Genomic DNA, 144,179 nt, shown 5'->3' with positions numbered 1-144,179 from the left:
TTATTTTGGGGCCAATTGTAGATGTGAGTGTTCTGAAGCCAGGTAGGCACATGCTCCTGTGGGGGAGGGAGGGTGGAAGGCAGCTATATTAAATTCCGTTCTGTATTTCAGCTTTGTATTTCAGCCGTTCTGTATTTCACCTGTGATGCCTGAAGGCACCACAGTCACAGGCATATACCTTCCCCTCCCTCCCTTTCTTAAGAGCCTTTGCCAAAACAAGCAATTAGTCATGCTTTGGGTCCCCTCTCAGCTTATGGTGCAATTTGAATAATTCATTGTAGAAATCACCTGTGTGAAACATTGCTGTCAGCACATTGTGGCATTAGCCATCACTTAGTTTTAATGCTCTTTAACTGACATAAAGTAGACATAGTCCCAGAATGCACTCTCCAGCCTTCAAACTGAGGGACAATGGAAATTATTTTACATCACCACATTCATTTATAGCAGAACCTCCCCTCCAAGTGTCCTCACCAAGGCACTCCAAGGAGGCAAGCAAAGTTCCATGGAGAAAGAGGATCTTGTAGTTAAGTGATATCTTCTCACGTAATCACACTTGAGGAGACTGCTGAAACCCCACCTCCCGGTAGTGGATCCCCACTAATCCAAATGGTTGGAGAAAACAGCATTCCTACAGCCTGATCATCTCAGTGGGATTTGGGAAGAGGAAATTGGGAAAGAGTTGATACGTGGTTGTGAGATTTCCCGGTATGGTACAAAGACGGGGACAAAGGTAGTTTGCTCTGTTCCTTTTCTAAAGGCTGCTGTGAGATTGCTACCTATCTTTGACAGGACCAGCAGGCTGCATGAACACAACTGCATGTAAGGTCTCCACAGCTGCTCATCAAACAGGTGTTTGGTACTATATTGAGCAAAGGGGTTCAAAGCTACCTCATATATAAGTTCAAAGAGGGGAAATAGAAACAATGGGTATATTCCATCAAAACAGGATAAATTGTGCCAGTCACACTGAATAAAAAGCATACTACTGAAATCAAACTAGACCTTTATCTAAAAATGTTATGAAGCATTTGTCTAAGGTGCCACTTGAAATACTAACATGATTTTGTTCAACATTCAAAAAAGGGTTTTGAAGGTTTTTGTCTCGGGTTGTAAAAAGAAATAAAAATAGCATGATTAATCAGTTTTCTTTACCTTTTTTGCATTTGGGAAAAGCACAGGAATGAATCTAAAGTTCATGCTTCCTTGCTGTATAAACTCAATTTGCATCTAAAATATGAAAAACAACATTAGCCCGAATATAATTGTAAGAATTATGCATTCTTATCCTCCAACCATTCTTTGTGCTGGAGCCCATTCCTACTCAACTTGTCTGCTGTATCACATTTCCTGAATCCAGTGGTTAGGCTTCACATGTGCAAGCCTGTTTGTGTAGGCCTCTCCTTCTGCACTGAATTTCAGAAGCATCAGGGTGGTGCCAGCTGTTTCTTACACCACATCAGAAACTACATGCCCTGCCCTGCTCAGCATTCTCAAATCTTGACAATGCCAGTCACATATTTGGAGGTGGCAGAACTGTGTCTCGTTCCCCTTTCCCCCTCACCTTCACATTGCAAGTACATGTGTCGCAGTGTGCAGGCAACCCATTGATGCATATTCTTGACTGAAGACCCCTAACACTAAAATTGTATTTTCTCATCTGCTGTTTAGGTATACTAGGAAGTGATATCTAAATCTCTGTGTGTGTGTTTTAAATAATATAAAAAAGAAAATCAGTTCCTTACTACAGAACCTGTGTTTTGTTGACAACAATACAGAATAGAATTGTATTTGATTTCTGAAATAACCTGGACTTTTGACCAGCTTAGGGGTTTACCGGTAATTTCCCCCTGTCCTAATTCAATTCAGCTTGATTTCCGAGCCCCCTACAGTCCATCTCTGGTCTGAAATGAGCCTGGATTAGTAACAACTGATGCTCAGGACCTGCTGTGCACACACAGGTGTTTCCTAAGCTGTGGTGAAACCTGTGACACTAGGCTTGTAAGTTGGTTCTCCAAGCTACTTCCCATGTTTCAAATGAGTATCATGAAGAAAAGAAAGGGGTGCTTGACTTATAGCTCAGAAATTGTATCAGGATCTGAGCTCCCCGCTGTCCCTTGTGTGCTGCCAAGACATAGATACCACAAATTTTAGATATCGCAAATACCAGTTGGGTATCTGGGTGAAGAGTCTGGTTAATCTTAAATCACCAGCCATAACTAATCACAACTACGGTAAGTCCTACTGAAAGCAGTGGAATATGACTTAGGCTTACATAGCTTTTGCTGAACTGTGCCTTTTGGTTGGTTGGTTGGTTGGTTGATTGATTGATTTATATACAGCCCATCAAAAATGATCCTATGTTGATGCAAAGCAATGTTGGAAGAAAGAAACTCACTAGGTTCTATCCAGCTCCATTATACAGTAGACTGAAATTAATGGACGTGAGTTAGTAATGCCCATTAATTACATTGGTTCTAATCAAAGTGGACTCATGTTGGATAAAGTCCACAGACACTATTGAAACTTCTGCCCAGCTCAGTTGGTTACAGCATGGTGCTGATAATGCCAAGGTTGCGGGTTCAATACATATACAGGCCACATACATATTGTGGCACATACAGGCCACATACATATTCCTGCACTGCAGGGAGTTGGACTAGATGATCCGTGGGGTCCCTTCCAACTCTACAATTCTATGATTCTAAATCAGGAAGCTTTTTCTCCTGTTAGGAGTGTTCATTGTAACAATGTTTGAAGAAATTATGCCTTTCCCTAACAAGACTTGTGCTTCTTTTTCACAGTCTGGCTCTATGTTTTTGTGTCACGTGAAGAAGTCTGATTCACTGGTGGATGTTCTTTTACTTAATACTGTACTTATCTCCCAGCTGAAAGAGGAACCAACTTTGTTGGCAGCTTATTTGATCCAATCAGAAGAAACTCTAGAGAGATTTTGTGAGGGTGTGAGCAAGCTGAGTTTCTGTGGCAATGGGAGGGCCATAAGGGAGAGCAGATCAAATGCACGGAGACAAAGAATACACTAGCTCAGATGGGAATTTCCTTCCCCGCCTGCCCCATGCTTATTTTCATAGGTCAGGCAGTCAGATTTACTGTTGTTTGTGGATTCCCATCTCTTTCTGGACTGAATCTGTATGAGGAAGTGCAGGCATGAGATAAGCTCATATTAAGGGACTTGGGGAAAGGGTATAAAGGGATTTAAACAGGCTGCAAAAGCCATAAAGAAACTCAAGCAGCCAGTCATATACATTTATCTCAAACAGAACTTCTGAGCAGTTGCAAGTAGCACTGCTTCTAAAAAACATTCAGTACTAACAGGGAACACCAACAAAGCGGCACTTAACTGCAGGACTGATGAAGGACAAGACACAAAGGGCAGTTATTTGGGCGAAAGGAAGCTGCAGAACTCTTTTGAAACGGCAAGCACATGTCCTCACTTACCATCCTGTGGATATACTTAGTATGTAAGCCATGCTCATCCTTGTCCAGCTGGGATTCAGCCCCTTCAACATCCTGTTTGTATTTTGGACTGATTGCTATGATTATCATCACTGTCTTCTGTCAGGGAGAAAGACGCTTTTATGAAATTGTAAAATGCAGTGTGGTTGGGCAGAGCAGCTTGGAAACCTGCCAGTTTGTATTATACGTGATCTGATGTTCTCTGGAAGCATAAGACAATCCAGTGCATTTTGGCAATGAAGCAAAACTAATCTCTGCACACTGTATTTCCTCATACCGGATTTCCAGGCGCTCTCTCTCCACTAGTAAATTTTAACATACTTTAAAATGGAGAGGGGAAAAAATACATTTTAGCATTGACCAGGTTATCTTCCAGAAACATAAATCTAAAAATAATGTATGCATAAACAATGCACCATTACTGTTTATTAATTGAAACTCTATCACTCTTTCTAGTAGAATATGTTCCCTATTTCAGGAGAATCTGAATTCTATGCTCAAATAGACCATGATTTGTGACCTCTATAAAATTGTGACCATTAATAAATATCCTTACTTTTGTTTCTGTTTTGTACCTATTCTCTTCTGGTTATGCTGCCTGCCTGTTTGTTTCCAGACCAAATATAAAGTGCTGGTTTCGTCTTTTAAAGTTCTAAACCATTTAGGATGACCTAAAGGCAAGGGAACCCCCAGTAAGAAGAGGGCTCAGAGCAGGGGATTGGTGGTGGGACAACAATATGTGGTCAGAGGAAAAAGAGGAAGCACACGGGGAGGAGGAGGTGTCGGAAGCTGAAGAGGCAACAGGGTTTAGTGAACAGGAAGAGGCTGTGGCAGCAGGCAGTCCAGACTCAGGTGGAAGCTTCCCACCTCCTGCTCTCTCAGAACACACAGAGGAATGAAGACGGTAGAGCAATGAGAGACAAGATGAAGGAGCCTTAGGCTGCTGGGGAAGGAACCAGGGGAGGAGCCTTAGAGAGCAGAGGGGAGGCAGGGACCTTCAGTCCTCACAAATGCCCCGTTGAGGCAAGTCCTACTCGGAAGAGTTGCCTGGATCACTAGGACTGAGCTATTTTTTTTTTTTTAATAAATAGTTAACTTCACTGACATCAGGTGCTTTATTGTTTTATTGCTGACCTGCCCCAGACTGCAGCTCCTGACAACGAGCCTGCCTGAGCATGAAGATCAGCCCCATAGGCCCTACTGCCTGGTCCACTAAGAAGATGAACAGCAACTAAGGACATGGCCTTTTCAGTGAGGTTCCCATATTTACAGAATGCCCTTCTACAGGAAGTTAATATGCACACCCTCATCACTGGTGATTTTTAAAAAGAACCCGTAAGAGCTTTTTCAGTCTCTGCTTTAATTGCTGTGTCCAGAAGCAGTTTGCCAGGTGGGACAGAGACACAACACCAGCTTCTTGGCAGGTGAGTCACCATGCTGTCATTTCTGCCACCTCCCCGTCCAGGTAAGCAGTAGTGGCCCACTGCTGGGAAGCTAGCGTAGCAGCTGTGCCCCACCAGCTTCAGATTGTGTCTTGATTAAGTTTTACTTTTCATTTGAAGAGGTATAATGAGGATTTTAACTGAATTTTGTTCATACACACCCACACACCCATGAGCCTGTTTTCACGATTTGGGGCCCCTGGAAAGAACTTGTTTATTTTTAAACAATTAAAGCGAAGGCACAATTCTGCCTTCAGCTGTACACTTAGCACTAACACAATGTCATTGTGGAATGCACACAGCTTGTCAACAGTTCTTTTAATCTTATGTAGGTCCTCCTTCCCCAAGTGCTTTAGACTGCAAGCCTAAACCCCATTTTGCCAGGAGTAAGCCTCCCTAAATTCAGTAGAACTTAACCTCTGAGCAGATATGCTTAGGATTGTGCTCTTTCGTTTGTGATCCTAAAATACTTAGCAGTATCTTCTATGCAAAGCCTCTATGTCAAACAGGGTTCCAAAATGCATGGGCTCCCTATCATGAGGAAATCTGGAAATAGAAAGTGTTTGCAAACTTTTTTCATATTTCCTGAGAAGATTGGGGTGGGGTGTGCAATGGACATAGAAAGTGCACCCACAAGGATGTTGGGGCATGGCTGGCATAAGCCCCCCTCCTTCCCCACGCATTTGTTTGGAATGCTTGAAAAGGCCTGATGTGTTTATTTTATTTTGTTATGCATTTATAAGCTAAAAACACAAATGTTTTTGCTTCTGCATGCAACATTTAAAAACCTAAACAAATAAATATGTGGCTAACACAGGCATTTTACAGATCTATGAAAGCCAAGTTCTCCTATCTTAGAAGGCTCACATTTTAAATTAGACAGAATGGGTGGGGAGGCAAGGGTAGGAACAACATGAATAATTAAGTCACAAGGGGGACAGGAGATGCTTCTGTTTCAGTCCGTGGGTTCTTACCAGTATTGTCTTAAGGACTGATTCCTTAAGGATTGCCGTTGAGCTTCCTATGCCGAAAACTGTCTTTGAGCTGCCTGTGGAAAATGCTTGCACAAGAACCACCTCCCCCCCCCCTTTACTTACATCACTCAGGTAGCGTTCCATCCACTTGATAATGTCAATACCTCGAACTGTGTCCTCAAATATATCAATCTATAAGAACGAGAAAATAACATTTCTTAAGCTTTGTGCGCAGAGGCAAATATTTCCATCAATACAAAGAAGATTCACAAAGTATCTCCAATGCATATTGAAGGCATATGACTTCCCTCAAAGAATCCTGGGAAGTTTAGTTTATTCTTCACAAAGCTACGATTCCCTGCAACCTTAAACTACAGTTCCCAGGATGCTTTGGGGGAAGCCATGCTCTTTAAATGTTTATTGGATGTGTTTTGAAGGCATAATATGGTCCTACCCTCAATGTGTAGTTTCCCAGTTCAAAAGCTGAGGTGCAAGTGTATATAGTCTAACAAGGCTCTCTATTCACAAAGAGCCAGGGCATTTCTGCAGCTTGGTAAGTTTCTGCTAGCTATATCACAGCTGACAAGGAATCTCCAGGGACCTCAGCTAATTATTTTCCCCTTCTGTCACCTGAGGCCGACTCCAGATGGGTCTTTGACAGCAGGTGTATTCTGCAAAAACCGTATACACTTTCAGTGTATTTTAATGGTTTTGTTCTGGACCTCCTGCTCCTCCTCCTGCTTCAAAAATGTTATTCTGTACTAATGCATTATTGACTCTGTACTGTCCTCCTCTGATTCCATCCAATCCTTTGTTTCAATTTCCACCATCTGCCTTCCCCTCCATGGTCTTTAGCAACACTGAGCCATGGCTCCATATCACCTTGCCTAGTATTCTGCAAGATTGAACCCCAGTTTGTCAAAAGTGGCAAAGAATCACACCTTTCCCCCTCTAGAAAAAAGAAGCATTATTCAGAGTTTGTGAGGTCATTCCATCTTGTCCCCTGTGCTGTTGTGTAGGATTCTTGTATTCCAAGACAGTTCACTGCCTGGGGTTTCGGCTGTGATGCAAAGTTTAGACCCCTGTTTAAACCTGAACTCCTTCAGTGACCTTGAGGGAAAATACAACCCTATCCACACTTGCCCTGAAGCCCTATTGAACACAGTGTGACTTGCTTCCAAGCAAAACTGCATAAGCTTGTGTTGTACAGGTGATGTGGAAACAGTTTCAATGTTCCAAAGGATTGTCAGTACGTTACTCCACTTAGTGTATTACATAAACTTTGTGTTGGAATTTCAAATACACCACTTAAGCCTCTTCCCCCCTTATTCATATATTTAGGGTTTGAGTACATGCCCCTGCATACAAGATTCATCAGTGCAGGCAGGAACATTAAAAAGGAAGACAAAGCTTTAAAGATATAGACAACCGATTTCATACATTCTTGATTGAATTCCAGCAAAGGGAAACACCCTTCCAGAATAGAGTACTTACAGCTGTCTGAAATCCATTTACAAACAAAAAGTTCACAAATTTCATGACCTCCTCAGCTGTGTCCACAGAGTAGGTTATGAAGACTTTACCTAAGAGAGATGATCAAAGTATTGTTCAAAGTACTAGAAAAAAGCGCTTGTCTTTTCTTTGTTATACTAGCACAGAGCAGACAATAAGCTCTATCTTGTTTGGTTTAGATAATAGTCATAATAATTTATTACTTATACTCCACCCATCTGACTGGGTTGATTATTATTTGTACAATGGAGCTGAACTGGCTCAGTGTCTTGTGATCATGCTAGGCATCTCCATTAGAGACCTCTAGAATAGCTTTAATTTGTCCCATGTCCCTGCTCTGAAAAGCAGAAACCCTCAGAGTATATGACACTTTCAATTGAAAATGCTCCTTCTCCAACCACCTAATGATTCCTGGACCCTAACGTTAAAAAATTGAAAGTTCATAAATACGACTGTTATAAGCCATGAAAATGTCACTTCCTCCTCCAGGCACTTCCTCCTAATCCTTCTAGCTGTCTGTTCTCCAGATTAATTGCATGGTGCCTGCTTAACACTTTGAACTGCATGCTACTTTGAACCCCAAAATGTGGATGTGGTTAAATCAAGGACATGGGGAGCAGCAAGAACCTCAGGCCTAGCAGAGTTGTATCCTGGCAGTCTCCACCTGGAATAGTTTCAGGCCCTTTAAGGTTATAGCTGGGCTTCTGGTGAAAAGGATCCACTTCCGGGACAACTAGAAGATACCAGTTTTAAAAGGCCATGCCCTGGTGTTATCTGCTGTTAGGCTGAGGCAGCACTAGAAGTTGCTGTGATCAGCAGGAGAGTGTGGTTCTATGTATGCATGATTCTGCTAGGACTGGACCATCCACTTTCTTCACTAACTAATGCTATGGCTTTATATACACAATTTTCCAAACATGGCGGGGGGGGGGGAGACTTACGCAGCTCTTCTGGCAAATTACTTGTCCTCAGTGTTCCCCTTACTGCAAAATTACTTGGAGGCCTTGGGATGGCAGCTGGGCATGGTGGGCCATTAGGCTGAGCCATGGAATCAGAAGGGCACCTATAGATGTCCTCATGAGCGCCATAAGCCTTGGATGATGCTCCACCATGCAGTAGTTGGTTCTGAAACTGGCCACTAGGAAAAACATGAAGAATCATTATAAAATGTTAAAAGCTGCTGATTCTAACAGCACATGCATGAGGCCTGTTTTTAATGAGAAAATTTTTCTTTTATGAAAAAGTCACTTTAGCAATAAAAAGGTGGCTCAATGCATGACTGATCTCATGCTGTCAGCTCCTGAAGAGGAAGCCTAAGAGAGTCTCTCTAGGAGGCCCTCCAGCATCTTTCCAGAGGCTGCTTAAAGATCCACGAGCCCCACAATAAGCCCAGGGCAGGGAGCATGTGCCACTAGCCCCTGAAGAGACCACCAGAGGTCTAAAAGAATTCATTATTTTAGCTTTTAATTTTGCTTGTTCTAATATCTTAAATTGCAAAGTTCCTGCTGTGCATTGGCCAAAAACTGGGTTATAAATGTAGCAAAAAAAAGAGATAAACGTACTCGGCATTCTGAAAAACTCTCTCTAGTGTGATATAAAAGCAGTCTGGTACTGTGAATCACCCAGGCCTTTATACCAGGTCCAGCACAGTCAGTGATCAGGGATTATGGGAGCTGTAGTCCAAAATGTTGGAAAGGCACCTGATTGGGGAAGGCTGTTTAGACCTACTTCAGCTGCCACAGTTAAAACAACACCTTATGCATACCAATAGCACCACTGCCACAGTCAAGACAGCCTCTGTCTTGCTTCCGCCAGCTTCTTGCTGCTGCAATTTCCCAGTGAATCTCAGGACAAACTTACTACAATCTTTTAAATTCTCCAGAAGAGCTCTCTCTCTCAGGAAGCCTTTCTTCATTACATTTAGGAGAAGGAGGACTGGAATAATTTGGGATTATTTGCCGGCCAGGATGGATGGCTCTTACACAAGGGCCAGGAACAGGAAGCCGTGGTTGAGGTGGATGTGCGAAGTGTTGGTAGCGTGTTTGCCCATCTAAGAGTAGAAAAGGAAAATTTGAGCCACTGCATAGTTAAGTCACCTTTGAACAACAGAATTTAACAAAACAGCTAATGAATATGATCAAACTACAAGTTTAGCACATTGCACCAACTAGAATCGATAGGCTTAAGCATGAAATTGTGTACTAGAAAATGGTCTCTGTCACTTTAAGCAGAACTTCCAATTTGCTGAAGGTGATGCCCGCGATGTAGTGGCAGGCCGTAAAGTTCGCTTCACTAGTTGAGTGATGGGAATAGGTTCATAGTATACCTAATGGGAATGATCCACTTTTTTACTTCCAGAAAAGGTTAGCAGTATGTTGCCTCACTCTGGAAGATATGGCAGATTTGGAATTGAGAATCTTGACAATTAAGAAAATTGTCAGTGTTGTGAACAGACTAAAATGGTGTGAAATAAAATTATGAGCATCAGTACTGGAGGGTTGTTTTTGTTTAAGTTCACAGTGCAATCAGGTTTCTCTCCTTGAAAACCTTGGGCACAATTCAGCCAAAGTCAAGCATTTCTACTAGGGATTTAAGTATGTGCTTCACTGTCCCACTGAAATCAATAGTCTTAAAATTGGTTAGTTGTAGATAGATTGTGTTTTGTATTTTTCATGGTTTTCTTACGGTTTTAGATTTTAAGAAAACACCTGGCCAAATTAAGCACTCTTTCAGCAAACTAATGAATAGGATAGAGGAACAGGGCAACCCTTTGCATATTGACAGCAAAGGAAGCACTTGATTTTTTGATTGATTACTATAATCCAGTCTGATTATGAGTTATAGAAAAGTGGGAAACAAATGTTGGAAATAAACAAATAAATAAATGAGGCTTACTTGTAGATCAGTGTGGGGAGGATTATGGCCTTAGACGCCATGTTAACTCATTGAAATGAACAAAGTCTCAAAGTGCTTCACTTTGGTGTGATCATAAACTCAAAAAGCTACAAGACTCGTGACGGAAATGCAAGAACTAGGAATGCTCCAGCTCCAGCAATTTATCTTGCCCTTCCTTCCATGGGAATATGAGCTGGTTTCACCTCCAGCAATCACATACCTGTGATTTGAATACTAGGAACTCCCTTGCAAAAGTAACATTCATTTCAGAAGGCATTATCATTGAGAGAATGCAGCTGAAATGCAGTGCTGAGTCTATTATGAATATGAGAGAGCAGATGCCCTGGCTAGATGGCTGCCTGGGAGCACAGCACACTAGATTGTTTCTGTCTAGAAGGTGCACATTAGAACACATTAAGTACAAAACCCTATTGTGAGCGATGATTGCCCAGTAATCATTGGAAATGTGAAAAGCTGTCAGGAAGCCATTTTATGCCTCGTAGAAGATAGGAAGTTAGTAAGCAAAATACTGCCTCCAGCTCTGAACAAGTATGTTGGTTTGGGGTTTTTGTGGGGTGGGGGGAGGCTCTTGCAATATGGCTCAAATTACATAATGGCTCATGTTTTAAAGAAAGTGTTGTTCAAGTAGCACTGTTAAACTAGTATATATTTAACAGGGTGAGAAATGAGGGGGCGGTGTAGTCTGGGTCCATTTAGCAAGTAATTTTTGTCTTTATGTTCTAGGTTTCCCTTCTTAGCATGGAAAGTGGGGTGATCAAATCTGATGTGATAGTGGCTCAAACTTTGAACACTTCCATGGAAAGGCATGATGAATCAGACTGTCCCAGGCCTGGGGATTCCTGTGCATTTTCAGCTATCCTCCTAATTATCACTTATATCTTTTCGAATACAGTGGTACCTCGGGTTAAGAAATTAATTCGTTCCAGAGGTCCATTCTTAACCTGAAACTGTTCTTAACCTGAAGTACCACTTTAGCTAATGGGGCCTCCCACTGCTCCTGCGCCACCGCACAATTTCTGTTCTCATCCTGAAGTAAAGTTCTTAACCCGAGGTACTATTTCAGGGTTAGCGGAGCCTGTAACCTGAAGCGTCTGTAACCTAGTGCAGCTTTGCGCAAGAACATGGCACAGTATGGGCACGTGGTGGGATTGCTTCTAGTTGGAAGCATCAGGGTGCCAGAATGCAGGGATGACACGAAAGAGGACTTGGCATCCAAATATCTGTCAGGTGACAACACTGGCAGATGGCTATAAAAGCCATAAGACCCCCAGGGAATATGAGGAACAGTGAGGTGGGTAAATTCACAATAATGGGGAATCTAAAAACCGCTGTAACTTTTCACAGAAGTGAATGAAACTTGCAGCCCCTCCAGAGTGTGGAGCCTGATAAACTGTAGGCAGATACCCATAGGGGTTTTAATGCAGGAGCAGGGCACCTTTCACGTTTCCTCCCCTAAACACAGACATTACAATTTCTGCAGTACAGCATGAACCTGGGAACTGAGGAAAGGCAGGGGTGTTGAGGGAAAGAAATGTCTATACAGTGGTGCCTCGCAAGACGAAATTAATTCGTTCCGCAAGTCTCTTCGTCTTGCGATGCACGGTTTTCCATAGGAATGCATTGAAAATCAATTAATGCGTTCCTATGGAAACCGCCTTCCCCCGACCTCTTCTGGCGGGCGGCATTTTAAAATCGCCCGGGACAGCGGAGGACTTCTCCGCTGTCCGGGGCGATTTAAAAGCCCCTGGGAAGGCAGGCAGGGGGGACAAAGGCTTTCTCGCCCGGCCGCCCGGCTTCGGGACATCGTTCCGATGCCGGGCGGCTGGGGGAGGCGTTCCTGCCCCGCCGCCCGGCATCGGGACAATGCCCCGAAGCCAGGCGGCTGGGGGAGGCGTTCCTGCCCCACCGCCCAGCTTCGGGACATCGTTCCGATGCCGGGCGGCGGGGGGAGGCTTTCCCGCCCCGCCGCCGGGCTTCGGGACATTGTTCCGATGCCGGGCGGCGGGGGGAGGCTTTCCCGCCCCGCCGCCGGGCTTCGGGACATCGTTCCGATGCCGGGCGGCGGGGGGAGGCGTTCCTGCCCCACCGCCCGGCATCGGAACGATGCCCCGAAGCTGGGCGGCTGGGAGAGGCGTTCCTGCCCCGCCTCCCGGCATCGGGACGATGCCCCGAAGCCGGGCGGCGGGGGGAGGCTTCAAAAGCCGTCCGGGGGCTTTTAAATCGCCCCGGACAGTCCCGGGGCGATTTAAAAGCCCCCGGTTAGGCAGGCAGGGGGGGGCAAAGACTTTTGCCCCCCGCCCGCCTTGGGAAGAGGTCCAGGACCTCTTCCCAAGGCGGGCGGGGGGCAAAAGTCTTTGCCCCCCCCGCCTGCCTTCAAAAGCCGTCCGGGATAGCGGGAAGCGCTTCCCTGCTATCCCGGACCGCTTTTAAAATGCTGGCGGTGGGGAGCAAAGCCTTTCGCCCCCGCCGGCCTTCCTGGACCTCTTCTGAAGTCCGGAGGGGGGGAAAAGGCTTTGCTCCCCACCGCCAGCATTTAAAAAAAGGTCCCCGAGATTTCCCTATGGGCTTTCGTCTTGCGATGCAAGCCCATAGGGAAAATCGTCTAGCGAAGCGTCGCAAAAACCGAAAAACCCTTTCGTCTTGCGGGTTTTTCGTCTTGCGAGGCATTCGTCTTGCGGGGCACCACTGTATTGATTTGCTCAGGGGAAGGAGGGGTGGAAAGTTAGCATTAATTGCCAGGAAGGACTGGGTTGGTGGAGGAAATGTCACCCCGAGTAAGGCCCTTGTTACTCCAAGGGTCAGTGGTGGTGGGTAGACACTTCCCACCACAGATTTTTGGGGATATGTTAGAGATCTCTCCATAGGAGAAGGCATTTAATGGTGCAATCAGAAATCACCCTGATTTGCCTTGTAATTTTGGGTACATACAGAGTTGATGCATACTTTTAGTCTAGTTTTAGCAAGTTGATAATAGGAGAGAAAACTATTGAATCTTCAAATTCTGGCAGAAAGGAAGGAGAAAAATGATGGAAGTGATTAAAGAATGAAAAAGGGAAATATAATATTATCAGGACAGGAAGTTATAGTAGAGAAAAGCAAGTGCCAGATCACAAAATGTGAGGATTAGATTAGCAAAGATTTCTCGTTCAGAAGTGTAAACATCCTAACTGTGCAGCTGATTTGTTGAATGGAATCCCCAGCCTTTATGAGGCCACTGGTGTAGCTAAGAACTGCAAACATAAAAGTGGATGGCAAGAAATGCTAGAAGCCAGAAGCACACGTTTCTTATGATTAAATATAGTTGGAAAAACTGTGCAAAATTCTCTAAGCTACTTAGGAAAAAAAGTATTCTGAATACCTGACCAGTTAACTTACATGGATTCTGGCAATGTAAATCCCCAGGAATGTAGTATCTAGGATGCCACTGAGATTGTGGGGAAGGATGGGCCAGTTGCGGGAACACAGGATATGGCTGAGGGTCCATCTGTGGTAACTCTCTGGACATCAGAGGCCTTGGAAGGTCTTGGAGGTTAAACACGGAAGTAAGTGGCAATGGAGGTTCTAGCTGCCTGATGCCCATAAGATCCAGAGGCTGAGAATCATATCCTGCATCTTCTGTTCGTAGGTCTATTGGTGGTCTATTACATTGAGTTTGGTTTAGATTTGCATTCTCCTGACTTTCACCAGATGAATTTTGGTAAATGTCAGATGAGCTTTGTTGCAGACCACTAGAATTGTGTCCAGTGTCAGGAGAATCAGCTGAAGGCCTAGACCTCAGCAGCTGGTTCCTTTTGTCTATAGATAAAATATGAAGTTCTGATGAAGCTGTTGATTCAGTGACTAGACCAGGAGGTATCTCCCTTCTAGAATCCTGGCATCGTTGCAGGTGATTGTGGTTAGACGCTTCCAGATCACCATTATTATAATCCACACGATTAAGGTGCTTGCAGAAACATGATTGCCTAGTCAATGAATGAGAAGCCATTTGAGATGGATAAGATCCTATGGGCACCAAGTTCTCTATATTTTCACCAGAAGGGTCCAAAGCCTCTTCCAGTGAATGCTCTGGAAATGGAGACCAATCTCCAGTTTCATCATGTTCAACTGGTATACTTCGACCCATCGTATCACCTAAAAATAGAAAATAAATACAGTATAAGGTGTCTATTGATTTGTTATGCATAAAATACAAGCAAAGATGTTTGATCTTTTGAACAACTTGGATAGCTCAGTTGGTTAGAACATGGTGCTGATAATGTCAAGGTTGCAGGTTCAATCCCCATACTACTACTACTAGTAGTAATAGTACTACTAAATTTATTTATACCCTGCCCTCCCCGGCCAAAACCAGGCTCAGAGCGGCTAACATCAAATATATAACATATTACTATAAAAACAAACAATTAAAATACATCCTAAAATCAAATCAGAATCAAATTGAAATCCAATACGATGGCAACCTGCAAATTAGGGATGTGGACCTTAAATGCTCACCAGGCCTAACTGTTTATACTGATCTTGTATGAGCCTGTGAGAAAAGTTGGGGGGGCACTTTCATGCAAGTTCTTATAAGGAGAAGGGGGAGTCAGACTGGACCCTGGCCAAAGGCCTGGCAGAACAGCTCCGTCTTGCAGGCCCTGCGGAAAGATGTCAGATCTCGTAGGGCCCTGGTCTCTTGTCATAGAGCATTCCACCAGGCCGGGGCCACAGCTGAAAAGGCCTTTGCCCTGGTTGAGGCCAGTCTAATCTCCTTGAAGCCCAGGACCTCCAATATGCTATTATTTGCGGACCGTAAGGTCTTCCGTGGGGCATACCAGGAGACCATATGGGACAGCTGGATATTCCTGCATTGCAGGGAGTTGAATTAGATCAGGGGTTGGCAAACTAAGGCCTGGTGGCCGGGTGTGGTCCACCAGGCCCATTAATCTGGCCTGCGAACCTTGCCACCCGCTTGGTCAGTCCTTGTGCTAAACCGGCCTGGCACGGAAGCCTCGCCGCACGGGGACCAACTTCTGTGACGCTGGCGCGGCTTCTGCAGCCAATCTGAAGCTGCAGGTGCCTCTGGGTGATGCCCCTTCCTTCCCACTGAGGTGGCCACATATGGCCAAGAGCCAAGTGGGAGGAAGCAGTGGTGGCGGGGAGGCTGCCTCCACCGCCCAGGCCAGCGGCTTGGGCTCTGCGTCCTGCGGACCCCAGGCCGAGGCAGAGGACGACGACGCTGCCAAATATTAAGTGGCAGCCGCGGCGTCCTTTCCGGAGAGGGGGGTCCTTCTGGGGGGGTGCTTTTGGGAGAGGGTGGGTCTGGCCCCCCCACAAGGTCTGAGGGACAGTGGACCAGCCCTCTCCTGAAAAGGTTTACTAACCCCTGGACTAGATGATCCCTTCCAGCTACAATTCTATGATTCTATGCTCAGATACCTACAAGCAGAATTAAGTTGGGCACAAGCCACATTGAGTGGCCCCTCACCCCCAATCTTTTTGTTTCATACCCAACCCATTGCTCCTGTCTCCAGGTGAGATGTGTGTTTTTATGCCAGTGTTGGAAGGCATTTGGCATTCTTTCAAGGTAAATTTTTCACAGCAAGCAGCACACTGTTTACCCATCTCTGATGTGATTCGTGATTAGACAGCCAAGAGATTACGATGCATTTTATCATCACTAGTTGAATGGCTTTTGAAGAATTAAATTAACTCTGCATAGTTGTGGAGCAAAAATACTAACCTGTTAGGGACGCCATTTCAATATTTTTTAAGAAATCCGTCGATAGATGTACCAACTGCAGATGCAACTGCGCAGGGGAAGACAAAAATATCATAGCTGAGGATCAGAGCTAAACTTTTGATCACATTGATCTCTCAATATGGATTCTTAGTCTCGTGGCAGCATTCCTATCTAGTCTTCTGTACCATAGATGCTGTGTTGGTTTGGATCCTTAGAACCTGGTGTTCTGGTCTATTTTTTTCTAAAAAGTGGGCTCTGGTAATAATAGGTTAATAAAAGGTTCATTTATGCAATATATTGTTTGTGACTGTCTCCAACACATCCCACGTCTTTTTTCACTATGATTTTATTTATAAAATAGCAACTCTTCCCTGTTCCATTCTAGCTATTACACCTTCCCAAAAGACCTTTCATGCTTTTTAGGGTCTCTGATACACAAATATTAATAAATCCCCCTGCTAATCAAAATGTTTTTAGTTTGACACTGTCCTCCATGGTACAACACTTCAGAACCAAGAGTTAATACTTGTTAAGGACATCCTACTTTAGCTCTCCTGAGTTTTCATTTTACAGCATCCATTTGGGCTCTGGGTGTATGGGTAAAATACCCTGAATTTCATAGCTTGTGACTTATCCAAATTAGCAATTTCCAATTCCATATTGCATCTCTTTTATGGAGGCAATAAACACATAAAACTAGGTAGAGGTGAGAATATTCTTTGTTAAACCTCTTACAAGTTTTAGTTACAGTTAAGAGATATGCATTTTGTTACATAAATTTGCCACAGAATGTCCAAGTATGGAGTTGGTGACAGATTTGGATTGGAAGGTGATGCAGGAGAGGGAGGGTGCAAGCCTTTGCCTTTGCACTTTAGCCCCAAATCAAGCCAGTGCCCTCCGAAAGCTGCTATTACCCACAGATGGAAAACCTAAAGGACTTAGGATCCTAACAAGTGAGTGTTTGTTTCTCCATTCTGACCTGTGCAGCTCTCTGGTCCAAAAATTCGTGCGTTTAATTTGAGGAAGCACATGTTATTCATGGTTAATTTTTCTTGCCAAGTTTGGAAGAATAATAATGTGTTCCAGTAGAGCTGATTTGATGTGTTCCTTCAAGCCTCACTCATTTTGCAGTTGCATAAAGGGAAAAGTTCAATATTAAAACTGAAACAAATCCAATTTAACTTCTTCAGTTTCTGCTGAGGAGAAACCACTGAAAACTGCCTGCACATACCTAGAGTCCTGTGGACTTTAAACTGTAGTAACCTCCACATCATCAGAATTAATCACTTAAAAATGTATTTCACTCTGGAGGAACATAAACAGGCATGATGAAAATCTACTCCTAAATGAAATACAATAGGAAATCTGCTGACTAGGTCAGAGAACAATCCTGTCCCCCCTCTTCCTTCTTTAACCTCTAAAATATCAGGCTGAATCTCATCCTTTCCCAAAGGACTGCAAAACCAAAAAATACATGGAAAGAAAAAAGCACCCATTAGTAGCAGAAAGTGAGATCAAATGGACATTGCAACTAGACAATCACTCTGCAATTTATTTTTAAAATGAATGTTTTTTGTTTCCTTTTTTGCTTCATGGTCACGATGATATTTTATTGTAACTGCCGAGATGTTGGAAGAGAATAAAAAAGACCCAGGAGAACATTTTCATACTGTATCCTCAGCTTGAGGAAAGTTCATTCTGACTTTTGTTTCCAAAGGATTGGGGCAAAAGTAATTAAATCCTGGTTTGAACAGCTCTCATCTCTGTCTATAATACGGTCTTCAACCCTCCACTTCCCAAGTCATCTGAATATACAATGAATATATCAGCGTGGCAGGGAAGTAAAAATAGTGCTGCAGTGCCAATGTTTTTAAAAAATAGACTCTTAACCTCAGGGTCGTGGGTTTGAGGCCACTTTAGGCAAAGGTATCCTGCACTGCAAGGGGTTGGGCTAGATGACCCTTGTGGTCCCTTCTAACTCTGCAATTCTATGGTTCTATGGTTTATTTAATTTATTATGACATTTCTACCTCACCTTTCCTTCAAGGAGCTCAAGGTGGCATACACAGTCCTTTCCCTTCCCTGTTTTATCCTCACAACAACCCTATGAGGTAGACTAAGTTGAGAGAGCATGACTGGCCCAAAGTTCTCCAGTGAGCTTTCCATGGCTAAGTGGGGATTTGACCCAAGGTCTCCCCGGTCTTAGTTACACACTGCACACTGCTATGAAAACTTATAGTGCTGATCATCTGTTCAAGGCGTGCATATGCACAGATACTTGAAAGCATGGGAACATAGGTTTTTGCATTATACTGACTTACACTCTTGAACAGTCTAGCTCAAAATTGCCTGCATTAACAAAATTTAGGATCTATTAACTCTTATGTTTTCTCTCCCTTCCTTGTCAAAACTACATTATGCAACCAAATTCCTTCTGCAAATTGCTCTGGAGGTCTTCAGTGAGAGATTTGGCAGAAAACTCAAGCTCTTGTGAGTAGGCTGTTCCAAATCTGAGTTGCAAAAGGCCCAGACAGAGAGGCGGTCTTACATTTGGCCTGTCAGCATGGTTGAAGGACTAGGAAACACTAGAAGCACAGAAGCAGTTTCCCCTTAGCTAAAAGAAAGAGGCACAGAAATGTTGATAACTAAATGACTGTGCCAATGGATAACAGTCATTCAGGCTTCCAAGATGTGGTAGATGAGTAGTAAGAGAAGCAGATGCTAATAACTAGCTAATAATTTATCATGGATGAGTTCATATTGATGGCTGAAATGCACAACATAATAAGATTCAGCATTTAAGAAATATCACATCTTACTCTCATGCTCAGTTCCAAATTCACACTGCTTAGTACAATTCTTCACATAGATTTTTTGAAATCTGTGTAGTTTCCTGCTTAAAGGCTTGTGTCGGCCTACAAGATTTCCAAAGAACAGGCCTCGCTAAACCAGACTGCTTTTGATTAAACCTTTTCTGACAGGAAGAGAAAGAATGCACAGTGAAGAATGGCGTACTAGGTAAATTCCTCCCACTTCAAAGGCCTTCAGTTTCATGCTGTTTAAGACAGGCCCATAGCTAGGATTCAGGCATGTGAAGAAAAGAGAGGAAGCAGACTATTGAGTATATATATATGTGTGTGTGTGAGAGAGAGAGAGGGGGGGGGGCAGAGGGAATAAGAGAATTACACTTGCCTTCATATGCTTTTGTCACAGCATTTTTCTTAAATTAAAAAGGGTACAGGACAAAAGACGCATGTCCAAAAGAACTATTCATCAATCTCACTATTCTGCTTTCAACAGCACTCAGGTCTGCATATTTCATAGAAACATTTAGCAATCTAAGGCATGGAACCCTAGCGACCTTCTTCAGCTATAGGTCTGTGACAATGTCTCTCTCCCATAAAAAGTGTGTGTTGTTTATTAATGTATTTCTATTTGTTATCTTGTATTATTTATTAATCTCTGACAACTAAATCCACTAACATTACTAATTTGCTTAACCATTTAATTAGTAGCATAATCACTTGTGAGCCCCATAAAAACACACAGAGGTCGACACTTCTCACACCCATATGTTTAAGTAAGCTCATTTTGCATTGCATATACGGAGGAGCAGAAGAATCGCAGCCATGGTCTCTCAACCTGTGAGGATCTGCTGTAGCAAGGCCTGACATTTCCCCACGACAGTACTGCAGATGTACAGGACAACAGAAGCAAACTTTCTGTGTTTTCAAAATATTTGTCTTCCCCACTGATAATCGGCTATAACTACCTGCAAAGTGGTCACCAAAGCTCTTAAGCACAGCCCTTTTGCTACTGGAGAGAATTGGCAACCAAGAAGAGCACACCCAGACAGAGAAGAACAAACCACATGAGAGAAAGTGGGTCAGCAGCTAGTGAGAAATATATAAGGAAGTGGGGTGGAAGGACCTTTGAGAACTTACCTTAGACCCCAGAAGATGACTAGGGAGGCAGAGAGGACCACCCTAGCCTTGCTAGGGTCCTTCTTCTCTTAGGACTTCTTCTCTTCCCCTCCCTTTTCTCTCTCTCTCTGTTTTCCTCTGCCTTCCTCTGCCAGGTAAGTTGCTGAACAGGCTTCGTCAGTACCAGGAAGTAAAACAGTCTATGCAAATCACACAGAAACAGAGTGGGACGCCTCTTTCTGAAAAGCCCAGAGGGCAGACAAGGGGGGAAATGCAATCGATAAGAGAGCAGAACGACGTTAAAAATTGACTAGAGATTGTCTAAGGAGGCGAAGCTCTTTTTCTTTCAGCTGTTCGGGGAAGTGGGAGAAGAGGGGATTCTACTTTAATTTCTGACAGAGAAGAAGAATGAAGATCTTCACTTTGTGTTACAGAGTGGGAGAAGGTAGAACAGCTGGATCAAATATTAGCACATTAGCTACAAATACGCCACTACATTGTACAATTCTAAATGCTAATATGAGAGTTTTCACGTTAGGATATGATGGGTGTTAATTTTATTGTTGAAAAGTGAGGTGTACATCAGTGGGCTTGGTTTTAGGTGCCGTTTGTAAAAATGTGTGATTAGAAAAACAACAACCCCAAGCAACAAGACTTAAACATCTTTCAATATAAAGTATATAATTTAAAGTGGAACATAGCACAAGAGCCTGGTTTTAATGTGGCCAATCCTGGGAAACCTAGAAAAGCTGTGTGCTGGCAGAAGCTTGTGGGGTGTTTTCCCCCAGCCCCATCTCTGCAGCAGAATTACAGAAGAAGCTGCACCTATTCCATCAGGTCAGATGCAGTCAACGTGGTGCCTCTCAGACACTGATGGACTCAGCCCAGGTGAACAAGTGAATGGCCAAGAATGATGGGAGTTGCAGTCCAACCACATCTGAAGGACACCACTTTGGCTTCTCCCACATCGGATAGTATCCACGTCTTCCTGAAGGTGGACAGTGATGGCAGGAGTGTGCACTGTTGAGTGTTGCTGCACAAAGATGCATAGAGAGCCTTGAGACAGCCATGTCAACTCTTCCCCTCTTGCTTTTTTCTGTTTGGAAGCTAGACAGGTGGGTGAGGGTTGTATGGAACTGCTGATTTGGCCCCGTGTGGCTGAGGCATTTCAGAACCCTTCGCCACCCAGATGCCAAGCATTCCTCTCCTTCCTAGCAACTTCTTGGATGATCCCACCCACCTCTACTGCTTCAGTGTTGGGAGGAAGACTGGCTGTTTGTCATGCTTGTCAGACAACAGGGTCTGCTCTTGTCAACTTTGGCCCTGAGACGGAAGAGCATTTTTGTTTTATTATTTGAAGCATTTTGAACATCTCTTTAAATGTACTTACTCTTTGATTAAATCAGTTAAAAGGAATATGATTAACGAACTAAACATCTTTAATCAGTGGAAGGGCCTCAGCAAAGAGCAATGGTGATTAGAAATGTGAGGAGAGTCTTCATTCTCCATTTTGAAGAGTACTTACCGTGTTCCTGTTTGCTGGTGAAGTGGGGAAGCTAAAATGAAAAGCATCACAATTTTCAGCCTAATTTTTGCTAGTAAGAATATTTTGCTATGTATTATTTAAATAAAAAGAAAATGGTTATAGTTGTGCGTGCAGGACTGGCCCAAGATGTTTTACTGCCTGAGGCAAAAAACAAGCCTCACACCTCAATTTCATATACAGAAGCTGACCGGCCTGGCAACTTTATTATTACTTGACATCTTTCCGCAGGGCCTGCAATACGGAGTTGTTCCTCCTGGCCTTCGGTCCGGGGCCAGTTTGACCCCCCTCTATGGGACCCTGTAAGTTACCTCTTTGGCCCTTTTATCGGCTCATGTGGGACCAACATGGATAGCTGGCCCTGATGAATACTTGAGGTTCCTGACCCCTATGGTTGTAATTCGTGGGCAATCATTTAATTTTATCCTGATTCTAATTTTTAAGCTGTATTTTAATCAATTGTTCAATTGTGTTTTAATGTATTTTATATTTGATGTTAGCTGCCCTGAGCCCATCTTGGCTGGAGAAGGTGGGGTATAAATAAAAATTTACTTACTTACTTACTTACTTACTTACTTACTTACTAGAGGCCAGTGTCCTCCCTTGTGTTGGTGAGCAGCAGGCAAGCTTTGGGCAAGGCAAACCACCCCTGAGGCAGCCATAACAAATGGTAGGGATGGTCCTCTGTGTATGTATTACCTCACAGTATATTTTTAAAACACATTTCATTTTGATAAGCCCAGTGCAGGCATTCTTCTTGAAATTAAATTTCTTGTTCTCAGGAGCTGTATCTTTTAATACTGTACCACCATTGTTGGAAATGTTGGATATCTAGCAGTGAGTCATTTAGAGATTATTGGACAGGTAAGATACATGCACAGGTGGAAGGCTGAAAATTAAAGGTGCTTTGCAAATAATAAATAATTCAGTGACCCTCTTCCATGAAGCATGAGATCAGGAGGAAGCCCTTCAGAGCTAACTTTGTGGCTTGTTTCCTGGCTTCTCCTATAATTATATTGCCACAGGCAATAAAACAAAGGCATTGAGGGAAGGTTGAGGGAAGAACTTAGCTTTGGCCTTTGGATTAAAATCAACCTTTGTGTAGCTCATTATGTGGCTATTGACATTACTGCATATCAATCTCAGTCCTCAGAATTATACAACACAATCCTATACATGTCTGTTCAACAGTAAATCCCATTATTATTATTATTATTATTATTATTATTATTATTATTATTATTATTATTAATTAAATTTGTATACTGCTCTTCATCTGAAGATCACAGGGTAGTTCACAACATAAAAACACAAAATGATAACATAAAATACATTTAGATCAATGGGGTGCATTCCCAGAAAAATATGTACAGGGATTGCTGCTGCTGCTGCTGCTGCTGCTTCTTCTTCTTCTTCTTCTTCTTCTTCTTCTTCTTCTTCTTCTTCTTCTTCTTCTTCTTCTATCGCTCGTAGCCGAGTAAGATTGTCTTCCATAAACATGGTTTTAACAGTGAGTCCATAAGTGACTGTGGAGGCTGTGGATTCACATGTCCTTCCACAGTGGGGACATTGGTTTCCGGGCAGGAGTTGATCACGGTGTGGATTTGACAAGCTTGCCTTCTTCTTAGCACGTTTCTCCCTTGTGTCCTGAGTTTGAGAGAGCCAGTGTGGTGTAGTGGTTAAGAGCGGTAGTCTCGTAATCTGGGGAACCAGGTTCGTGTCTCCGCTCCTCCACATGCAGCTGCTGGGTGACCTTGGGCCAGTCACACTTCTCTGAAGTCTCTCAGCCCCACTCACCTCACAGAGTGTTTGTTGTGGGGGAGGAAGGGAAAGGAGAATGTTAGCCGCTTTGAGACTCCTTCGGGTAGTGATAAAGCGGGATATCAAATCCAAACTCTTCTTCTTCTTCTTTGAGTGTCTTCAAAGCCCATGACACCTTTGGTAAAGGCTGTTCTTCAACTGGAGAGCTCACAGGCCTGTGTTTCCCAGTTGTCAGTGTTTATACTACTTTTTTATGTTGTGAGGGCAAACCCAAGCTTATACAGCATTCTGCAAAAAGGGCTTCAATCCTAAACAAGCTTACCAGGGAGAAAGCCCCATTTGAACTTGGTAGGGTTTATTTCTGAGTAAACAAGGTGAGGATCATACTGCAGAATGCTAAGCAGATTATTATTATCACCATGCAATGCACTTTTGTAGCACCACTGATTTCAGTATGAGAGAGAGAAGCTTATCTCTTCTACTGAAAAAGTGATCCATTTTCAGTTTCATATCAGACCTAAACTTACTTTCTAATTTTTGCAAACCTGGCATGTTTATTTCTCAGGCAATTTCTCCAACAATAAAAAATGATATTATGCAAGGCAGACTTCTCACTGTGAGCTGACAGCTGTCTTCTGGTTCCCTGATTGCTCCCAAAAGTTTTCCAGACGGTGTTTGCAAGAATATGGCAGCCAAGTGAGGAAAACTATTCCCAGTTGTTGGCCTTGTTACTATTCCATGGTTCCATTGCCTTTAGAAATGAAGAAGATCATAGACTGGCAAAACATAAGGCACACAGTCTGTGTTTCTTTTCAGGATAGAGCTCAAGTTTGAGAATGTGTTCATCCTAAATATTTTGCAAAGGTTTTGATAGTTAAAAAAAACCTACTGGAATCAATGCAGCGAAAGGATATATAACTGTTAGTTCATTTTGTTCAACTTGTGGTAGATGATATAACCGATTTGGCTTAGCCTTTTCTTTCTGTGGGAAAAGGGTATCATATGTTAATGCTGTGTAAGCAGCTGAGTGAGCGTTGTACATGTGTGAAACAGCTGGGCATGGAAGCAGTACGTGTGCTGCGGAGTGCCCTGGAGTTAAGAAAGAACAAACTCGCACACACATTTTGGATTTAGAGGAAACTTTATTGCACAAAGGATTCACACTCTAATGAATTGTGCCACATACTTGTGTGATCACATGAGGAAAGACTGGTGAGAATTGAGCAGTAAAAATGGTGTAGTGGCAGCAATCTCCTTGTTTTTGTGGCTTGTGCCAGGGAAGACGGCTGGCTCATACATGTTGCGCAGGGCATGCTAACTATTTTCCATGCTGTTGCTAACCCCTGCCTATTGTGTGGAGAAATTCATTGATATGTCCCAGTCGCATTACACACATCAGTTGCAGATGCGAATGTTAAGTTGTGGACACTTAAGCACAGAGAGCAGAAAGCACAACACTTGTGCATCCTGCTATATCTGAAGCCACTCAAAGTGGTAAGAGGAAAACACTTTGCACATGCGTACTCAAATGAATGCAGGCTGTGTGGTTGAGCCTTGCCGTCAGTCCTTCTCACAGAACACCTGGCTTTATAGCAGTAAATTTTAGAAGGGAAGATGCAGAGGGTTTAATAGACCACAAGTTATTTGTCAGCAGAACAATACAGCAGCTAAAAAGGCTTAATGCATCAGCAGTGTTGCAACAACAGACATATCATGTCCAGGTCATGAAAACAAACAGTACTATTCTATTCTTCTTTGGGTCAGACTTCAGTGGAAGTATGGTGTTCTGGTCACCACAGTTTAAGAAGTGTGTCAGCAAACTACTGGAACACAAGAAGGTGATGACGACAGTGAAAGGCCTGGGGACAAGGTGCTGTGAGAAGAGGATGAACGAACTGGGTGTATTTCACCTGGGGAAGACACAATGTGATAGCCATCTTCACATAGATGATGGAGCACCTTAAACCGAAGGGTTCACGTTACAAGGAAAGCGATAAGTTAAATTAAGTTTTAATACGTTTTTTAAAAATACTGTCAGCTAAACATTAAGAAGAACTTCCTGATGGCATTAGCTGTTCAACCTGGATGGCAGTGGACTCTTCTTAAAAGTTTTTAAAGCAGAGAATGGATGTCCACCTATTAGGGAGGCTATAGATGCAGATTTCTGGCATCAGCAGTCGACTGGACTGGACGACCTTTGAGGCTGTATGTGTGCCTCAAAACAACAACATCAGGATGCTGGGAAGATTGCTGAGGGAAAGCCTGAGCCCTCTTCTGGCCCCGTAATTGAATTTCTTGTAGAAATCATGAACTATTAACCAGGTCTCTAGGCAGCTTCACTTCAGTGGTTTCTTTACTGTATGACCTGCCTGAACACATCCTCGTTCATAAGACCCTGACGGTGATGAATGAAGCAGAAAATGTGCTCCAGTGTGGCAAGGGCTGACGGCATGAGTTATGATTTGTAATACTGCTGGCAGGAGGAACAGGCTGAATTCATACACACGCCAGGCAGTAGAACAGGGAAAAAAGGCTGCTTGAATATTTCTCTGGTGTGCCAATTTCAAAATAGTGTCAAAAATGCATCTTTGCGCAAATAAAAATGAAAATAAAGTGTGGGGCTAAGGTTTGAAGCATGAGGAAGAAGGCAGTGAGGAAATATATGGTAATATAAGGGTGTCCACCTTGTGCAGTTTCAAAATGGAGGAAGTTCAGAGGCTGCAAATTGCATACAAATCGTTAATATGTGGGTCTGGCCTGCTAAAAAAATTGGCAACCTAATTTCTGCTTATATTGAACAAGTTCCTTTCCTCCATTTTAATTGGGATGGTGTTATCTCCTTTATAATTTTCCCCACATGTCTTCCTTCAAGGAGGTATGCTATGTATGTTCTAAAAAGAGGTACTTTCCTTAGAGATGCACCCTACCTCTAAAATGCCCTCCCAGCAAGGTAAGCCTGGCACCAACATGGCAGTATTTTCCGTACCAGGTTAAAACTTCTTTATTTGCTCAGGCATTTTAAAGGGTTATGTTGCATCAGTCCGCTGTAATTTTTATACTTTCCTATTACTACAATTTATTGTAAATTATTTGAGGGATGTTGTTTTATTGTATTTTTCTAAATTACAGTAATTCATACATTTATTTTCTCATTAATTGGTGAATAAAATTGCAGGATACATTTTTTTAGCACACAACTATTTAATATTCAGATTTTGATCAGTATGTCAAGCTTACAATTGTCACCAGAGGCTCTTCTGCTCCTAGTAGAGGGCAAAACTATAGATTCTAGGTAATGCTGGATGTATAGGCCCAGACAAAACACAAATCATGGCTTTAGCATTATGTACATGAGCCACAGTGCCTGTCTGCTTTCAGGAGGCTATAAAACATCTGATTGTAATTTTGAAGAGTTTCCTGTTTTGTCCAAATATGTGAAACTGCAACATCCAAACGACAATTAGTTAATGAACCAAGATGTCAAACCATGGTTTCTTTCATTTGGATAAAACGTGACACTGTTATTTGTTAGAAGCCTTGAGGGAAATATTTACATTTTCTTTCCTTGTGTGAAGGAGTACAGAAGGGGAGGGGAGCACGAAATCCAAAAGTTTACAGCTGCTCAAAAATGCAATCTGTGGTGCACTATCATATCTGAAGGGGCTCAGAGACACTAACCTGTAGCAGCTGGAGTGGGAATAGCCTCTAAAATCAAATAACTTATTTTTGAGGATCAGTATGAGCAGAGTAAGAATGAGGGCTGCTCTCTAGGTAAGCAGCCTTTACCCAGCTATAATGTTCTGTCACCTACTTACAGCTTCGTGGCTGATGAAGAAATTATAAATTATTTCCATTTAGGGCTGTATGAATTTTGTAGCTGGCTGAATCTTCATCTTATTAGGATTTAAGGCTACAAGATTTGTTACACCCTGCTGAGATGCAAACAAAAGAATGATCACAATGCCTCTATGTTAATTTATAAGCAACTTCCAATTAACTCCCTCTTAATGATAAAAACCTCTCTCGCTATTTATTACAGTTTTCCCCACAGCAATACATATCTTCTTAATTAAGATCAGCAACAAACTAATGCTTTCCTTATTCCCTTTTGCTTTCAATTAACTGTTCATTGATCATTACCTAGCAGACACTTGATGATTAATAGAACAAGAATAAACAATAGGAGAGAGAGAGACAGAGAGAGGAATTTACTTGGAAATTATGCTTCAGGAGTAAAGGAAGATTCAGTCACTATGATGAGAAAGGCGTCAAGAGGCAACAGGGGAATGTATTGGCTAGGAAAAGACAAAACCACACATATACTTGGAAGTGCATGTAGCATTAAGAAAAGCTAAAGGAGTGTTTAATTCAAGATTGAGCATTACACATAATGAGGTGCCAGGGATTTATAGGAGAAGCAAGCTTCTCTGAGTGGATCATTTTTCTGAATTGGGATCCACATGCACACAAGGCTGCTAGTAAAAGATCACAGCCAGTACCTGGGAAAATTGGCTGTACCTGAAATTATCTTCACTCACTAGAACACTCCAGGTACCTGCTGCAGCCTGCAAGAATCTCCCACCTTTTTCCACCAAATATTTGCCTGCTGTTATCGTTTCTGACAGTTCCAATCAACTTTTTGTAGGTGACTGGCTTTCAATTGAATAAATGTTTGTCTGCAGAAATCCTCGTATGCAAGACTATGTGTATGAGGCTTGAAGAATTAGATTTCTGGAATGTTGATGTTAACTGACCTAACTCAGAGCTCCCAGACTGATATGTGGATTAGATCAGAATTACCATATGGATTTTGCACTTCTCTGAATGTTGTGTTACACTTCTCACCTTAAGAAGCACATCAACAAGGGTTTAAAATGTGTGTTTCAGGATAAATGCATAGATTGAGATAGTATATGAATGTATGTGTGGAACTGCTGGAAGAATTGGAAGGGACCACAAGGGTGATCTGGTCCAACACGCTGCAATGCAGGAATCTTTTGCCCAATGTGGGTTTCGAACCCACAACCCTGAGGTTTCCCACAGCTGTCTTAGAGTCATTCTTTTGTATCAGCAAAGTGTTGGGAACTCAAAAGCAGTAGGTAGCACTGAAATGCTATTTGGGATAGTGGCTGTTTTGGTGTTTGTAAAAATTTGATCAAGATTGTCATCCATGCCCAGAGAATGTTATCAGGAAGCCTTACCTTCAGATTTAATCTTAGTTGTTACCAAGTAACCGTGTTTGACGCAGTTACATTTTAAGAGAGGTACACCAGATGCTCTCTCTAGTGGACAAGTCCAAGTCCAAGAAAGCTCAGTCAATGCAATCTTTTTCCCAAAGAGCTCCTGGCTCTCCTGTTTTATTCTCTTGCCCTGTTTAGTACCTGTTCTCTGCAATGTAGTCATCCAGGAGGGGTATGTGAGAGGAATGCAGTAGCTCTGTAGCAAAGAAAACATCTAAGCAGCTCTCCACCAGGAAATTTGATTGCCATGTTTTTTTGTTTGTTTTTTAAAGGAAGGCATTACTACAATGGCAAAAGCAAATAATGAAGTGCAACATCTAGAGGACTACTGGTTTCTCACTCCTGGTTCCACAGGGAAACTGGCATCCACGTTAATGGTCCATATATGCGCAAGACTTTAATGGTTTTGAATAGCATCTTATTTTATAAGATTATAAAGTAGTTTGCTTGCTGGCCAATATCTATATTACTATATTGTTTATAAGCTAACATATGTTAAGCACGGTTAGGAGGTTAAAATTTTTGTATTGTGATTTTATGTTGTAACTGCTCTGAGACCTAAAGGCAAATTTAATAGTTAATAAAATAATAAGTGACACAAAAAGAAAAAGGAATGGGGATAGAAGAGAAAAGCAAGCAGATTCATATATCAAATTTTCAAGTTAAATAACCTTAGCAGAATCATCTGAGCATGTGGGCCTCCCCGCCTTTAAGTGCACATATTCATACAACCTAGCCGCCCTTAATCTTCTGGGGGATGGAGGGTGCCAGACCATAATGCCCCCTCATTTCTGCAGTCCCCATGCAAATGGAGCCAGGTCTTCCTTCTGGCAGGGAAGGAAGAAACTGAGCTTTCTGTAGCTGATTTTTCTCTGGCTGTGGGATAGGACCATTTAACTGTGCTGATCTTCCCGGGAGACAGGGGATATGCAGGCTCCCAGTGGCCCTTGGCCACCTGGTCAGAGGCAGACGTTAGAGCGTGTTTTCCGCTCAGTTATGCAGTCTCAGGGCAACAGGGATGAGAACCAAGCATGTCACACACACACACACATATTTTCGGCTGGGGGAGCCGAGTACAGAAATGTTGCTGAAAGCTCATCCCTGCGCTCACCGACTTGCTCTCATTGCATAGTATAAATAGATTACGCTTGCTGCCCTACTAAGGAGGCTTGCAAATTCTGGCAGGGAGATCTGGAGCTCAGATCCCTCTGCGCTGTAGTAAATCTGATTACTTGAATCCCTGGCAGGCTCTCAGACACAGATGTTCTGAGCACAACTGGTCCGGTAACCTTTAAACCACTTGCATGGCCTGATCAGATTTCAAGGCTGCCTTTTAGACAGTCACCTACTTTTCCTTGGAGAAGGTCCTCAGAGCACACAACATTACAGGAGTCTTGAGGTAATCACAGGAATCATCTTGCGGCTGCTAGATGGTTTCAGAAGATTGCACCCAAACCTGTCATCAGATTGGGCACTTCATAAAATTCTACACAGGACATTTTTTAACATATAAAATAGTGGGGAAATTCCACACCAGCCCTCATGAATTCCCCACCAGTGAAGTAAAACTTTCTCCCCAGTAAAGTTCACTCAGCTTCATTCTTCTACATGATATGGATTCCTTTGCTCCTCTCCCCATGTGCCCCATCCTAGGTTCTTTCTCAGTAAACATAAATCACATCCCACTTTTCACCCTGCTTGCTTTGTGACAGGAGACAGACTAAAATGAATGACACAAATCTTATCTGAAGGCTCATTGGGAATAATAGGAGCCGTGAAGGTCAGGTTTAATGATAGGGCTCCGCTGAAAGAAGTGCAAGCATTGGTGTTAACAGCGATGAAATATTAACTGCTTGCTTAAGTAATTTTCTATCTTAGAATAGGAAGGGGATAGAAAATTTCATTGTACCCAGACTTTTGGATTGCTCCTGTTGTTATAATGGGAGGAGGGTGAAAATTTAAGCCTGTGTTGCTAAATACATAATCATTTAGAGGGTATTCTGCATGTGTGCTTTCATCTAACTTGGGGATCCTTACACAGTGTATACATGCCTTGAATCCTTTGCCAAGCTCCCTTTCCCCTTTGACTACAGATTACTGATTTATTTGATTCTGCTCATTCATTTGCCACCTTTTCCAGAGTTGGGTGTGCCCGAAGCAGCTTACAACAAAAGTTGATTTATTTTCAAAATACAAAACGGGTGTGGTGGGGGGAGAAACCTGTTTACAAAGCATATCAATAAATTCAGATAGGACAAACACCTACTGGTCTTGCCTAATATTAATAAAGAGGCAGCCTTAAGTCTAACAGGGAGATTTTGCTGTAATATGTAAGCCAATTGGAGTATAAGCAAGCACCATTATGTACTCTTCCTTTCTGCGAGAGACAGAGAGGCCTGGGTTTGAGTCTCAAGTTGTGAGATTTGAGTCTGTAGACCAGAGGTAGGCAACCTAAGGCCCTGGGGGCCGGATGTGGCCCAATCACCTTCTGAATCCAGCCCACGGACGGTCTGGGAATCAGCATGTTTTTACATGAGTAGAATGTGTGCTTTTATTTAAAATGCAACTCTGGGTTATTTGTGGGGCATAGGAATTTGTTCATTATTTTTCAAAATATAGTCCGGCCCACCACATGGTCTGAGGGACAATGGACTGGTCCATGGCTGGAAAAGGTTGCTGACCCCTGCTGTAGACAGATATCTCAAGAGACCCGGGGAAAGGGTGTGCATGGTGCCAAATGCTAAAATAAATGCGAAAAGAGAGAAGCTATAGGCACTCTTCAGCCACTGCTATTGCTACCACCATTGTTAAAAAGAGATGTTTTGGAGTTAAGAAAGAGGCTGATGCTCCTCAGTTGGATAAAAGAATGAGGACAAACCACACACACCCAACATGAATTAGAATCTGCAGATGATATACCAAAAAGTGACCAGCTGTGCTGGACAAAAGAAAACTAATGAAAAGGGAGATAGTTATTATCAAGGCAAAGGCTTGATGTGATTTTTAAATAAATAAATGAATGAATAAATAAATGAATGAATGAATGAATAAATAAATAAATGAATTGAAAATATTTGAAGCTGTTAGGATTTGAGTGTGTGTGTGTGTTACCTTGCCCACAAACTGTGGCTAGAATATTGAGGAAGGGGGAAAGTACTCAAATAAGTGATCTAAGAGCTGAATAGAGAAGATGTGATTTCAACGCTGAAATATATTTATCACAGTACTGCTTTACTATGGAATTTTTAGCTTTATGAAATGTTAGTACCTTTGTGCATGTTTAAATGAGTCCTTTTGAGTTCATTCCCCAACAGTTAAAATTCATAAAAACACTGTTCTGCAGGCTTTTTACTAGCAGACCATTTTAAGGCTTGGTTGCCCACAACCGATTCAGTTAGATACTTCAGGGATTACAGTCTTTCTGTGTTTTCTTTCACAGACTATTTTCTCCAACCCCCAAATCTAAAGGATTACTCATACAAAATACCAACCTCTGGGAATTTCCTCTTCTGTTCCTGGAATAATTCATTCGTACTCACATGAATACTCAGAGATGAAGGGCTTTGCCAGAAGTAATTATTTCCGAAACCACTTGGGTGTCTTTTGCCCCTAGAGACAGCATTGTTCAAGGGTAATGTTAGAAACGAAGACTCCTGGAGATATGAAGATCCTTTCTGTATCATGCCACCAAGTCATACTATAATCAGACAATAATTTATTGGCAAAAGCCGGCTGTACTAGAAGCACAAGAAATGATACTTGCCAAGGATTTAAATAACGGCAGGTAAGGAAATCCTCTCAGCAGCATTCTGAACAGATACATTTGATACCACGCTTCAATAAAAAATACATGCATTCTTTTTGTCTATTACACACTCTGAATAACAATTGCTTTCTGGTGTGGCAATGCTGTAAGATTTTAGCATTATGGATGAATCTGTAATTTTTGTTGGCTATGAATTGAAACAGGCAAACCGTTTTCTGAGCCAAACATTGTGTCCTCCACACATTTTTCTACACCATCCTTGCGGAGCAGCTGCTTAAGGTGTTTTCCACATAATTATATGAGCAATTATATGTCACAGCAACCTCCAACGTATTTTCACATATCTCTTCTAAGTGTTATAAATACTGTGTTTTTCACTGTAGAATATCAGACAATGTGCAGATTTGTCTACCTGCTACTTACCCTGAAAACATCTGGAGAACAAATAGCATTGTTACTCATTTTTGCTTAGGTTATCACAGGTCTGCTATACATTGGCCCACCAAACTGAATACAACACACAAGCCTTAGTTTGTGGCCTGTTAGACCCTTATAGATCTCCTTTTTTGCTGCCTGTTGGCAACAATCTCTACTCAGCCATGAAGCTCACTGGGTGGCCTTGGATCAGTCACTGCCTTTCAGCCGAACCTACTGTCACAGGGTTGTTGTGAGGATAAAATGGGGAAGGGGAGAAGAACTATGAGCTCCAGGGGGGGAAAAGGTGGGACATAAATGCAATAAAAATAAAATTAACAGGGGTGGGGGAAGCCGGCAGGTCAGGCATTCAGAAGGCCAAATGTGGTGGACTCTATTCAACATGATGGTTCACAAACAATATAGGCATCAGGTAACCTATTAATGAAGATAAATGGACCTGCCTTTCATGGAGTCAGAGCAGTGGCCCATTGTACAGAGAAGTCTTCTGTGACTAGGAGCAACTTTCCAGGGTCTCGTGAAGAGCTATTTCTTGGCTCCAAGATCCTTTAACTTGTAAATGTCAGCAGTGACACCTGGGACTTGGTTCATTTAAAGTATTTGATCCACCATGAAACTGTGGCTTCATACCTGACAATGTAGGCCTGTTTGTGATCAACTGAGATGGTGCAAAAATCATTTTCAAGAAACGAGATCCTAGCTGCTAGCCCGTGTCAAAAGAAACCAGTTACTCTTTGGGGACACACCATGTTTGCCATGCTGTTACAGAGGACTGATTCACATAATGCATTTGTAGCTGTTTTAATCTCAGTCTGACTCTATACATGGTAATAAAACTTTTGGGCATTTGGACCATAAAAACAGATTAGTGATCTGTACAATGTTTGGAGAGTTGTGTAATTCACACACACTAAGTATACAGGTGATATCGCGTGCTTGAAATGAGATTAGAGCTAGCTTTTGAATTGAGCTAATCTTTGTCCCTTCAGATGTTGCTGGACTACAACTCCCATCATCCCTGACCACTTGCCTGCAGCTGGTAGGTGCAATTGTTAAAAAATCTGAAAAGGCTTTGTAAAGATTGACACAGAGCATTTTTATTGAATGGAAAAATGTCTTGTACTTTTGTAGTTCTAGTGAGCCTTCCTGATGGTGGGGGTGGGGTGGCTGTGCTGCGGGATTTGACATCTGTCCGCAGGGCCTGCAAGACAGAGCTGTTCCGCCTGGCCTTCAGCTTAGACTCACTCTGACCCCTTATATGGGATTTGGTATATAAATTTTCCCTTGGCTTTTTTGCTGGCCCGTGTAGGACCAGCATGGACAGCTGGCAGGGTGAATATCTGATGTTTCCTCCCTTTATGGTCTTGATTTATGGGCTACTACTAAAACAAGGCTGTATTTTAAGCCGTATTTTAATTAACTGTTTGTTTGTTGTTGTTTTCTATTACGTTTTATTGTAATTTATATTTGGTGTTAGCCGTCCTGAGCCTGGCCCTGGCTTGGGAGGGCGGGGTATAATTAAAATATAATAATAATAATAATAATAATAATAATAATAATAATAATAATAATAATATCATCTGCCTGCCTGAGTTGCTGCAGCACACGAGGAGGTGAGGTCATTGCAAATGTGCTGGTAGAGCCAATCCAGCACTCCTGCCAGCACATTTGCACTGCACTGCCCTTGCCACCGATGCATCGCCTCCTTTCTGGGATGCTGCAGTGACTCAGCAAGTTGGGAGGTCAGGTAAACAGGGCAGCCCCACCACATTATCAGCTGCTGGTGGTAGTCTAGCAAACAAACACCCTCTAAGGTTTCTTGTAACATTTTTAAAGGTCTATTAGCATAAATGACCCTTTGGATTCTTCCAGATATGGATAGGCTTTGTTTTGCCTTTGTTTTGCTTCAACTCATTTGCGATAAGAGTTCCAAGTGCGAACGTTGGGAAAAATATATTTATTTCTACATATAAAATAGTCTTCCTTCCTTCTGACAACAGTGCACAAAGACTCACGCTAAAGAAAGTAATTCTTGAATAATTATAAGAGTACAAAACCCTTTCACTTCCAGCCACCCTCTTAGGCTGAATCCCAGCTGTTTCACATCAGCTTCATAATGCAAGGCTGCGGCAAGAGCCAAGAGGCCAAGGACACTTCTCCTCTGCTACGAACCTCCATCTGGCTATGATTTAAATGAAAGAACAAAAATCCAAATGTAAAATACTCTTTTAATTACTAAATTAAGACGGTTAAACATTTTTAAAAATGTAAACTTGCAAATAAAAACAACAACAAAATGTAATTAAGACTAAAATTATTTAAAAAAAAAAACTTAAAAGAGACATAGGAAGGATGTGGCTTTTTTGTTTCTTTTTGGTTAAAGGTAAGAAAAGAAGGTATCCAAGGCTGATACAGACAACTGAAAAAGTAATACTTGCGTGTATCCCTCCATTCCCTCCCCGTTTCCCCATAAAAGAAGTGCATAGTAATTCCACTGAAACACTTGCAGACATATTGAAAGTAATTTCATCAGCAGTACAGGACATTTAAAACACCTACTTTACGATGGGTTATGGTATGTGAAAAAGGTACTCTAGCGGATGCCTGATGAATGGTTAAGCATGGGGACATGATTAAAATGCTATGAGGTTGAGACTATTTGCATGTGGTTGCCATGTTTATTAATTTTTTTAAAAAATCAGAAAATGTTCAGTATACATATTTTGATACAGGAAAGTACTTGCAGTTTCAGTCTTCCAGTCTGAACAGGTAATGGCGCATTTTCTTGCTTTAATAAGTTTGTTATTAAATTTTGATCACAAATTCAAACCACGCAGTTGGCAAAAGTTGCTGGAAATGCTGCACATGATTTCTGAAAGATCAAAAGTTACAACGACCTACAGGTACATAGTCAAACCCAAAAGTGCAATCCAATTTAAAAAGTCATGCTTGGCAAAAGCCAAAAATTCAGTCACTGGCTTTCAGAATCTTCACCAGTGTTTCATGTCTACAAGGAAATTAGTCTTTTTCTGGGTGCTTCAGCATTATGGCTAATCCGTTTCTGAAATGAGTTTCCTCTGCAGTAGCACCCACAACTATATATACAAGTATGTATATATTTTACATATATCTTATATATAAAAGCAAAAAAGGAAAGGAAAAAACCCAACCAACCAAACGAAACCAAAATCCCCAAACACTGGTCCTGATTTTATTTTGTTAGAACGTGAAAAAATGTAGACAAAAAGAGGCCACTTTTGGAAAATAATACTTTAGTTGAATCAGGAGAAGACTAGTTAAAATCGCATAACTTTGCATTATTATTATTTTTTAAAAAAGGAAAGCACTAGGATGTTATTGGCACTGAATTACTATTTACACTGAACAAAGATTTTGCAGTTTACATAACATCAAAACAATGCAGTTTCTGAGTCTCTGATGAAGAACAAAATCAAGTGTTCACTTTTCTGTTCATAGAGGACATTCAGATCTTTACGGCAGGTTAGGTCTGGGAATTCTCAGCTTCTGGCTCCAGTGCTTTTTGGTGCTCTAAGATGCAGCCTTTGGAAGTAGCTAGTCAGCCTTTGTCAGCTGCAGTCGGAACACCTGATAACTGTAGTCTGCACAGACCAGAAAAATTACAGGTTGTCACCTGGCTGGTACTGGGGTTCAGTTGCAGTAAAGTAGTCTTCAAGGAAACCCTGCAAGTACTCAAATGTTGGGCGCTCTTCTGGGTCTTTCTTCCAGCAGTGGATCATGAGCTCATGTAGGGAGATGGGGCAATCCTGAGGGCATGGCATCCTATAGCCCCGTTCTACCTGCTCCAGGACTTCACGGTTATTCATACCTGCAAAAACAACAACAGAGAGATGTACTAAAAATGAATTTTGTTTGGAAAAAAGCAATAGGGTTGGGCATATTTCCCTTAACAACCATCATCTTGTCAAGACTCCATCCAAAGACTGATTAATTTTAAATGAATTCACACCCTCTTTTAGTATACTTCCAGAGGGCAATTAATGTGGTATTGGTGTTCATCATGTTGGCATCAATATGCCAGTCTGTATCCCCCACCACTCATTTAATCTGGATTTGCCATTTCCAGGAAAATTTGTGATAAGCTTTTTTTTTTTTTTAAAGTTGCCAATGACCCTTTTTCTGTGAATATTATGTTGTGGAATAGATTGATGAAGGAAGTTGAAGAAGGCTATGTATGTAAGTATGCATGCATTTCATAAAATGTATATACTGCTTGATTGCAGAAAAACTTTAATGTGGTTTACAAAAAAGCTAAAACAATAAAATTGCCACTTAAAATTTTACAATCATACTCCAAAACATATAGAAGGTTAAAACTGCAGTAAAAATAGACTAAAACAATTTAAAACTTCTATGAATTTTCTAAACAACTGGGTAGCCTTGTCTAAATAAGTATGTCTTCAGCAGGTGCCGAAAAGAATACAATGAAGGTGCCTGCCTGATATTATCAATAGGCAGGGAGTTCCAAAGCATCAGTGCTGCCATACTAAGTCAAGTTCTTATGAATGCCATGAGGGTATTATGTGGCACTCGTCTTATGTGCCCACTCGATTGCTTCAGCTGATCAAAGCAGTTGAGTGGGCACATATGGGGTAAGGTCATCTTGTAGGTAGACTGGTCCAAGTCGTTAAAAGCTTTATATACTAACAGTAACACTTAGCCCAGTAGCAGATACCAAGATGAAGTATTTATCACACATTATCATTATGGTCAGTGGCTTCAACGTGCCAGAACTATCAAACAGAATAGCAAATTCAGTACTTGGAGTGCCTAGAAGTAGTTTGTGGATGAACAATACTTAAATTTGCATTTGATGGCACCTAAATTATAGGTGCATCAAAATTGTGATTCAGAAAAGGTGTTGTCAGGTGTCTGCTGCAAACACATGAAGAGCACAGCGGGGCCATGCACCCAAACCCTTCTCTCATCTCTTTGAGTGTCCCCATCTCTTTGGGGAGTACAAAGTTCTAGAGGGGATTTCCTGTGGGTCTGCAGAACACATGCAGAAGTGCCCCCCCCATGGTTGGGAACACTGACTGAACACGGTTCTTGATTGTGGGAAGCCTTCTACGTGTGCTTAGCCGGACACACTTAGAAATCCCCCTTCAGATCTTCCTACTCGATGTGAGAAGTTCAGGGGTGGAGATGATAAGGGATGGAGCCAGCCCACGTACCCACATGTCCCCTGCGTGATCTGAGCAGAGTTCAGACAATGCCCAAACAGGGCTACTGACACCATACAATTGAGAGAAATTGCCTCTTTGACTATGGCAAGGATTTGAAGTGCAATGCATATGTGGAGGAGATCTCTGTGTGCAGATAAAATTTCATACAGTGGTACCCCAGGTTACATACGCTTCAGGTTACATACGCTTCAGGTTACAGACTCCGCTAACCCAGAAATAGTGCTTCAGGTTAAGAACTTTGCTTCAGGATGAGAACAGAAATCGGGCTCCAGCGGCGCGGCAGCAGCAGGAGGCCCCAGTAGCTAAAGTGGTGCTTCAGGTTAAGAACAGTTTTAGGTTAAGTATGGACCTCGAGAACGAATTAAGTACTTAACCTGAGGTACCACTGTATTGTTTTTGCTGCCTGAAATGAGGTGGGGGTTTTTTGTTGGTGCTCTGCCATGCACATGTATAATTTGTTGGGATCCAAGCATTAAAGCCACAGGTTTCACCCAACTCACATAATTGTCTGAAATCATTTTTAGCATGGTTTCTTATTTCCTTACCTGGATATGGCACTCTCCCTTTTGTTACTAGCTCTGTCAGCAATATTCCAAAGGACCAGACGTCTGATTTTATTGTAAACCTTCCATACAATGCAGCTTCAGGGGCAGTCCATTTTATTGGAAACTTTGCACCTAGGAGAGAACAAAGCAGCTACCATTGAGGTATCAGTGGCTGGCAGGAGGTCACTTCATTTCTTTGGGGAAATAATTCAAAGCTTCTTTCCACTTAATATCGACTTCAGGCCACAACATTCTTTTTTTCTTTTCTTTCTCATATTTACAACATGATGCTTCTGAGTATATTTGCATATAAATGACAGTGATTTGTGTGTGTGTGTGTGTGTGTGTGTGTGTGATCATCAGAAATTAGGGTGCATTTGGCACCATCTCAATCTACGAACATGATGCACCTAAGTATTGTGAAAGGTTTCTACAGCAGTAGTTAGGAACCTTCCATCACTCTCAAACACATGCCTGTAACACCCATCTAAACACCCATCTTCTCTCTTCCCTTTTCCTGCCTTTTCCCCAGCTATTAGCACGTCAGATTCAATCCTTGTGTATTAAACCCTATGTGGTTCCTGACCAGGGTATCTGAGAAGTCACCTCTCCCTCTAATTTCACCCTGGTCTCTTGAGAACAGTGGATGAAGATTTGCTGATAGTGCAGCATGCCATGGTGGTGAAGCATGCTGTCACTTGAGCACATGATTTTATCACTGTTTGCACCAGTTCTCTGGAATTCTTATCCTCTGCAAGTGAAGCAAGCCCCAATATTTTGTAGGGGGCGGGATTCTTTTCTCCCAAAGCTTCATGAATTAGCCCATTTTATTTCTGTAGTTTTTAATTTTTATTGGCTTAATGTTTTCAATATTGTTTTATGGTTTGTATTATATTTTCTGTTTTTCTACCATAGTAGCATGCTGCAATGAAAGGGTTAAGCATTTCCTCCCCAAGTGTCAACCCCTCTGAAAATCCTGCTCCTCCCCTCCAGCATGACAGTTAGACCCTAGTGGGGGGAGTGGAGTCTCATTTATGTAAAACAAGTTAGCTTATTTTTCCCTAAAATAAAATCAACATTTTTTAAAAATACATAATTACATATGAAAACACAGGCATTTTGTGTGGGTGTGTCATGAACAGGGAGAGATGGATCAGTCTATTAATTATTAATTAAATCTGTATACCAACCTTCCAGTCTATGTCAATTTCAAGTGCATTCATTCCACTATAATATGTTAGGGTTGCCATATTTCAAACAGTGAGAATCCGGACAGAAAAGTTGAGCTTTTTTTGGGTTGGGTTGCCATATGTCCACCGCCATGAAAGCTGCTTCCAACAGTCTTCCAAATATGTCCAAGAAATTCTGGACGTATGGCAACCCTATGATATTTTTAAAAAACATTATCTGCATGGAAATTGGTTTTGAAGTTGTATTTTATCATGCATTCTACGATGCTATGTTTCTAAATGAATGTTGCCCTTAAATATGCATTTCAAAGATGTTTTGGTGAAGGGCAAAATCCAAAGGATAGTTACATTCCAATCCACACGTAAGTCTGGGAGGACTAGATCCAGTCAGTTCACAAAGGAATTCACAGAAATTTAATTTGTTAAGCGCCTGTAGATCATGACCTGGCCACTCATTCATAGTGATCAACACTTGCAGCCAGACTTGCAACACTATGCAGGGCAGAGTGAGAAGGCAGGGACAGCTTTTGCTGCATGCCAGGGAAACCACATGTCAGTGCATGCCCACCCGTTGCTTCCACATGATTGATAGGAAATAAATAAAGTTTGCAGGCCTATTTTGCTCTTATAAATAGTCAGCGTAAATGTTAGAAAAACACTGAAAAATCAGACTCAACGAATAGTACCACATCTTATAAGACCACTGGAGATGGGTATCAACACCATCTGCTTCCTTTAGCAATTTATTCAGGGACTCATAGGAGCACTTTTTAGAGAGTGGAAGAGGAGGAAGTCAGTTCTATTAATGTCAAGTACACAAACTATCAGGTGGCAAGGGGGAAAAAATGAAAGCCAAGTGTATTTGACATGCAACCTTCAACTCTTAACAGAAACAAGCGCTTCCTGTCTCCAAAAGCAATTGCCAGCCTGTATCATACTTTCCCAGCCAGTCTTCTGTTCCTGTGTGCCAGAGACACCATAGGAACAGTAGCTGGCTAGATAAACACGACAATCCCCCAGCTGCATCCCTCTGGAAAATCTATGTGAGAGGGTCGTGGGGGAAAACATACAAAAACAGCTATTGCTTCAAAGTGTTACTATGCCATCAACAGCCCCTCTGGAATTAAGCAATGTTGAGCAAGAGGAAATCTGTACAATAAAAGCTTGCTTCAAAAATTATTTTAAATATAAGGGAGAAATTCCAGATAGTGATCTGAATTACAGGCTCTGGAATGCATATAGAGAAGTCATTGCCAAAAGGTCTGAATTAATTCATGTAACTAAGGCTGATTATAGAATTTCCTCTTGCAGACTGCATATGCAGAAGAATCTACAGAAGAATCTGCAAGTGTATTACAATCAACATTCATTTAATTCTGCATTTTTATATAGAGCATACATTTTTGGGGGAACTATTAGCAAAGCAGTTTGGTTACTGTGGGCCCCGGACAATGATATTAAGTTTGCCCTTTAAGAGAAGATCCTAATGCTTTTCACAAAAGCAAGGTCACTAGTGGAGGCTCTCCTCCACAGAGAGGGCCTTTTAAGAACATATGATAATCCCTGCTGTCAAAGGCCTATCCAGTCTAGCATTCTGTTCTCAATGGTATTTCCACCGGTGAAGCCCTGTTGATGGAAATTTCTCGCTAGGGAAATTTGCTTTGCTTACATGTTTTTGGTGCCCAGTAAGACCTGTGTTCTCTTGGGCTTTTCTTTTTTTCATTTTTAGACTGTTTTATTTACTACTTTTAATCCGCTAAGGGTTTTTAACTGTGAATTTGTTTTATTTTAGTTTTTGCTCTACTGTATTGATTTTACTGTGGCTTGTATGTCCTTATGTACTGCACTGGCAATTATACTGGACAGTATTCAAATAGATATGATAAAGTCAAAGTAGCATAGTTTAAGTATGCTATGAATTAAAGCATGGTACAGGCTGTGAAGTAAATTCACTTCAACCAATAAAATATTTAGATACTAACAAGAAAATAATTGGTTTGCATGATACATTTTTACATGATCATGCTACAACCAGAATGTTTGACTGTTACGTTTAGTTTTCCTTGGGATGATAAATTTCAAGATATGCTGGCTGTACGAATCCATAAGAGAAAAAATACTATATGGACTGATCCATATATGGACTGATCCATATATATGGAGTGAAGAATTTACAGAACAGTTTCTTCTAAAATGTTCTTAACAGTACACTAAGGAAATAATATTCCACTTTAGTTATAGCTGTTGTTCCCTTTGACAGGGTTTTATCCATTGGTTGCTTAAGCTCACACAGCTGATCTTTCTCTCCGTAGGGTCAAAAGCATCCTGAACAATAGGAGCTATTCTGTATGGGCCTATATGGGTCTGCAGTGCAGGGGATGAAATGCCTAAATTTGGGATATTCCCCTTTGCACTGCAGCCCCATATTAGACAGCCCTCATGATTTAGGCACCCAACTAATGTGAGATGGTTTTGGGGGTGCAGAGAGCTGTGGTGGGGAGGCGCCAGAAAATAAAGATCATGTGCACAAGTTGCTGCCTGCTTGAGCAGCCATCCAACACAAGCCATAGTTTATGCTGTTGTATGGTACTGCGTTTAGGGCAGGCATAGACAACCTCGACCATCCAGATGTTTTGGGACTACAACTCCCATGAGCCCTAGCTAACAGGACCAGTGGTCAGGGATGATGGGAACTGTAGTCCCAAACATCTGGAGGGCTGAGGTTGCCTATGCCTGGTTTAGGGTCTTTTTCCTTTTCCCTTACACTCAGCAACAGAATCCCATTCCTCTTTATCTTTCAGAAATTCTTATTGAAAACTGCTGGTCAAATTGGCCAAAGAGGTCATATATTATACAATTACACTTACATTTCCCATGCATTGGAACTGATAAACAGTTTCATAATTCTCTATCTGTACTTGTGAATTGAACATTGATTCACATTTCCTTTACACTAGATGAGTAGGAAGAAGACCCATCAAGATTTTGGCATGTTTTTCTATCACCTTTGAAAGCTACAGTAAAAGTTATAGTGACTACTTATCCTACCTTGTCTGGCTGTGTATTCATTGTCTTCAATTAATCTTGCTAGTCCAAAATCAGCAATCTTGCATATTAGACCATTTCCCACCAGGATGTTTGCAGAACGCAGGTCTCTGTGTATGTAATTCATTCGCTCAATGTAAGCCATTCCTGCAGCAACCTGTTGGATTTACAATACACTCTACTTAATAAAGAACACAGAACCTTGACATGAGTACATTGTACTAAGCACATAGTTAAAATTTACCTGTGCTGCCATATCCACTAGGTTTGGCAATTTCAGAGCTCTTCCTTCTCCATCTTTTAAGAAATCTAGCAAACTTCCTGCAATACAAAAAAGGGGGGTTTAAAGAGGTTTAGGTACTCAGTGCTGGACAATACACAGACACCAATGTTTTTGTTTGAATATAATGTTACATTTTTTTTTAAAAAAAAGTGTAGGTCATACAATTTATGGAAGATTTCAGGTAAGATAACCAGATGGAGTTTACAGAGTTACAGAATCTGAAATGCTAGATTAATTCAAGTGAACTACAATCCTACTTTCATACTTCAAACCTATTATAGTGGTACCTCGGGTTAAGTACTTAATTTGTTCCGGAGGTCCGTTCTTAACCTGAAGCACCACTTTAGCTAATGGGGCCTCCTGCTGCCACTGCGCCGCCGGAGCACGAGAGCCAGTGTGGTGGTAACCTGAAGTGTATGTAACCTGAGGTACCACTGTACCAGATTTTCTAACACCTAACTATCCCAACCTAAAAATCTCCTGATGTATATTATTATTATGACACCAGCATAAGATTATTGTGCTGTCATAGTTGCCTGTACACTCCATCTTAAACATTTATGGGCATATATTCATGAAAAGGATTCATGAGAATCCTTCCAAAAATATTACTGTAGAAGCTACTATATGCCTTGTTTAGACTGGCCATTATGCCTTGCTCACACCTTTTCTCACTTAATACCATTCATTAATTTACATTTTAATATACAGTGAAAGATACATAGTTGCATATAGAGATAGGTGGGCAAACAAATGTTGAAAGTGTATGTCTTGCTGTTTTGACACTTGGCTGAGATAGGGCTTTCTTTGCTTGGGGTGCCTGGGTTCTGGTGAGTGAAATTCATTTTGAGCAACGCAGAAATGTGCATCTTGAGAAACTGTTATAATTTTCATTCACCTGGCTTGTGTGCCACACCAAACCAAACTATGTCTTCGCATGGACATGCAAGTGTGTGAACTCTGGGAAAGGCGACTGCAGCTCCTTTGCACCTTTCCAGTTGTTCTGCTTCTGTGCTGCACTCTGCTAAGCCATGGCTTGACTTTGTGTGCAGTAAGAACCCGGGGTTCTGATTTAGATCTCTCTAGATTAACCATGAGCTGTAACCAAAATTTAGCCTATGGTTTACTGTTTGTGGTTTGTCTGGGAGAGCTAAATCCCATCCTGGGTCTGAACAACATGTTAAACCAGATCATGGCTTAGCACAGCACAGAAGCAAACTTTTTGGGAAGGGGAAAAGTGGCCATGGCCTTCTCTCTTGGAAACTACATACTTAGTTTGTGCTAAGCCGTGGTGCAAAGCGGTCCAATAGATCACATCACTAGGATGTATGTGCTTTTCATTAACTATCACCAAAGCTACCTCTCAGAAGCAAATGGAATATCTAGCAAGTGTATTCAGTAAACTATGTTTCTGGATATAGAATACAAGACATTAATATATAATAAACTTAACAAGATATAGTTCTTTTATCCCTAAATGTAAATGCAGCGGGAAGTGTAAAACAGCTTAATAAAGCTCCCTTTGCCAAAACAAAATAGGGGAAAACAAAGAAGGGAAAACAGTGTTTTACTCTGAATTTACAACTTTTAGTATCAGTTTGCATGAAATCAGAGCAAACCCAACAGAGAGCGAGTCTTTAACAAGATCAACCATTTACTTTCTATGAATATTTTTTAAAAGGTAAAAGATGCCAGTGCCCATGCATGGCTAACTCATCATTAATATGAGTTCTCACCGCCCTAACAATACCTTGCAGAGGCCTTCTATGCAGGTAATGTATTTAGAAGGTCAGTTCAGAATGCTTCGTTAAGCATTCCCTGATGGAGAAAGTGGCTAGATCGCACGGCAATGCCTGAGCTCAGCAAATCCATGGAGCCACAATTGCCTTAGGAAGTGGAAATCAATAACCCTTTCCATTTAAGAGAGTAAGATGGAGTAATATATAAAAATTTAAAGATACAGTGTTAAGGGGAAATAGCCTGGTATGGATTGCAGAGCAGCTAGGAACAGCAAGATGGGAAAGAAAGAAATGGACCATTTTTCAACACTGAAATGACAAAAAGGGTTAGGTGGTTGTGATAATAATATCACCAGTCTTAAAAAGGAATTTCTTTTCTTTGTTATTCTGTAAGAAGAATGTAGCACAGAAGCAAGGGTTAATCTTTTGTGCCCTGAACCATAACTTACAGAATCATCCATGTCTCCAAAAACAAAAGTAATATCTAAAGTGATAGATTTCGCAAAATTCTTTTAAAAAATGGTTTCTGTCCTAAACAAACAAACAAAAGCAGATGTTCATCTCTATGAAAACATGGTTGCTAGGAAATGCTCAGAGCAATCTGAGAAGGGATGCGGAAAACAATCTGACAACAAAGTGAAAACACAATTAAAAATACATAAAAGTATGTTTCCTTTCTAGCACTTAAAAATAGTAACTTAAAACTCTTTGCTAGATTGTCACCCACAACGAAGTGGGCATAGAAAAATATGCATGCAAATAATTATATAGAGAGATATGGAGGGGTTTTGACAGTGATATGCAAGGAGATTTAGTGCAGTCCTAACTGTACAGCAGAAGCAACAGGGGCAGGAAGACAGAGGCAGTTTTAATGCTCTGGGACCAGAAAGGTTTTAGTGAAGAAACACATTCTGTCCAAGAAAACATTGCCATTTGTGAAACAAATGCCCTTTCATGTGAATTTATATTGTGTGTACCTACATAATTTATTTTATGCTGCCTTGTGGGGAATAGTACTATTTTAGTCTTTGGGGTAAATACATGATTTAATTAAAGTTGATTAAATTAATTTCAATATGTTGTTCAATAGGGCTTCATGTGTATATGATGAGGGATTCAAGATTGTTAAAATGAATCAACAACCCTCATTCACTCACGCAGGTAACCCTGGTGTGTTCTGGTGAAGACTATCAGGCTGAATTCTAATCCCCACTTAACTTGGCACCCACAAAATATCTAATTCTGACATGGAGTAAATGGCAACTTTTATACCCTCCAATTAATCAAAGGCTGTTTTCTTTACTCATTAAGAGTTTAATTAATGAGTAATCAATTCATTTGACACTCAAAGAAACCAGAGGCCATGTTTATACAATACAACGAGTCAACGCAATAATAATTAAAGGAGGCATTCTCCATCACTGCTTCAACAATGCAATGGGAAACAGTGGGGAAACATGTAATGTAGAGGCTCAGGCATAACATGCCGATGGCAGGTCAAATCCTCCTTAAACTGTCCTGTGAGCAAGCAGAGGGTAGTGCTGTGAAATTCCAGAGACAGCATACTCACCCAGACATGAACTTCATCTGGGGGAATAGGCTTTGAGCAAGACATTCTTTTTTCAACAATATGGTGTAGTCAAACCTTGGTTCTCAAACAGCTCCATTTTCTAATGTTTCAGCTCCTGAACTCCGAAAACCCAGAAGTAAATGCTCCGGTTTCCGAACGTTTTTTGGAAGCCGAACGTCTGACATGGCTTCCACTTGAGTGCAAGAAGCTCTTGCAACCAACTGGAAGCCGTGTCTCGGCTGTCAAATGTTTCAGAAGTCGAATGGTCTTCTGGAATGGATTACATTCAACAACCGAGGTTTGACTGTATCAGACTACAGCCAGGGAGACTGTAATTTAAACAAACATTTATTCAATGAAGCTCAGTCAATGTGTTGCCTTAGTACAACCAATCTGACCTATTTCACAGGATTGTAACGGGATAAAATATGGCCGAGGAGAACTTATTTATGAATTGCCTTTTACAGCAGTCTCAAGGCAACATGAAACAGCTAAAATAAAACAGAAAAAAAGAAAATGACTGTAAATGAAATATAGGCTTAAAAACAACACAAAATTAACATATAAGGCAGAGATCTTTTCATCCAGCTGAAAAAGCTTGCCAAAAACAAAACAAAAAATTATTCAGTTGTTTTTGTTGTATCTCAACTGGGATGCTGCTTCATAAAACTGGAGCAGCCATACTGAAAGCCCTGCTTTGAGTCTTGATAGTTTTGAGACCTGAAGCAGAAACTCTCCTGTAGAATGCAGAGACCTACTGGAAATGTAAGGGTTAGACAGGGTGCTCTGTCAAATAATCTGGTTCCTCTAACAGCAGAACTGGATTAAGGAGCACCACTGGAATATGCACATGCTTCTTCGGGGAGAATGCAATCATATCCAGGACAGGCAATTTACTGACTTCTCAAACCCACCACCAGAGCTTCAATCTTGCCAGAATACAGGCTCATTTTATTAGCCTTCATTCAGCCCAACACTGCATCCAGACACTGGTCCAGGGCTTGCTCACCCATTCCCAGTTGAGATGTTATAGAGAAAGGCACCTTGCTTCAAATCTTCTAAAACTCACTCTCAATGGCCTGTGATACCACACAGCTCTAGTGTCAGGTCTCTGGGAAACACTCTTCCAAAATCATATTCCCTGGAGATAAGATGAGAAACGCTGTGGAACAGTGCCCCAATATGCATCTCTCATAAAGTCCAGGTTACGGTATCAAAAGCTGATGGGTGATCCACCAGGAGTTGCACTTCCAGTGTTCCTCTCTTGATAAAGGGTGATCAAGCCTGATTCAGTCCCAAACCCAGGTGTGAACCCAGATTGGAATGAGACTAGAAAACCAGTTTCCTCCAATGATGCTGGCAATGGCACCACCACAACCATCTTGTAGACCTTGCCCAAAAAGAGGTATTTGTGACTAGGTGGTAGTTGTTAAAACACCATCAGGTCTAGGGTCCCCTCCCCTGAACTGACCATGCTACGGCCTCTTTCAAGGTGCCAAGCACCACCTATTCCCCAAAGGTGTGTTCATCACACTCTGTATCCACCCAGTCTTGTGTACATCATCACCTTTTGTCACTATTTATATCACCTTCAGCTCCTTGGAGAGAGAAAAAATGCAATAAAGAACAATTACTTCAAATGGGTAGCTTTAAAAATAATGGGTAAGCAAATGGTTGAAGGTGATGCTAATTTGCATTAATCAAGCTAGAGAGTAATTCCTGACTCACATCTACAAGCAGCACGGTGTTAACCTACCTTTGCTCATATATTCTGTGACGATGTAGATAGGTTCTTCGGACACCACAGCATACAGCTGGACCAGTTTGTCATGTTTTAGCTTTTTCATGATCTGAGCCTCCTCCAGGAATGATTCTGGGGACATTGTGCCAGGCTTCAGAGTCTTTATTGCCACTTTAGTATTTCCATTCCAGGTACCTACAAAACACCCACAAATGCTGTCAGCAGAAACATCCAGTGTCCACAGAACTCACAAGACTCTACTCGCAGTAGGTAAACAAAGAACAGAAGTAACAAAGATCAGTAAGTGAGACATCTAAGCAGCAGTGGACATTAATGAGGCTGTGCATTTTTTGGTTGCCAGTTATTGTAATCTAGATCCATACACTGTAGTGGCCAAAGGGATGAATACACATATGCTAAGCTAGTTTAAACTTCTTTGTTGTAAACGAATTGACCAAGGACAAGCCATTGATCTTAGGCTAATCTACTTCATACTGTTATTGCACAGCTGAGACACAGCCCTGAGCAACTTGGAATAAATTTTTCTGCCTCTATTATTAAAAGAGGCCATAATTTTTGAGCTCCTTACACAAATCAGGAGAAGTCTAATTTAGTTGACTGAATAGTGCAGACTGATATTTCAGTGCTAAAATTAGCTCCATTTATTTGAGGGAATTCATTATAAAAAGACTTCCTAATGGAAGAAGAAGAACATATATATAGCTTTGGCCAAAACAGCACATCACATAGTGTTTTTTTATTTAAAATAAAACACAGAGCTAAGGAATTCATTCACTCTTAGTTCTGCATTGAACCAACAATGGTGAGTGTGTTAATACAGGAATTCACACATTAGCTCAATACTTTTTTGGTAACTATCTATAGATTCCGCCTCCCCTGAAATGAGAGGCACTTATTTTGATCCAGAAGAGAAAGCTGGATCATAAAGGGGCTATGCTGACATGCCTATAGATGTTAATACACACAAGCAACTTGTTCTCACGTATTCTGCAGAATAGGTAGTCTTCATGCAACTCCCACCCCCAGGGTTGCTTAACTACTTATTTGCAACCAGTTTTATAGGAACTGAGGCAGTAGTCACTGGCAAGGCATCATGACTATTTGACCTCCTGCCACTGGTATCACTGTGGCTTATTGGCAGGGAGAGATGTGAGGTGGTAGCAAGGTCCATGTGATGCAAATGCATGGGCAGAACCATGGGCAGAACCGATCTCCTGCTCCCAGCAGTGTGTTTACTGAGCTCATTGCCGTCTCACCCCTCCTCCCCAGCAGGCTGCAGCAATGCAGTTGACAGGTCAGGTAAGCAAAGATGTCCTACCTTGCTGACTCTACAGGACAGAGTGAAGGTTTTTTCCTCACTACAATGAAATCTCCTAATGTAGTGCTTTACTTTTCCCCATTGATATATGTGGAAAAGTGAACTTGGGGGGACAACTCTTCAGCGAGCTTCAACCTGCCCAGTGCTGCCTAACCCTGGTTACTCTGAAATCTGGAGCAGGTTTTCTCCCTTTTCAGATGTACCGTATTTTTCGTTCTATAAGATGCACCAGACCATAAGATGCCCCTAGTTTTTGGAGGAGGAAAACAAGAAAAAAAATGTTCTGAATCCCAGAAGCCAGAACAGCAAGAGGGATCGCTGCGCAGCCTGCATTCGGTCCATAAGACGCACACACATTTCCCCTTACTTTTTAGGAGGGAAAAAGTGAGTCTTATAGAGCAAAAAATATGGTATTTCAAATTATAGGTCATTTACTTTGTTTCATAGAACTCAATAGGAACTATTGACAAACTAGTCAGTACATATTTGCATAGCCCCAATCTTCATTTCATTTCTGGGACCAGTTAACAAATGCTGAAACTTAGGAACAGGTACAAAGGGCTGTATTCAACCAAATACAAAGGATATGTACTGTATTATCTGACTGCAGTGCTAGAATAAATTTCTGCAATATCAGTGTTGAAGTTTGTGACACTGCACAAAGGCAGCACTTGGTGTGGTCTGCTCAAAGCCCATGTGGACTTGCATAGCTAGCATGTTGACAGACTAGGCATCAAGAGACCATATTAAAAATTTAGATTTAGGTGTCACTAACTTTAGATTTAGGTGTTAGATTTATTTCACTTGGTTTAATGATAGCTTTCTGATTTTGAAACGGACGGACAGGGTTTTTTATGACGGCTTTAAAGTTATCTATCCCAAACAGAACAGTTTCCACTGCCTTACCACTCCACACTTCAGCGAAACAGCCCTGACCCAGCTTCTTTTCCAGAAACAATGAATCTCGTGCCACTTCCCATGCATCCTTAGCCAATCCGACAGTTTGTGGAGTGCAATTCGATGCAATCACAGTTAAGTTAAAACATAAACCATCAGCTTTTTCTACAGGAAAGGAAATTAATAAAAGAAATACTTATAATCCACACAGTTATTACATGCACAGAGAAAGATGGAAGGTGGTTTTGTTCTTCAGTGCCCATGCTCACTTAATTTTGAGGTAGAAGGCTCATCACAACCTTTACATAATTAACAGATTAGAGTGCGTGAGGCTTGACTCTTAAGCTGAAGATAGTTTGTCAAACCTGACACATAGAGCCAGGAGAGCATATGAGATCATCTTTCTTTCTTTCTTCTTCTTCTTCATCTATAAATTACTCAGTGCTCAGAATGAAAGGTTTTCAAAGTCAGAAGCATGTTATCCTAAGTAATCGAAGACATCTGCTCTTTGATGTTGCTGGTCACGGCTCATTTTGCTTCCACATTCCATCTTCCATACTTGCCCCCAAAAGTTGGGAGACTATGGGATATATATATAGATATGTATTTTCTCTGCATACCCATCCATACTTCCCCAAACTGCCCATTTCCCAGTCTCTTGATCAACTGTAGTGACTCTCGTGGAATTTCCCAGACATCTTTGGTTTTGACAGACAGATCAGTAAGCCTTGGCATTCCTTTATGACAAGGGACTACTAAGCGGCAGCAAAGACCTGCAGCTCTCTCTGATGAAGCAGAAGTGAAGCAGAGGGAAAAGAAAAGAGTAACAAACATGAAACATACACAGGAAGCAAGAAAAACAATGCTAGTAAACAAGTTACATCATTTGTTAGTAGCATTCTCCCCCAAAAGCTTGAAGATAAGCAAACTGTACACTTAAAACATTCACTTTTGAAATATTCACTCAAGGGCATTTATTAATCCCATTATTTGTTTGGCACAAGGAGTGGACAAATCATCTCTTAGTTTCTTCCTGTTATTGCAACATTCTGCATTTATGGGCGACTGGCATAATGTATTTCAAAATATTCATTTAATGCTGACTGACTTGATAAATTATTTATTTGTTAAATTTTCAAATTATTTAACAAGTTAAAAAAAACAAAGCAGCACATAAAATGAAAATCCTCACACCTCAGTCTAACTTTTATGAGAATCTTACTTTTTATAATAAAAAGTGTTTTAAGTTACAAATTGTGGTTTCCATTCAAAGAAGAAGCACATGTTGATGAGATTTGTGTTTCTTCTCCCCACCCCAAGCCAAGGAGGCCATGAATGGATGCCATACATGTTACATCATTTTGTATTTTAATGTCACCATTAATGTATGTTCACATTAATGTTGATCTTTAGAATGTTTGGCATGACAAAAGTCTGCAGAATTCTTTGAGCTACAAGGAAGCATGTGGGGCAGGGAAAATAACTTCAGCTTAGTAAGTCCACACAAATGTGTGAGCTCCTGAAGATGAGCTTGCAGCCACTTTGCCCTGTCCTGATTCTAAAACTTGGCATAGCAGCAAAAGGGACCAGGGAGGAGAAAATGGCTGGGAGCTCCCTTCCAGGAACCTGCATGTTCAGGCAGTCTCGCCAAACCATGGTTTGGCTTAGCATGCCCTGCAAATCAGCTCCCTGTCTGTACACAGACAATCACAGATGGACTGATTGTAAAGTTATCACCACAGTAAACTAAGCTAAGCTAAACTAAAGGACCCCTGGATGGTTAAGTCCAGTCAAAGGTGACTATGGGGCTCCGGCACTTATGCTTTTCACAGACAGCTTTCCAGGTCATATGGCCAGCATGACTAAACCACTTCTGGTGCACGGAAGACCATGACAGAAGCCAGAGCACATGGAAATGCTGTTTACCTTCCCGCCGCAGCGGTACCTATTTATCTACTTGCACGGGCGTGCTTTCGAACTGCTGGGTTGGCAGGAGCTGGGACAGAGCAATGGGAGCTCATCCCATCGTGCAGATTCAAACCCCCAACCTTCCAATCAGCAAGCCCTAGAGGCTCAGTGGTTTAGATCGCAGCACCACCCACTCCCAGTACTACCTGCCCCAACTGCTTCCTTGTAGTGTTACTTTTTATTATTTTTTGCTTCTTTCTTACAATGAGTTAAGAGGCTCCAAGTTAGGAATTAACACAAGTAGTGAGGACAAATATTGAAAGGCAGGAAAAGGACATTTAAACTGTAGGCTTGTTAAAATAACAGCAATTTGATGGGCTGCAGTATCTCCTGGATGGCTTTATCTAAGATATAAATGCAGTAGTGGCTACTGGATTGTCCACTACTGGGTAACTATATATGATTTACTTGTCTTTATTGGTGCTTTAGGAATAAGGGACATGGGGAAACAAATGCCCAGAAGCAAGTTTGTGGTGCCTTGTTTTTATTTTTTAAAAAGCTGGCATTGATTTAAAACTAATACGGCCCAAAATCATCTAAGCCCCAACTATGTGAAAGAAGGCCTTCTCTCATACCAACTTGCTACAGTTTTAAGATCAGTAGGATAAGCACTGCTTGTGGTCCCAAAGCACAATGAGATTCATGGGGCAGGAGTTTGTGAGTAGACTTTCTCTATAGGGACCCTCAGCTGTTGCTGCTGGTGCTATCTGTAACTGAAGCCTGCATTTTGTTTTATGCTGTTTTAATTTTATTGCTTAATTCTTGCTTAGGTTTGTATATGTCTTTCCTGGGACCTGGTTGAAGAGCAGATTATAAATAAATGATAAATAAACGTTTTTCTTTACACCCATGAGTGCAGAAATACATGGGTATCAGACAAAATCAATTAATCGCTATTAATACAATCAAGTTTGTTCTTTGGAGCTGATAGGTACATGTTATACCTCTATTATAATACACAGGAGCCTGACCTAGAGTTTGTAAATCTTTTAAATGGGGTTTTCTGAAATAAACATGGAGCAGATGCAGCAAACTTTTGCAGGTAAGGAGAAGAAAATGGAGAAATGGTGGACGGGGTGAAAGAGCTAGGGGAAACCAATTAATAGACAATTCAGGATGGTGTAGTGCCAGAATATGCGTGGAGGCTCTTGCAGCTTGTTTATGAGCTAGCTCAAATCTAGGCACAAAAAATTTCAAAACTGCTTTCCCAACACTATCAGAATTTGCAACATGGCCAGTTATGTTCCCAATGGAAACAAAACCATAGCTTGAGGCAGAGGTTTTTTGTTTGCAGTGGCGTAGCGTGGGTTTTCAGCACCCGAGGCAAGGCAAGTAATTTGCGCCCCCTAAACCTAACCCCCAGATGTTGCGCCCGGTGCGGCCGGGCCCCCCCTGCACCCCCATGCTACGCTACTGTTTGTTTGTTTGTGAATTTCATTTGTTTGTGACCTTCATAGCAGAAGGCCGGGGGTGGGGTGGGGAGGTAGTCTAAAAGAGGAAGGAGTACTGGGACAGAACACATAGCTAGGAGCTGTAGAGGAAAAGAGCCGACAGCCATATATGGCAGTGGCTGGTGAGGTGGAGTAGAAAGCAGCAAATGGCTGCCACTGACAGGGAGGGGAGGCCTGTGCCCTTACGATGAGTGGCAGCAGAGACAGGCAGTGGCTCATGGAGCACCCATGCAGATACACTGCTGGCTAATGTAATTGACCACACCCAAAGAGAGAGATGCTGGCCATTCATCAGCAGCACACCTGCACACCGCAGGGAGAAGCTTCTCCCTGCTTCAAATACCCTCAGAGAGGCCCACCTTTAAGTTTAAGCAGCTTCCCAGGATAGAAGAAGGAATTTCAATAGATGTGGCTTGCATGACCATTTGTATCTGCTGAAATTCCTTCTTCTACACAAGTATTAAAAGTTTTAAGAAGCCCTGTACTTAAAAAGCAAAACAAAACTGGCTACCCCAGACATCCCACCCTCTCAGTTTCTGTTCAGTGGTGGCAATTTACTGCTTTCCATTCTATCTCACCAGCCATCACCCCTCAATTTGAAATAGCCACCCAAATGTCCAGGCTGAAACCAATGTCTTTGCAGCTACATATTTTCCTACCAATGGCAAAAAACTGTCAAAGATAACATTTCCAGCACTACACCAATAGAAGAGCTGAGACTAGAAACCACAAAGTATTAGAATGTGAAAGTCTGAATGTGTATAGGGATAGAATAAATAGATCATAGAGGCAAGATTGAGGGCTTTGGTGCAATGCAAAACAGGGAGTCAATGTATGAGAATTAGACGTAGGATTAATATTAAGAAATAGTTTAAGCATAAATTGTCAGCACTCCTCTAGTTAGCATAACCTTAGACCAAGCAGAAATCGAAGGTCAGATTTTCTTTCCAGAGAAGCTCTGAGTAATATTACAAACAGAAATAAAATGATGCAGCAATAATCCCAAACAGATTCCCCTCCCCCTACAGTTTATGAAACATTTTAAAGATTGAACAATCTTAGGCACCATTATAGTTATGATATCCTAGACTAGAATAAGCAATTTAAAATATAGTTATAAATAAATTTACTTTAAAATAATGGTAGGAAACATCTTGAAGATAAGAACTTTGCAGAATATTTATAGAAGTGTGTGTTTGTGTGTGTGTGTATGAACATTTGTAACAAAATGCACAACAAAAAAGTGTGAGGAAACTATTTTAAATGATTAAGCAAATTATACAGACATTCATTTCTAATTATTTCACAGCTGTGCTACAATGCAAAGTATGGACTATTACTAAAGATACAGTATATGGAAATCAATGTAATAAAACATGCATGTTAACTATAATGTACAGTACTATCTGGACGGAGACAGCCTTACTACAGTTATCCATACTCTGGCAACCTCTTGTTTGGATTACTGCAATAAAGTATATGGGGCTGCCTTTAAAATGATTTTGGGGGGGCACTTAGGGGGATGCAGGATGGGGGAAAGGAAAGTGAAGTACTTTTGTACAAGCAGAAGTCTGGTTGCACAACATTGGATAGCATCAAAGAAAGAAAAATTACTGATATGCTACATAGGTAAAGGTAAAGGTACCCCTGCCCGTACGGGCCAGTCTTGACAGACTCTGGGGTTGTGCGCCCATCTCACTTAAGAGGCCAGGGGCCAGCGCTGTCCGGAGACACTTCCGGATCACGTGGCCAGCGTGACATCGCTGCTCTGGCGAGCCAGAGCCGCACACGGAAACGCCGTTTACCTTCCCGCTGGTAAGCGGTCCCTATTTATCTACTTGCACCCAGAGGTGATTTCGAACTGCTAGGTTGGCAGGCGCTGGGACCGAGCAGCGGGAGCGCACCCCGCCGCAGGGATTTGAACCCCCGACCTTTCGATCGGCAAGTCCTAGGCGCTGAGGCTTTAACCCACAGCGCCACCTGCGTCCCTAACGATATGCTACATAGCTAGCAAGAATTATCCAGTCAATGTTCCCAATAGTTTCTTTGTGGGTTTGTACTCTAGCAGTGCAATTAATGAAGAACATTGCTTATGCAGTGCAAAGCTGCCTTTATTTTCTTGGTTTTTTAAAGGAAACTGTTTATTTGCTCTCATCAGATATTGCTGTGTTACATTTGGAACAGTTTAATGTGTTTTGCAATTGTATCTGTTTTTATAATTGTATATTCTATTGTTGCAACCTGCTCTGGTACCTCATGGTGAATAATATTTAAATTATTGAATGAATGAATGAATGAATGAATAATTCCTTAATGTATTATACAGAAAAAAGTTCTATATACACTATTGATATCTTATAGGAACTGAGAATATATACCAAACATTTATCTGCAAAATTACCTGAATAATGCTGAACAAGCTGTTGAAGAGTTTCAAATTGTGCCCTGGTTGTAATGTAATATCCTCCATTGTCAAGTTTGCGAATTTTATAATGTTTGACATGATCTCCTTTCATATCATCCCAGTCACGAATAGACAATGAATAGGCACCTATTAAACAATTTTTTTAAAAGCTACATGTAGTCAGAAGTAAAGGAAATAGTCTTAATTCAAACTAAAAGTAATTTAAATACTTTTGATAACATATTACAGTCCAAAGAAAAAAAAGGACCATTCACTGTAATTACAAAAGGCATAATTAAGGCATTGTATATAACGTATGCCAAAAGAAGACATTGCTGGAAATACAAATTTACAGCTACAACTTTCAGTATTTTAAGTTAGTGATACCTCTATATTGTAGTCAGCTCTGAACAACAATTATAACACCTGTATAGGTTGTTTTTTTAAATCAAGAATTGCTTGACTGTTTTGAATTGCATGACAGTTTAAAACTCATGTCTAGGGCATGCTTTAAGTGATAACTTAAGCAAAATTAAAAGGAAATCATACTATAAATGCTATCTATGTGCACAGGATCCCTTCATCTTCAACCTCCCCTTCTTTTAAATATATATTATATTGATACACTTGATCAAATTCTCAACCAATTGCAAACAGTGATTTGCTATTTATTGTGTCGAATATAAATTTCTTTTTCTGAGCTTTGCAAAATTCCACAAGCATGCAGCAAAAGTTGGAGACGTCACCCCATACCCCTGCAGTTGCTTTTCTATACTTAGGAAAGGTACTACAGAAGTAATGAACTAAAAATGATGATTATTCAATACCAAATACTGGTAAACTCAACACTGACACTCATAGGTCACACAAACAAAAAACCAATGTATGTATGATAGATTAGGCCCACTTGTTATCGGCTTATCGCTTTGTAAGCATCCATTCCCCCCCCCCCCCCGGTTTACTTAACAATTAAAATACTGGCCATACTACCTTTGGTGGTTTCACTCTCACGAATCAGGAAAGTTCCTCGAGGATTTCCAAATGTTAGCAGCTGCCTCTCAGCATCCTTTCGTCCAAGTTTGCCAAAGTACCATCTACCAAAAACACCGAGAAAGAAAACTTCATTTTAAATAGAAGGCTGAGCAATGTTATTCTAATTTGTACAAACAGGAGGTTATTTAAGGGTGATTTGTGAGGATCTTGTGCCCTGAAAATACAATCTGGAAACCTGCTATGGATAGTAAATGGTACAGGACTCTTCTTAAGCAGAAGATGGAAAAGGACAACTGCAGTACCAGTCAAAAGTACGGTTCACCTCATGAAAAGTCAAACCATGATGTAATGGAGGTGCGGGGAACTTATGATCCTCCAGATGTTGCCAAACTACAACTCCCATCTCCTAGCCATTATCCATGTTTGCTAGGGCTTATGGGAACTGTAGTTCAGTAACATCTAGCAGGCTGAAGGTTGCCTACCCCCAGTTTAGTCTGAAGCGGGCTCTCTGAGAAGAGTTCATGGCCACTTTGATCCTCTCTGATGGTTTTGCTTCTGCGCTGTACTAAGTCATGGCCTGGCTTATCCGGTGGTCTGAACCTGGGATCATGATTTAGCTCTAGTCAGACTAACCATGAGCTGTAACCAAGGTTTACTCTATGGCTTATGACTCAGAGTTTCTCTGAAAAAGCTAAACCATGAGCTGACTTAAAACGACATGCTAAGCCAAGCCACGTCTTAGCTCTGTGCAGTGCAGAAACAGAATGACCAGGGAGAAGTGTGCATGCACACGAAAGCTTATACCCAGAACGAACTCAGTTGGTCTCTAAGGCGCTACTGGACATTTTTTAAATTTTTAAATATATTTCGAGAGAGACTAAAGTTACTAATTTCTCTGGGAGGCTATACACTCATCCGTTCACACAAAGCCATGGTTTGGCTTAGCATGATGTGTGACTCATGCAAATATGAACAACTTGTACCTGTGGTGACAACTGCCAAGACCTGACTCCTGACATTTATTTGAAATGCACAATGCAGAACAGAAGGATACAGCTATAGCTATTTAATGTGCATTCAGAATAGTTTCCAAACTGAACCACTTATGCTGGCAGATCTAGAAACCATTGAATAAATATGCATGTTTAAGATTTAAATCTTCAACTTCAATGGATCTTGCACAGTACTGAAAATGCAGCAAAAAATTCCCATAGCATTTACATTTAAATACTGTAGTCACAATTATAAAAAGTTTGTTCAGCTTGCAATTATTACGCCTTTATCTCTAGTGAATTGGCATGTGCAAAATTTATACAATTTGTCTTCTGTGCTGACATACCAACTGCAACATGAAAGACACTCAGGCCAATAATTTTCGGGTGCTCCTACCTAATAATTTTCGGGTCCTCCTACCTAATGAGAATGAGTTTAGTTTCCCCCCTTCCACTAATTTACCCAATTATTTATCATTGAGCTGAAGAAGGAAACCAATGTGAAATTTGAAAATCTCCCCAATCAATCACACACAAAATCTTTTGCACTTTCTTTAAGCACAGCTTTAAATAGTTTCCATAAAATTAAAAAAGCATACTCCTCTGCTTGGATGGAGTCGACTGGAGCCACATAATTACTGGGAATGTATCCAGTTTCTCCTGTAGTCAAAGAACGGGCTTCCCACCAGTCTCCTTCCCTGAAAAACAAGAGGAAAAAAGCAGTAAGAGAATTCCCACTCTGAATTCATAGCTATTTACCATAAACTGTTATAGACTTAATTTGACGGAGTTCATTATACATAAAAAGAGAGAATTAAAGGAACAGGACAGAAAGAGTCAGAAAAGTGACAGAAGAGTCAAATGTGTATTGAAACTATTTATTGGTTTTTATTTTGCTACCGCTGCCTAGAAATTCCACTAGATGGAGATATTTTATCACACCCATAAATACTGTGGCTGGTGTCGTTTAATAGGGACTTCTCCAAGCAAAATAGAGAAAGGGATTGTTTTGGATTGCCGCATTTTGTACAGTTTGCCTCTCTGTTAATGAATGTGCCAGTATGAGCAGCTTCAGAAGCTCTAAAGTATATGTATCTACACCAGGGACTTTCCTTAATGGCAGCCCCCTGAGGTGCATTGTAAGAGGGTTTAGAACAGGGATGGGGGACCCGTGCCTCCTCCAGATTCTGTCGCATCTGGCCCAGTCAGCATGGTCACTGACTGGTCAGGGATGGTGGGAGTTATAGTCCAGCACCATCAGGAGAGGCACAAGCTCCCCCCCCCGCTTTAGAGGCATCTGTGTGGGCAGGACTCTGGAACAGGAATGTGAGAAAGAGGCTGTGTACACTTTACCGGCTTAAAGCACCGAGTCTCCCCCTCCCCGTAACTTGGATAAAGCTGGTATCAGAGGGAGAAATGCATCAAAATGTGGTATTTCAGGGAAAACCATGAAGGGACAGTTAGAGGATAGGTGTGGATTATGGTTAATTTTGTGTGTATCCCTCTTGCCAAACCAGTGGTAAGGAGTGCCCTGGATGCAGAGTAAATGGGAGTCTAAAAATTCTGTGGCATGAAAAATGGTATTGGGGCAACAATTATCTAAGGTTTATCTAACGATTATCTCCACAAGTAGGAGGCAGCTTCCCACCTCACACTTCTCCCTCCAACTTGTGGAGGGGGGATGGAGACAGCGATGGGGTAAGGGAAGAGCTAAGTAAGCACATCTGTACTCATCCTCTTTGCAGGTAGGATTTACACTAGAGCAGAATGCCTAAACACACACACACAAACACACACTTTGCTGTGCCCCAAGATTCTTGACAGCAGAGCACCTCAGACTCACCCATTGCAGTTAAGAATTTGTCATGGATTTGTTTATTATTCAATTATTACTTTCTTAGGCTTGCAGCAGAAGCACTTTGAAGCATAAAGGAAAGTGTACAATGTAAATATTTTGTTGGCTTTTTTCACTGCCAATTTAAAAGAAAAGGGTGTTTTCATTTATAAATCATAGCCCAAGTGACTGTGCTTTTATGTGCATAAAAGCTGTTCAGGTAGGCAGAATAATGAAGTATTCCTTGAAATTATTTCATCTTTTTACTTCACTCTTCCAGACATCACAATGATTTATTTGCAATAAATGGAAAACTATAGCTAAATACTATAACTAAACACCCCCATCGCTCAGCCCAGACACTGAGGTCCAGAGCCAAGGGCCTTCTGGCGGTTCCATCACTGCGAGAAGTGAGGTTACAGGGAACCAGGCAGAGGGCCTTTTCGCTCCTGCCCTGTGGAACGCCCTCCCATCAGTGTCATGGAAATAAACAACTATCTGACTTTTAGAAGACATCTGAAGGCAGCCCTGTTTAGGGAAGATTTTAATGTTTGAAGTTTTCTTCTGTTTTTAATGTTCTGTTGAAAGCAGCCCAGAGTGGCTGGGGAAACCCAGCAAGATGGGCGGGCTAGAAATAAATTATTATTATTATTATTATTATTATTATTATTATTATTATTATTATTATTATACCTTTGGTTTGCACATCACAGTAAACTACAGTTAGAAATACACGGTTTATGATGGTTTACCACAGTTATTTCCTACTGGTCATGCAGACCAAAGATATTTGGTGACAGTTTGTGCAGTGACGGCAAAAATTTACTTGGCTCTATGTTCTGCTACAAAAATCCATGAAGATGGTCACAACCTCATAATGCTCTTAATATTGTTTATAGTTTAAATGTGTTGTTTTAAAAACTTATCCAAACCAGAGCAATGTACAAGCATGGTCTGAAATAAACATTCTGCAAATTGCATCAGTATAAGCACTGACTTCTAAAAGGTCATATTTCCATTGCTAATTAATTTATTCCATCTTTCAGATTCAAGGACTAAAATCCAATTCAGTATTTAGCTGCGATCATGAAAGGTAGGACACAGTGGATCCTTGCTTGAGTGGGTGGAAGCCAATAAGCCAAGGGTTTCGGACAAGTGAGAAGCAGGACTGTCTCGAGTATCCTGCGTCTCTTCCTCCAGCTGTTTAGCTTACAGGCCCTGATGCTGTACTTCTCATGTCCACTTGCACCAGGAGCAGAAGTTGCTCTAAGTGTGAAGAGTTCACACAAGAGCTCCGCTTAATCAGAAAAGGCCCCTCTCTAGTCCAACATCCTGCTCTCTCAGTAGCCAAGCAGATGCTTACAGGAAGCTCACAAGCAAGACATTAGAGCAGCAGCATTCTTGCCACTTCTGATTCCCAGAAACTGGTACAGTCATACCTTGGAAGTCAAATGGAATCCGTTCCAGAAGTCTGTTCGACTTCCAAAATGTTTGGAAACCGAAGCGCAGCTTCTGATTGGCTGCAGGAAGCTCCTACAGCCAATCGGAAGCCATGGAAGCCCTGTCAGACATTTGGCTTCCAAAAATAGTTCGCAAACCAGAACAGTCACTTCCAGGTTAGCAGCTTTCGGAACTAAGCTGTTCGAAAACCAAGGTACAACTGCATTAGGAGTTATTCTGCCTCCAGTACTGGATGATGTACACAACCATCATGGTTAGTAGCCTTTAGTATCTTTATCCTCCATGAATTTGTCTTAATCCCCTTTGAAGCCATCCCTGTACATCTTTTGGGAGTGCTGCTGAAGGTACAAATCACTCAACAAATATTAATAAAGTCATGCGGTAACATAAAACTTACGAGCTGTTAAGTATCTGAAATTTTTCTCCTTTATGAAAACTTAAATCATCTTCTGTTCTTGCTTCATAATCATACAGAGCCACAAAAAGAGTTACACCTAAGAGAAATAAAACGGCAGTTTACAAATTTGCTACTGCACAATAGGGGTAGGGGAAAATAGATGGCCAACAAATTCTGCCTTTTTAAAAAAAATTACAGAATTTGGTTCAGAATTTGGTTTAAAATTTTTTTTTTGTTCCACTTACTTCACAAAGTATTATTTTTTAAAAACAAAAACTGTGCAAGACAGAGGACTATCGTTATTCCTGTACTGCAGATAAGGAGTGTGTGTGTCTAAGGAAGAGATAGCAGTGGCTTTCCAAAGGCCACCAGTTGAGTTCATGGGTCATACAGGTGATATCTGAACGAGGGAATTCACATCTCAGTCTCTCAACCATCATGCTACCCTGGATTGCACGTGAACTCAACAAAACTTTATTATTTATTTAAATGAGGTAAAAATAGGTTAGAGACTTTGAAATCTGTGTAGCTATTGCCTGTAAGAGCTCTGGCTTCCATGTACTCTGTGGGAAAGAGTTCAGCACAAACAGCAGTAGGCAATGTGAATCACAAGGTCACCTGTTACAGACTGCAAGTATGAATGTTGCATAAGTATGAGAGCAGCATGTAAATTACGAGTGCAAGAAGTGTATATACGTGAGTGCTGAGAATGAGCAGCATGAGGGGGCTCTGTGTGCACTGTGTGAGACAGTGAAAGGGGAATGGAGACAGAGAATATATTATACCCAAAGTCATATCTGACTTTGTGCAGGCCTCCATTTGTGTGCTCTGCTTACATTGTGAATTATTATTATATTGTGAATTGTGTCCCATATGAGCAAGAATAATTTCATGTCTTCAGATCAGAGGTGGGTGTTGCAAGAATGCAAATGATCCTCAATAAAAGACTGATTTTTTTGTTTTTGATTTTTGTACTGAAGAAACCTAATATGCTCTGAAAAAGATAAAGTTATTCTAAATGATATACCTGTGCCTCCTCTTGTTCGCAGTGTGCCTGTATGTGACGAGGAATTCACACCACCGAAGACGGTCAGCCCCTGTCCACCGGCTGTGGGGAAGTTGTTGTAGTTTGGAATGGAAGTCACACCAAAATTTGGGTAATGTTGAGGGGTGGGATCTGTCCCATAACGATAACCTGAACTCTGGTTTAAACTGCCATCCCTCTCGTCTGTCAGTTTTGTTGCTTCTTTATCCTTACATTGCACACAGCCCATTATCTAAAATCCTGCAGAAAATACAAACAAACAAACAAACAAACAAACAAAAACCTGTTTTCATTTTGATGTCTGATATACTTTACCAACATGATATGGCACATAAACAGTTAATTCTACCAATCAGCAAATGCAGAATTATTTTTGGGATACATCAGTATCAAGCAGCTAAAGGCAACATATCTCTTTTCTGGGACATGTCTAGGAAGCAACTTGTTGAACCTTCCATTGGGTGTTTGTGCTCCAACTGAGAAACATGGTTGGGCAATAAAGAAGTTTCCTTTACAAGGCAATGCCCCCCTTTTTGCATTTCTAAAGTGTGATTCAAACATGGCTTATGCCAGTCCTTTGTTTGCTGTGATGCGAACAGCAAAAAGACAGACTATGGACCAACACAGGATAAAGTCTCCTACAATTCATAAAAAAGCATCTTTGCACCCAATGATTTTAGCCTCTTGTTAACCGATCTCATAGGTATCTCTTCTGTAGTTCTCCTGTTAAAGTATTGACTTTAACAGGAGAACAGCCAGCAGTTGTGTTGGCTTTCTGAAGTCATCTCACATCCTTTCTGAAATCACTTCACATCACCACTTTGGAAAATACTGCTCATGAACCACTGAGCATTTGGTTTCTGATTCCATAGTCTCAACTTCTCCCACCCCATTACAAAAATTCCCCAACATTGAGCAAGCTGCAAGTAGAAAAGGCCACCAAGCTCTTCTGTCTGTTGTATTTGCTTTGACAAGAGATTTACTCATGCTCTAGCTGCCTGACCTGGGCAAACCCTAACCCCACACCAAGTGTTAGCTCAAGGTTCTGACCATCCTCAGCTAAGATTCTCTGGAGAGAGATGGATCCCATGGCTCCTCCAATAGTCCTCCTGCTCCACACCTCTATTCACCTATTCTCTGCTACACTTTGGGATGGTAATGGCAGCTGCTCACCCTCAATATAGCCAAGGAGCTGGCATCCATTTTTGAGATAGTTGCACTTTTATACTAGAGGCTGTTACCTCGGGGACAGCTGCTGGTTTATTGCACGTACAGTTCCTACATACATATACATGCTGCATTCAGAGTTTACACTGCTTCACTTTCCACACATAGCATGATTCAGAATATACCACTCATGGAAGAGATCCCAACAAAAGAAGAGTGGCAGATGAAGTTAATGGACTATGCCAAGTTGGCGAAACAAACCAGGAAAATTCGGAAGCAGCAGGACCAGACCTTTTTGAAAGACTAGAATAAATTTACATTGTATTTGAGAGACAATTGTGAACAACTGACATCGTTAGTAGGGCTACAAGAAGTTTTGTACGGTTAGCTATATCAATTATTATCAATATGATGTTTAAATGTTGTATTTAAGATTTGGATTTAAGGGTGGTAATAATAATAATAATAATAATAATAATAATAATAATAATAATAACAACAACAACAACAACAACAACAAAATGCAGTATCAGAGCATAATTAGGAAAACCATTAGTTGAGGAGGAGGGAAGTCTCAGGCCAAGATGGCAAAGCGGTCTTTATATATTATATGTAAGATGGATGTTTTGTCAAAAAATATTTATAAAATTCAATCAAAAAATTATATATATAAAAAACAGAATATACCACTCATATGTAAGAGCCATATGGGAAAAAATGGTGTGGTGTGGGTTTAACCCTCTATCCCTCCCCATGCAACCCCACCAGAAGATTCTAACGGGGACAAATGTGGCAGAATTTTGTATCATGCAACATACAGCCTTGCCGGGTGGGTGGGTGCTCTAAGCATCTCCAGGGGCCAATTATATCCCACTGGCTCCTAGAGGCCTCCACACAGGATTGGAGAATAGCTGCACACTGTGATTTCAAACTGCACATATTGGAAAGGGCAGAATATGCTTTGGAGATCGGAATCCCAAAATAAAACAAACCTCCAAAATGAAACAAAAAAACTTCTGCACCCACATTTGGGCATATGAATTTATGTGGAATTTCTCTGCCACTAGGTTTAGCCCCCATCTCTATTTAATAGTGCTTTATAGATATCTGAGCACTTTCACAATCTGAATTGAGCAAGGATATACTTTATTACAGAGGAAGGGGAGGATATGGCCCTAAATGTATTATTCACACGCTGAGCCAACAAAAAAGTGAATTATTAACTTCGAGGTGCCAAAAAGAAAAAAAAGGGAAGAAAGAAAGAGGAATAAAGCAGCTATTCAAGAAATGCAGGCCAACTAAACAAGTAACAGAAAACTAGGCCAGCAATGAATAGGTACACAGGCCTTCCAAACTGTAAAAAGAGAGAGACCCAAACGAAACAGATTTTTATAAGAGGTAATAGTGACATCAGTGCAACATATTTTAATGAATATATTTTATTCAGTTTCTCCTCTCTCTCTCTCTTTGCTGGCATGTATTTTCTTTGAGAGAGGTGGGGAGGAGCAGGCAGAAAAGTTTGATGGAGAGGTCATTTCCCTTTCTATTGTCCTCTTCAACTTGGCTCCAGTGCCTGGGCAGTGCACGTATAAAAGCTGCTTGATTGCAGGACTGTGTGAGATGTGACAGAGGGTGTAACCTACATGTTTCTTTTCAAGCCAAGACTTTGAAAAGCTGTCCATTCCTTCTTGAAGACACTAGCTATGGATGATATCATTAGTCGCCTAGTTAAGTTTCAGGAGGAAGTACAAGCACATTGCTGGACTTGATTCAAAAGGACTCCAGGGTTTTTGTAGATATTTTTAAATACATCCTCCATTCAGCAGTAGCACCACAGCTCTGAGCAACCAGAGGGCAAGAATCTATTTTCCGCTGTTATCACAAAGCATCTCAAATTCAAACCTGAGCTGAATGGAGGCATTCATGGTTTGGTAGAGCTGAAAACATGCATGCTCAGGACAAGCGGTGATGATATCATTCAACAAAATCTGGAAACTATTTGTGCCAGACCCCTTGGAGATTTATGTTCAACACCACAAGCGGTAAACAAGATTTTAATATGGTTCTGATGGATGATGTATTTCTTCCTCAAATGTTTGGATTGCTGGGTCATAGGACCGTTTCAAAGTTTGCCATTACCGTTACAATAATTTTAGCAGTTTAATCTTGATCCACTTTCCCAAAGCAGTATTAGGAATTTTCTGAAGAAAGCTAAACAAAGTTTACAGGAATAATGAAACTTCAAGTGATAGAGCACAAGTTTACCTTTCAAAATATTGTTCAATTGTACAGAATCAACAATTGTACACTCACCAATGTGTTAGTGAAGTTGCAACACTATACATCAGAAGTGGGGAGCCTGCCATACATTCTTACATGGGCTCCATTAAACTTGATAGGGCTTACTTCTGAGGTGTTATGTATAAGAGTCACTATAAGGCTGAATCCCATGAGTAAGCCCCACAGTGGGGCTTGATTTAGAGAAAACATGCACAAAATTATGCCAGAAGTGTCTTCCTTATGTATGAACTGTATGCATGGCTGTATTAAGTAAATATCTGTGGAAGGGATTGATAGTTAGGATCAATGACTCATCTAATTCTGTGAGGAACCATAAGAGTTACCTAGTTCAACCCCCCTGCAGTGCAAAAGTCTTTTGCCCAACGTGGGGCTCAAACCCATGACCATGAGATTGAGAGTCTCATGCTCGACTGACTGAGCTATCCCAGCTGTTGAGAAGTTTTGTACTGTTGATGTCAAGTTTATTAAACGTATCTTATGTCATTTGAAACAAGATGATCGTTTAACTGACATGTTCGTGCTGGAAGCTAGAGGAATATATTGTATTGAAGATAGAACAGCAGACAGAAAAGTGTCAGTTAAATTGTCACTGCAGTCTAGCATGGGGGGGGCGCTTTGCTTGGAGAGGTTTCTGGCTTTATACATATGCCGGGGTTACGTTCTGAGGCACTACACATTTAAGTGAAATTGCGTATATCAGGAACACCATTGAAAAAGCCTACAAACACCCTTTAAACCTCTGAAAACCCTTGAAAACCCCTTGAAAAAAACCAAATTCCACCAAATTCCACCACAATTACTCCTTCCAAACTGCCCTGTCCAAACTCCAACTCTCCACAAGACTCAAAAGTCAGTGCAAGGGCTCCTGAGATTGCACTTGCAAAGGCTTATGAGATTTTGCCCTTTTTGCATTCTTTTAGGGCCACTTTTGCACTTTTTTCTAGTCACCTCTGGGTTTGTCGTGACGTGCACATGTTTGTGGCTATGTGTCAAGCACACATTGAACGCACGTAAAACGGTTGTTGGCTGTATTGAGACTCAGTCATCAAAAGGGTGGTCAGTTTTAATTTGTCCATTAGTGGACATTCTACCGCGTCTTATTGACTCATAAGTCAGTAAGAGGATGGAATTTCACCCAAATTTTAGTGACTGCATGGAGAGTCTTGGCGGATGTAAATAAAAGGCCAGGTTTTGTATTGGGTGGGTAGAGCAGCTCTTGGAGCTGAAGGAGGGGTGGGATTTAGGAAGGGGCCACAGTGAGCTGGACTTAAGAGGCAGGCATATGAAAGGTCTGTCATATGTAGCCCTGAAGTGGACACAGGCACCTTGGAGGATGGACTGAACCTCCCATTGACTTTGGGGAACACACAGGATCCCGTGTCATGAACCCTGGGACTCCCTATGAGGAAGGGTACTCCTCAAAAGGGAAGAGCTCTCTGAATACCCCTAAACAGCAGCAACTGCGATTAGGTGGTGGGATGGAAAGACAGGCTATATTAGCCCTTTCTGTGAGCTTCCCAGTTGTGAAAAGCACAGGCCCTTAACTCTGTTCAGCCTGACTTCTTGTTCCTGCCTCCTACACTGAATGACCACTGCTAACCCCTTGCTTTTGAAATTTTGCCTACTTTTAGACTGCTTAATTTTGGCTTTGTCCCATGTCCCTGCTATTGGACCACATCCATTCTTGGCTTGCATCAATGTGCTTGACCTCAGCTTCTCCTCTGTGTTTTTGGATAGCCCTGATGCTACTACCAGATCAAGATAGGACAGGGTAATGAAGATTCAACCAGGAACTGATAATACTGGGGCAAAGAGCTGAAAGAGGTCTGCTAACAAGAGAAAAGGATTGTATGACAGCCCTCAAGGAAGAGCTACGGGTAAGTAATAGTTGGCTGTTGTGAACCTGATGATTGAGGGTTGAAGACCAAGGCTGCAATCTGTGAGCAGCCTGAAGGACTCCAGAATGAAAACCATGTTGGAGTCTCCACGTAAAGTCCTCTAGATGTATTAAGTTGTGTGTCAACTGGGGAAGGAGAGTGACAGGGTAATTGGCAAGGGTTCAGTTAGGGGATGGAAGTTTAATCTCATATTGTTACCTCCTTAAAGGGACGGTAATTCTGTTGCTTATACAGGGTCATTTATTCAAATCCTTGCACTCCTTCATGAACTTGGTTGCTGTGTATAATATGGCAGGTGTATAACAGATAAAAATATTAAAAATACAGCTTTGATTTTGGAACTTGTGTAAGCAGTATGTTTCAGAAGGGGAAAAACATTTTTTTAGACTCTTTTGATCTTGCTAAACGGGCTAGAACCCGTTAAATAATTTTTTGTAAACTCTTGCCCTTGCTTTCCTCCCACTCACTGTGGTCATCAGTTTTGCATGGAATAGACAAGAGCTGCCAAATACACAGAGTCCAGCTTAGCAGAATCCTTGCTACAATGCTAAACACTGTGCTGTTTTCATTGGGTATTGGTGCCTCCAAAGGAGGTGATTCTCAAATCTTTCCAGGCACCCACCTCACCTCCTGTAATGTGTGCAATGTTGTGTGAAAGCAGTCACCTAAAGGAAAAGCGCACATAAAACATTCTGTTCATGTAAATTATACTGTCAGCTGTTCCATATGCTCATAACTCTCCAGCTATTGAGCAGCTCTATTCACACAGCACAGCCCCTAACAGAGACAACACAGTTAGAAACACAAAACTAGAGCTCCAAATGCAATGCAGAACAGAACACTGGACAGGTATACCCAGTTGCCGACTACGCATTAAGTCACATTCAACTACAATGCAGAACACATTAAGGAATTAAATGGCAAAAGTGAGCAAAAACCTTAAAAATAGGTTGAGTCACACTTATTCGTTATGTGCTCAAGGAGCCAAGTATTATAGGTAATTGTTATCCATTTTAGAGATGGAAATAGTGAGGCAGAGACAACTTGCATAAGCAAGGCTTTGAGCACTCAGACACAAGCCATTGGCCTGCCTGGTGACCAATACAGGGGAATTAATAAATGGACCTCTAAAGTGTTTTTTTTAATCTTTACTTTTTGATTTTTTAAAATCTGCACAGAGCTCCAAGTCTAACCAGAGCAGCAGTACTAGAGTGGTAATTATCTGCCTTCACTATTTTACCCAGACTAAATCATTTCCTCACACTGTTATAATTTTAAAAGGCACAATTCCCTTAGCATCAGGCATCCTTTTTTAGTTCAATATTTTAAAACATTCTGAGCAGTTTATCCCAAATAAGATTTCTAACTCCATTGTCTGCACATCCTGCTTTCTGTAGGATCATCCCCCTCTCCCTCCAATTCTCTAATAAAAAATGAGTCACAGAGAAAACAGCGTGAGGTAGGTATTGCAGGCTTTCGACTCCTCTTGGATGAATAAGTGCCTTGCCTGCTTCATCATGCCTTTAAATCAGAGTGTACTCTTAATATATATATATTCCTATCATTTTCTGCTTAGCCCAGAATGTAGAGAGGCATCCTAGTGGAATGTGACAGAAAGATAAATTCATGTCAATTCTGCCTTCTATTCACAGGGACCTCATTCCATTTTTAATGCAAAGTATTTTATTCCTTGACCCAGTGGGAAGAAGCATCTGAAATCACTAATACTTGACAAAGTCCAGACAGGTATAACAGCAAACAACATTCCAGGCAATATTGTGGTGTTTCCTGCTTATTTTCCATGATGGAAATAAAAAAGAAAAGTGAGAAGAGGAAGGAGAAAAGTCCTTCACAAAGGAATGCTGATCTCAAAGTCATGTGGTCTTTTCTGCTGCATAGAGATGGGAAAATGAGGCGGAAATTAAGTGACTTGCCAAAGTGTAAGGTGTGATCCAGAACCAAGCAAGAGCATAATGTGGCAAGTGGGAGGTATGCCTGTTTAATTATGTCAGTAGTATAACATCTGTGTTGCTAATGCCAGATTTCTTTACCGGGAAGGGATAGGCCCTGCTTTAATTAGGACCTATTACCCAATACTTTTAATTCTCTTTCTTCAGTGATAAACAAATTTTTATTTCAACAGTTTTCATACTAACACTAGGATTTATTTATTTTTTTAAAAATACTATTTTGTAACACTTTTGTTACCTTGGGAACTGAGGCAGTTTCAGCAGCTTGTTTGCGCAGTTCAGCTGGGAATTGGGAAGGTTGTTCCTCCTTTCCAGCTGAGAAAGCCCCAGTGCTCCCCCCGCTCACGGGTGAGTGGGCAACCACCAACCATGCACCCTTCAGCTAAGCAGCTTAACGGAGCCCCCATTCTTCCGCTGGCTCATGGGAGACAGCCCTGGGCTGGGAGCTCCTTTAACTGCTCAGCTGAGGTAAGGACAGCTGCACACTCCTCAGTTGAGCATTTTAAAGATGCAAAGGGAGGAACAAGCTATACCAGCGCCTCATACTGGTTATATCGCCCAGGCCTAGTATGTAAGAGAAATGGCACTGTACGCCTCACAGATCATTTGCCTGTTTCTTCTTTCTGTCTTAATGACCTAGCACCCCAAGAGCAAAATGGCTGAGAGATGTATATGCAGTCAGTCTCACATGATTATGGTATTCTCCAATTCTCATGCAGCTGGGAGGAGCCTTTGGTCAGTTATATGCACATAGCTCAGCTTTGGAGTCCATTATAGTTTCTGCTTATAGCATGCTTATTCCAGGACAGCTGCTACTCACCTCTACCTGCTATAGAAATGGCACATGAAAAGATGTCCTTGTTGCCCACTGAAGACAATTTCCTGGCATTTGTCAAGGAGGAACACAGACAACAAAAAGATGACTTATCTACTGTACCATGTCAAGTATGCCCTTTCTTGTTTTCTTTTCTGCTTCTCTCAGTTGCTACTTTCCATATCTATGTTACATGGAACAAATTTATGGTTATATTGTGCCATTTCACAGCATTGATTCAGCCCCCAATTGGCACTGATGTTTACAGCCAGTAAGGACACAGCAAGACAACAGCAATGTTACAATTATGGATGTGTTGCCTTTGCTCTGGTGGTGAGGGGGTGGGAAGAAGGACACACACTAGAAATAAACCCACATGATCACCTTTTCCTGTGAACAAAACTGCCCCTCTCCAGAACAAATGCTGTAGCTTATGAGCTATCTTTCATTTTATATGTACAGATAAGCCTCACAGAAAGAAGCTGATGGAAGGAAACTGAAGAAACCAAGTAGAGCACTCCATGGGATGAAAATCCACTATTCTGGGTGATGCAGTAATCAAGAAGAAGAAGAATTATCTTGCAGACCATCATCAAAAGCCATCTTCTTTCTTTTGGCATTCTGAGAACCATTGAGGTACTTTAAAAAACAACAACTCACCAAAAACAACCTTAGGATATTTTCACCACTAGCTGAAAAGGAACAGGAAAGTCAGTGTTCCATCTGGACAGCAGTAGCAAAAACTGACTTCACTTGCTGTGCTTGTTTAAGGAACAGTCGCTGTGGTGGAACTGGCAGGGTGCCCATGAGTCAGGGGGTCACCTGGCAAATCCACAAGAAAACACATTAGCACAAAGTGGCTGTTTGAGCAGGCGTAATCAAAAACTCTCCAATGCAGGAAATGAAAGAGAAGGAGGCTCACCTCCAAGCTCCCAACAAAAGGCCACTTTGCCAACTCTTCCCATTTTGAACAGAGTTTCATTGCCAGATAATTCTATGAGTGTTAGGGCCTCCTTTTTTTGTTTTGTTTTGTTAACAGTGAATTCTTTTTCCATTCTCTTTGCTTGTACCAGTTTCAGTCAAGGAAAAGAGCAGTGTTCAGTTGGAAGGAGAGTAATTTCAGCAAACTTGTTTAAGCAAGTACCACTGAAATCCATCTGCAAGACAGGCAGATTCTGTCATTTCCCCAGAAATCTATTTATATTTTATAAAAAGAACTTATGCAACATTTATATCATGGAGCACTAATTAGTATAAGCTGCTTCTTTGAAGCAGAAATATATAAATTGTAAAGATCTATTACTGTATTTTTTTTTCAAATTCATACTGTTATTAAGTTATGCCCTTAGTTTTAGAAGCTCACTTTGATTTGCCCAATCATATTTATTGTGCACTAAAAGTTTAATGGAAGATCCAAAAGATACACCTTTGTACCCTTTCACACTGCTTTCACAAAAGTTTAAAGCTTTTAGTACTCTTTAAAAGGAAGGGGATTATCTTGGTCACTTTTTTTCACGTATTCCCCCCATGAAGATACTAAGAACGGGGAGGAAATGACACTGTGAGCCTCTCTGCGCAGTCTCATTACTTCTCTGTAAAAAATACAGCTGCTCCACATGATTCCTTACCACTAACTCTCAACTATTTACATTTATATGCCACTCTTAGTTACCAAAGTAGCTTACAACAGATTATAAACAAAAGCAAATCACTGACACATTATAATAGACTACAATAAAACAAGTGAGAGACAAAATACAAAACCAGAAAAATTGCAAATGCCTGGTAAAAATAAGGCTTTAAGTGCCCTTCTAAACAGTCAATAGTCATTTCCATGGGGCATATAGCAGATCCAGGATAGGACTTCTTTGGGAAAATGTTATCTAGGGGCCATCATGACAAGCATCCATCAAGTGCTTGTGTTAGGGAACAGCAATCCCCTTTACTCTATGCATCGGTTAAGAGAGTGGAGGAGGAGGAGTTGATGTAGAAGGAGGAGTGATAGAACAATTAGCAACGAGGAATACATAGTACTAGCAGTACACTTGTGCTATTTGGCTTTTCCATTCACTTACAGTACATGTGTTCAGATCATGTTTTCATCATTTGGTCAACTAACTCATCAGTCGGATTAGAAAGATGCCCGCAATTAACTGAACTGAAGGTTTTGTTTTTTAAAACTGTTTTAAACTTAAGCACCTACAAAAACCAGAGCTGATAAGTGCCATAGTGTCACAGGGGAACTTCTTTACCTCAGAAGTAGATGCCTGTTTCAACACGTGCAGCAAAATATATACACCTGAAAGGTCTAAAAGAGTAATCTTGTCATACGTTAGTTACTTGGTACTCCAACTGCTACTAAGTACTATAACGAAAGCATTTTGTCAACATTTTATAGGATATAGCTTCTAAGGACTTTACCCAGCTATGTTTCCTTCAGGCAGCATTATAATAACGAAATATTTGAAGCTCCAGTGGCCTATTTGGATGTGTATGAATATGTAGTAAAACGTACTTCACCCTGCAGATAATTCTCCTGAAACTCAATTCACTGTTATGAGCTTAAAGACGAAAATGACTTGTAACAATTAACTGGCTCCATTTTAAACTCTAGGGAGCAAGTAAGTTTAGGAAAAGAGGAACTGTTTAAACCTCTTTGATCTGAATCTTTGTCTAGAATGTAAAAAAAAATTAAGGAAAAGATTAACATTATCTTTATGTATTATGATATAATATGCACAAATGTATCCTTTTGAATACATTTTAAAGTACAAGCTTTGTTGGTTTTTGTTCTCTGCAATTGTTGAGGCTACATTGCAAAAAGAAGCAAGAAAAAGAAAAAAGATAAGCGTCTTTGGTGGTTTTTTTTTGGGGGGGGGGTAATTTCTCAGCATGCTGGAATTCCAAAGAAACTGGACTTTTTATCATAGAAACATTGGGAAGGAAATACCATAGGAATAGCTCCATGTTAAATATGTAAAAATTGTTAAATAAGCAGAAGCATTTACATGCTGGTGACAGCAGATGGACAAGTCTATTGCCAGTAGTGAAAAAAACAGGACAGGGAATAGGGAATGTTTCCCTAAATGACATTTAGAAACTTGGAGAGATTTCAGTCCACGTAGAACAGGGGCACAAAACCTGGTTTTAGCAAGGATCATATTGTGGAAATAAACCATTCATTCATTCATTCATTCATTCTTTCACCACCTTTTTTCCCTGGTGGAATTTAAGGTGGCTTACAAAAAAAGAAGAATCGCTAAAAACACAGAGAAAAAAAATCATCAAAAACAATCAAATATTAATAGAATTAAAACTATATAGATATATAAAATCTGTTTAAAACATACAAATAATTACAATGAAAACAGGACTGCACCAGCCCTTTCATCAAAAGCAGTTAGTTCCCCAAAGTCTGCTGAAAGAAGACAGTTTTCACCTGCCGGTGGAAGGACAATGAGTCCAGTCTAGCTTCTCCAAGGAGAAAGTTTCAGAGTCTGAGAGCAGCCACCGAGAAAGCCCTTTCCTGTGTCCCCACTAAGTGGACCTCTGAGAGAAGGGCCTCCTCTGAAGATCTCAAAACCCAGACAGGTTCGTATGAGGAAATACGGTCTTTCAGATACCTTGGGCCTAAGCCATGTAAGGGCTTTATAGGTCATAACAAGCACTTTGAATTGTGCCCAGAAACAGACAGATAATTAGTGGAGCTTTTTCTAATACAGTGGTACCTCGGGTTAAGTACTTAATTTGTTCCGGAGGTCCGTACTTAACCTGAAACTATTCTTAACCTGAAGCACCACTTTAGCTATTGGGGCCTCCTGCTGCTGCAGCACCTCCGGAGCCCGATTTCTGTTCTCATCCTGAAGCAAAGTTCTTAACCTGAAGCACTATTTCTGGGTTAGCGGAGTCTGTAACCTGAAGCATATGTAACCTGAAGCGTATGTAACCCAAGGTACCACTGTAAGGGAGTTGTCTGCTCCCTGTAACCAGCCCCAGTCAGCAATCTGGCTGCAGCTCTTTGAGCCAGTTGAAGTTTGTGAGTGCTTTTCAAAGGAAGCTCCATGTAGAGCATGTTGCAGGGGCCATTGCTTTACTAGTCTTAAACATCATTGGTTGTGCTACATAACCTGCGAAGAATGCAAAGTTAAAGCTTTGGCAGAGTTGGACTTAAGTGCATGTCTGATTTTATCAGGTGGGATAGAAATTGCAAGCTTGAAGAACTCTTGAAGGAAGGGCCTTTTGTTATAGGAGTCACCCTCTCTGGCAATCCGTCCGTCAGCATGTGCATTTAGTGAGCTCCAAGGACACAGTGCAGGCTTTTGTGCTCCTTTATGTGGGACCACGGCCAGGGGCTTTAGTCCCATCAATGAGTGTATGGGTGGGTAGTGGCTGAGCTGGAAAGAGGGGAGTTGTTTGGCCCATGGCAGCTGCTGTCTTTAGCTCATTTTGATTCCTGGAAAAAATCCCAGGCAGCACAGTGCAAGGAGCAGCAACTATAAACTCTATTAAAAGAAAGGAAGAAAAAAACCCTGAGTAAGTGGAAATGTACTTTATCTAGAAGCTCAACCACATATTTCAGCTTCTAGGGTTAAATGAGGTATAATGTCAGCTGTCTAAAGGTTTATTTGCTAATAGAATTTTCTATATGGATTGGCTGAACCTCCAAGAAAATGTAATTTGGAATTTCACCCCCCCTTCCTATTATCCAATATATATTACTCTTACAATTTCTTAATTTACCTGGATTTTTATGCAAGGAGGCAGCATGGGCACCGATATTTTGGATTTACAAATCGTTTTATAAACAGATACTTTTTGCCCCTTAAGAGGGTCTCCCAAGTGGCTCCCATACATAGTAAGAATAACAGCTGTACTATAGACGCTCAAAAGCATACTAATAACTAAATGAATCCAAAAATAGCCTGAGACTGGCCCTTGCATTATGCCTGTGGTGCATTAGTGGCAGCAGCACTGATCCTTCCTACACTGCCAGGGATATGCACCATACATTTAAAGCACCCCCTGAATCCTGGCACTTGTAGTTTATCCCTCACAGAACTGCAAGCCTGAGCACCCTTAACAAACTACAGGTCCCAGGATTCTTTTTTTGGGGGGTGGGGGAAAATGTGGCTTAAATGTATGGTGTGTGCACAGCCCATGTGGGAAGAGTATTCTTCCTATGCTTGGGAGTGAGTCCCTGAGTGAACTCCTGCTGCATGGTCATGGGATTCCCATGTCACCTGACTGCATGGGAAGGAATGGGGCTGCTGCAACTCCTACGGTGCCAGAGTAATGCAAGAGAAGCCAGCTCTGGTGCCATCCTTTTTCTTTTCTTTTTTATTAAAGATTTTCTTGTTTTATAGAAGTATGTGTAATGTCTCTCGTATTTTTTCCATGTAACGTTTTTACAAATCAGTTTCATTTGTTGTGATATTAGGGGGGGGAGGGGGTGAAGATGGGTGGGGGTGAGGTCGGGTGGCGATGTTTCTATTTTGCTTAATGTATGTAGGGTTTGGTGTCAGCCTTGGTCGTGCTGTTCATTTGTGTTTCTTTGGTGGTGAGAGAGGTTGGGGTTGGCCTAGGGTGTGGTTGTTTGTTTGTGATTGCCCTGGTACCATCCTGAGTAATCCATTCACACACCCATCAGCTGGTTATTTTGCTCAATTTTGCATATCTTTCTGCATTCCAGGAGCAGAACCTACCAAAATGTATTCTACAGCAAAAAATCAACCAATCATAGAATCAGAGTTGGAAGGGACACCAAGGGTCATGTAGTCCAAACTCTGCATTACACATTTCTTTAATCAAGGCACAAATGATACCCCTTCTTACCTTTCGGTTAGTGTTTATATGGATTAAAGCCTGCATTTTACCACTGCAACAAGAGCTAGGTTATCCACCTAGTAAAACTAATTCGTATTAATGTCTACTTTAATGTCTTAAGGCTTTAAACACGTTCAATTTTAATAGTGACCTATCAATACATATCTCATTGCTTTGCATGGCTTCAAAGAATCACAGGAACTATACTTTGTTAAGGGTATTGGGAATTGTAGCTCCATGACAGGGAAACTACAAGTCCCAGGATTCTTTCAGGAAACTAACGTGTTTTAAATGTACATTGGATGTGCTTTAAATGTTTGGTGTGGATCTTCCCTTAGTAATTTTAATCACATATTCAGTTAAAAATGTATAAAACAATGGATTACTGAAAGTTGCAAAGAAAAACAAATTACAAATGGCAGCTGTGTGTATACACACATTCCCAACATAACTTCTAAGATTTCTTTACACTTGCTATGGTGGTTTTTTTATAACTCTCATGTCATGTTTAAACAAAATTCAAATGACTAAGAAATGCAGTATGTTTCTGCTGTTCAGCTCCTTCAGAACTGTAAGTGCAAGCACTTAAGAGAAATCAGTGGTTCTGGTCTCTGTTTTTTCCACTGCATGTTGCAAAAACTTTACTCACTTTTTCCTTATAACTGCTTATTATTAATAGATGGCATGTGGGAGCTATTGCCCACATTGGTTGTTATCAGCAACTGAGTACAAAATGCTACCTAAGCAGCAACTAGACTTTTTACCCATATTTATGAACTCTCAAGGTGCCCATGAACTGGGTCAAACAGTTTTCCATCTTTGCCTATTATGAAAAATTATGAATTGTTGATGTGATTCAAGGTACTCACTAAGAGCTCATCCAGACTTCTGTTTGTCCCTTGATTTCCAGTTACAGGTCTGAAAAGTTCTTTCGTCTTGCCACTTTTCCTGGGAAAACAAATTGCCAATCAGGTTTTCTGCAGACTGACGTTTGTTCCAATTCAGCAGTAAAGAGCAGGTATTCCTGGGGAAAGCGGCCGGAAAAAACTAAAACCTGTCAGACACATGACTAGAAATCAAGGGAGAAACAGAAGAAATCATGGAACAAACAGAAGTGTGGATGAGCCAGCACAAGACAGAAGAAACTGTCAGAAATGTGTACTTTGGCCTGTACACAAACAAAAGTAAATTTCTGAAACTGAATTATCCTTTGCTCAGCTAACTTGCCTTCGGTCCAAAATTTCCAGGGCAGTTTGTATTAAGGACAGTTTGGATTTGGGGAGTCTGCTTCTCAGAATATGTATACGTACACGTACACACACACACACACACACACACACACGGTCTGCATGTATTCAATCTGCTAAATTCAATCTGCCTTCTTAACAGTAATTAAAGCATTAATAGGATTGCTCAGTAGATTAATTCATTAAGTTTAGATTTAGAAGGTAGAGTCTTAGCCAGATCTTAATCAGATTTGTCACCACCGTGCTTAAGATAGTTTCCCAAATAATACATTGTTTGTATGTCAAATACCGGTAATCTTAATTGTAACATAGTTTTTATTCATCATCCATCTTTAAACTGTTTAACATGGTTGCATTGAGATATATCTTTGTCTATATTAGGGCATATGTCATGCAACAATTACATAAAATTAAAAATAAAGCAATAATAAAGACTCAGATAAACATTTCTGAATATATTAACAAACTTGTGTCAAAGTATATAGCTCAGTCAGTAGAGCATGAGACTCTTATCATCTAATACTATAAACAAATTAAAACCTTAAAAACTTCACACAACATTACACACACACACACACACACACACACACACACTTACTTCAGAATGCACAGGACCAGAGTCAAGGAATAACAGATAATCAGTTATATTCACTACATTCAAAGACTTCTAAGCAATTGGGTCTTTTTCTTATCAGTGCAATTGTTGGGGGGACAAATGCAGCTCTACCTATAGAGGGTTCCACACTGGGGGTGACATCTAAAAGAAGACCATATCTCTTGCCATTGTGAAACAGGCCATGAGCAGGGCCAACACCACTGCTTTTAGCGTATGAGCTGGCAGTATTGGAGAAGGTGATTCTCCAGTCACCTGTGGTTCAAACTATCCAATGCTTCAAATACTAACACCTTGAATAGAACCCAGTGCCTCACAGGTAACTAGTGCAATACTTTCACAATTAGTGCTATAGTCCAACAGCTGAACAGCCACATTCTGCACTTGCAGCAGCATCCAGACCAGTTTCAAGGGCAGTCCCATGTACAGTATGCATTGCAGTAGCATAGTCACAAGGTTACCCAGGCATAGATTTCTGAAGTTAGACTATCCTGGTCCAAAAACAACCATAGCATGTTTCTGCACGGCATCTCCTAATTCCGATGGAACTGAGAGACACAGTCAAGTAGTATCAGCATACTGATGACACTGTGCTGCAAATCTTCAGATGACACCTCTCAATGTCATCATACAGATGTTAAATGTCATGGGGGAGAGAATAGAACCCAGTGGGATCCAATAGCACAAGTGCTAGGGACCAAGCAGATGTTCACGAATGCTATTTTCTAGTAGCAGTCCTACAGGAAAGAATGAAACAACTGTAACATGGTGCCGCTGACTCCCAATCCACAGAGCTGCTTCAGCAAGATAAGGTATCATCTTCTCCCCAAAATGCAGTCTTCATTCTTCACCTTAATGTGCACATTCAAAATTGACTTTAGTTAAGCTGTTACATTTTACAGAGCTGGACAGCAGCTTCTCTACAAAGTCATAGATAGAGAGATAGACACACACACACACACAAACTTATATTCCCATACTAACCCCCTCTCCCAAAAAAGCAGAGAGGGAGAGTAGGAGAGAGAGAGCGAGACATGAAGAAAGAAAGAAAGAAAGAAAGAAAGAAAGAAAGAAAGAAAGAGAGATAAAGGTGGAAATTAATTTTATCCATTCCTGTTAATATTTCTGTAAACGTTTTCTCATCTTTAGAATAGTTTTCTTGAAGCATAACAAACAATACTCTCGCTTTGTTTGTAGCTATTCTGTTTTAAATGCTTTTAATCACTGCGGCAAGAAAAAGTAAACAGAAGAGTGTTCAGCACCCCTCATCATCTCAGTAGCCTATTTTCTGCATGGGCAGCTTTGTCCTTTAGTTTCTTCAGCATAGAACCTAATCATGTCGTCCCTAATTGTAAGTGATACATACTCGTACATCTGTTTTCTCTGTAGAGCCTTTTAGAATTCTCTGAAGGGCACAGGAAGGATGTGGGCTCCTTTTTAGATTCAAATGAGGCAAATTAGCCTTACATTGGGTGCCACAAAGTAATGCCTATGTTACATTTAAGCGTGAGAAAGCGGAAGGAAACACACCACACACCATTCCTATGTAGGTTAACAACTTTGCCAAAGTTCACTTTGCCTTCCCGCTCAAACTGATTTTAAAACCTCTGAGGTTTCTTTCTTTCTTTCCTCAAGGTAAGGAACGGTTGCCAAAGAGACACAGAGGAAAGTAAGAAAAAAGTGCAATAATTATGCAACAAAGAAAGTTAACTATCGTTTCACCTGTAGATATTTTTACATGCATTTACATGCATCAACAGTTCTGAAAATGCACAGAACCTATTTAAATGCAGTGCTCTTGAAACAATTCCACACACTTGGGAATTGAATGGCATTTCATCTGTCCTTGTTGTGAACCCACGTGGTTTCACTTCAGCCCTAGTATTGCATCTCTGTAGGAAGCAAGGTAAGGCTGGGAGAGGGTCACAGCCCAATGAACTGCAAGATTCAGGGGTAAAACACATAATAACTGTATTTCACAAAGTCAGACAAATGGTGCATATCACCTGCTATTGTAAATCTTCAGTGGCAGGGTTGTCCCATGGCCTCAGGCAGAGATCATTTTCAGTCTTGCTACCAGAAATGGCCAGAACAGAAGATGAACCTTACACATGCAAAAGCACCCATCCCATTGAGGCGCTGCAGTGGATCTTGCTCTTCTCCCGCACGTTGCTACAAAAATTGATTTTTTTAGTGACAATGGCCTGATTCACATGCCACAGCAAGCCAAACCTTTGCTTAGTATGACCACATGAGCCTGCAGGCTTCCAGAGGAGAATGTGGCAATGGCAAATAATAAGCTGGAAAACCATAGTGCAAGCCTTTGATACAGCTCATGATTAGTCTGGAGAGAGTGGTTTCAGACAACATGCCAAGCCATACCTTAATGCATGAGCACTAAGCTGCCACTGTGGTTAGTAACTGTGAGAAATGGATGCTGGACTAGATGGGCCTTTGCCCTGATCCAGCAGACTCTTCTTATGTTCACAGGAGTAGAATGAACAGGGAGGAGCAGATTAGCTGAACCTCCTCTCCTGGAGTCTACATACCCACACATTCATGCTAAGCCATGATTTGGAAAACTACTCGAGAAATGGGATTTGGAGATAACTAAATTTGGAATTCCTGGGTACTATATAATTTCCAGACCTTGTGATGAACATGCAATGCTTAGTGAACACGCAACTGCTATGTAAAAGTATGCCATTCATTTGGTATAAGAAGAACTTGCTATTTAAAACGAAAGTGACTTTCTAATTTAGCGGGTTCAGATTACCAGGCACAAAGGGTGAGTCCAATTAATCAAATTTCAAGGCCAAGAGTTATCTGCTCCGCTTGTCTCCTCCTGTTTTCCCAAAGTAGAGCAGGTTTCAGTCACAAATTTTACACTAAATACTGGCACTTCCATATTACTATTGCCTTACACTGGCAGTTAGCAGAGGAGCACATATAGCCATGCTGTACCTCAGGCACAGCAGGATTTCTCAGAGCTCATTGTAAGTTTTTTTATAAAATTAAATTTGAGAATTTCCCAACTTCAAAGCGTGAAATGCGATGACTGATAAAAGTAGCGAGGAGAAGAAATGAGTCTGAGGAGAACAGCACAGTTTCAGATTAAATGCAACTAGTCGTCCAAGCAAGTTAGAAAAAAATAAATCATGTGAAGTTAATAGGTATGTATCTTGGTAATTAAGCCTTAATTTAAAATTATCTTTCTTCAAATACTTCTCTAGGCAAGAACCCTATAATTATGCCTGCATATATATATATGCATGTCATAATAAAATGCCAGCCATATGATTTTCACATACATTTAACTTTAACAATTATTTATGAAAATGGGAATAGGAAAGGCATATATTGGTGCACAGGATTTCCCAACAGGACTAAAAAGGTCAGAGTGAGAGTAAGTGTAAACTTTCTCTTTCTCTGTGTGTACACAATGTATGCAAGGTTCTCTTTTCCCCAAAGTCAAAGGTTCCTCTCAGTGAATTGGGTTAGACAGAATCAGGGGTGAGGTGGCAGTTACTGCCAAGTTCATTCCATTGAATAGGAGACATTCACTCATACAACTTTGGGGTGTGGGAGCTCCGAGTACCCAATGTTTGGGGTAAGAGTCAAGTTGTGTCCCACAACAATTGTATTCCATTTTCTTTGTGCCGTTTGAACATAGCTCTTATTAAAAACTATCTCTTCCAGCACAGGTAGTTTAACGGTGGTGAAGATGACATGTGCAGGAGGTACAAATGGAGCAGAGACATGTGCCCAGGGGTTCAGAAGGAAAACGTGACGGGGAGCATGAAACCATCAGGTCTCAACTCAAAGCCTGTCTCAGAAAGAAGGAGTGGGCAAATTGTAGAAAGGTAGTTAAGAAGCCGAGTACCACAGTGGAAGGGCAGCTAGTAGTAATATAATTTATTTATACCCCGCCCATCTGGCTGGGTTTCCCCAGCCACTATGGGTGGCTCCCAACAGAATTAAAAGCACAATAAAACACCAAACATTAAAAACCTCCCTGAACAGGTAGGATCAATTATACGTGCTGAGCAGAGAGAAAAATGGTAGTAAGAGATAAGCAAGGTATGAGTGCATCTAAAGAACAATGTTTATGCAATTTAATCACATTTCAACTAGGAAGTGCCCGTATCCTCCAGTAACTCTAGGCATTCATTCTTCTTAACAATGAATCCCTTAGCCCTACTACACTTGTTTGTGAGGTACGATTTCCTGCTGTGTTCCATGATACAGTGGTACCTTGGGTTACAGACGCCGCAAACCCAGAAATAGTACCTCAGGTTAAGAACTTTGCTTCAGGATGAGAATAGAAATTGCGCTGCAGCGGCACGGTGGCAGCGGGAGGCCCCATTAGCTAAAGTGGTACCTCAGGTTAAGAACAGTTTCAGGTTAAGAACAGACCTCCAGAACGAATTAATTTCTTAACCTGAGGTACCACTGTATAGTTATAACCCCCTATCCCTCTTCATTACCAACAGGCATTAAGTACTCATTGCCCCATCTGTTGTGCATTCTACAATTTCCAGATTATTCAAGGATTCATATTCATGAATTTAGATTTCCTCTATAACCTTTAGAATAAGAACCAATCTATGTAATTAGCACATTAATTACAGCTTAATCAGTGATGACATGCACAGTGATGACTCAGTGATGACATGCACAATGACCTTACCTCTTGAATTAAATACTTCATAATGCTTGTTCATAGCACCCCACATATAATCTCAATAGCTACTAGTTTATATTAAAGCAGTTTTCCTTTATGTTCCACATTCATGAGATAGTGCATACATGTACATAAGGCATAGCAATAAACCTAATGTAGCAATACCAGCAAACTTAAAATGCTGATTTGCAAAGTGAATTGTATCCTAATAGCCAATAATGACATATAATATATAATAAAATTTATAATATACTTTAAAATAGCCCCCCAATGATAAGCTCTTTCAAGGTGGGATCAGAACCCCAAAATCACCACCTAATTAAAACCCCTAAGTATCACACACCTCATTTCAGGGGGAAAGTTCTTATTAGAGAACATTCAGCACAGCCTTTTCTCATCAAAAGAATAGAGTTCTCAAAATATTTGGAAACATTTTGGTAAGCAATACAACTTTCATTTTTAAAAGGTGTACTCAATTTTATCTTGAGAGAGGCAGATAACAACAACAGATATTGGTTCAGCTTTTGTGGCTGGAAGTTAACATTATTAAGTCAACTTGTGTAGGACAGGACAGCTTGTATCTGAAATTGAGTGTAAATGGCTATCAGATTTTGAAGAGCTGGAATCACTGCATCAAGCTCATCAATTTTGTTAACAGTTAAACCAAATAGTTTTAATCAGATTTTGAATAAATGTGCAATTACTTTTGGGGAAAGAAACTTTCATTTTTAAAACAAAATATTATCAAGGAACTAGAACAGAATCTAAATCAAGACAAAATATGAAAAAACAGAATGAATCACTTAACACACAAACACACACTATATTCTCAAAGCTGTTTGGGTTGTGAAAAGACTAGGAAAACCTGGTATGACCTTTTTCCAATGCCAGTGGCATTTAATTTAATTGATTATCTGCATATTCTGAGTAACAATCATGCTAATTACCCATGGGGTTTAAAGCAATCAAAGTACTGATGAGAAAACAGAGTGGCACATGTGTCTGCGTACAGGCAGCCTGTGTTGATATTTAAATGCAGATCCTCTATAGTACAGTTGTCTTGAACAGAGGAGCCATGTCTGCAGCTGTCACATCAGCTGACAAGGGATCATTACTGCTATTTACATACAGCTGACAATTAAATAAATTTCCTATAGAAGCAGAGCAAACATTGACACTTATGTGAAAAATACCTTTTTTCTGAAGGTATTTCACATTCTTGTGCACAGAAGAAAACAGTGCCAGCTCTGTAAAAGTTCATCTGCATACTTTGCTGAACCTGAAATAATTCAAAAATACTTTTAGAACACAGGTGATTGCACAAATTCAAGTTTTAGACTGGGATAGCTATTTTGCCTTCATTAAACCAATGGATTAATGAAATATGAGTTGAACCTCCTATAGTTTGGAAATAAACTGAAGGTTTGTGAACACACAGACACACACAGAGACGATAAATCTCTTTAGTTAGATCTTCCCAGATTACCAGGTACATGTATCAATGCAAATAAAAAAAATTTACAAACTACACTTAAGCATCTGGACTGAATTCAAATATACCCTGAATACTACAAAGAAAATCTACGTTGAGCATTTGAAGAGTCATAGTAAATGGATCTATTTATTTATTCTGCATATAAGATTTTCTGTATTTCCTCATGCGTAGTTGTCTTCAAATCTACGTCAGTTTATATTCCACATGATAAACAGGATTATAACTGGAGAGCTAACATATAAAGCAAGAGGAGGGGTAGCCCTTCAGATGATGTTTAATTCCAACTTTCCTCATCCCTGACCAATAGCTATGCTGACTGGGGCTGATGGAGTCCAACAACATCTGGAGGAAGAAAGATTAGCCAACTTTGAGATAGATGAATGAGTTAGAGAAATTTGCTGGTTTAAACCTTGCTTTAGCAACAAGCTCAGGACCAAAAGAAATGCGACGTTATTCGCTCATTTACTAATTGCAGAAACGTTTTTAACAGTGCAATGCTGTTCAGTAGTATGCACCACTGAGTTCAATGGGGCCTACTCCCAGAGAAGCGTGTACAGTTCTGCTGCTCCTAAATAGTTGCTGCAGGAGGCCCCATCTGGATGGAAATTGCGGGAGGTTTTTTTAACTCCTTTGCCCCTGCAATATGAGAATAACAACACCAATCTACTTTAGTGGGCTGTTCCTAAGATAATATGAGCTGCTTTTTACATTTGGAAAGTACAATATGCTTCTCAAGTTCTATACAACAAAATGGCTCTAACAGTGCAATCCTAACTATAGAAAGTGTGTAAATTACATGAGTTACGCTAGTGTAAGATACCCCATCCCAAACTTCATTCAGGAGAAGTTTGACTGACACTACCATTTGCCAGCTGAATTCTGCTGGGTTACTAGAACACTTGTCCTAGCTGAAAGGGGTCTAGAATAGGTATGTCTTTCCTTACCCCACCCTGCACTGACCATGTCCCTTTTGGGGGCCTTTGGTCAGTATAAATTCTACCAGCTTAAATTCCACCAGCTGAGCTGAGCTGAGGGCCTTATTCTGTCACATCACCAGCTTAGCCAGGGTGAAGGACTTCTACTGGTGTAGCCCCAGCTAAGCCAGGAAGACCTAGGATCCACTGAATCCCAGCTCCCTTATCCTGGCAGATCGTGTGTTTGATTTTTTTCCTGAAACGAAGAAGGGATAAAGTTTCAGGCTTAGGTGCACCTTCCCCTGCTCTTCATTCCCCCTTCCACTCCACTTGAGTAGAAAGCAATCCAACCCCAATACTGTGCCTCTCCAGATTTGCCTCTCCAGTGGTACCTCGGGTTACATATGCTTCAGGTTACATACGCTTCAGGTTACAGACTCCGCTATCCCAGAAATATTACCTTGGGTTAAGAACTTTGCTTCAGGATAAGAACAGAAATCGTGCTCTGGCGGCGGTGTGGCAGCAGTGGGAGGCCCCATTAGCTAAAGTGGTGCTTCGGGTTAAGAACAGTTTCAGGTTAAGAACGGACCTCTGGAACGAATTAAGTATGTAACCAAAGGTACCACTGTAAGGTGGTAGGTAGATATATTGAAATATATGGTGCAGCAGCCCCTAAGTCATATCACACTAGTATTGGAAATACTAATCAAAACAAGGGTGGAAAAAAGGGAGTATAGCTAAAATAAGAGTGATGCAAGTTTCAAAATCGCACTGATTAATAATAGATAGTACACTTGGGGATTTTACTACTGATTTATTGAGATTTAAATAAATAAATCATCGTAATGGGTTGAGATGGCAAATAATTTAAGAGCATCTCCTTCCCCCCACCCCTTAGCCACTGTAAAGCTCTTGTTAGTAGTGGTAAAGTGTACAAAATGCATAAACAACAAAAATAATCTCACTTCTGGAAAAATAAGGCTTCTCTCCCACCCATCAATGCAAAACCTTAACAATGCAGATACAGACAAACCTAATACTTAGAAATGGATGCTCTGTCAGCACGTTAAAGAGAAAATGTTATTTTAAAAATGGCAAAGAAAGAAGCCACAATTTCTGGGGTATTTATAAAATTCAAGCCACTTCTGAGCATATTAAAGAGAAGTGTTATTAAAGAAAGGACAAGAAAGAAACCATAATTTCTGGGGTCAATCTACAAACCAAGCCACTTCTAAGGATATTAAATGGAAACTATATTTGGATTTCAGTGAGCAAAATCTGTTTGGTTTTGTGGCAGGTTTTTTTTTTTAACCCTTAGCACAGCGCCCCCACAAGTACAAAGCATAAGATATTCTATTCTATTAAAATCCTCCAAAGATGTCAGGTATGCAAGATGTTATTCAGGCTAGTTGCCAAGCTCTCCAGAAATACTCACCAACCCTGTTCCTCCATATTACAACTTGCCCACAGATTGCACATCAAGGAAAAATCAAGTTATGTGCTCTCAACTGGGTTCACGCTAGATGTATGACAGCTTCACTGCAACATCATGGTGATCATGGTGTTTGCTCTGTGTCAAAAGCAGTGGCAGCACTGGGCTCCCCTGTGCCATATCACCCCACATGGCAAGGGTCCTCCAGATGTTGAATTCCAACTTCTATCAGCAGCATGGCCAATAGCCAGGGATGGTGGGAACTTGAGCCCAACAATATCTGAAGAGGCACAGCCTCTCTCCCCCATCCCCATATAGGATGTGATTCAGTGCTGGCACGGCTATTGAGGCAGACTTGGCTTTAAAATCAAAGCTTTTCACAAAGTGAGAGCTTTAAAATAAGGGGAGATAAAGATGAGAAGTCCAGAGTTTGCCCCATAATGTGGGTGGCATGAAATATAGTTGGGACATGTCATGGTGGACATGCAATCCTGAGCCACTCTTGACAGCGAAGTCTCAGCATGAATGTATGTGTTAACATACTGTGTACCAAGAACATAACTTAGGGGCATTAATTAAAATGGATCTGGTCTGAGTAAAATTTAGGTGACCACCACTCATCAAGTTGGGCGCACTGAGCTCCAGATCACTGTCAGAAAGCAGCTGAATCCTAGAACACAGACGTCTGCCAACATGCCAGTGACAGCTTCCTTTTTGGGGCTAAGTAACAGCTTCAAGGGGGTGCTTCTTCATAAGGTTCATGGTAAGGGGGGAAAGGCTTGTCCTCCTTCCCCATGTTCCACGTCCCCAATCCTGGTCTTCCCTCCTCCCCTATTAATGTTATTTACAATAAAATAACTGGACATATTAAATTTAATCCCACATTGAACGTTGCATCTGATTCGACCCTCAGGCAGAAGCATTCACATTACTACTCACCCAGTGTTTATAGCTGGAGATGCCAGAGACTGAACCTAGGGACTTCTGCCTTGCAAAACACATGCCATACTATTGTGCTATGGTTTTCCCCTGCTTCATTTTGGGGGCCTTCATTTTGAAAATGGCTACTGGTAATTGGCTAAAGATGCTATACCGATGGAGGGTTAAGATACCAAATGTTTATTATAAATAAAATGCTACATTGAGTAAGTATTTCTGTTTCTATTCATAGTATTTTAAATACTGAATAGGCATTAGAAAGAATGCAGAATCACCCTTTGAAACAGTATTAATATAAAACTTTGCACCAAACTCATACTAGATAAGCTTTTCTACCTTACGGTTTATATGAACAAATCCTATCAATGACCACAACTATCTTACTCATAATTATCTCTCTTCAGTACTACCATCAGAACCAAACAATCCTTGAGAAATGAGACAATACACAGGAACACATCCTAAGTCCAAGTGCTATACATACATAGAACAGATGCTTCTTTTTAAATAGCTATGATGAAAGTCCTCCTGGGCATATTTTTTTTTTAACCTAGCACATGAGCATCATTATTCCAGTTCCTGTCACTGGTCAGCTGGGATACTTTCCCAGGCTTCTGTCTTAATTTGAGCTCAGCAACCTGATTAATAAGCAACCCTATAAAAATATTTCATCATGTGTTATTCATTTTTTTAAAAATCACACCAAGCTCCAATGCTGTTTTCATAATTCATGTGCCAAAGAGATTAAAAGAAAAACCTGGAGAGATCTTTTAGTCAGCAAGCAATGTGTAGTTTTCTCACTGAGGCCACATCCTTACTGTTGAGGTTGTGCATATGAGCGTACAGAAAAGCCATAAATATATTTAAATAAATCACATAATTACGGTATGTCAAGGCACTAGTATGCCACGCTTAGTAATATGGAAATGAATCTATGTTGCTTTTGCAGAGCAATCCTACTGAACGGTTGTATAAGGTGAAAACTGATGGCAGAGGATGTAAGATCTCCAAAGTCCTGCTAAGCAGACAGCAAAAGGGTAGAAGAGAGAGCAAAGTGGTGCCTGTGGTTTTTGTCCCCCTTGGGCTATTTTTTTAGTTAATAGATACATGGCATTTAACACTTATAAGACTCAGCTACATAGAGAAAACATCCTCTTCAGCATGTTGGAGGTGATGCAAGGTAATTGGCATGACTTTCCATATGTGATGGACATGGGAATTTGTGCAGCCATTTGGGGAAAGGTTATTTACAGAAATAAGCAAAAGTATGAATCACAATGTACAATGCAACCCATGCCTAGGTTTATTAACATTTTTTAAATCACTCTAATTATTGCACAAGGAACTTTTCTTCTGGTAGTAGCATGATTGCTTATAGCAAAAAATATAAATAAAAATTGGAAAGGACTGGATCATCTACACATCACACAATGGAAACAGAACGTATGGACATTGCTTTATCTGAAAAACTAGGAGAGTCCATGCCCTGAATGATGGCAACTGATATGGACGATTTTGCTGAAATATGGCACCCCTTTTATAAAGTATTCAAATGAACACTCTGATGACTGGCAACTACCATCTACACATAGATTTATTACTCTTCTGTCCAGGGAGAGGGGTAGGAGGGGAAAAAACCCAATTGTTTAGAAACTAATATCTTCCACCTCTTTCCAAGCCTCTAACAAGAGTTACTAATTTCAGTCAGCACACTGATGGACAAAAAGTTGAATTATATGGGAAGTCCTATCCTCCAATGAGAAATCTGCATGGATCATCTCTAGGGAGTTTTATATGTCATTGTCTGATATAACAAGGAGTAACATTATACAAAATCAGTCCTCTATAAAAAAAGACATGGTACAAGAGATAAGAAACAGATGCGGTATGTCAGTCTCCACACTGTTACAACATCTTTTATATCAACCTTTTAAAAATAGTTCTATCAGAACCATAATACTAGTTTGCATGATGCCATAGGAAATTTCTTTTTTAAGGCAAACCTTTATAATATCCCTCCCTTAGATTTTAGCTCCAAGGCTTTTAAGTACTTTATAAAAGCCACAGCACAATAAGTTTAAGCTGTTTCAGAAATTAAACTGTCTAGTGCGTTCCTTGCCTCAAGGCTCAGCTTGATTTCTTTCAAGACTTCTCATTATAACCCAAAAGTCTTCATGCAAAAGTAAAATAAAGGAAAATAGAAAAGGAGGAAAATACTGCCCACACCAGTAACCAACTTTGTAAAATTATAGGTTTCCTATCTAAGTAGAAATTAAAGCAGAACAGTTGAAACAATTTAATGGGCACAACTACAAAAGCGTAAGATATAGAGTTGCTTACCAGAATTTTCCCCCTGTAAACAGAGCAAGTTTTTATTCACCACATTTTTTCAAGGGCTTCTGTAAGACTGGACCTGCAACAAAAGAGGGAATTGCTCAGTTATGTACTTCCATCATTATTTACTTACACAGTGCCGAACAACTCTGGTGTTTCTAACAAAACTCGTTTTATAACAATCTTTGGATCGGGCTGTACACCAATGATGGGACTGGAGCATAACACCAACACAGGGAGTTGACCTGTTTTTCAATTTTTTAAAAATGCCAATATGGAGTTACCAACAGCCAAGAGAGCAGAAGCAGCGGATGAAGGCATTGTCCAATCTTTCTTTCACAGTATTGATTTTTCCTCTTTGTAAAAGGTATACTTGAGATTGAGCGTTATTAACAAAACATATGGTCTGTGATAAAACCAAAAATAACGTACCCTTCAAAATTACAATGGCGACATAATTGGAATTTTCACATATTGTTAAAAGGCCCCATCCAGCAAGGGAAAGTGTGACAATAAATACAATTAATTCCTTCAGACTTGCTCAATTATTGGCATGTTGGTGTTTCACATAGCAATAAAGTGTCTCAGTCATATGCAACAAAGTAGTTGTAAGAATGGAAGTCTGCAAATTGCTTTCCCACACTCAGCAAATTGTTACTGCTGCAATTGTATCTTTCTGTAAAGTTACCGTTTGCTGCAACGGGTTTACCCTTTATCGTTATACAAAATCACAAATAAGCAATACAATAAGTCCATGATCATAACTGAACACAATTTTCCAGTTACTGAAGGCCATACAAACAGACATGGCATAACTTGGGCACTGTAAGAAGTAAGAACGGTAAAATGGACAGGTGCCACTATTTCACCAAAGTTCACTAATTTTTTCATGGCAGCTACTTGAGTTCTTTCCTTAGGCTATATACACAGACAGAACAGCTTGCAGTGCAGACAAGCAGCGCTGTCAGAACAATTTTTAGGGCAATAATCATTGGGGAAAAGAAGAGCCTGTGTCTTGTGGTAGTCTAAGATCTGAGAAACAGAGCAAGCAAGATCTTGGAGTGGTTGGAGAATAAGGTACAATGCCATTGAATGCCTGAAGATTAAGGAAGAGAACAGAGGTACAGTACATTCTCTACGGTTAGTTCAAAACTGTTTCCTCAGCATTGAGAGAAGGATAACAATTGTGTTTAAGCTACTCATGACAAAAGACTGAAGGCATAATCCTGCTTGGCCTACACAAAGGCCCAGTTCACACATCCCATTAATTAAACATAGGTTTACATCAACTATGCTTTAATGTGAATTAGCAGAGTACTTGTTCCCAGGGCACACCTCCTGCTCCTGCCATGAAGCAAAGCAGAGTGTCTGTGTCATGGGTAGGAAAACTAAGGCTCGGGGGCCGGATGCGGCCCAATTGCCTTCTAAATCTGGCCCATGGACAGTCCAGCAATCAGCATGTTTTTATATGAGTAGAATGTGCCCTTTTATTTAATATGCATCTTGGGGTTATTTGTGGGGCATAGGAATTGGTTCATTTCCCCCCCAAAATATAGTCCGGCTCCCCACAAGGTCTGAGGGACAGTGGACCAGCCCCCTGCTGAAAAAGTTTGCTGACCCCTTGTCTGTGTCACCTGGCAGAGTTGTGTCATCTCAACCTAGGCTTATGGTTTGTTTTACCCAAACAAACCATGAGGGTGAGTTAAGAACAACCCTTGGTTACCCCATGTAGTTTGTTGGGGAAGAATCAACCCAGCAGCCCAGGTTTGGTTTGGTTTGTTTATGATACGGAAACAGCAGCAGTGCAGAAGGAGCACCATGGGGACACCTGTACACAGTGTACTAGCAAGCTTCTTATTCACATTAAACCAGTGGCGTAGCGTGGGTTGTCAGCACCCGGGGCAAGGCAAGTAGTTTGCGCCCCCTAACCCATGGATTTGCGCCCCCTAATCTGTGGATTTGCGCCCCCCAACCCTAACCCCCAGATGTTGCGCCCGGTGCGGCCGGCCCCCCCTGCACCCCCCACGCTACGCCACTGCATTAAACCATTGTTTGTTTCAAACTGTAGTTTAATTTGAGCTGTGAACCAGGCTATAGACCGGCTTCATTAGAGGTCAGTATGGCTCTTTTCTCACCCATGCCCACTCCACATATGCTCTGCCACTGCTCAACTATTCATTTCAAGGAGAGGCTCTCTTGAGATGCACAATAAAGCAATTCAGGAACTGCATTTTCCTTAAGCCCCTACATGAAATACTGTTACTCTGAAAAGTGCCTTATTTATTTCCCCCTCCCCTGGAAAAATGTATTGCTGACTTTAAGAAAAAAATATTATGGCAGCGAAAGGCATAAGATCGACAACAAAAACCCAACCTGAAAGTACAAAATTCATCACAAAAATCAGTAAATCAGCTTATTACACCAAATAACACATCTCAAGGAAAGTGTGGGTGGTTCCATAGAAGCCACGAGGCAGTCATGGCGTTTCCCTGAAGTGAACATTCATGATACAATCTAGAGTGTGAGGAGAGCTGCAGCTGCTGAGTACCCAGGGCAGATGTTGGGGAGGCAAGAGTTTTAGTGGTCTTTATATATCTCAGGGTATGGTCTGAATGAAGGCATGTGAGGTCACTGCCTCTGTCTGGTCAGTGCTTGGATGAGAGATTGCCTGGGAACCACATGTATTTCCACCTTGAGTTACATGACGAAAGACAGGCAGGATATGAATGTAGATACATAAATATACAAGATAAATACATAAATAAATAAAATGGAGTCTTTCCATGAGTTGCAAGAGTGCTTCACAGGGGAGTTTTTAAAATATATTTTGAATGGCATATGTAAAAAGAGTTTTATTATCTATGTTTTAATGATACACACACCTACACACACACACACACACACACACACACACACAATATGACTTCATCTGACATTAGCATGCCCTGCAATTAAGATTCTCCTTGGAGGCTAGTCTTTGGGTCTCTCTTTAGATGTTAGGCAGGTTGTAACCTGTGACAGCTGCCCTGCCTGTGACACTCTCTCCCTAGGGAGGTTTTCCAGCATCTTCTGGGTATCAGGTAAAGACTCTTGGGGTGGGGGCAGATCTTTTTGTTGCTGGCTTTTACAGTGTGTTTTAACTTGACTAGCAATCGTTTGCATCCTAAGAATCACAAAGTGAATATTTGAATTGTGCAAAATGAGAGTTTCCCTCATGCAAAATGCCTCTGTCTGATTTTGGGTAATTCCTTCTTCCAACACCAGCTCCCCATGCCATTCTCATGCTGTTCAGGAACCTTTTCACAGCACAAAGGGGAGGGTGTCCAGAGGGAAAGGACCATGAGCTTCTATTTGTGTATTTTTTCTTCTTCAAATCTAAGCCATTCTTTTTCTGCTGCTCTGTTTTATTTTGATTTTTTTAATGTATTATGGTCATGTTTAAATAATATGTTGGCTATGGTTGAATCACATGCTCCTAGAGGCTTTGCTTTGTAAGAATGAAGTAGAAATCTTTTATTTTTGTACTTGATTTTTGTTTCAAGTACCCCAAAACAGTGATCCACAAATTATGATGTTGTAACTTAAGAACATGTGGCACAATCCTATGCATGGTTATGCTCAGAAACAAAACCCACTGTATTCAGGGATGTTCATACCCTACCATATCGGACTTGTGTTTTCTGAACTACTAGTAGCAAGACTAGTTTTTTTTAAAAAAAGATTATGATGACAAACCAATGTAGTGATATCTGATTTGTTCAGCAAACTATAGAGTGGGCACATAAATTAAGTATGAAAAGAGCTGTGGTGTATGTACAGAATAAACAATAAGTAGTGTATTCTTACAGACTGATGCTGATTCACTTATTTTTGGGAGGCCAGATTACTATTTCAGAGTGTATTTTGTGACAGATCAGTACTGAAGTAGATAGAAAACTCAGATAAAGAAATATATATTATGAGCCAAAGCTTCAATGTGTGCATTTCTACTGTCCACTGCTCCCCAGCTATAAACACTAAGGAGAAATCCCCCCCCCATGTCTAATAGATTTGAAAACCAAGGCCACAACTATATTTTCCCCTGACCTAGAATCCTTCTACCCCCAAACCACAGTGAAAGGAAAGTCTAAAGATAAATGAGATGTTTTATTACTTGATTTCATTCAGATCACATTATGCAAAGCAGAAAACAATAATTACTGGAATTTCTTATTTCCCTCTGACTTCTTCCTGCTCTGCTCAGAAACTCTAATAAATCTGCAAAGAATTATCTTGCTTATGTTAATTAGCTTGTTAGCTACACAGTAGCTCAGCTTTTGCAAAAGAAAAATGCTTGCCGTAACTGCCAATGAAATTGGTTAGATAACCTCACCTTTTTTTAATTTTTTAAAAAATGGAACTAATTTGAAGAAAAGCCGAATACAATATGATATATTCAGATTCCAAGAGGCAGCCCTTACAGTGGTCCCAAGATATTTTTGTTTGCAAGTCTGGGCCATGCTAATGCAGAAGATATTGGTTCGGATGTAATGCTCCAGGCATCATAAACCATGGTTTATGAAACCAGGAACATGCACAGGGCTCACATCTCCCCCTCTCCCCTCAAAATTTGGAACCCTGGTTTCATGTTGGTAAATTAACCAGAATAGTTCTCCCCAGCTTAAAAAAGTATGGTTTATTAAATCTGGAATGGAAAACCGAAACCATGAAACGCTGAAGGCCACTGAATCTGATTTAAGCAACTCTGACACATGGTCTTCAGGGTCCCTTCCAACTCTACAATTCCATGATTCTATGAAGCAACTCTAGCTCATTAAGTTCCTCTGGCCCCTTCCTCCTCACTCCCAAACTCTGGATTTGGAATATTAATCAAGTTGAAGCATTCCCTAATATTATTTCTATTATTATGTATTGTAAATCATTTGTATTGCTACCAAATGATGATGCAAGTGAGTGCTCTAATTTGTAATTATATTATCTATGTTACGTTTCTATTGTTAGCCACCTTTAGTGCTTTGTGTGTGGGGGGGAAATCACAAGCTATCTCTGGGAATACAGTTCTCAGTTTTTGCTGTTATGTTGCTACTCATTTATGGGTAGCAGCTAAAAACAGTCCAGAAGAAGCACTGATAAGGACAGATCCATATTTGTTCCCCAAAATGGTATTATTATATTATTGTGATTATTTGTTTCATTTATGAATCATTTCCTATGAAGCATTTCAAAGTGATTTTGCAAAACAATTAAAAATATATAAACAATTGCATACATAATAACAAGTTCAAATCCAATACAAATACAAAAGGAATTTTCTACCTAGAGGGCACCAACAGATGCTGAAAAGACAAACGTAATCGTAATTATGAAAGATGCTTAGCAGAACTGGAAAGGCTTGGGTCCTTTATGATTCCAACATATATATGTTGCTTTAGATAATGATAATACCTAGATCTTTAGATTGCCCTTAATTCCAAAGGATTCCAGAGAGAATGACAAAGCAATACAAAAACCCAGCTCACATTGAAATAAAAATTGATGTACAATTGAACAGGGATGGCTAACCTCTCTGGATATTACTGAACTACATCTCCCATCAGTATTATACAGCATGGCCAGGAATGATGGAAGCTGTAGTCTGGCAGCATCTGGAGGGCCACAGGTTTTCCATTCTTGCTTTAAAACAATAATTGCAATAATTAAGGTTCTATACTATGAAAAAAGCCCAAACTGAAAGGTAGGATCAGTAGGGTGACTCCAAACACAGCAACCAGGAATCTTCTGAGGGAAATTATCTCTTTCACCAAGCAGCAGCAAACTGTAACATCACAACAATATTACTACGTATATACAGCAAGTCTAGACAAGCCAGATCTTTCTCCTAACAATGCAAAATGTTACAATGGTGAAATCAAGATAGCAAGACAAACTGCTTTCCTTGTTTTAGGTAGATGTCAGGTGCTATCATGTAGGATAGTTTTCATATGACAAAAATGCACCCTTGAAAAACAAAGAGAATACTATACATATCTTAATACATCTAAGAATTGCAATGATAAACATTTCATAATAAAGTAGATCATGTTTGAGATGAAGTGGCAAACACAACTGTATCACATAATTAAGTGGTGAGGAACTGGTCGTGGATGAAATATGGTCTGCAAATGAACAGAAGCACACTACTGAATCATGGCCTTAAAATAAATAGAAGAAATGTCTATCCAACCTTCTCTTAAGTGGCTTCAAAGTACCATAGATACTGCCAGAAACACATGAAAATACCAGGCATGTTTTATAGTATCCTTCTCACTCTAGGTAGCACTACGGCTTCCAGTCATAGACAGTTGCAAGTATGTAGGAGTCGGCAAGAAAGTCTCAGTGGCAGAGGAAGTCTCTAGGCCACCAGGGGTGTGTGTGTGTAGATCTGCGTTCACAGCATTGTGCATTGGACACCATGGGGCCAACATCTTGGTCTGAATGTCTGGGCCCATACTACATGATTTGGCCTAAGGGGTATGACATGGGATAGCCTGCTGCCTTGGCTGATGTTGCGCATTGCAGTGGTGGGCTCCCCAGATGCCCCGATCATAACTGTAATGACAATTATGTGGTCAGAACTGTTGGAATGGCAGAATGGGAGCGGTGCTTTGAAGTCTGCACAAGTCAATCACACTTGGAAGAAAATGAACAGGGTAGTGCAGCGCGCAGTGTTGGCACTCTAGGGTCTGGTGATTTGTCACCTTGGCATTAGATTTGACAATGGGGCTCTATACAGACCCACTGGGGTGCACTTTCTGCAGGGAGAAATGAGGGCTAGCTGCTCAATGTGTGTAATAGCAGCAGGGATTGGTTGAAGATGCAACTGGTTTGGCAGTGAGTCAGTGGGAAAGGACTAACTTGTGTGGTGGATAAAGTATTAGGTTGGATCCTTAGTCTGTATGGATGGTGGGCTGGGAGCACCCCCCCCCGCCCTGGTCCAAGAAATCAATGCATCCTGTTAAAGGAATCCAGAGTGGGGGTGCTTCTGTCCAGACACCCAGATGGGCGCTGAAGGGCCACAGCATCACCAATATTGGGTGGGATTGCCCTGATTTGATGTACATCATAGGGCAACCCTTAAGCTCGGTTAAGCCTGTCAAACAATAAAGCAGCAGACAGGCAATTTGAGCCAGGATACACACCCAAGGCATGTGCCTGTAATCAATAAAGTTGTGGCCTGTTTTATATTCCAAGTGGTTGTCCTCTGTTTATTTGCAATTTCACCATGCCTTGGCCCACCACCCATTGCTTTACTGTGCCTGGGGCCCACAACATCAGTCTCACATACTACATGCTACACCACTTTTGAAGGTCAATAGTGCTTCAGAATCAGTTTATGCTACAGCATGATGGATGGACGTTGCTTTTCCAAGAAAGTCCTGCAGGACACACAAGCCTTTAGGCATGCCTCAAGTAGCTCCCCTAATTGCCACTGTTACCTCCTAGCTGTGCCTTGCAAGTCTGAACAATTCAATCTGTAAAAAAATTGCTAATATTTAAGCATTTAAATTCAGTGGTCTGATTAAGAAATTAAGACAACAAAACGTTCAAGCAAGGGGCTATGCTTAGGCTGCAGAAGATATTTGTATTCATTAGATTTGAGATGAACTGTTTTGTTGCTGTTTTTAGAGCTTTCTAAATTGCATATTATAAACGGCAGAAAGAGTATGGTGTTTTTTCTCCCTCTTATGAGTGTTGAAATTGGGATGGGAAAAGTATTACTGCCTGTGGCATGTATACTAATCCCACTGTTCTATCTGGTCACAACTTTTTGGTAGGTTTTTTTTAAATCTGCAGAACAAGTTGGGCCGAAGATGGCAGCAGGTCAAAATAAATGAGGATGTATACCATGAGAAACAATGCTTCTCTCACAGTGTTCAACTTTCTTAAACTACTGTTTGCCACCAGTTAGAAAGAGTATTTTATCATTCATGAGAATGAAAGTTTTAATAATTCCTTGGGTATAAAAAGCATTAAGTTCTAGCATAACACACACACACACACAAAAAGCAGGCCAGGAATCCTTCATGACTTCAAAACAATTCCATAATAAAAAACTTCATACCAAATGTTTCAGAGTGTAGCCAGGAGGCTACCAAAGTTAACAGGAAGACAGTTGCCTTCTAAACTTGTCACAAACTATGTACAGAGTTAGATCAAATTGAAAGCACGCTCAGGGGTCACAGAATGCCGATCAGCCATTGTGGCACACTAAACAATTCATTGAAGGTTCCACTTGCCTCCATTTTTATTCAGGCATCATCTCTTTACACTGAATGAAAGAAACACAAGTCAACAAAACCTGCTTTCTCTTTAAAATCGTTTTAGCTGCTGGTCCCCCCCTCCTCCAACCACAACAAATATTGAAACCGAGACAAGATCAAGGATTGATGTTATTTCAAAACAACTGAAAATTAACTGTCAAGAGTGTTAATTCATTTGTTTAAATTTATAGTATGCCTTATGTGAAAGTTGAACCTAGAAATTATAACTCCTTACAAGATAGCTAAGCTAACTGCATTACAAATAATTCACTATATAGTCTTCCCCGCTTGCCCTTGAGGAGGCAAGAGCTCACACTGAAACAGGCACATTCTATGAGGCAGCCACATACCAAGCATTTTGCAGATGGGAACAAAAAACCCATTTATAGGATTCTTTCAATGAATGAACTTATGTCAATAGAGTGAGTTGTTTATAGCTTGAACCATACTTGGTGACTGCCCTTTTTAAGGAATCACATTTCACAACTTGAAAACGCTTTTGAATCCCAATAACTTACAACTTACAAGTTCTTGTTCCATTACACATATTCTGCCACCAGCAGACACAGAATCTCACTGTGTTTCCAGCAAAACTGTGCTGAAGACAGCAGCATTCTTATACTTGCACAGTATTATCAATTATTTTTCATTTCAGAGCTGATTGCTTAGGACTCTCTCTGTTGTGTTCTAATCAGGGAGATAATATTTTGCTGCAGTATCTACTGCAGTTACTACTATCAGCCACACAGTTCATATGGTCCACAGATCAAGTGCTCAGTACAAATCACTTTCCAAGAGCAGAAGAACATCATTGTCCACTTGCACATACGAATTCAAAAAATTTAAATGCAGGCCATTTCATTCCCTTAAATCTACTAAGGATTTAATCAAATTTAAAAGGACTTTCTGTTTTTGTACAGAGAGTCTCTCTCTCTCTCTCTCTCTCTCTCTCTCTCTCTCTCTCTCTCTCTCTCTCTCTCTCTCGTGTGTTTGTGTGTAAAGAAATTATCCACCCCACAAGCCAAGCTTTTTTCTTCATGTAGGAAAGAACAGCAGAAGCCTTTGTCTTTTGTTCAAAAAAAGAATTGCAGAAGCAGAGCTCCGAAGATGCACTGGGGCTGCTAGAGTTACAAGACTCCAGTTGCTAGATCGCAGACATAGGCTCAGACCAAGGTATAGTAACTTTTTATTGTGTTCAGATGTTGCAATACAGAGCGGCCACTGGAAACATATTACATTCTGTTCTCAATATCTATTCTGGTTCTCAAACACTGAAGAAATGATGGTATTTATTTACTATTAACATCTAGATCATTTAGTACCAGGCTATCTTAAGAACCACCATCTCTCCATACACTTTAAGATCATTAGAGGTGGTCCTCTCCAATCCTCTGGCCACTGCTGAGTTTTCCAAACTTGCTGGCATATTGAGTGTAGCACCTTAACAGCATCATCGTTTAAAATTTTAAATAGTTCAGCTGGAATATCATCACTTCCACTGGCCTTGTTATTAGAGCTTTACTGTTATTTAAGTGTGATTTCATTCTGAGGATTTTGCTTTTTTTTTTAAACAAACAACAAGATGAGCTTTGTTGAATTTCAGAATCATGAATTGAAGGTATGAAGTTGCATTACACCAACTCTGACCATTGTTCCATCCTCCACTGTATTGTCTGTTCTAATTGGTATCACCTCTCCAAGGTCTTGGGTCAAGTCTTTCCCAGGCTGGTATCTGTGATCCTTCTAACTGGGGATCCTGGGAACTGAACCTAGGGGATTTTGCAGGCATATCATGTGTTCTTCCCCTTCCCTTCTGATGTCAGACAAGCAGCCTGATTGAAACAGAAGGCTTTTCTGATATTATTTTAGGAAGCCCATTTACAGAGCTGTGCTTCACAGTAGTTCATTAGAACCACATTTCCTCATCTACACCACTGAGTATCAGGGCTAAAGCATGTCCACAAGTAGTAGATTTATGCTAAGCAGGTAGATTTAAGAATTGCATGTCACGTTATTTGTAACAGTGTTACCATGAGCCACCCCATGGTCAAGACTGAACTACACCCTACCATTCCTTAAAATATTGAGTGCTTAAGAAACATAAGAGCAAAATGTCTGTCCATGTTGCAAGTCCAAAATTCCTGTTGCTTTCAAGGATAACATATATTTATCCAATATTTTAGAATTGTAATTCAAAGAATACAGTAATCTACTTACATTTACAACCAGCATTAGAAATTTTTGTGGACTGCAATTCACATTTGGATCCAAGACACTTCATGCACTTACTGGGCCTATGGCTGGCTTCTTACTTCTTGCTAGGTTGGTGTTTTTCATCGGCCTAGACTCAAGAGCGTTTGTGGTTTGCATGAGTGCTCTGTCACAATGTGATACATTTCCTGTCTGGAAAACAATTCGGCGCAGGAAAGAGTGTTAAAACCCACACATAGTATGTGATGACTGAATATCGGCCTACTACACCTTGTGCACATACGTGTTGTGCCTGCAAAGACACAACTGCATGCAGTTTACTGGCTCCTGTAAATCTTGCATAAAGTAAAATAGGTAAATAAAAAGGACCCCTGGACGGTTAAGTCCAGTCAAAGCCGACTATGGGGCTGCAACGCTCATCTCACTTTCAGGCTGAGGGAGCAGGTGTCTGTCTGCAGACAGCTTTCCAGGTCATGTGGCCAGCATGTCTAAACTGCTTCTGGTGCAACAGAACACCATGACGGAAGCCAAAGCACACAGAAACTCCCTTTACCTTCCCACCATAGCCATGTGATTATCACACATGGCATCCCTACACATTGGGATTTACAATTTTCTTTCATTGAAGCTTTCTACACAGCTTCCTTCACTGTCTACACAGAACATACATTTTGTTGACATGCCTCAGCATGCCACTGCCCGATCCAATTCTTCTTATTTGTACCGCAGCCCTGAAAAGCCTTTTGTGCCCATGAGAGAATATTCTGTGTACATGGACAAGTCCTAGGGCCTTCCTAGTTAAATGGCTTTAGTGTATAGGGCCATCAAAGCTCAAGTTTTGGGAATGCATATTGCGTGCTTTTCAGATATTTATTTTCCTTGCATGTATTGGACATATAGCTGTAAGTAATGATGACACACAAAAGGTTTTCATTTGTTAATGTAATTTTATTTCAGGCCTTGCTTCAGAGGAAGGAAACCTTGGGGAGCTACAATATTTACTCTGAAGTTCAGAATGCTGACATGTAGCAAATGTTTCACAAAATGGATTCTCAATAGCTAAATTCCCTATAGGGAGCCAGCATCAACATCGTGTTTGAAGATTCGTCCCTCACATACTCTCTCCAAAAAAAGAAAAGGAAAAGTGTCAGAGCAAGCAACTGTGAGTCCCAGCTGTTCAAACCGTTCATTTTTCATAGCAATCCTATTCTTAGTCTAGAGCTCAACGGCATGAAAAGAAATATTGCCTGAAAGAGATTACTTTTCTATGACAGCAACACTAAGCGCAGTTACTTGAAAACTCAGTGTGGCTTACTTCCAGTTAGACATGCAAAGGATCATGCTGTAAAAATGCAATTAACTCTGTGAAACCAATCTATAAAACTTATTGGTTGCTTTTTTAATGCCATAGTAATATTGGATTCATAGTGTCTACTTGCTGACAGATGCCTAATGGACAAAATACAATCCTACCAGGGTCTTTTTCTTCTCTAAGCAGCTGGACGCATTTTCATGTGTCCAAATATCCTTTGGCACTTCCTGGCACTGTAGTACTTTAAAAATGTACTCAATAGGTTTCTGTTATAGACCTTCTATGTAACATAGACTACATCCCCACTCTTCTCTACAATGTGTTAATTGTTACCCCTCTGCGGCATAACTCTAAATGGCACAACTGGCAAATTACTGTCTTGGTAAATAAGGTTGTTTGTTTTAAAATTCAAATTTTGCTAGGAAATAAACAGTGCGGCATAGGATGCACAAATATAACAACTTAGTAGTTGTATGTACAAGGCCCATATATGATAGATAAGAAATAAATATTAGCTTGCATACATAAAGTATTTTCTGACATTCCGACATTCCGTCAATTTTCCCCAACACTCCAAGAAAGAAACTCCAAGACGGGGCCATACAGTTTGAAGCAGGCTTGGGTCTGATTGCCAGTGGTTGGGGGCTGTTCCAATGATGCCATCGACTGCTTCATATATATACTTCATCTATATGCTTAAATCTAGTGGTGGTTTGCTTTCTTGTTTGTTTTTTGTAATGCTGAATTTATTCTGTGTCTGCTAAATTGCTTATTTTTGTTACTTTGAATTTACTGACATGTTCCATATTTTGAAGTTTTACTTGCCAACTAGGAATCAGAAACTTAGGAATTCTTTAATGAGGGGTAAAGTTTATGGCGAGGGATGCAGGTGGCGCTGTGGGTTAAACCACAGAGCCTAGGACTTGCCGATCAGAAGGTTGGCGGTTCGAATCCCCGCAACGGGGTGAGCTCCCATTGCTCGGTCCCTGCTCCTGTCAACCTAGCAGTTTGAAAGCACATCAAAGTGCAATTAGATAAATAAGTACCGCTCCTGCGGGAAGGTAAACGGCGTTTCCGTGCACTGCTCTGGTTCGCCAGAAGTGGCTTAGTCATGCCCCGGCCACATGACCTGGAAGCTGTACGCCAGCTCCCTTGGCCAATAAAGCGAGATGAGCGCTGCAACCCCAGAGTTGGTCATGACTGGACCTAATGGTCAGGGGTCCCTTTACCTTTTTTAAGTTTATAGCAAACAGAGAAGTAACAGGACAGCAAATAAGACAGGAAGAGTCAAGATCAGGAGCCAATCCACATATCGCTCCTGAACATGAATTGTCTCCTTATTCATCTTAATTCTGGGTAAAGTTATGTTGACAATGAACTTAGACATAACTAACACTGTTTAGAGGCAACTCTCAATTTATGTGATGGTTACGTTCCAAGGCACTGCGTGTTTAAGTGAAATCATGTATATTTGAAGCACCATTAAAAAACCCTGTAAACCCCCCATTTTGCTCCTGCTATGCTCCTGCCCTGTGACGCTTTTGGGTCCCTTCCAGGTTTGGCACAATGTGCCTAAAACAGTCACTGCCTGTAATGCCTAAGCTTGGTGTTAATGTAACCCTTAGCCATAGCTAGCTATAGGTAACTTGGAGTAGGGTAATTCGAAGTGGTCAAATCTTTGCTTCACTTTCTTCCCATTAGAAAAGCAGCTGTTTTGCCCAACCATGTTAAAGGACAACAACTTTTGGTGAGTGAATGAAGAGATTGCCAAAAAACCATGATGATTGTGGCGTGCATAAAATATTGCTGTTAGAATCTATCCTGACACAGCTCTAGCGAACTAAAAACGGGATTAGAAGGAATTAGAAAAGCAACACAGGAAATCAGTATAATGGTGTGTACCACTCCAACCAACAATGTGGTCGAATACAGATAGCTGTACTGAATACAGGAAATGTTAACTTACAGCTGAAGCAGCATAACAACAGACTTCTCTTGGTTTTGTAGTGGTTTGGTAGCCACTTTCTGCAAGAGAGGCTTTATCTAGAACTTCTGATACACACTGTGAAGACAAAACTGGCTTCAACAGTTTTCCTGCCATAGCTGATTTAAAATGGTTGCAGAGAGTCACCCAATCTGGACTCTGATGATCTCCTGCAAGCCCCCATCTTCTCTTTTGACACTACCTGTCTGTCCCTAATCACCCTATTTTCAGCTGCAGAAAACTTTCTGGAAAAGCAAAATTTTCCATTTTCTGAGTTCACTATTAATAATAAATGAATGCCCATTGCAAAATACAATATTAAAAGTAAAAGAAACATTTCAAAATAAATGAGTCTCTAGGGCATTTTCCAGTGCAAACTGAAAACTTTCTGATGCAAAGTACAGTACCATATGCAAAATTTCCATTCAAAATTTTATGGAAACCTACATTTCTGCTCCTTCCTCAGCCTGTTTGAGGTGTCCTCCTCTCCACTGGCATAACCAACTGCACATTGCTTCTTAACTGTCGTGCTGTGTAGCCCACCTTGGGGAAATCCTATTTTTCTTGGCAGAGAGGGCAGTGGCTTAAAGACAACTTTCATCCTGTGTTCTTTCTACTGCAGCGTTGGAGAACCCTTTTGGCTCCACAGACCAATTTTAGCATGTGTGCAGGTGTACCTACCTGTTGATCACTTGACATCAAAATAACAACAGGTGACTGGATGCTCTGAAGTCCCAAAGTAGGGACCTCCAGCAGACTTTTGCTCTACTGCCTATCATCAGTTGAATTCTGCTTTCCATTGCAAATACGCAACCAGGAGTGAACCCAAATGTGCACCGGCAGCTGCATCTCTATGGGCATGGTTTGATGAACATGGCCTTGTGGGCCAAATCTGAAGTCCTGTCAAGCCAAGTTTGGCCTGTGGATCTGAGGGTCCCCACCACTGTTCCATTGGGATGGGCCTGACAATGGGTCTAATGAACACAGCTGACTACTGTCAGCCAAGGCAGCACCGGTCAAAGCAAGGCAATGACAACACTTTAGGCTGACCGGTGCTATATACACTATCTACATTTGCAGAGGATTCAGCAAATCAAACACTAAGGAATGTGCTGTCATATCTGAAGGGAGGAGATAAGAGAAAAGCACACCTGTTGTTTCCACTGTGTGTCAGGCCTTATGGACAGCTGTGAGGGTCCAAACATTAGCATCCTACTCTCCATCATATTATGTCCTCATCTTAAAGATATCTGATGGCAAGGAATAAAGGGACAAGACACCACAGATATAGTGTGAGAAAATCTTGCAAGTTCTGTTCACATTATTCACCTTGCAATGATATACTCCTTGAAAACTAGAGGATGTAAACAGCTGACTACCAAGCACAAACACTCAAGTGAGATGGGGAGAGCTAGGCATACCTCACTTTACCAGTCCACTCACTTTCCTTTGTGAAATTCCTTGTTGGCTATGGCTATTAGGTAGGTAAAACCAGTTATAAAATGCAAAGCTGAACAAACAATCTTCAAAGTATCAGGACAAAGTGAGGAGTAAAACAGAGGCACATGAGAAAGTTGTGTTGGTTCAAGTGTTAGGTGAAACGTAAATAAGAATGATAGCTATGATAACCAATTGCCAATTCCAATACCTGATTGCACATAGTGAGGAACCTGAGGCCCAGACATGAAGGCGGCACTTCAGGTGTCTCTATCTGGCCCTCAGGACTCTCCCTAGGCCACATCTCCTTCCCAAGCCACATGTCTTATTCCCAGGCCACACCCCTCACTCTCTCTCTCTCCTCCGCATCCTCCTTGAGTGCCCTTGTGTGACTGGAGTTGTGATAATGCTTCCTGCTTGCCTCGATTGACAGTGTGTGGGTGTGAGTGTGTAGAAACTTCCAACTTTTGCATGGCTGGAATGAAGCCCACTGTACAAAGGTAAGAGCCACAGCCATTGTTACACCCATTTCTGCCTCTGACTCTACCAACATGCAGCTCTTGCAAGGCTCCTGCTGAGAGCATATAACCACCAGGCTGAAAAGAATTCCCCACCCTAATATAGTATAAAAAGAAAAGGTCTAACCAAGAGAGCATTGTTAAAAAACAAAACAAAAACAGCCTGCAGGTGCAAGCCTGGATTAAGACTCCTTCATAACACTATTAGTTATAAGAAAACATTTTTATTTCATTTTTAAAGGAACTGCGCTTAAAAAAAAAGCCATATTTTAAAAACTGAACTGGGTTTTTTAAAAAAATCTCTTACACAAAGCCATTCTTGTAACGCTAATGTCTCCTTTTTGAACTTGAGCAATAGATAGCTACATCACACCACAGGAGGAGAGAAAATGCCACCATGTGCTTCAAATGTCAGCCTTGTTCTACTTTGCTTTGACATTAGAAGTCTGGCAAGATATTCTAAACAATTGCAAAGAGCTCAGAGGAGAGCACTCTGGAATTTGATAGAGTAGAAGGGTAGCCACAATTTCAGAAGTATTTAATAGGGGTGAGCAGTAACCACAAGATTTGCCTTGTATCTGCCGTGTTTGAGAGCATCCTGATCTGTGTTGTTTTGATTCAATTCTTTATTTGGGTCCAAATCTGATATGTTAAATCTGCAGCTCTATTTTATCCCCATATAACAGGAGTAAAATACATTGTTATTTCAACATCTCTCAAACACAACACTGTGACTGAAATGCCCTGGGAAAGTAATTCCCAGTGGAGAAGATGGAGAAATGCTATTGGGTGACAGAGAGAAGGCAGAACTGCTCAACACCTACTTTGTCTCTTATCTTCACCCAAAAGGAAAACGGTGCCCAACCTTGTGATAATAGAATAAACAATGTAAGGAGGGTGCTGCAGCCCAAGACAGGAAAAATAGGTAGTAAGGGAACACCTAGCTACTTTAAATGAATTCAAATTTCCAGGGTCTGATGAGCTTAACCCAAGGGTGCTAAAGGAGCTTGTGGATGGTCTCAGAAGTCTCTCAGAAAGAAGGAAAGGAGCGAATGGCTTCCCTGCTCTTCTGTTACAACCAAGTGCTACTGAGTTCTCTGCTTCAGCATCACATGAGATTTCGGAATACCTGTGGAAATTACTTCCATACATGCATGCATGTAGTAACATATGTAGAAACAGCCCAGGTAAATGAAAATGAGTTTTTGGAGATCAACAAGACAGACTTTGCTCAAGACAACACCATGCACAAGCAATTTCTGCAATTCATTTTAAAATCTGCTCATCATGAGTTTCTTTTTTGAATATTTGATTTTTACAGGGTTATTCATTCATATCTACATTTCATTTTCTTTTATCAAATCTTCTATATAAGTAATGAACCAATAAACCAAGATGAGTAAGTGCTGACCTATTTCAATCAAATGCCTTAATTTGTATTAAATTAAAAGTGTAGGAGGTCCCTCCTTGGCCCCTCAAAGCACTAGATGCTGCTCCTAGCTTCCTTCCAGCTTCAAGCATCAACCTTTGTTTAACTGGTGCTGTCACTATACCTAGTTTCCTGAACTGCATGCATGTACTTGGGTCCCTATGAAAGCTATGCTGTACCAGATCTATATTTCATGCTGAATAGTTCTTTCCCCAACTCTGGGAAGGGTTGTTAGGATTTAATATGTAGGCAAAGGGATAACACAAAATGAGACATTGAAAGTAGGACAAAAAGTTAAAGAGGAGGTACTTCCAGGCAACCTGCTTATTGAACATTCATACTAATTTGTTTGCATGAAAATAAGAGGACACTAGCTCTTTATTGAGGATTTGTTCTGATTTGTGTGCAGGGAGTTCAGCAAATGTTATCCCACACTTTTCAGGGCCTTTCACTGTTACTGTACTTTTCTTATTGCAAAAAAATCTGATTTTGAGAAGTAAATTTCTTGCAAAATAGTTCCAAATCAATTCTAATTGTGTAGCCTGAATTTGATGGTCTGTGATTGAATTTCAGCAGGAAACAGTGACACAGTCTGGAGGTGCCAAGCAACGGAGGAAAAGGAGGAAATATAACCTGACCAAATAAATTGGTTCACACCTCTGCCACAATCAAAGCTAACAAAGACCATAGAATGAACACCAATATAATGTACACCAGAGGTCTAAAAGCACCTATGTATGTCTGGGCCTCAATGGTGTCTGGGAAACCATTTTCATACATTTCTTGTATACATACATGTGTGCAAGAGCAGCCAAGAGACACACACACACACCTACATGGTTTTCTATTCATCATTTTATCTATAACTGACACAAAATCATCAACACACAAGGACGTTGCAATAAACCATTCTGATGTTTCACAATGATAAGACCTATAAAATGCCTTCCTTTCACACACAGAGATCACACAAGAAGTAATGCACAGCTTCCTTCACTCTCATTATGTCTTGTTCTTGAAATCAGCATTTCAATGCCTATTATTTTGTTCAAGCTTGTGTTATTAATGCTGTTTCTACATCCAGCACAGAGAAAACAGGCATGTTTTTTTCTTACTTACAGAAATTTTTCTAAAATAACATAATGAGGGAAGCAAGATAATCAGGAAGTTCAATGACACCGGAGATCTCAATTAGATTCAGGGTGTATTCTTTAGCTTTTATTAACCCTTTTGTATTGGTCGAATGCCACTGGAATAGACATTCTTCCATTTCTCTTAGAAAGTACGCCAAAGAGTAGAAAATACCATATACAGTGGTACCTTGGGTTACAGACGCTTCAGGTTATAGACTTCACTAACGCAGAAATAGTACCTCGGGTTAAGAACTTTGCTTCAGGATGAGAACAGAAATCGTGTGGCATGGTGGCAGCGGGAGGCCCCATTAGCTAAAGTGGTACCTCAGGTTAAGAACAGTTTCAGGTTAAGAACGGACTTCCAGAAGGAATTAAGTTCTTAACCCGAGGTACCACTGTACAGTTACAAACAGGAGGAAACGACCACACAAATAAAAGTTAACAAGACATGCATCACCACCACTACTAGTCTAGCTGTGCTTTGGTCCTTCTTCCCTGTCAACCCACCTGTAAAGCATAATTCGACAAACTATCCAGAAAATCCTAAACCCACACACAAACTCAAAGGCTACATCGAATATATCTTGCCCAGGTGTTACTATGAATTCACAAGGAAACTTTTACCAACCTGGTGCCCTCCAGAGCGGCCAGCAGCGTCCTGACCAGTATCTCTTGAAAGGTCTCAGTAAATACTCCCTTAAAATCTAAAATGCATAAAACACTGTTTGCTCTTCTTATTTGCAGTGGCTCACTCTCTCATACATTATACAATCCCCCCTTAACATGCATGCTTTTCATTGGATGCCAGGACTGGCTACCCTCCCTCCCTTCTGTTCTGAACAGAGGAGAGGTGCAAAAAGCTGAAGTGACACAACCTGCAAGTGTAACCACAGTGCTAAACAGACTGTGCTCAGGAAACAACAGTGTGATCTTTTGGTTTCTGCCTGCTTCAACACTTCTATCTCTACATTAAGGAGGTTTTTGGAGCAATAATCACAATCATGTTCTAATCAATACAGATGTACTGCAAACCATGATTTACAAACCCATTTCAAATCATGGTTTCTGGACATTTGCAAACCATGGTTTAGCTATTCAGATACAATGGCATGATGTAGATGATCATTCCAGGTTTCATAAACCATGATTATGAAGCCAGAACAAATGCCAGGGATGAGTTTTTCTCCTCTTTCATACCAATGTGGCACTTCATTTCTGGATTGTATTAAGACAGTTACCCCATTATGTCCAACTAAGGAATTCTAGCTTAATGTCATATGTAGCTTAATGTCATATGCTAATATAACACACCTTAAGCCAAAGTGTCTTGTTCTGACATAAGAGGGAACTGTCGCTTAATACAAGCTAGAAATAAAGCACTGAAGTGGTACATGAAGGAAAGAGCACTAGTTTTGTTCTTGGTTCCAGATCATAGCTAAGGAAGAGAGAGTTTAACCATAATCCCTGATCTGGATGATACAGCTGCTGTATCACGCTGAGCTAAAAAGACCAGCAAGAAACAAAGTGGGGGCAACCTAATCTCCAGAAGATTCGCACAGTCCTGATAAGCCATGACTTGGCTTACTGTGACGTGTGAACCAGGCCACTGTGTTGATGGGTGCCTTACTGTGTGTTCTTTACTGATGACAAGGTATGAAGCTTTCTACTTCATCTCATTGGAAATAGTTCCAGGAATGTCTCCTCTTTTTAAAAAAAATTAAGTGTAAGGTAACTACAGTGTAAAGGAAGTGCTTTCCTTTCTGGAAGTACTGTGTGATATAGGTGAACATTTCCAAGAATGAACTCTAATGCAGTTGCTTAGTGGTTCTTTCAGATTGTTGATTTAATTCACCCGGCTGTAATAGGTAACACTTAGAAAGTGCTGCCCAGAGGAGAAAACTTATAAAAGCAAAAAAGAGTCATCAGTTTAGTAAATCCCCTCAATTGCCTAATCCTCCAAAAGCCCTACTAGTAAAAGTCTTTTCAGGCTTGCTATTTTTTAAAATTGAAATTATGAATGAATTAATAAGTTTTGAAATAAAATCCATTCTAGTTTGCAGTTAGCACAGAAATTTTTAAAGCTGTATACAGATGCATTATGACTCCTATTTAGAATCCATTTATAACAATACACATTGCTCTTCCTAAATCTCAGGTGCATAAGTGCACACAAATCTGAGTTTTGCTGTCGTATTCCAAAACACATGTCAGAGGAAGTACTGAAAAAGAATGTGGGACAGGTGGATCTCTGGATGCTCTGCATATCCCTTTGCATTACCCCATACAACACTGGAGATCAAAAGAGATTTGCAGAAGGCAAATGATGACAAAGGGCTGTATTAAGGATTTTTCTTACCCGGTTAAAAAATCCAGCTTACTACATTTTTTTTAAATCTCTGTACCCTTTGCTTGGCTATCCTGCCTATATTTAAAAAGATTTCTGGTTGATAGCCTTTGGTTTTCACGATTGGTTTACTGTCTCCAACTTATGGCTTATTAGAACCCACAGCAATAGGATATACAGTGGTACCTCGGGTTACATACGCTTCAGGTTATATACCCTTCAGGTTACAGACTCTGCTAACCCAGAAATATTACCTCAGGTTAGGAACTTTGCTTCAGGATGAGAACAGAAATCGTGCTCCGGCGGCGTGGCGGCAGCAGGAAGCCCCATTAGCTAAAGTTGTGCTTCAGGTTAAGTACAGTTTCAGGTTAAGAACGGACCTCCGGAACGAATTAAGTACTTAACCAGAGGTACTACTGTATTTTAAAACAAGATAGGTTTTTGATAGTACAAACAAGTTTATAGAGAATGTTCTTAATCACTGATAATGTGAAATGATTCTCAATTCATTTCCTTCAAAAACGAGAATGAAAGGTGGTTTCTTAATCTTCTCCTGGAAGAAAAAGGAAACAAGCAATTTATAATTTCCAGAGTTATACATTACAGAACTGAACTGGAGGTTCCTTGACTGAAAATTAATTCACCACATTTGCTGCTGAGGAAATCCAAAACTCGTGCAAATTTATTCTACTTTTGAAGATTATGTTAAAATGCAAAGCCATATAGATCTACAGTAACTTCTGGTATGATTATAGGCTCTGGGGAAAGATTTGTAGCATAAATGCAACTGTCATGTTAACAACTTTCTAACCTCCAAAGATATTTTAAACTCCATCCATGCAATTACAAGTATTGATTCCTTTCTTTCTATTTTATCCAAAGCTACAGTTGCCTCTGAAAAGTATAAAGTCAGCCCTTTGAAGTTCTTAACTTTTTCAAGCTATACTTTCCCTCCTATATATTTATAGAAACATCAGATACTCTAAACTGTGTCATTTAGCTTGCCTATAAGTCTCACTTCCATTTGGAAGCTGTTTTAGCATTCACACAGATCTATTTCACAGAACAAATGCTGAGCAGAAAAGACAATGACATTTTTATATACAGTATAAGCAAATGCACTGGTCTAATGAGCAAGAGCAAAACACAGCTTTTTGATCTAGAAACAGGCTCTGAACCACATACTAGTGCCACATGGCATATAATATTTTAAAACTAGTTTTAGACTAAATGATAACTTTAGAAACACATTCAGTGGCTTCCCATAGTACCCAAAGAGAATCAAATAACCACTCAAAGAAGCATACAGGCAACTCCCTGTTTGCAAAGGGGTTGAATTCCAAGGCACCGCACGAGTTGGCAGGACGTACGTAAGACCCCCCCTTCCGGTACTGAAAACAGTGCGCGTATCAGTTCTACGTGCCTCAAATGTGTGCAAATGGGGATTTGCCTGCATTTGGTACCCAACATCTCTATCCAATTAGCATATTATGTTATTTATTAATTCATTTAATTTATGCCCTGTATCCTCAAGAAATTTCAAAGTTATCATGCCAGTTGCAGGAAGAGTCAACGTATTGGTATATCAAGAATATAGGATAAATACACCTGCAAAATCTGAAAAGTTGTGGAATTGCTTCATGTGTAGCCTACCTAGCTCACAGCACAACCTGCATTTAATCAAGCTTTGGCTCAATTTGCTTCTGTCAGTTTTGTGGTTGCATGGCAGGCTTAAATTGCTAGCTAAGCATATGATGAGGCAATCACACAACTTCACCAAGAGCCACAAGGAAAATGAAAACGCAAGCAGGGTACTTCATGTATGAGAGGAGGGTTTCAGAAAAGCATACCCCGGGCACACAGATGCTACAAAGTTTCATATTGGTTGGGGAAGATATCTTTAACTATCACAGCCTTCTCCCAAGAATCTTTTGCTGTTTGGCAAAAGTTCAAAGAATTTGCTCGGATTCTAGCACTGTAATCATATACATGTTTACTCAGAAGTAAGTCCTACTGTTTTCAATGGGCCTATTCCCTAGTAAGTGTGTTTAAGATAAATGTATGCTCTTTTGGAGGACCATTCATCCTCCATAAAAGGGAGGGGATGAATGGTCACTTTTGGGGTGGGCAGGTAATGGGGAAGGCCACTCTCCCGTCCCAGGGACATGGTGTGGCCAAGAGCAGCTAACCCTCTGTACAAAACCCCTTAAGACTGAATATAATTGTTTTTGCTGCAACCCCAAAATTTACATGAAAAACTTCAGACCAGCATCAATTCCCAGGGTTCTTTAAGAAGATGCAATTACTATTAAATCAGTTAAAAGTTTACCATATAGCAATGCATCTAGAGGTCTTACTCAAAACATCTGTCAAAGCATAGGGAAATTATTTTTTATTAGTTCATTAAAATATAATGTGCTTTTCATCCAAAAACGCCTTGAAGAGGAAAATGGGGGTTAAAGCAAACTTCCCACTGAGAACTAAAATGTGAAAAGAAACCCAAATTGCCCTTTTGACCAAGGAGAAGCTAATCCTCAAAAGTTAACAGAATATCTCAGATTATCTCAAGACTGAGTTCTTTGCATGACTCATTTGTTCTTCCAGCACAACAAAAATGCCGACAATCAGTGTTAAGTCTTGACTGTGTAGCCCGATAATCATTCCATGTCTATAGAACATATCACCACAGGAATTATTAACACATCATGGGTTGCAACATTTTCCACTTAGTTCAAGTCACCCTCCAGGGTTTTTTTCCTACTTAAAAACTCTAGGCAGCCTGCAAACTCCAAATATTTTCACTATTTTCATCCAAAAAGATTCATTGAAATGGTAAGGTAAAGGTAAAGGGACCCTGACCATTAGGTCAAGTCGTGGCCGACTCTGGGGTTGTGGCGCTCATCTCGCTTTACTGGCCGAGGGAGCCGGCATTTGTCCGCAGACAGCTTCCAGGTCATGTGGCCAGCATGACTAAGCCTCTTCTGGCGAACCAAAGCAGCGCACGGAAACGCCGTTTACCTTCCCACCGGAGCGGTACCTATTTATCTACTTGCACTTTGACGTGCTTTCAAACTGCTAGGGTGGTAGGAGCACGTACGGAGCAACGGGAGCTCACCCCATCGTGGGGATTCGAACTGCGACCTTCTGATCGGCAAGTCCTAGGCTCTGTGGTTTAACCCACAGCGCCAGTCATCCCTTAACACACTATTCAGAAGCAATGCAGATGCTGCAGAGGTGTTTGCCATGGGGGGAGGGTAGAACAGCACTGAAGAAATGGTATGTGATTGTTAAAAATGAACAGACTCAACTAATCAAAGCACATGAAAGGAATCTTGTTGCCCCAGGACTGATAGGAAACTGATAGTTAGAGCTACTTCAAGACAATGACTCTTACCAAGAGTTACTTACCAAGGCCTGCTTAATTCCAGAAGATAGTGGGTCATGGTGAAAGTCCTTAAACATGTATACTTCATATGTGTGCTCAGTCGCATTAAAATGTACCTGCCATGTATGCTGGCCAATTGATTTGTAAATGTAGCATGATCAATAGCCTGGTTTTGTTAGGATGATGACATTATACATGAAAGGGAAAGCACACATGGTAACTGCATTTAAATGTAATCAGGCATATGTGAAGACTTTACACAGGTAAGATCATGCCTGTATAAATAAAGCCTAAGGAGAAGTTACAAAAATAGGGTTTTCTGTGTCTCTGCCTTTTGCCACCAAAATGTTTTAAAAGAACATTGTTCAGTGCCTTCACCAAAATTTTCTTCCATTTGAGGAGTATGACTTTGGACATATTCATGTCACAGGAGTAGCTGAGGGCACAGGACTTGATGATCTCTTGCTGCTTGGCTTTCCTTAGCTTTCTGTATTACATCTCCTTCTGGGCTTTTGCAGTATCTGTTCCTTACTTTAGCATCTAAAAGCTCATTCTGATGCTCTCGCTCTCCATTGGCCAGGGTTGCTGGGGGTGAGGAAGGAAGAGAAGTAGTGACAAGGACCCACCCTGACGCTAGGAAGCTCATTTCAATCTGTGGATCCATTCACTTATGGGGTGGGGGGAACTGCTGTGAACGACCCACCCAGCCTCCTATTTCAGTTTTGCTGTGGGCCCATAAACCCTCCCCTAACTTATGAAGCCAGTTCACACTATCCTCACTTCTTTTTCAGTGGCACTGCTGGAATTCAAAATGTTTCACTTCCTTTTTATTTTTAATCTTTCATGTTATTCTATATAAAGCACAGACTTCTGGGTGCTTCTCCTACCCTCACAGGGCTTCTTTGGAGGTTTTTCCTGATTCAAAAGTAAGGAAAGCCAAACAGAAAACAACAAATGCTATCACTGAAGTAGAATAGCTATTTTCCCTTTTACAAAGCCTCTCCTCAGAAAAACTGACACCAGAGCATTGTAGTCTACTATTGGATGCAATTGCTGCCTGCTGAGTTTCCCTCGTCTTCTGTTCACAGTTTCCATCACTGGCTGAACTATTTTTATCGAGGCCATTATAACCTGCAAAAGCATGAAATGGACTTTAGTCCATTAAAGCATATACCATAATAAATTGGTCCGCTTTTGAGATTCTTTTAAGCCACAATACAATTTTGTTGTTCTTCCACATATATAAGGCTGCATACATCGCTGGGCAAATGAACTCATGTATGTCTGTCCACCTTCTCCTTAAAAGCTTTGCTTATCTGGACTAGGGAAGTACCACCAGAAAGCTCAGAGGAAGGAGAAATTAACAGGCTAGTTATGGTTCTCTGTAACCTACTGCCTCAGAAGAAATGCCTTTCAATTGCTTCCAAGAACTACATTTGAGGAAACCCCATGATGACTGACAGGATATTTGGTGCCAGTGCTTTAGTAATACCACTAACTAACTGATACATCAGTTCCTTCCCTCGTATCTTATCTATTTGTCAGATACCAAATCACAAGTCTGATTGGTATGATGGGGGGAAAAACCAGAAGGGTGCTGAGAGCTGCAGCCAGTTCAGCAACACTACAACACTGATAAGAAAACAACTACAGTGGTAGCTTGGTTTAAGTACAGGTTAGTTTATGAACAACTTGGATTAAGAACGCTGCAAACCTGGAAGTAGGTGTTTTGGTTTGTGAACTCAGCCTTGGAATAAGAACATGTTTCGCTTCCTGTTGAGTGGGTTCCATTTGTAAATTGAGTCCCCCGGTGCTATGGGAAAGCAAGCCTTGGTTTAAGAATGCTTTGGTTTAAGAACAGACTTCTCGAATGGATTAAGTTTGTAAACCAAGGTACCACTGTATTTAAATACACCATAAAATATTTGGGTAGTGAAAGCCTGTTACATGCAGAAGGTGAGCAGAAATTAGGATAAGCCATTTCCTAGCAGAGGACAGTTAATGCAAGTTAATGACATACACTTTTATGTCCAAATGGGAGTTCTGCATTAGTGGCTGGTGTTAAACTGTTTAAAGATTCATTTTACCAGATGTAGGAATATATACTAAGTCAGACTACTGGTCCATTTATCTATACTGACTGGCAACAGCTATCCAGGCTTTTAGGCGGGGGTCTTTCCCAGCCCATCCTAGAGAGACCAGGGATTGAGCTTGGGACCTTCCTTCATGTAAAGCAAATCTTCTACCTCTGAGCTATGGCCTTCCTAAACAAACAAGGCGGCAGCTAAGGAAAAAACAAGTCTATAATCTCTTCTATCGGAAAGGTTTCAAAATAAAATGAACCAAAAGCCCAAAGTTCCACACTCTTTCTAGTTGTAGAGGAAAACGTCCTCTCAGCAGCCATTGCAAAACAAATTAATAGATTTATCACTAAAAAACAAAACAAAACCCCACAAACACAAATTAATGTTTGTTTTAAAATTAAATTAACGGTATAAAGCCTTAAATAGCTCATACCCTTAAACCACAATACTTCAATAACTGCCTCTCCCCATATGACCCAACCTGGTCCCTGTGATCATCATCTGAGGCCCTTCTTCATGCGTCTCCTCCACATAAGGTCCAGAGGGCCTCTTCTGTGATGGCTCACCATTTGTGAAATGCTCTCCCCAGCGAGGCTTCCCTGGTGCTGTCATTACATATCTTTAGGCGCCAGGCAAAAACATTCCTCATCTTCCAGGACTTTGGCTAATTAAACAATCGGTGGCTTTTTAAACTGTGGCAGGGGGTGTTATTGTTTTTGTTTGTTACTATGTTATGCATTGTTGTGTTTTTATATTGTAAACCACTGTGATCTCAGGTAAAGGGTGGTAGAGAAATTTAATAAATTATTATTACTATTGGAACAAAACAAGAAGTTATCTGCATGATATCTTCCACAGCTTTTCTACTTGTAAGCAAACGAGATTATGGGAGATATAGTCCCAGTCTGACACTATTCCAAGGGATCCCAGCACTATGTAAGACAGCATAGAAAGGTTAATGGTAGTTACTTTCAAAATTATGATAACATGGAGAATGCAGCTGCAGTATAAACAAAGTAGGTTCCAGAGATCATTTAGGGGTTATAGTGGACAGCATAGCTGGTTCTAGTTTTGAGAAGCCTCAGCAGTATCCCATCAGATGGGTAATCTGCCCACCAATTTCCTCTGTTCAGTGGCAGCAGTGTTGCCCTCTGAGGACACGGAGACATCAGTAGGTGCCCAATGGTAGACCCCTATAATGTCCAGGTATGCAGGAGGTCAGCACTGGGAGAGAGGCAATAAGTTACAGTCCTCACCCAAATTCATTAATCCCTGGCCCTCAGGCATGAAGCACCCACCACAATAACACCCAGATAGTTTTAATGTTTTAAAAGAAATAATTTTTGTGTACCTAATATTTTATTGCTCCTGACAGTTGCCAAAGAGTACTAGCTTTGAATAATTCGTTTATGAACTGAACAGTTGTGGTATAGGCAAGCTTCCCACACACTGCTTAACCATGTGGCTTCATTAGGAAATGGAAAAGAAAAGCTTATTCAGTTTTTATGACTATTCACCCTTTAGCATCTCAGCTGAGGGGGACAAGTGATCCTATTTATGTGAGCTGCAGCCATCACGTTTTTTTGTTTTGTTTTTTGTTTTTGTGAGCTGGAAGCCACAAGCCTCGTTTAATGCAGACCAATGAATATGCCAGCCACGTTCTGAAAATGCTTATCTTAAAAATATCGGGAATTGTTTGCTCTTTAAACAAATTTACTGTGTGCATTGTATGCACATTTGAAAAACACACACTCCACTATGAATGCAGGCTTTTTTTTTTCCAAGGAAAAAAAATAAGGGCGGCAATTGTTGTCTTTTGCAACAAGGATAAAATGTTTGAACATACTTTCATCAACCTCTTGATGCACTCTGCAGAAGAATACTGAGCTAAACAATGACTCAACTCTGCACTTTCCTTCTCTGTTTCTTCTGTGCACATCCAAGCCACTGCCACATTGTGCTACTTAGTCTAGTTACAATATAACCTCTTTTGCTAGCCTCCACTCATGCCAAATACCTTGAGAATGGATGTCCTAAAGCTCTCTCTCTCTGCCACTACACTCATTACCATTTTTCCAATCCTTAAAACCTTTAAGTCTCACTATCAGTTTACAAACTGAAATGAATTGACTAGTATTTACCACTCCACCTCTGATTATTCCCCCCCCTACACTAACCGTTTGTCCTTCTCCTTTTGTCCTTCTCTCAGGAGTGCATAGCTCTATGTGCCTCTAGCCCAAACCACATCTGCATTTTCAAGCAGTTAAATTGCTACTCATGAAATTCTCCCTGCTTCACCCCATCCACTATTCCTGTGGATTATCCAATATCCTGCTTTGAATATTGTTACTGCTACCCTCCCCTCTTGATAGTGGGTGGAAGGTAACACTTTCCTTGTTTGCCTATCCGGTGTACTGGTTCATACTCTCCTGCAACTTGATGCAAATAGAATCCCATCATGTCATTCTTGGTGACTGTCAAGAAAGTCTTTAACTCACATTTCTGCACTACTCCTTCCTACCCACACTTCATCTGAATATTTATTCAGTCTCTCTTCCCTTCCAGTTTCCTGTGAAGCTGACAACACCATGGAAAGCCCTGGTGAAATCGAAAGTTATCTTATCAGCTGTTGGTTTTTAAACAACAACATAAAGTTATACATGCCCTTTTGGAAAACAACGACGAAATGGACAAGGCTTTTTCCTGACCTTATTGGTTTGATCAAAGAAGAAAGAAAGGTTTGGAAGATGCTGACACAATCATAGAAAAGGAAGTAGAATTGGGTAAAGGAGCTGAACCCCTTAACAGTAACCAAAACGGCATAGTGAGGAGAGATTAAAATGCTAAAAAACACATTCCCAAGTAAGCCAAGCTCTATGGAAAATAGTTGGTGGATCACTAAAACTATTGCAGATTTTGAAAAAATCTGCTCAACAGCAACACACGTGAAAAATGCAGAATGAAATGTGATTGTAAATCTATCTTATATGGCCAGCAATCAATTTAACAGCATTATACAGTATGTACATCAATTAATGCTTCATTTTTGTCTTTCACACATGCACAACAGCAGTGGGAAAGAACCTCAAAAGCTCTTTTAAGCATGTGAAATCTGTCTTTGTCTTGTATACTCCTGTCTTAAATGCCTCTTGTCACGCTTGCATCAGCCTTATCCTCTACATCAACCAAATTAGCACATTATTCTGCCTACAGATTTCTCCTTAAAGCAAAATATACTTTTGTCAAGATTTTCCTGGACCTCACATTTTCTACACACTGCTGGGTCAGCTATATTCTACTGCATTCCTATGTAGCCTTTAACAAATCTTATCCTCTTTCCTCTATTTTCGTCTCATCTAGCTGCGTCCTTTCATTAGAAATTACATCAGTTCTGTCTACTCTGCAGCATTTATACGATGCTGGCACGAAGCAGATATGAAATAGTATTCAGGTCAGGAGATGGGTCCCAAACAAAGACATTCTTTGCCCAGTGGTGGAGATTCCTTACTGGCTAACAAGGTTGAGTATGTCCCATACAGTCTACCAGCATAGTCTGTAGTCCAAAGGCTCTTCCAGACTAGCAGGTGGTATTCAAAAACATACTTGAAATTCAGGTTGTTAAATTAAAATGGATTTGGCATGCTTGCACAACAAACAAACAAACAAACAACCAGATGTAGAGGATCAAGAGAATACCCATCAGTTTACATGGGGAGGAGGAAATCCAGTTCCTTTGTGACATTCACTATTAGGGTTCTTGTTGAAAATTTCAATATATTGATTTCCATAAATTTATTTCACCTATGCTGATATAAATCTTCACCATTTGGCAGGAAGGAAGAAAACTAACTAAATAAAATTGTAGCAACTCTAATGCAAACACAATTTTTGTCTCATACAAAGAGATGGATGCAACATGAATTCCTAGGCCGCCTTTTTGAGCAAGATCTTTCAGAAACCCTGATACCAACAATCTTACTTCTTTCCATACATTTTCCATTAGAATCATAGAATTAAATAGTCTCTTCTTCACATGCTGCTCCTACAGACACACTTACCTGGGAATCAATCCCTAGAAATAGCTCAGGCTTACTTCTAAGTACAGGATTGCATTGCAAATCCAGTGAAAATATCTCAACTATCCTACACTACACTCTTTAAATTCACTCAAACTTGACTGTCCTTTACCAATATATAACTCATTAGAATCCTCCAGTAACTACATCACAGTTTTAATTCAACAACTTGAAAAATGTTTGAAGACCACTAAGCTTAAAGCAGTTAGCTCTGCAAAGGCATTACTGTAGTATGCTTTATGCAGACCCAGGTAAGAGATCTGATTTGATTTATTCTGCATTCACATTTCTGCAACCACTTTAAAGACAGTACAGAATGAGTTTGTCATGTTGCCTTAAAGCGCATTTTAGCTGCGGTTGAAGTAGGTGGTGCTGAATATGTGACGTTCCTGCCAAAAGTACAAATTAAAGGACTAGAATAGTCAACATTTTGATTACGTTGTCCCAAGGCTATCCAGATTATGTAAAAAAAGAAAGTTTATGCAATCCCAGTATGTGACAGGATTTCTGTTCTCTGTGGTACACAAAAAAATCACAAACATGTTTCACTGCTGGAAGCTTATTTCCAATTCCAGTTTTAGACAATTAAGAGACACTAACTTGGACTGGCAATGGCTGATGACGATTTGCAGTGGATTGTTTTCAGTGGAATGAGCATGTGGATGCACATTTGGATAAGGCCCAAATGCTCACTCCAGTGAAAACAATGTAGTGCAAATAACTGAGCAGCACTCTGATCAATGATGCATATCTAATTAAACAAAGGGAAATCCATGCAAAGAAACATGTTTCCATATGTGGAATCTCTCAGATGGATTAATACAACCTAGCTAGGATAACCATTGCATTCCCTCTGCTCAACAGGGCAGCACCTAGCCAAGGTATAAGGACTGGGGTGGGTCTCCCTGAGCTTGGCTCCAAACACCCATCTCTGCAGGTAGCTATTTCTGGTCTCCATGTGCCCCATCTGGGAAGTAACAGGCTCAAGACCCTCCAAGAAACTACACCTGGCTTGTCTTCGGCTTTATGACTGAAGGCAGAAAAACCAGGTTCATCTCCTGAAGTCGCTGCAGTGGCACCGGCTCATGGTAGGGGCAGGGAGGGAGAGAAGTAGCTTGTTTTCTCTCCCTTTCACCCACTGAAGCCACCAGTCACAGAGGGCTGTGCTATGTTGGGATAATGCCTCCTTTACAGTTTAAAAGCAGAGGTGGCAAACCTCCAGTTCAGTGGCCTGATCCAGGCCGTGTGCCTGTGTGCGAGTGCAAGAGTGAGGTGTTGCCTCAAGAAGGTTGGCCAAGGCTGAAAGAGGCCATGATTTTTTCTTAAAAGGCTTGACACTCTTGGGGTTGGAAGTCTTCTGTGCAAAGAAATCAGTACTGGAAGATGTGCAGGTGCCCATGCACAATTCACAGTAGTTTCCCCTTTGCTGGCGTTTTTGTAACTTAAATGGCAGCATGTTGCCTCGTGGTTGGAAAGATTAGGAGGGGGAACTGGGATCTCAGGAATGCAAGTATCTTTTCAGCCCAAGGGCAGTGTGCATGTGCCTTCTTCTTCTGCCATTTTGGTTTGTGTCTGTTGTTGTTGTTGTTGTTTTAAACAAGTGTAGATTTTCCTGCACAACTCAGGAGCAGGAAGTCTGCCCTGGCACAGATAAATATACTCATCTTCTCTTTCTGACCCATTTTATCGCTGATCACGTTAGCACATGGGACATCCATTTGTGCCAAAAACAGAAATGAACACATGTCAACTAATCAGACTAACATTATAATTTGCAGGATTTAGCCTATGGTTCCTCTGAAAAAGAAAGAAGAGACCTGATGTTGAATATAATATCTCATATAAACTTATGCATTAACCTTCTCATACATGGGACCTATGAATTTCAAGGGTGTTCACTACTGATAATTTTATCCATAAATATGTATGGGCTTAAGTAAGCTGTTTTCTGACCTATGGAACAGTCTTTTAAAATGTGTTTTTATAAAAAGAAACGATTGTTCTTATAATTAAGTGTTCTTTGTATAACTACAACATTAATATGTACTAGGCAACTGTATTGTGAAGATTATAAGTGTGTGCTAATATGCTGCTTTGGCCTTTTGCCCACTAGTAATAATAAACTTTTGAATTAATTTTCTCCAGGGCTACAATTTTCAATCGATTTAATTGATAGCTTTACTAAAGCTTCAATGACAGATTAAAATCAGTATTACTCCCCATTTAATCAGTGGGTTTGAGATTAGGAGCAAAACTGAACAGATTCAAATGAGTAGTCAAGTTGCCAAATTATACATTTCCTTGCTCAGATACATTAATTTTGGTGGCTTGCAATCATCATCTCAAATACGGGGCAAGCATCATAGCCCTGCAATGTCTCTGGTTTGGATTAAAATCCAAGCCAGTAAAGATTTTCCACCCTGACAGATGCCAGCTGCATGAGGAAAAATGCATTTTCAGCATGGCTATAACAACATGCCATGTATCAGAGGGGTGTGGAAGGGAGGGAGAGACCTGCCAGTCCTAAGATCTGCCAAAAAAGTTAAGGTGATGAAAAGTAGCTGAAGAAGGAAACAAAACATTATCGTGCTCCCAAGGACATATTTAGGAATATCATATAATTTGATTTGATTGACAACTGGGTGAGAATAAATTGAGCAATTTTCTGAGTAGAGTAACATATCTTGGTTTTTGAACTTGATCAGGATAGTTTACCCCATCACTACAGATCAGGCTGAAAACAGCATCTTCCCTAACATCAGTTGGCTGCTTTAAAAAGTAATAGTTTTCGGGTCATAGCTGAAATTACGCAACCATCACCAAAATATTATGGGCTGGTTCACATGACAGAGTGCAGAGAGATGGCATGAATGTGTGGGCTCCCAGAATGTAGCTCACAACCTCTTTGCTCCCCCCCAGTCCTTTTTACTGTTGTACCACTTTGAACTAAGCCAAGGTTTGGCTTCGTGTGTCATCCAAACTGGGACTTGTGGTTAAGCTTTCTCCTTGCTAACTGCGATCTGTTACCTTGGCAAAGTGACTGCAAGCTTTTTGCCAGGACCCCACACATTTGTGGAGCTTTGCTAAGCCACACTTGGCTTACCATGCTGCGAGAACCAGGCCAATGTTATGTACCAAACCAAAGAATTCCAGTACATTGCCTAGTTAAGCCCCACCCCGCATAATCAATCACATGACACGGTGCACGCACACTATTTGAATGGGAATGCCCATCAACTTTGCAGGGGGCTAAGCCCCCTCAAATATTTTATTCTGGGGGCCAAAGCCCCCATGGCCCCTAGGAGTTGGCTCCTATGCCAAGAAGATATCAGTCCTATCATATTGCTGCTCCTCTACTTTTGGAACTTGGATTCTGTCTGATAGTCTTTAAGATAAGGAATTGATGAGACCGATCCGCTATGAATAAGCAAAGTTGTAGCTCCCCAAGAATGAAAACTTCTGTGGCAAAATGCAAGCTATTTATCGCTATGAAGCGGGGTTCTTGAAGTTCTCTTTCACGTGATAAAAATGTTAAATACTCATGGACATGCTTTCCTTCTTTTCACTGTATATCATATGAACCTCAATAGGTTTTTTTTTAAAAAAAATAATAATAATCCAATGATGTTTAAGTTTAGGAGCAGAAGGCAGAACAGGCATTCTGAGAACACATCTGACAATATTAAGTCAATTAATACTGATACGCCAATAAAAGATTCAGCAGAGCAAAATTCCATAGAAGACTTCCAGCAGCGTCACACACACAAAACGGCACACTTTCCCACTCAGAAAATACATTAAAGCTTTTCACCATTTTGCTCCCTTCCACACCAAAACTGACAAGTATAATATAGAAAGCACTTGAACATTGGAAAATGTGGTTGGAGAAAACAGCAAACAGATGGCTCAGCAAGATATAGGGCTGCTGGTTTTGCTCTTAATTTTATTTGTATTTTAAAAACATTTCCACCCCAATGGATTTACAATGCTGCAAGTTAAATAGATCTTTTTATTTTAAGTGCATTGAAATAGGTACACCATACATAATAATTCTTGTATAACAAAGGTCTCTTTTTATTATTTTTAAGCACTTCAAATAAGAAACCTAATGACTTAACCACATGCAAAATATATAGCATGAGATCTTACTTGTTTAATAGCACAAGACAACTATGAACCCCATGGGAAGCACCCCACATATTTTTATCTTTTTCCCTGGGAATTTTTGTTCAAACTAGTAACAAAATAACAGTGTTCCCATATCCTTTTTTATTTTTTTAAATCAGCGCAAGCCAGTGGGAACTTTGTCTTCAGTATTAACTGTTGCAGTTGGGGATCATGCAGTCCCAATGAAACAGTTGAAAAAGACTTGCCCATTTAATTAAAAAAACACACTCCTGCATGTGATATTTATTTATTTAATCTGCATTAAGGCACACACAGAAAGGGGGCAGCATTAAGGTGCTTAGCCATATCCTGATGACCCCACCCCACAATTTTACATTCTTGAATTTATGTTTGGATACCCTACATTGCATTCAGTGTAGCACTATGGCGAACATTCTGTCAGTACAAGGATTTCGCCTTGCATGATGGAACATCCTTCTCCCCACAAGTGCCCCTAAATATGCTCTTGGGGTTTCCCAGAGCAAGAGTCTGAGTGGTTTTCCCCCTTGCCCTGCTCCTTTCCGAGGGAAAACCTGTTCTTTAGTGCTAAATTGGACCAAACATCAATATGGAGAGAAAACTCACAGTGGCTACTGTGAGAGCAGGATGCTGAGCCAGATGGGCTCTTCTTATGCTCTTACCATGTATGGAGAGCAACTTGGACACTGATCTCCCCAGGTTTCTTTTATCCTCTAGGCAATAAATTCATGAGAAAGACCTCTCCTCTGTTTCCCCAACCTTTCCTCTCTGAAAGCAGGAACACTACAAATCAAGATTTCAGAATTAGTGTTCACAAGTGTCTTGACTCTGAAATGATATTCACACATATCAGTGCCGCTCAAGTTCTGAACCTGCAAAGGAACCCAATGCCCTTAACATTTATGAAACTCAAAAATCATACAGAGTTACAAATGTCAAGGCTAACAAAATACTATTTCCTGACCATACCAATAACAGAATAGAGGAGAAAAGAAGTTTTTTGGTGGCACATAATAACCTATGTAAAAGAAAAAAATTGTTAAAGAAGACGGCATGTTTCGGCACTTTCTTGCCATGTTTCTTGTTAAATCTGGGGAAGGCTATCAAGGAAGAGAAATAAAATAACCTAAAAATAAAAAATGCAAAACTTTTCAACATTCAGTGGTTGGTTAACTTGTATTCTCAGATACCCAGGTTCCCAAATACCCCAACCAGGTCCATCTGAAGAATTTCTCAGCTGGTTCTAGTAAACAACTTAGATAGTGCTTTTAAGGGGTCAAGGCCTAACAGTGTCTTTTTACAAGGTTTCACAATTTCATTGAGAACATGAAATACCTACCTGCATATTGAATGAAAGAATACAGCAGTAGCTCATCTCAGGCAGCAGCTGGGGCTCTCATGCAAACGTCGCTTTGGTGTCAAAGCCAAGTCAAGAAGTTTCTGCTGTTTTCTTTGAGGACAAGAAGATTTTGTTTTCATTCTCATATGAACCAGTTTTTAAATATATCAAAGTGTTTATATGCCATCACACAGGATGAGCTAGAAATCCATTGCTACATATTCTGCTCCATATTTAAATGTCACAGCAGCCACTGAAAAAAACAAACTCAGCAACAAATCCTCTTATTATCTGCTGTTTTTACTACTCAGCATGTGATGTTTTAAAGTATGATGGCAAAGCATGTTTCCTCCTATATTCTCTTAACCTATACAATTTATTTTGCTCACTTGACATTCATGCTCATATGTTAGTAAAAGAGATTCCACTCCAGATTTTAGCTTGCCAGTAACTTCAGCGTAGGTGAACAATGCCAGAAACTAATGAATACTCAATCTATTCACTGAATTGCAAATCAGACAAGAAACTTCTTCCTCCTCCTATGACTTCTTTCTAAAAGGTTTCTTTTTTGCATCTAGGTCTCTTTCCTTATAAGCAGAACCCTTGGAATTCACAACCAAAATACCAAGCCTTTTGTAAACATCTTAACGTTGACTTGCTTTAATTTTTAATATTGTGAAGAGATCACAGCAGCTTGCAAAACTAGGAATCAGATGACACTCTTGAGATTGGCAAGTCTTTTTCTCTGGCGCCACAGGATGCCAGCCAATTATACATATATATAAATCATTACATTTTCACACCCAAAAATGGGCATGTAGTCATAAAATGAATTGTATTACAATGAATTAGACCCAAAAAGACTTTGAGAAATCACTGGAAGCAAGTATGTTACAAGAACATTTTAAATGTTCTTATGTAGCAGCTACATAAATGGCACATCTAAAGGCAAGATGAGACAATATTTGCAGAATTTGCAATATTTGGCAAAATCACTGGGGCCAAGAGTGCAGCTGTCTAGCTTAATTAAGTTTCTACTTGCTGCAAGGATTTAGGTCAAACCCTTAAAGTTACTCATGGGATTTTACAATCTGACACTTTCTTAAGGTCTGCAATGCAGACAGTAGTGTGTAACATGCAAATGAACAGGAGATCAGAGGAATCCAAGATACATAACATCAAGATCCTTCAGGGTCACTAGTTTAAAATTATACAGGTCACAACAGTGACATGTACAAGTTGCTGCCATATGTTGGCTCCATGGTCTCTCCTATGGGAAGCAACTATAGGAATTTCAAAACAGTTTCTATTTTGGCTGCTGTCCATAGAACAACTCCATATAATTTGCATCCTCAATAATATTAGTTGAGGCCCAGCACAGAGTGGACACAGTGACACAGCTGGATTTATAGGTTCAACAGCAGTGTGAATAAACAAAACTCTGAAATGTTTTTTTTTAATGCAATTAGGAATGAAAAACTTTTTTAAAATGTATGTTCACTAATTTGTAACAGCCACATGGCTAACATGCAGACATGCAAGAGCTTTTAATAACTGAGACTTTGTTAGTAGTATTTATTCACTGCTGTTCTCAAACAGTAAGTCGAATCTTAATCTCATTAAAATCTGTCAAGAAACATATAAGAAACAGATTTTACTTTTCTGCACACAAATACACACGCTGCCCCAGCCATATATAGACAACTAGTGAGGAGTGCTTGGTGATGCCTGGGAATTTTTACAAAGCAATAAATATTGTGATTTTTAAATGGATAGTGTAATTTGTGAATTTGGATACATCATACCAAAAATCAGGTAAAGTTATGTTTTGGTCCACTATCTTGATTCAAAATGGTGACCAGCATCCAAATGTCTGCAAAGACTGCCACCCTCATCTCAGGAACCCTCAAGCCAAGTTCAGTGAAGAGGCAGCTAAACCTATGCCAAAAATGGATGAAGTCACACGAGACTGGTACTTTGGTCTGCCATCTTGATTTAAAATGGCACCTGGCATCCAAATAGTGACAAAGTCCGTTGCCCCACCTCAGGAACCATCATGCCAAGTTTGGTGATTTATATCTTGAGATGTGGCTGAACCCATAGAGAACAAACATACAAACAACCTTCCAAAATACAGTACTGTATATAATAGATAAAAATAGTGAAGATTCCTCCTACCCTTCTCCAGTATACAACAAAGGAGATGAAGGAAAGCACCAGGCAAAACAGGAGGAGAGAAGCTCTAAAACCTAGATGATCCAGAACTACAAGTTCTGGGGGTTACAAGTTCCTTACCTCTAAACTAAAATCTACTGACTTATCATTCATTCAGACCAATATGTTTTGATTTATAATCTTCATCTGTCACTGTAAAAAAGGTAACCCTCTTTATCTTCCGCCTCTGCTTATAATTGCAACTATCAAAATGCAGTGAGCTGTATAGATAAAATTTAGTGCACCTTAGGGGCTATCACTTCACTATACAGCAAAACAGTTCCATTCATTTCCACCCCAGAGTCCTCTTTTCATTTAATAAACCCCTCATCTCCAAATTGAAAGCTATTATTTAAACAAAAATATTTTACTTCTTTGTTTGCAAGTATTTTTTAAAGAACAATAGCTGTGAACCTGAGATGTAGCCTCACATGGGCAAGTGAGACTCCTCCATTGAAAGCAAAAGCAAGGGAGAATGTCTGATCATAATCTGTAAAAAATATATACAGTGGTACCTCGGGTTAAGTACTTAATTCGTTCCGGAGGTCTGTTCTTAACCTGAAACTGTTCTTAACCTGAAGCATCACTTTAGCTAATGGGGCCTCCTGCTGCTGCCGCCGCACAATTTCTGTTCTCATCCTGAAGCAAAGTTCTTAACCCGAGGTAATATTTCTGGGTTAACGGAGTCGGTAACCTGAAGCGTATGTAACCTGAAGCATATATAACCCGAGGTACCACTGTACTCAGGTACTAAATTCAGAGTAGGGTACATAGAATAGGAGAATATATGTTAATGATCAACACTTTTGGTGGATTGCAGTATAGTAAACAAAATGTTCAGTAATATTGTTGCCATCTTCTGGATTTGTTTTTTTTTTTAATGGTCCAGTGTACAAAGTGATTCTCAGCACATATAACAAGCGTTTGCCTTCTGAAAATACACATTTGTAAAACAGCAGGCTGTTTATACTAGAAACAAGGTTACATTTAACTTTAGATGAGCATTAGAAAAGCAGAACCTTATCTAGTCCAGCATTCTGCTTCCCACTGTGGCCAACCAGATTCCTCTGGGAAGCACACAAGCAGGACATCAAGGCAATAGTCCTCTCCTGTTCTTGTTCTGCAGCACAAGAGGCTTCCTGCTGTTGATCCTGTGGAATGCATTTAGCCACCATGACTAGTAGCCATTGATAGCTATTTCCTCTATTAATTTGTCTAATGCCCATTTAAAGCCACCTAAAATGTCAGCCATTTCCACATCTTATGAGAGCAAATCCCATAGTTTAATTTTGTGATGCTGCCTTGGAAACTTCAGCTGGTGCAGAATGTAATGACTAGATGACAGAAACAGCCACCAGAAACAGCTCTACTGACTTATTTGTTTGCAGCCATAATTCTGGGCATCATGAGTTTCAAAAGCCTTAACAACCATATACGGAATGGAACCCAGATACTTGCATGAACACCACAAGAAATGAAACGTAAGACCATAAGAAGAAGAACCCTACTGGATTAGAACACATGTCCATCTAATCTCACAATGGCCAATTAGATGCCTATATGAAGCCCACAAACTAGACCTGAGTGCTACAGCACTCTCCCCACTCATGTTCCTCAGCAACCGATATTCAGAAACATATTTCTTCTGCCATTGGAGGTAGTACATAATCACTAAATATGATAGTCATTGACAGCTTTATCCCTCCCTGACCCAATAAATTAACAGAACCCCCCTTTAAAGCTATTGAGTTGATAGCCATTGCTACATGTTGTGGGACCAAATTGTACCATTTAACTATGTGCTCTGTGTTTTGCTGTCATAAGAGACCCTTCTTTGTTTTTCCTTACATTCAGAAATGAGGCAGGTGGTGATGGCCCCCTTATGAATACCCCAGAGACTCACATGCCACCTTTACTCCCAAGTTTCAGACAGCAGGTCAAGTTATTTTATTCACCAGGCATTTTAACTGGCTTTATGGACAGAACCCAAAAGTTTGTATATGAATTGATTTTATTTCCTGATTTTAAACTTCTGGGGCTTTTTTTTAAATTTGCTGATTTTCTTGTTTTTAGTTATTTGCTGGAGGTGTTTTTGTTTTTGTTTTTTCAAACCCTTCGACCTTTACCTGTTTTGGAATTGGTTTACAGATTGAAAAGAACATAAAAATATCTTAAATAAATGAATAAGTACAGTTACCTCTGCAAAATTAAGGCTAGAGGGAAAATACATAAGCTCAATTTGCAACAGCAGAAGCATTACTATCAAATCCTCTGAAGCCACAACTAAACATATTTCATGTGTAGAAGATATACAAGCTCACGAAGAAATGAGTGATTGTATATATTTGGGGTGTAAGATGGACTAAATGCCTCAAGGCAAAGTTAAGATTTCCCCTGAAAGTAGTGTTTTGTGTTGCTTGTTCTGAAGGGTATGTGTGTGAAATCATCTATCAGAATAATGGCTGCTAAACAGAACAATGGTTTCCATCTTGAAGCCATATTAATAGACTGTAGGCTCTCTCTAAAGTAATTACCTGGACACAAAAAGGAAAGGGGGAAAATCATTTGGGGGAAGAGATGAAAGTGCTTGCTGGGAAGAGTGAAAAGGTATCAGGTGTCCCTTGGTTTGCTTCTGGCACCCTTCATTGCCCAGAATATTGGCAAGGAAATTGCTATTAAGTCACCCTGAGCTGAAAGGACAAAGTGGTATTGGTAGTGCTTCCAAGCATTTTAGAACAGTTAACCTAGAAAAAGACAACACATTCCAGTAACGGTTCACAAAACATAAAAGAAATCCTTTGAGCCTGACATTTACCAGAATTCTGAAGCCCATTCCATCCATTTCTTACAAACTAACCACCCACTCATGGGTTCATAATGATTACCACAGAATCACAGAGCTGGAAGAGACTAGAGTCTCCCATGTCCAGGTTTAGGCACCTACCTATTGATTAACTTTCAGAATTCAAACCACTGGATACTAAAACCAGAGAGAAAACGTGAGAGGACATTTTTTAAGATAAATTAATGAACACGAATAAATCCCATTCACTATAAACTACAAGCTTTACTGTGTACAATTTCACATTATCCAGTACACCATATCTGTGATCCATTGAAGCACATGAACAAAGTATTTCCATGCATGATGGGTAGTTGTCATCAAGCAACTCTTCTCGCAATGGTGTCTCATGCCTCATGGAGTGCTTTATATCCCAGCCCACAAGAAGGAAAATTCTAGATGTTCCAGAAAGAAAATAGGTAATTTTTATTTTATTTTTTTGCTCAGTCCTTGAGGCATGTTGCCCCATCAGCCTTCACTGCCCTCATTTCCTTTCTCTGAACTCTAGATTATTTGTTCAGGAAGTGACTACAAGAAAAAAGCTGAAGACTGGAGAAATGTGCTGCATCTTAGGTTCAGGAGCAAAGTTGAAGTCACTAAAGTTCTAGGAAAGGCTCTGCAATCTGCTGGTATCCTGTAGCATCTCTGAAATAAGATGCCAGCTGAAGCCAATTTCTCACTTTACATTTTATAAATGTATATGTTTCTCAAGTACAAAATGCATAAACTTCCTATTAGTTGGGAACAGCTCATACACACTAAAATTGCCACTTTTTCCAATGAACTATATCTAAAAGTGGCTCAATTCTTTCTTGATGCTGTCTGTACATATTTAATGAGCAAAAGCGGGAATTTAACACACACATGCATCATTCTCAACTAAATCAACAAGATGCCTGTTTATTAAACCAAGGATTCCATACCCGGGTAGGAAACGTAAGCGAGAAGTAGTCTTGAATCTGAGTGAAATTGTCAGGCCTAAACAAGGCAATTGTAGAGTGTAATCATATGCACTTGTACTCAGAAGAAAGCTGTATTTGTCCCATAAAACGTGCTCCCAGATAAGTGTGCACAGGATTGCAGCCTAAGTCTGCAACTCTGATCATCAGCAGTTTTTTTTAAAGTGTAAGGCAGGAAAGTTTATTTAGCTTTCCAATTTCAGATGCCAGCTAAAGACAAAAACAACCAAAAACCCTCCTCTAAACCTAAAGGATGAAATTCTCTGCATTTTCTGAAAACACAACCACAAACTTCTTTTCCTGTGGTCATGCCTGGCTTTCCTCTTATTTTCCCTGTGTCTCTTAACTGGAGTTTGTAGCCTGGTCTATAAGAATGCAAGTCCTTTCCACTGAGCAAGAACTTCCAAAATGTAATACGTGTGCAAGCCCTAAAAGAAGAACAGCTGACTCCTGAGATGCATTCATTAAACACAGAGGCTCCATAGTAATGCTAGTGTTCCATTCTCTCTTTGCACACCACACCACTATGAAGGGATTTAGAAAAAAATACTTAAACTACTCTAACGGGGTGGGGAATCAAGAGTTTCAGCTGCTCAGTCACAGACAGACTATCATATATGATGCAAATATTTTGCTTTATGTGGAATGAAACAGAATTTCCAAAGAGCAAATGCTCATGTTGTAATACAGCATCATTCTGCATTGCTGACATGTGAAGTCACCAAGTCATGTCACCGTATAGGAAAAATCTGATTACAAGCAGGCATGCTGAGTATGCTTAATGCTATTCTTTCTCTGGGATTCAATACATTTTACGTGTTTTTAAAAAACAGAATGTCTACACTAAAAAGGTGACCTCCAAGTAGCAGTGCTGAAAACACCTTGTCATATATTAGAGCAGCATTGACCAACTTGATGCCCTCCAGATGTTTTGGACTACAACTCCCATTAGACAACTAGCTATGCTGGCTGGGGCTGCTGGGACTACTTACTAGTTCAAAATATTTAGAAGGTACTAGAGTGTGGAAGTCTGCATTAAGAGAGCTGCTGCCAGTCAGAGTGGACAATATTGAGTTGGCTGGACAAACTATTTCAGCAGAAGGGTTCAGTTTCACTGATAAAGAGGCAAACACAAATTGCACCCTAAGCACATAGATGCACACAATTTGAATTCCTATCAAATTGAAAGTTAATAATGCTGGAGCAGTTCTTCCCAAATCATGAAATAATGCATGGATTTTTCAAATGTGAGTTTCACTGCAACATTCATCAGCATTCAGTTATCTGCATGGGTATATATATAATGGGTATATATGCTTTCGTAGATTTTCACGGGTACAGGAATGCAGGTTTTGGTGTCCTCGGGTGTCTTCCCGTGTAAAAGTTGGGGTGTCTAGGCGACGTTTCGACGAGGTCTCACTCGTCATCTTCAGGCTGGTGCTATGGGTATATATATATATATATATATATATATATATATATATATATATCTGCACAGAGAGAGAATTATGCCTTATTAATTTTGCTTGCATTAATTTTAGCTCTTTTTTCTTGTTGTGCTTGCCCTACCAGCAGAACTACTAAAATATAGCTATACAACAATATTTTAAAGGGAGATTTAACAGTCTCTCAGCATCTAATAATAATAATAATAATAATAATAATAATAATAATAATAATAATAATAATAATATTTATACCCCATCCATCTGGCTGGGTTTCCCCAGCCACTCTGGGTGGATCCCAACAGAATATTACAAACGCGATAAAACATCAAATATTAAAAATGTCCCTAAACAGGGAAGCAAACCTTACTACTTTAGTCTGAAAAAGACAAACAGTGCAAATTAAGGCTACAAAACTTTGTTGAACATCTGTCACTGAGACTTCCTACAGGTTCCTAGATTGCAAAAATATGAAGCGATCTGTACCCCATACTCATCAACTGAGGCCCTTCTTCATGTGCCCCCTTCATGAGAGGTCTAAGGGTGGCAGCATGAGAACAAGTATTTTCTGTGGTAGCTCCCTGTTTGTGGAATGCTCTCCCCAAACAATGATGATGCCATCATTGTGTATATTTACGCGCCATGCATTTTTTCCCCTTTATAACTGGGCCTCTGTCCTTTAACTATCTGTGGCCTTATGGAAGTGGGCAGGATATTTTTAATGTATATCTTTTTCCTCTTGGTTTTAATTTATCTTGGGGAGGGGGGTCTCTGTCTATTTGTTTGGTTGTAAGTTGCTTTGGGCTGGCCTGGAAAAACAAAGTGACTGTATAAATAAACAAATACCAGAATGTATAAATAAAATGCATAAATAAAATGCATAATAAATTGTGGGTAAATAGGATCCCCAAAACCTGCAGTTTTAGTCTAACTGCAATGACTAAAAAATACTGTAATGTGAATCATACTTCTGCAGAGGCTAGACAGTTTTAACTTGTCCAATCACATTTTTATTAGACCATAAATTTACTGCAAATCATATCATGCCTAATGAAGCCCATAGGGCTGTTGGCCTCAATGGTATCTTCACATACTGCTCCATATATATATATATATATATATATATATATATATATGGATAACATTACTCAGGCTCCTCAAGCAGGATAACTGTTGCGTATTAACACATTCCACAACTGCAAATTCACTGTTTTATACATAGGAAGCATCTGTTTTAGAAGTGATCTTCTTTGTTGGAAAACTCCACAAGCAAAAATTGTCACATGCTATGCCTTGCATTTGCACCCTCTGAAAAAAAATCACCAGATAATCCCTACTTCAAAAGCCCACTGTTTGTCCATCTGACAACTGCTTCCAAAGAATGCAAACATGCCATCTCTATCAAGTGGTAACAAAGATTACTACAAGTGTTATGAGTTGTGTGCCCAGTACTGAAGGTAAGAAATAAATATTTTACTGCAGATGGGTAGCAGAAAATTGTTACCACTTAGGTTTTTTCTAATGCCAATGTGAGCTCAAACATTAATAGGACATCTGAATGTTCTAACATGTATATTGCTTGATGAAGTATATATGCTTCACAGAGGCAAAAATGGAATTTGCTCAGTAAAGCAACAATTATCCACTATAGGCCATGTCGCTTATGGGAAAAGGATGCTCATTATTATAACGACACAGTTCCAGGCGTAGTTAATGCCTGTTTTCAGCAGCTCAACTCTTTCCAAAAGCATACATATGAACTACAGTCAAGAACATTTATTCTGACATGATTAAAAACTCAAATCCTATGTCCCGCTGTGCAAAGACAACAAAGCACAGAATTGTGTTCAGGGTTTTCAGACCCGTAACAGTAGATTGCTATGCTGGAAGTCTGCCGTTCCTATTATTATTATTCAATGTATTTTTATACCACCCTTACTCCCATAGGAGTTCAGGGCGGTTTGCAACATAATAAAATATAACCAACACAAAGCAATAATTAAAACATCTAAAACTGCGTAGCTAAAATCAAAGACACAGTGCAGCAAACATCAATAGTAAAACTGTTGGGGAGGAATTTAATGTACTGCTAAGCAGGCCACTCCACCAGTGCAAGTATTTCTGCTTCCCTGATGGAACATTCTACTTTCTCCCCTGACCTCAGTGTTGTTCTAGGGGTCTCTCAATTCCCTTCACAGCGAACTTGGGGTGGCAAGAGAGGCACCTGGAAGGAGGAGCAGGGGAAGTCCTGTTGCACTAATGGAAGTCCTTGTGTGGGCTTCTGCTGGCATGACTATTTAGTTGAATTTGTCCCATGGACTCCATAACACATTTATGTGCTCCAAGCCCAGGCAAACAAATGCACGATCAGACCTAAAGCTTGTCAACATAGGAGACAGACCCACTTTTTCAAGAAGAGAACTCCACACTACCACTGAGAAGACTCATTTTCATGTTACAACACCACAACCCACATTCATTGGCTGGACCATGAGCTGTGCTTCCCCCATTGATCTCAAAGCATGAGCTGGTAGGCATTAGAAGAAGCACTCCTTTAAGTGCTCAGGCCCCAAGCCATTCATGTATCAGTGCTAGCACATTGAAATACACCTGGTAGCTCACAGACACAGAGTGCAATTCTATAAGGATTAGTGACATCTGAACCCATCCTGCTACTTGACTAAACTCTACAATTCTATGATTCTACAATTCTAAACTCTGTGATTCTATGATTCTATACCTGCTGCAGCTACAGGACTGTCTTCAAGGATACCGCCACATAAGGTCACAAGGTCAAACTGTGAGGTTAATACTGCTGAAGCTGGGCTATCCTAGTCCTGGAATGGCCATAACTAGTGAACCAGTCATAGTTGGATATCACTCAGGCTTCTAGCAACAGCTTGGAATAAATGAGTACCCACAAACTATGTACCTGTTTTTTTCAGGAGAAGTACAACCCACTCCAAAACAGGCAATTCCTCCAATTCTTGGACCCAAGAAACACCTGTCTGTAGCTCCTCCATCTTGTCAGGATTCATTCTCAGTTTACTGGCACTCATTCAGGCCATCACTGCTTCCAGACATTGGTCCACCTCTCCTAATTCATTTGTAATGTAGTGTCATCAGTAAATCAGTGAGACCATGCTCCAGATTCCCAAATGAACCTCCTAGGAATTTCAATAGTATGGAGGACAAGTAAGTTCCTTGTGTCATGGGGCTGAGCGGAAGCTCCTCAATGCTACTCTCTGGTAATGACCCCACAGGCAGAAGCAGAATCATTGTAACTGAGTCCCAACCTGCACAACTGCTCAAGGATATCATGGTCAGTGATACCAAACACTGTTTGTCCCCTGAAAAAGAATCAAGATGACCAAAGCTGTTTCAATGATGAATACAAACTGAAATGGGCCTACACATTATCCATGCATGTCTGCAGCAGGCTAGCCACCACTCTCTCAATCCCCCTGCCCAGGAAAGAAATATTTGCAACTGAATGGTAGTTATCTAATACTTGGGATCCAGGAGCAACCTCTTCAGGAGGGACCACACAACAGTCCCTTTCAAGGCAGCAGGCATGTACCTTCCCACAATGAGGCATTAACCACTCTCTGGATCCAGCCAGTCAATCCCTCACTGTTAGATCTTAAAAGTCATGATGGCCTACCCCTGCAACACCCAGTCCACATTGTCAGGATACAACAACTGAAAGTGATCCCAATAACTTTTACCAGATAGTATAGGACCTGCATGAACTGTGCTGTCAAGTTCAGAGTGGATACGAGCTCAAAACGATCGCAATAATTAGCACTGCTATTCTAGAAAACGAAAGTATTGCATGGCACAACAGCAATGCTAAGGCAAATTTTTGGTATGTGTTTTTCAGATATGAGCGTTACGGTATATGCAGCTCCTTGCAACCTTTATGAAGTAGCACCAACATGAGCACCACCACCTTGCAAGTGCCAGGCATTTCTCTGAAATAGCAAGGTCAGCAGAGACATACAGCTCTCTGCCCCAATTGTCTCACATAAAACACTGTGGCACTGTTGCAAAGGCAGATAATGCTAGCATTTCCTCTGGCATGGTACTGAAAAGTCTGAAGATAGTATATTTGACAAAGTGCCTGGAACAGCTACAATATTCTGTTCTTTCCTTCTTGCTTCTTGAACATGAAGCCTGAGAAACATCCTATACAGTATGTACAACCATAAATACTGCATCCCACATTTTAAACGTGATGTAATTCAAATAAAGTTACCATTTCACTTGCTCTGTGCCCCTAAAGCTTGTAAATTATTAAATTATATTTTACAACCTCAAATTTTAGAACCAAGAGTTTATTATACCAATTTAATTATAAAAAGAATAAGCACAATTCATTCAAGATAGGTATTCTGAAGCCCATTACATGAGATGTTTGCAGATCCAAACATCTAAAATGGGCAGGGTGTTGCTGCCATCATGTCTAATTTGGATCTTACTGTCTTTGATTTCACTGTAAGAAAGCACAGACATAATTTAAGAATCAACACGTGCTTCACTTTGCTCCCTACAATCAGTGGTTATTTTAGAGCACTCAATTTACATTTTATCCAAGAACTGTAAATTATAATAAAATGGTGGGCATCTGAATAACTATTCTCCTTTTTCTGTCACTGAAAGATGAACTAAATTAACTGCAAAAACAGGACCCTTCAAATTTACTTTTCAGACTAAACCACAACAAATTGTATCGTCTGCAAACATAACCAAAAGTGCTTAACAATTGTTTAAATGCTGACAGAGTTCTCATGAGAAGAGTTTGTTTAAAAGAACTACAAATTGTTACACATTTTTTCAGGTAATACAAAGAAGAATGTGGGGCTGAGGACACATGTGAGCAGGTAAGTATCCTGGAAGAATTTTCAATTTCTATGCATGCCTTTCTAACACACCCTGTCCCCACTTCTGAGCATAAGAAATGAATGTACCACGGTAATGGAGCAGGGGTCGGGGGGGGGGGAGAGAAAGCATTTTACAAACACTATGTATTTTAGGCTACAATCCCATACATGGTTACCTGGGAGTAAGTCCCATTGATATTGATGTGACTTACCAGACATGCACAGAATTGTAACCCTGATGTTCTACTAATTTCCCTTCATTCACCATCTTTCCTGATGGAAGCAGCAAAGATCACTCTATGTTTTTTTAATATTTCACAGGTTAAAAAAGAGGGGGAGAGAGAGAGCTGGCTTTAACATATAAATTGTGATTCTGCAGGCACAGCAAAATGCTGGCAATCCATGTGTGGTGTTAGGAATCCTTCACTAGACTAAATGTGCCTGGAAAGATACTGAGAACAGCTCAGTGGTATCTTCTGGAGAAAGAGAAAGAAGAAGCCCCAGGGAATAAGCAAATAATAACAACAACAACAACCAAAGGAAGAAGGGAGGGGAAAAGAGGGTCTCTTTCAAACCTCACTACGCTTGAGCATTGTGTGAATCTCTTTTCTTCGCTGAAAGCCTTCTTTGTCACACACACACACACACACACACACTTCAAGATCTATTTGCAAGCGGGGGAGGAGTCACTTTATTTATTATTTTCCCCACTCCCCCTTTTTGCAGTTAAGTTGCAGCACATAAAGCCTTGGGATGAATCTCGGCTGTTTCCCCCCCTCCCCTCTCTAAACTAGTAAAATTATCAGTCTGTGTGAGTTCAGAAGGTGGGGATCTGGACAAATTTCAGCATTTTTGCCAAGAAGGAAGGGGGAAGCAGCTTGTGCATGTGGAAAACTCTACTGTACTGTATAGGACAACTACCAATTATTAAAGGATTACATCATTGTAGTTATTGTCACCCTCTCCCTCATTCAACGTGCCACAAAACATTATCTAATTGATCCTCTTGCAATCACAATGCATCCCCATCAGGGGTTGACAAATGTCCCTTATACTGAAGCGGAATCCCCTTCTTTTTAAAAAGAAGGTTTTTGTATTCCACAACATCTTAGCACGTAGAACCTAGCAGGCAGCAGTCCTCATTTGAGAAAGCCCAAGCTCTACTCTGTAGATCAGAGGCATCATCTCCAAAGTGCCCCTGTTTTGAAAATCCTGTCATATGGCCACGCCAGTCACCAACCCCGTCAGCAGCAGGGTCACAAGAAGGGCCAATCCTACAGAGCAGACAGCAGCTCACATAAATCTCTGCTTTTGATAGCTATGAAGCATTTCTGCAAAGGCGTGGGACAGGCAGCCACACACGCACACACACACAACATCCTATAAATCTCAAATGAAAAACTTCTTAACTGCAGACTGTTCCTCCCAGAGGCCAGCACAAGGCACCCTTATCCAACAGAGCTGGACACAAATGGCATATGGAAATAGCTATGCTTTAGAAATTACATTACAGTATTCTGGCTCCCCATCCACACCTCTCTGCCATGTTCGACGATGCCGTTATTGCACGGTGAATGAAAGCGTTCTGTTCTGCTTTCCAAATCTTCTTTAGGCCCAGCCACCACCACGCCTCTCGGAATTATAAACGGACCCATGCCTCTGGTCCCATCATCACTCCCTTTCTAGGTCCCATCCCCTTTGGTCTGGCGTTCACACACACGGCTCTAGAGATGGGAGCTCCGCGCGAGAAACGACATGCAGCAAGACAATTGCTCCCAGAGCCACTTCAGGAGAAGAGCGCGCGCGCGCACACATACAGACACACGCCAGCACAAAGCGGGGAACCCAGCCCGGTGGTACAAAAGCCGGCGCATGCCTCGTTGCCCTCCCTCCCTCCCTTCTATAAGGCAGGGGCTGCGGGAAGTCCGGGCGGCGCGTTCTCGTGCTTACCTGAAGCGCAGCCGGACTTGGGTCTGCAGCGCCGCCTTCACCCCAACGCCCCCTCCCCCTCGCGCTCTCTGCAGGGTCCGGAGGCCGGCGGCGGCGGCGGCAGGCGTCCCCTTTCCAGAGAAAAAAAAGCTCCGGGCGATATCAGTCGCTCGCTCCCCCTTGCTATTCTTAACGGGAGGAGGGTGTGGGGTGGGGTGGACGTCCCTGCCTCCGCGGCCGGGGGGCGCCAAATGGCCGAGGGGAGGGCGGCAGCTTTGTCTGGCGCGCGGGCTGCTTGTCCTGAGGAAGATGGGCTCGCGCTGCGCGGCTCCGTTGCCTCCTCTCTCTCTCTCTCTCTTTTTGTGCCCAAGACTCAAGCCAAAGCCGCTTCAGTCTGTCTCCTCCCCTCCTCCTCCCACCACCGCCACCCAGGCTCCTGACAGATGGCGCAACCGCAGCATCGCTGCTTTGGCGCTCCTCCTGGCCAGCTCGCGCGGATGGAGCCTGGGCTCCTCCACTGCCTTGCCTTGCCGTCCCTCGCCTCCTCACCCCTGCGTCAGTTCACTAAGCGGGGAGAGGATGGGGAGGACGCACGCGCGGAGGAGGAGGGAAGACTGGCATCCCTAGCCGGCCTATGGCGAAGCGCTTTGGGGGTGGGTTAGGCGGGGAGAGGGGACTCCAGTTCTTATTGGCACGCGCGCCACTCGGGAAGGCGGGCGCAGTGGGATTCGCTTCTGCACATCCCATCTCGGGTTGCTCTGTGGGATGGATGGGGTGGGTGCGCCCAGCTGACAGAGCGCTTTGTTGGGGAAGGGTGCTTCCAGCCGCCCAATGAAACGGAAAGGAAACTGGAACAGAGGGAGAGATTCTTCCTTTTTTTTTTAAATGCCTGGGCTTTGCATTGCAAGGATGTGAGAGTGAGTGAGTCAGAGAGTTGGAAAAACCAGCGTGTCATCTCATCCGCCCGCAGTGACCATCCGCGCCAGCATCCCTGTATGAATCAATCCAAGGAAACGTGAAGAGGGATCTGGTGGTGCTAGTTTGATCAGAATGACTTGATGCTTTTCACAGTTTGCCAAGCCATAGAAATGTAGGTGTTTTCTACTGACCTAGTGGGCAGGTTTGGTAGGTTAAGTTTGGGCTGGGCCAAATGCTAGAAAGAGGCTCAAAGTTTCCATTTGGGGCCACCAAAATCTGGTGCTGCCTGTGCTACACCCCTGTTGGTTCCTTTTCAGCCACTGAATGAATGCATAAATTTACACTGTAGATCTCCAGTGCTCTTAACTCCAAAAGAGAGCTTGACCATGCCAAAGTTTCCTTGACCTTCCCACCTATTAGGGAGGGAGGAACACTAGCATTTAGCACCTCACCTCTTGAATGGAAGGTCTGCTTTCCACCATAAAACATCTGTTTCCTATTCTTCAGTAAAACAGAATTCATTGAAGTGTTGCACTTTGTAATGCCCGTAGAATTATGAAATCCTCAGTTCAGCCTGCCAAATGTTTTGCAATAATATGTGGGTGGGTTCAGATAACATGACTTTGTTGGTCTTCATTCATATGACAAAGAAAAATATAAATTGCTTCCCAATCTGACTGCAGTCTATGAGTGTGTGTACTAGGTGGAATACACAGACACACTCCATCCTTTTAGGTTTCTTTTAGTATGATTATATAGAATAGCATATCTAGGCCACTTTTTGGTCCCACACAGTGGTCTCCAAAGCAGTGACAGCAAGGCATTTGCACTTGTCTTCAGAGTATAATTTAAAGGTAATGAAATCTGCTATCCTATACACAATTATCCCATTGAACTCATTAGGGCTCGCTTCTTAGTAGATACATTTGTAGGATTGCACTGAGATATCTATACATTGGAGGTAAACAGAAAACAAACATATCAAAAGTAAACCACCAAATTAAATTTTACCTCTTCTCATGCAATTAGAAATATATCTCATTTCTATGTGTAGAAAAAAAGTCACTTGTGGAACCTTAAAGACTATCAGATTAGATTAACACCTAATTCACTCACCCCTTCATTGTTTCAACATGTGTAGAAAATTATGTGCCTCTTAAGTTCTATGCCTGACAGTGCATTGCAGTCAGAGGTAGATCTGCAATCTTATACACTTACCTGTTTAACTCAATGAGACTTAATTTTGAGAGGGCATGTATAGGCATGTGCTCCTCCATAATATATTTCAGCATTTCAGGGACTGTGCTATTGCTCATTAAGGATACACTAACTGCAACAGTCAACTAATTGCAACAACCAACAAACATGTTTATTGTGACATAATATTCTATGGTCAGAAGTGGGTTTATGCCACAGTAACTGTACATATACTCTGTCTACATTCACTCAGAAGTAATCCCCATTGAATTCCATGACTAGTGGTAAGCATGTATTGAACCCTACAAATTGGTTAGCCTTAACCAATGGACTTAACTAACTCCTTCTGCAAAAGGTGAGGCATAAATGTAAAAATAAATAATAATACCAATAAGAAGTCAATGTTTACTATATCATTATAATACAAATCAATAAAATGCTGAAACAAGTTATCTAAGTACTGATGAGAGAAATAGCAGGATACACACAAAGAAAAAGTCTATTGTCATCCTCCTTGTAGCTTACAACAGAAGAACAATGATAGGGTACCACTTCCCATCTAGAAGCAGCCTAAGTGTAGAAACATTTCAATAATTCCCTTCTCTATCAATGTTTTGCTTTTTAAATGATGTGAGCCACCAGTGCAGTGCAATGAATAAATCCTTACTCAGAAGTAATCTACACAGAAGTCAGTGGGACTTACTCCAGCCCAAGTAGGTTTCTATGCATAGGATATGACTGGGCTGTTAATTTCACATAGCTGTTTTCCTTTTATCTCAGAATTAATTAAAACATCCAAGGTTTTCTGCACATTCCTAGCTCCTTCCAACTTCTGAGCAACGTATCTATATCCTTTGATCACACATCATTCCAAATATGGTATTTTGACAGTTTCTGTGAGCCTTCAGAACCACGTATCAAAGATCCTTTGACTTTCATAAGAGCAACCTGAAGACAGCAGGTATTGAGAAGGAGAGAACAAACAGGGTTTCACAAATGTGATCAGTAGCAAAATGTTGCACTGTAATGTGCTTTTGTTCACTGTTCCAGCCAGCCATGCCTTCCTCTATTTCCCCATGCCCAATACCTGCCCTCCCACTGCTAACACACACTCCAAATTCTACACTCATTAAGCATGATCAGTTCTCATTGTGCTACAGTATTTGGAATTCCACCCACCTCAGGAATTATTCCTTTTAAAAGTGAAATATACTCAGAGTGGATTTCATGCTCTTTATTCAGTTCATAGTGGTGAGGAGGGAATGAAAGTCCCCTCAAAGTATCTGCTTTATATACATTATTTACACAATGGGCTGCACGTGATTGGCTAATTCCGGAATTCTCCTGTAGGCCAATCAGGTTGTGGATTCACTTCTATCTGGAGCTGGATTGGGTGGCTCCTGCCAACCAATCATACTGCTGCATTGTTCTAGGACCAATCAGACTGCTGCATTCTGAATCTTATTGTTCTAGGACCAATCAGACTGCTGCATTTTGGATCCTATTGTTCTAGAACCAATCAGACTGCTGCAGTTTGGATCCTATTCAACTCAGTACATAACAAAAAGAAATGTACTTCTGGAAACCTCAGGATATCCCCCAGCCTGGCGATACCTCCAGGAGTGGCTGGTGC

At 40.8% G+C, this 144,179-nt stretch overlaps 2 protein-coding genes across 13 annotated transcripts in view; both read right to left on the bottom strand.

Annotated features, from left to right (window-relative positions):
• The window catches only part of TRAF3IP2 (TRAF3 interacting protein 2), a 20,688-nt gene extending 533 nt beyond the window's left edge, over positions 1–20,155 (bottom strand). Inside the window, exons 1-10 of one of the 2 annotated variants that reach the window (XM_081905521.1) lie at positions 19,988–20,155; positions 16,044–16,110; positions 13,697–14,452; positions 9,266–9,455; positions 8,347–8,543; positions 7,388–7,476; positions 6,017–6,085; positions 3,460–3,576; positions 1,156–1,230; positions 1–56 (exon numbers count right to left, since the gene is read on the bottom strand). The exon at positions 1–56 is cut by the window's left edge and continues 533 nt beyond it. In XM_081905521.1, the coding sequence (XP_081761647.1) occupies positions 1–56; positions 1,156–1,230; positions 3,460–3,576; positions 6,017–6,085; positions 7,388–7,476; positions 8,347–8,543; positions 9,266–9,455; positions 13,697–14,452; positions 16,044–16,059 (1,565 nt within the window). In that variant the 5' untranslated portion in view covers positions 16,060–16,110; positions 19,988–20,155. Of the gene's footprint in view, positions 57–1,155; positions 1,231–3,459; positions 3,577–6,016; positions 6,086–7,387; positions 7,477–8,346; positions 8,544–9,265; positions 9,456–13,696; positions 14,453–16,043; positions 16,153–19,987 lie in introns of those variants that run through there. The other variant, XM_081905520.1, reaches the window with a different exon arrangement.
• A 14,766-nt stretch (positions 20,156–34,921) lies between these two features.
• On the bottom strand, positions 34,922–140,999 carry FYN (FYN proto-oncogene, Src family tyrosine kinase). Of its 11 annotated transcripts, XM_081905729.1 has the most exons (15): positions 140,453–140,998; positions 126,160–126,270; positions 90,468–90,540; positions 77,673–77,751; positions 62,813–63,070; positions 61,786–61,882; positions 58,693–58,791; positions 57,099–57,202; positions 56,106–56,255; positions 50,906–51,070; positions 48,065–48,244; positions 42,961–43,037; positions 42,720–42,873; positions 38,482–38,613; positions 34,922–36,558 (listed from the first exon to the last, which is right to left on the bottom strand). In XM_081905729.1, the coding sequence occupies exons 5-15, from the start codon at positions 63,057–63,059 to the stop codon at positions 36,350–36,352; spliced, it is 1,614 nt and encodes a 537-aa protein (XP_081761855.1). In that variant the 5' UTR covers positions 63,060–63,070; positions 77,673–77,751; positions 90,468–90,540; positions 126,160–126,270; positions 140,453–140,998; the 3' UTR covers positions 34,922–36,349. The 11 variants fall into 11 exon arrangements, with proteins under 11 accessions (XP_081761855.1, XP_081761854.1, XP_081761852.1 ...); XM_081905728.1 differs by lacking the exon at positions 77,673–77,751; XM_081905726.1 differs by lacking the exon at positions 126,160–126,270.
• Positions 141,000–144,179: the final 3,180 nt, after the last annotated feature.

Source organism: Podarcis melisellensis (genome assembly GCF_964234715.1).
Source record: "Podarcis melisellensis genome assembly, chromosome: 3".
NCBI lineage: Eukaryota > Metazoa > Chordata > Lepidosauria > Squamata > Lacertidae > Podarcis > Podarcis melisellensis.
This window is presented reverse-complemented; position numbering and strand designations above follow the sequence as displayed.

Excerpts from the sequence above, each read along its gene's own strand:
- FYN (XM_081905733.1), bottom strand. The coding sequence starts at position 63,059 with ATGGGCTGTGTGCAATGTAAGGATAAAGAAGCAACAAAACTGACAGAC. Across the intron at positions 56,256-57,098 it reads TGAGAGTGAAACCACCAAAG|GTGCCTATTCATTGTCTATT; the intron begins GTAGTATGGCCA and ends ATTGTTTAATAG. Across the intron at positions 48,245-50,905 it reads GTTTGGGGAAGTATGGATGG|GTACCTGGAATGGAAATACT; the intron begins GTATGCAGAGAA and ends GGTGTTTTGTAG.